The sequence below is a fragment of the Capsicum annuum genome, chromosome 3 (genome assembly GCF_002878395.1).
Source record: "Capsicum annuum cultivar UCD-10X-F1 chromosome 3, UCD10Xv1.1, whole genome shotgun sequence".
NCBI classification, from domain to species: domain Eukaryota; kingdom Viridiplantae; phylum Streptophyta; class Magnoliopsida; order Solanales; family Solanaceae; genus Capsicum; species Capsicum annuum.
Genome location: NC_061113.1, coordinates 181516928 through 181645811, shown reverse-complemented (window position 1 = coordinate 181645811; position 128884 = coordinate 181516928). Strand labels below are relative to the sequence as shown.

At 36.8% G+C, this 128884-nt stretch overlaps 1 protein-coding gene across 2 annotated transcripts; it reads left to right on the top strand.

Annotated features, from left to right (window-relative positions):
• The first annotated feature begins 47225 nt into the window (after positions 1 to 47225).
• LOC107863682 (TELO2-interacting protein 1 homolog) lies at positions 47226 to 103864 on the top strand. 2 transcript variants are annotated; one of them, XM_016709726.2, is made up of 17 exons: positions 47226 to 47556; positions 47956 to 48136; positions 63637 to 63939; positions 64089 to 64178; positions 64579 to 65025; positions 65152 to 65259; positions 67961 to 68091; positions 68167 to 68299; positions 70447 to 70774; positions 70865 to 71382; positions 71494 to 71673; positions 71878 to 72036; positions 72266 to 72340; positions 72879 to 73059; positions 101387 to 101571; positions 102069 to 102284; positions 102993 to 103864. In XM_016709726.2, the coding sequence occupies exons 1-17, from the start codon at positions 47387 to 47389 to the stop codon at positions 103641 to 103643; spliced, it is 4056 nt and encodes a 1351-aa protein (XP_016565212.1). In that variant the 5' UTR covers positions 47226 to 47386; the 3' UTR covers positions 103644 to 103864. The 2 variants fall into 2 exon arrangements, with proteins under 2 accessions (XP_016565212.1, XP_016565213.1); XM_016709727.2 differs by lacking the exons at positions 101387 to 101571; positions 102069 to 102284; positions 102993 to 103864 and adding an exon at positions 85199 to 91703 and having other exon boundaries at positions 47303 to 47556.
• Positions 103865 to 128884: the final 25020 nt, after the last annotated feature.

Here is a 128884-nt window from a genome sequence, read left to right as displayed (position 1 = left end):
TTCAAGAGTCGATGTGCTATAAATCCATAGCACATCAACACCCTCAACTTAGAATGTTTGCATGTCCTTAGTCAACAAAATAAAATAAAACAACGATGCTTAACTAGGAGAACTCTAAGCTATTTAAATCACTTTAATCTCAGACACATTAACCCCTCCTATTTCAATAATCCAAAACCAATTATGTGTATAGATGAAGCAAACAAATAAGACACAAGGGAATCAAGGTATGGAAATTACATTAGCAACAGATAAACATCCATATATACCAGTTACACTACCTAAACAAATAAGGAGCTAGCAATACAACCCATGTGCCCTCTCAATAAAGAAGTTCCACTCACTCATATGAAATAATGCATGTTAATGCGGGCACGATAAGAGACACTCATTGTCAAAAGAGAATTTCCACCAATGTGCATCAAATACCATAAGATTGCTCTTATTTTCTTTACCTTAGTATTTAGATAGTCAAGTTAGGATCACTATAGGACTTTATTTGGCTTGTAATGTAGGCTTGGGAGATAGTATGGTACATATGGATTTATTTAGTGACTAAGACTCCTAGGCACTTGGAAGACCCCATAAAATCCTAAGCTTAAGACTTCTAGGCACTTGGAAGACCCCATAAAATCCTAATCTTAACTCAGTCCATAAAAGCTTGTAAAGGGATCCCAGACTTAGAAAATCTAGCTAACTATTCAGACTTAGTATTATTTTTGCCTTCGTAAGTTGGAAACTCTATTTCACAACCTCTATGACCTTAAAATGTCAATCTTTAGGTTAATTCATAACCAGAAATATTAGTATGTTCCCCGATGAGTTTTGTATTTTTTAGACCTTATTTGAACCATGTTTGGGAATCCAAAATAGTGTATCGATACGATCTCGGTGCAGTGCGGCGGCTATCGCGTCGATCAATATTTTCCTTGGATCCCAGTGGCAATTTCCATTAAATCGATGCAGACTCGATGTGGAGTATTGGCTATCGCATCAATGCCAACGACACAGTGCATCGGTCTGTACGTTAATCATTAAATTTTCAATCATTAAAAAACGACATCTTTGGGGGGTAATTGGGTCTTTTTCCCATGTCTTTTAGCCCCCATAACACAAAATTTAGCCCTCAATTAACAAATTATATTCATTCTTTCTCAAAACACTCAAAAATAAAAATCCTTGGAGATTAAATTTCAAATTCAAGGCTCAAGGTTGCCACCATTAATTATTCTTCAAGAATTCGCCAACTAAGGTATGTGAAGTGTTCATCCAAGGGTTCCTTCCACCCTTGGTGTCCAAGAAACTCTTTTTAAACTTCAAGTAGTGGGAATTTATAACTTCCATGATTGGAATTAAAGTGTATTCATGATTACTATTTGAATTAGATTTCTATTTCATGATTTATTATACGTTTCATATGGAATTGGTTATTATGTGTGTAGATTCATATGAATTCATGTTAAAACCCTTGAAATTGTGAAATTGGAAGTGAATCATGATGCCCTCTTATTATGTGCATATATTATGCTCATCAGGTGCTTGATGAATTGTTTATGTATACTAATAAGGGAAAGAAATCATGACATGCTAGCTTGTGTGCAAGTTATACTATGCAAGTATTTGATAAAATGTCTCTATAGAGACATTGTGAACAAGTGTGCATTTTATGCTATGCAAGATCATGTGATGCTTTACTTTTCATGTTATTGAGTCCTGGGGGTATTTAATACTCAACAATTTAGTTGTTTACCTAGAGCCAATGTCAGATACAAAATAATCTCAGCCATGTCACCATCAGTAGTACTCTCAGTTAGTTACAAGACTCAGGAAAACTCAATACACTCTGCATCAGTCCAGTCCAGTTCTATATTCAGATCAGACCTCAGTAAATCCAGTTAGTTAACAGAATTTAGTACTATTCCATTAGTCAATGGAATTTATTAAACTCAATTCAATTCAGTTAGACAGTAAAATCAGTAATAGTCTAGTCAAGCCTAGTATGAACTAGGAAATCAGTTCGGTGTCTATTCTGATGGGAGTAGGATTTAGCATCGATTTAACTCAAGGATAAAGTCATTCTTTCCAGCAGAGGGTTTAACCCTTAGTAGCAATCAATCCATTATAGAACTACATAGCTAGCGTAGGTTGACATATCTTCCTGCCAGATATAATGAGGGTTAATACATCTCATTTGAGTTTTTCTTCCAGCGAGGGTTAACGAAAGAGATTCCTGTTAGAGAAGGTTAACTCACAACTTGTCTTTACTCATGGCACAGTATTAACACCTTTCCAACTGAAGGGTACGTCGGTTAGATGATTACCTCCCACAGTCTAAGTTTCAGATTCAGTCTCAGTATAGAACTCAATTCAGTTCTACAGGTTCAAGACTATCAGACAGAATCACTTAATTCAGTATGGAACTCAGTATAGTTCCACAGAATCAAGACTGTGAGATACAATCTTTCAGTTATCAATAATTCAGTATCAGTATACTGAGATATTAGTTAATCAGTATTCAGACTCTGTATTCAGTGTTATCACAATCTCAGTTACAGTTACGTATTCATGTATGTACTCTCATCCAGTTATACTCATGTCATTCAGTCAATATTGTTCATGCATATGAACCCATGTATCTCAGCCAACCTCACTTAGCATACCAGTACATTCAAAGTACTGGCACATACTTTTCTCTTATGCTATGATGTTTTATATCATAGGTTCAGATGCCTAGGCTCCCGAACACCCTTAGTAGTTTAGATCTTTAGCAGTCAAAGTTAGTGGTGAGTCCTTATAGTTTGAGGCCATAATTATTATTTTAGCATTTCATTTTATTTTAGTAGTCGAAGTTAATTGGGGACTTATCCCATCAACTCCATATTTCAGGAAGTTTAGAGGTTTTTCAGACTAGAGAACTTTTAGACAAATGTTTTAGTTGTGGTGTTGTTATACTATATTCAATTTTTATTACAGTATTGAACCTTATGGAATATTTTCCACCTAATTTCCATATATTATAGTATTACCATTTAGTTAATGTAGCAGGTACCAGTCATGGGTTAGGTTGTGGTCCTTCAGGATTATGAGCACCGTGTAGCGTCCGGGGTACAGACAAGGGGCGTTACAAACTTGGTATCAGAGCCTAAGGTTCAACAAAGTCCTAGGAAGTCTAAAATTCATATCTAGTAGAGTCTTGTAAATAGGTGTGTAGAGCACCACACTTATGGACAGGAGGCTGCGAGATATTTTAGGAAAAGTTTCCCTTCTTTCAGTATTCATGTCGTGCGAGTGAGCATAAGCTTTATTTAAACTTACTGTGTTATCCAAATTTCTCTTCCATCTACAGAACATGCCTCTAAAGAGGACCAAGAGAAGAGGAATGGGAGACCAGCCAGAATCCCAGCCCATCCAGCCAGATCCTCTGGACGAACACATCTCCCACATTGAATTCAGAGCTGATTTCACAACCCTAGCTAATTTAGTGGCAGCCTAGAATAAATGTCTAGCTGCTATTCCATCCAACCCAGTGGCTAATACTGTTGCTTTCCGGATTCAGGACTTCACCCGAATGAACCCTCCATCTTTTACAAGGTCTAAGTCAGATGAGGACCCTTAGGAATTTCTTGATTAGGTCAACAAACTTACTGATATTATGGGTTGACTGTTGTTAAAAGTGCTGAGTTGGCCTTATATCAGTTACAGGATATGGCATACTCATGGTTTAAGCAGTGAAAAGTAGAAAGGGTCGTAAATACAAGGCTCATAGAATGGGAGGAGTCTCCAGTTGTATTTCTAGATAAGTTCTTTTCACTAGAGTTGAGGAAAGAAAAGGTTTTGGAGTTAATAAACCTAAAGTAGGGCAATATGATAGTACACGAGTATTCTCTCAAGTTTACTCAGTTAGCCAGATATGCCCTGCATGTAGTAGCAGATAGCAGAGCGAAGATGAGTAAGTTTGTGTCTAGAGTGTCTAATAATGTGGTCAAAAAGTGTGGGACCATGATGTTGACTAAGGAGATAGACATATCCAAGCTCATGGTCAATGTTCAGCAATAGAAGAGGCTAAGAATAAAGAGAATGAGAGGGAGAACAAGAGAGCAAGAACAGGTAGTTTCAACTTTACTCAACCTATGAGAGTGGGAATCATTCTCAATTTCGCCTGAAATCCTCAGCTCTGGCTGTCCTCAGCCAGTGCTCCTGTGCTAAAATTCAAAGATGGCAATAGAGATAGGGCTTCAGGCCCTAAACCCCAGGATAGTCTTAGCAATGCCGAACTAATCCCTTTTGTCAGAAGTATGGCAAAAACCACCAGGGTATCTGCAGAGCTGGCAGTGATGTGTGATTTGGATATGGCAAGCTAGGCCACAGGGTCAGACAGTGTCCTCAGGTGGGTTCTCATGGTCAGCATAATCATCCCCCATCTTAGTCCGATCACCCAAATCTGTAGGGTACCGCAAGTAGTGCCACCAGTGGGCAACGCTCGAACAGACTCTATTTTCTTCAGTCCCAATAGGATCAGAAAAGTTCTCCTGATGTGGTCACTGGTAAGTTACAAGTTTTTCATTTACATATTTATACTTTGCTAGATCCAAGTGCTTCATTGCTCTTTGTTACTCCATATATAGCTATTGATTTTGGAGTTAGTCCTAAAATTCTAGTAGAGTCTTTCTTGGTCTCTACTACAGTGTGTAAATCTAGCATATCCAGGTGGGTATACAGGAACTGTTCGGTTATGATATCTCAGAAAGTCACTTCAGCAAACTTAGTCGAATTAGAGATGATCGATTTTGATGTCATTCTCGGCATGGATTAGCTTCATTCCTGTAATGCCTCAGTCGACTATAGAAATAGAATTGTATAGTTTTAGTTTTTGATTGAACCATCCTTGAGTAGAGGGGTAGTACCTCAGCACTTAGGGGTTAGCTTGTTTCTTACTTTTGGACGAGAAAAATGACATCTAAGAGATGTGTTTACTATCTCGTTTGACTCCAGGACTCTAGTTTAGAAACCCCTACTCTTGAATTAGTATCAGTAGCATGTGAATTCCCATATGTGTTTCTCGAATATCTTCCCGAAGTTCCTCCCAAAAGGGAAATTGATTTTGGAATCAATCTTCTCCAAGATGCTCAGCCCATATCTATTTTGCCATACAAAATGGCCCCAAAAGAACTCAGGAAGTTAAAAAAATAGTTAAAGGACCTCTTAGATAAGGGATTCATCAGACCTAGTGTGTCCTCGTGGAGTGCACTAGTTTTATTCATATGTAAGAAAGAGGGTTCTCTTAGAATATGTATTGACTATCGTTAGTAAAATAAAGTCACGGTCATAAACAAGTATCCCCTTCCCAGAATTGATGACTTGTTTGACCAACTTCAGGATGCTAGTTACTTCTCCAAGATAGACCTCAGATCAGGTTATCATCGGCACAGATTCAGAGAATGTGACATCTCAAAAATAGCTTTCAGAACTCGATATGGCCACTTTGAATTCTTAGTCATGTTCTTTGGTCATACTAATGCCCCAGTAGCTTTCATGGACTTGATGAATCATGTGTTCAAGTAGTACTTGGACATGTTCATCACAGTCTTCATAGATGACATTCTTTTCTACTCCCACAGTGAGCATGATCATGCAGACTCTCAGAAACCATCAGCTATTCACCAAATTCAGCAAGTGCAAATTTTAGCTAAGGTCAGTAGCCTTTTTGGGCCATATTGTTTCCAATGATGGCATTAGAGTTGATCCCCAAAATACTAGAGCAGTGAGAAACTGGCCTAGACCCATCTCTCCATCAGATATCAAGAATTTCTCAGGCTTGGCTGGCTATTACCGATGGTTTGTTGAGGGATTTTCATCTATTGCATCCCCTATGTCCAGATTGACTTAGAAAAAAGTCAAATTCCAGTGGTCAGATTCTTGTGAGAAGATTTTTCAGGAGTTAAATATTCGACTCACTACAGCTCCCATTTTGACCCTACCAGATGATTTAGATAGGTTTGTGGTGTATTGTGATGCCTCCAGAGTTGGTTTGGATGTGTTTTGATGCAGAGAGGTAAGGTCATAGCCTATGCCTTTAGATAGCTTAAGCCCCATTAAAAGAACTATACTACTCATGATCTTGAGTTAGCAGCAGTAGTGTTTGCCTTAAAGATTTGGAGGCACTATTTGTATTGGGTGCACGTAGATGTGTTCACTAACCATAAGAGCCTACAGTATGTGTTCTCTTATAAAGATCTAAACCTTCGTCAGAGAAGGTGGTTGGAGTTTTTGAAAGACTATGACATGAGTGTTCTGTATCATCAGGAAAAGCCAATATAGTGGTTGATGCTCTCAGTAGGATGTCTATGGATAGTGTTGCTTATTTGGGGGATGGTAAGAAGAAGTTAGCAAGAAGTTTATCATCTTTCCCGACTAGATGTTCGTTAGTTGATTTAGAAAAAGGTAGTGTATGGGTGCAGAGTAGTTCAGAATCATCCCTAGTTTCTGAGGCAAAGGAAAAACAGGAAAAGGATCCCAGTCTAGTCAAGTTAAAGAAATCAGTTAGAGATCAGAAGGTAGAGGTTTTCTCCCAAGGGGAAGATAGTGTGTTGCATTTTTAGGGTCGGCTATGTGCGCCAGGTGTAGATGACTTTAGGCAGAAAATTCTTACAGAAGCGCATACTACGCACTACTCTATTCATCTAGGGGCCACTAAGATATACCATGATTTGTGAGAGATCTATTGGTGGAGTGGGATGAAGAGAGACATTGTAGAGTTTGTGGCTAAGTGCTCAACATGTCAGCAGGTTAATATTAAGCATCAAAAGCCTAGTGGGTACATGCAGGAGTTCAGCATTCCCACTTGGAAATGGGGAGAAGTGAACATAGACTTTGTGATGGGTTTTCCTCGTACTCATCACTAGCATGATTCAGTTTGGTTCATCGTAGATAAGATGACCAAATAAGCTCATTTCCTACCAGTCCAGACCTCTTATTCTCCCAAGAATTACACCAAACTCTATATCAGGGAGTTGATCAGATTACATGATATTCTGCAGTCCATTATTTTAGATAGAAGTACCCAGTTCACCTATCATTTCTGGAAGGCTTTCCAAAAGGGTCTTGGTACCTGAGTTCACCTCACTACATCCTTTCATCCTCAGACAGATGGTCAAGCAGAAAGGACCATTCAGACTTAAGAAGATATATTGCGAGCATATGCAATTGACTTTAAAGGTAGTTGGGATGACCACTTTTCTTTGATTGAATACGCATGTAACAACAACTATTATTCCAGTATTCAGAGGGCTCCATTTAAAGTGCTTTATGGTAGGAGATGCAGGTCTCCCATTGGTTGGTTTGAAGTGGTTGAGGCCAAAGTGGTAGGGCCTGACTTGGTATTTGATACCTTAGAGAAAGTCTAGTTGATTAGGGAAAGGCTTAAGACAGCTCAGAGCTGACAAAAATCATACGCAGATGTACGCAGAAAGGATCTTGAGTTTGAGATTGGTGATTTTATGTATTTGAAAATCTCTTCTATGAAAGGAGTGAAGAGGTTTGGTAAGAAGGGAAAACTCAATCCCCGATATTCGATCCTTACCGAATTCTCAGCTATTTTGAAAAGGTAGCTTACGAGCTTGAGTTACCTTCAAACTTAGCTTCAATGCACCCAGGGTTCCATGTTTCCTTGCTAAAGAAATGCATAGGAGACCCAGCAGTCATAGTACCTATAGAGGGCATAGATATTCAGAATAGCTTCTTCTATGAAGAGATCCCAGTCGAAATCCTTGATTATCAGATTCGCAGACTGAGGAACAAAAAAGTCCCCCTAGTTAAAGTTCTTTGGCAGAATCAGTCTGTTGAGGGAGCTACTTGGGAAGCGGAAGTAGATATGTGATCAAAGTATTCTCACCTCTTCTCCGCAAACTCAGACTCATCCCAAGGTAATAGTTTTTCCCTTAAACTTACTCAGTCACATGTTCAGATATAGCTACCAACTTGGTATCAATTAACATTGCATACTCAGTAATGCATTCATAAATCTGTTCAGTCATGTACCCATGCATCAGATATGCATGTTCAGTATATAAACTCAGCTTATCAGTAATCCCAATTATACATTCATGAATCATGTTCAACTATGTACGCATGAATCAGATTTGCATGTTCAGTATCATAATTCAGTATATTAGTACTCTCAATCATGAAATCATGCTTCAGTTGTGCATGTCTAGTGTCTAAATCCAGTCTATCAGCATTCTCAGCTTACTCAGTCTCATTCAAGGATGAATGTTCCCAAGGGGGAGATATTGTAAGACCCCGCAAAATCCTAAGCTTAACTCAGTCCCTAAAAGCTTGTTAAGGGGTCCTAGAGTTAGAAAATTCTAGCTAACTATTTAGACTTAGTATTATTTTGGCCTTCGTAAGTTGGCAACTCTATTTCACGACCTCTATGAGCTTAAATGTCAATCTTTAGGTTAATCATAATCAAAAATGACATTAGGTGTTCCCAAATGAGTTTCGTATTTTTCGAACCTCGTTTGAACCACATTTGGGAATTCAAAACAGTGTATCAACACGATCTCGGCATAGCGTGGCGCGGCGCGGCAGCCAAAGCGTTGATCAATATTTTCTTGGCTCCCAGTGGCAATTTCTAGTGAACCGACATGGACTGAATGCGGTGTGCTGGCTATTGCATTGATGCCAATGACGCGGTGCATTAGTCTATGCGTCAATGGTTAAATTTTCAGTCATTAAAAAGTCGCATCTTTCGGGGTAATTGGGTCTTTTTCCCACGTCCTTCAGCCCCCATAACACGAGATTTAGCCCTCAATTAGCAAATTATATTCATTCTTTCTCAAAACACTCAAGAACAAAAACCCTAGGAGATTAAATTTCAAATTCAAGGCTCAAGGTTTCCACCATTATTCTTCAAGAATTCGCCAACTAAGGTATGTGAAGTGTTAATCCAAGGGTTTCTTCCATCCTTGGAGTCCAAGAAGCTTTTTTTAAACTTTAAGTAGTTGGAATTTATGACTTCCGTGATTGGAATTAAAGTGTATTCATGATTACTATTTGAATTAGATTTCTATTTCATGATTTATTATGTGTTTCATGTGGAATTGGTTATTTCATGATCTATCTCAATCATCTCTAAATACTCAAATCATGAGTGCTTATAGAACAAGAGTTTGTAAATTCACATGTCTCAAATGGGGCTTACTAACCCATAGTTCAATCTCAAGTTAAAGCTCATCAAAAGCATAATATATAGCATATAGGTTCGTAAATCATGTGGAAATCTAGGAATTTCAGCAATTTATCTCAAAATCTTAATATAGTCATATGCTTCAATGTCTCAAACATTGCAAATATTAGCTTCTCAAGGAATGAAATCATGGGGTTATTACCCAGCTGTAATTTCTCAAGAAAACATGTACGAAATCATGCCATTTAACTCTCAATTCATAGGAAATGTCAAAATAATGCATTCAATAATAATGGGTGAAAAACCCCAATTCAAATTTATGTAAAAACTCATGGATTTCAGGAAAATCATGATGTAAATAACCTTTTGGGACATACCTTAGATTAGGAAATTGGATGAACAAGCTTTCGCTAAACTCTTCTTCTTATCCTTGAAAGAGAGGGTTCTTGCCACACTTGACTTGGGGAACTTGAATCTCAACTAAATTTGAAGAATCCATGGGGAGTTCTTAGATTCCTTGGAGAAGAATTTTGTTTTGATATGATTTGGAGGAGAAAACCCTAGCTCATTAGTATTAGAGATGGGGAAATGAGGCAGCTGTTTCATATAGAATATATAGGAGGGTTTAAAGGAGGAGAAAGGACCGAAATACCCTTATAATAATGGGTTTAAAAATCTGCGCAGGACCTGCGATGTTGGGCTCTAACAGCTCGTCGGAGGCCCGACGGTCCGTCGGTCTCTACCGTCGGACATTGTCCAGAAAAGGGGATTCTGCCTCAACTGCGATGGTGGGACACAATGTTCTGTTGGATTCCCAACGGTCCATCAATCTTGACCATCGCACATGGCCAGAACTGGGATCCTCTGCCTCATCGCAACGGTGAGGTGCAATGGTCCGTCGCACGGTCGATATTCCATCGGACCTCACCGTCGCACTCCTACAGAGAATAGACTTACTGCAAAGAATTAACGGTAGGGTGTGATGGTCCGTCGCTTGGCCGACGGTCCATCGGACTACTCAGTCGCACCTGGGAAGTTCAGAATTAGACTGTTCCATAAAATGGCCATAACTCCTTCGTCTGATGTCGGATTTTGACGAAATTGGTATTGATGGAAAGCTTATTCAATGCTTTACATGACAAAAATTCGATATTAGGAAATCCCACATGGTTCAAAGTATTTCACACTTGGGAAGACACTTCTCAAACTTTTAGGACTGGATTTATGCTCCACTGAGCAGGCTCTAAGGCTCAGACTAGGAGAGAAAATTTTGCAGGTATTACAATATCTCCCCCTTGGGAACATTCGTCCTAGAATGTCGATAGTCAGGCTAGGAAAATGGAGAGAACTGAGGGTGCACAGCCAAAATTTTTATCAAACTGAATCTATACCTTTTCAAACCCGGCACACTCGAGAAATACATATATTCATGATATGAATAGCTATGTAACTGCATCTCAGACTAGAGAGGAGCTGAAGAAAGGAAGGGTGTTACCCTTATCTGAATCTGGGCTAACTTGCCTTAGTCTTATAACGAATAGCTAGCTCATGCTGAATTTAGCACGTGCGATCATCGACTGACTAAATCTGGGATCAAACCTCCTGACAGATGATCCCTAAACCTACTATCCATTATGAGAAATGATTGTGTCTGAGACCGTACCTATGCAGCGGTGGATCTGTGAATCTACCAAAGAAGACAATCAGCTAAACCTGAAACAGAGATCAAGCCTATTTAATGGGTGACCTCTGGAGACGATAACAATAATGCTCAATTGAATAAGCTACGGGGATCAAGTCCATCTAGCGGGTTCTCACGAGACGATATGGGTACTCAATTGCATCGGAGATCAAGCCTATCTGACGGAATAATACTGAAACCTGAACAGAGTACTCGGCTACTACAGAGGTTGCACTGAACACGTGCATACTACAAGATCTGAGAAGAGTACAGAACCTAGGCTAGAGTGCTAACGATACTGAGATTACTCAAGCTCTGTAAATTTTTGAGAATCTTGGGTTCCATAACTCACAGAGTTCTGAGAATCATGGCTTGACTGAGATCATCGCAAGAACTAACACGGGCTCTAGACAACAGCTAGAATATCGGGCACACATACCCTCAGGACTAGATAACAGAAAGGTGAAACATAACCATTCATGACCATGGACATTCATTCACCATCTACTCTCTCCTACCGGCACAACTGTCTATTATCTCTATCTTAACCTAAGGAAGAGGTCACTGAAAAGTTAGAACATCAGGACCTGGAGCATGAAGGGACATTGTATTTCATTTGGCACTCAACTGAGGCTTAAGGCCTTTAACATCATGAACTTATCAAAGTGGTATAACCCAAGGACATGCATGATACAAATCTAGACTTAGCAAATAACTAAAAGCATTGCTCGAGTACTTAAGTCACGAGTTGCATGATTCAAATTTGGAGTTCAAAACTCATGGGATGTGATTCCGACTGCCAAATGCACCAAAACATCTCATTTTAGGAACTAGGAGAGTCCATAATCCTCTATCACATGCATGAACATGAATTCAGATCACGAAATAGAAATGTAAAATATGAGCAGGTACTGGAAAAACAGAAAGCACAAAAATGTGATTGGGTCAAGCATCAATTTTTCTCGAAGCTATTCTACGACTTACTAGTACATCCACTACAGTCTTAAGGTTCGACCTGGTTACCGGTCCCATCATCTCGCCATTAGGCTTAAGCCATTGGTCCAAGTCATTAAACCACCACATACTCTGGTCTGACTGTCATCACCTTATTTTAAAGTCGGGGATATAACAATGCACATAAACAAAAGAACTTGACTCGAATGACTACACTTCAAAGCGTAAAACAACAACAACAACAACAAACCTAGTATACTGCCACATAAGTGGAGTCTAGGGAGGGTAAATTATACGCAGTCCATACCACTACCTCTAGATAAGTAGAGAGGCCACTTTCAATAGACTTCCGACTCAAGATAAAAAGGCAGTATACAAAAGCATCCAAAGCACAGGACACCATAAAATAACATAGGTATTACATTCACAATAATTGCACATTGTCGAACCAAGGACATCAAAGCCCACCTAATTACCGACTACGACTCATCCACGCCCTTAGCGCTCTATCTTGATGATTTTCCTTCAAATCTTCCTATCCAAGGTCATGTCCTCAGTCAGCTGTAACAGCCCCATGTCATGATCTATCACATCACTTTCCCAAAGCATAATGCCAACTCATAATACCTTCTCCTGAGATTCACACCATCCGCCTATAGCCCAAATAGTCATTATTTACTATGTAACGCTTAGAACGGGCATCTCCCAATCTTCTGGCAGGCCATACCACCTCTGTCATAGCCTACCTCTACATCGCCTATAACTTATGTTTCTAAACCATAAGAATCAAAATCACGCACAACACCTTTATTCATAATTCCTCAACTTAGCTATCACGGACATCATTCATCATCTCACTAATCCTACCTAGCAACTCAGTGTTACTACTAACCAGACAACATGTAATGGTCCTCAAAAAACATTGCATCCCCATAGCATGTTGGGCATGCCTCTACACCATACATACAACATCAAACTAGATTACGGATCAAACAAACTTAAGCTTTTGCATACACTATTCAAGCCTATTAGATCACCTCCCTGTAACTAGTACCATTAAACAAGAAATCATCGCCTCCACTTTCATGACCACAAATCATTCAAACTTAGTGTGTAGTGGTATTCTCACTCAAAAGTTATGGAATAAAACATCAATATTACTTGACAACTCTCATGCAAACTCGAGCTTCACATCAATCAATAATCGATCGCAATCACATGGCCCAGCTTATTTCCAATTCATTAGCACATCCTCCTTCTACACATCCTTACTACCCACATATTTATACAGCCCTAACACAGCTCATAGCTCTATAAGTTTTGACTAAACCCCATCTCGCAATCTCAAGGATGCCTAAATTAACAACAACAATCTACCAAGCACGTCATCAATAACCTATACCTCCCAACACAATAATTATCATCAACAACTCTTTTCATAATCAACAAACAATATTTCCACTTATCTAAAGACTCCATCTCTACCTCACACAAATAAACAAGCAAGGACATAACACTTCATTACTAGCCCAACATGTGCGGTAAAATTCAGCTATACATATATATATACAGATAAATTCAACAAATGGCCCTTCCGCTTCTCTTGTCACCACCACTCTAAACCCCCAGTTTCAACCAACTCAAGAATAACAGAATACACAACAAGTTTCTAGTGAATCAAAATAGGCCTCACACGGCTTCACTAGACTTTTATTTTGTGTTTTGAATGGGAAAATGAGATGAATAACAAAGCAACTATGCTAGTGAATCGAAAAAGCCCCAAACGACTTCACTAGACATGATTTTTGTTTTCAAAAAGATAAAGATAACAAGATTACATATTGCAAGAGATAGAAACTTGACACACAATATTTAATAATCTAAGAATACACATCTCATTCTTTCTCACTTGCATAACTCATAAGATTAAGGCAATATCTTTAAACACGAGGGACTCATGACACACCAAAAGGCCCTTATCAAGCTATTTTGAGAGACCTTTGAAGCTTCTTACTAGACAATCTAAGAACGTCATCTAGGAAGGAACTGGAACTTACTAATCAAGATATCTCAAGGATAATACATGGTTAAGGAAGCGTGGCTCCACATCATGGACTTTGAGGAGGAATCTAAAAGCACCTTAGTGCCCGACTTTTATGAGTCATGAATAAAGCAGTTCAATCGTCGGAACTCAAAAATACAGATGGGATATTTTATAACTTGATTACAATCCCACTACTATCTGTAAAGATTCAAGCTAAATTATTTCTAATACTTTGAAAGTAAGGAGGAGATGGCCTGAATAGATGAAGTTAAAGATCTACATAAGCGCATAGAGAATCTCTCTATAGCACGATCTAAAACTCAAAAGGATGGAGACATTTCCTAAATTCCTTGTAGCCTCTCGAAGAAAAGTACAGACATCTCCGTACCATTCTACAAGACTACTAGACATAGCTCCATAGACACCCTAGGACACTTGAACCTTGTGCTTTGATACCATCTGTAACACCCCAAAATCACCTCTTAGGATGCTACACGGTGCCTAGGGTCCTAAGTGACCCTAAGCTAACCCTTCACTTGGCATCACACATAAATTACTGAATAAAATGCATAAATTTGAATGACTAAGTTGAGAGATAACTATTTTACAAATTTACTCACTACCAAAACTAGAGTCACATGGTTACAACTCAACTTTTACAACAAAACTAAAAACCAATACATCAACTTCTATCAACTATCTATTAAGCCTCTACTAGTACTGACTATGGATAGATGGGTCATGACTCCCAACCACCCCAACTCAATATGACTGAGTTAGGAAATATATATCTCACCTCAACTATATCACCGACTCGAGCCCTTGAATTAAAAAAACTCATCACCTACCGATTAAAAGTTGTGAACTGATCAGACATGGTACATGCACTATAACTCTGTACCTACATTATGAGATAATGTACAACATAGACGTATATGTGAATCAGCACTTGGGAATATACTGAGTATATGGGGGTGAATGCATATGTATTAAATAGTATCAATCTTTTTTAGTCAAATCATGTTACAATATGGGATGACTCACATGGCTCGAACAAGTATTAAATATAAAGATCATAAATCATGTAGGATGAGGCATTTAATACAAATCTCGTGAGTTATCATTCTTTACCTGTAAAATTAGAAATCTTCTCTTATTCTAAATACTCAAGGCCAAAGCGGCTTTAAACAATACTATCAACTCATGCATGTGTCTCATAGAGAGTAAAACTTTATTAGTGCTCAAGATCTCATAAATTTTTTTGAACTCAAATACATGGGATTTGGAATCATGTAACTTTGAAACATGCTTGAAAGCATTTTATTCACTTTAGGAAAATATCTCATTTCAAGCTTTAGGGAAATCATTAAATCTTAAAAGAAAGATACTCTAGTTTAGTGAAAATAACTCATCTCAAGGCTTCATGGGAAAAATACCAACTCAAGGGAAAATACTTCTTTTTAAAGAGACAATTCATATCAAGGGTATACTTCAGCTAGGAAACCATTTTTTACAACCTCATTAGTAGGAAATAGATCATAGGAGGAAAAATACTTTAGCTTTCAAGGAAGTAACTTATCTCAAGTTTAAAGGGTAAGGGAGGTTCTCGTAACCGACATAAACAATGCAACCTACATGGATTCTAGCGTTTTGTCCTCCTAAGAAAGACACCCCACGTTGGGGTGGAGCTTCATCCTCATGCCAAGGAGTATAACCTGGGTCTAGAGATCACTAAACAAAACTCGGCCTTGGGACCAATAATAATAATCATAAATTAGACCTCAGTCTCAACCTACGGTGGCACGTAGTTTTGGGGTAAGAAACTATAGTGACTTACCCGCTCGGTGCTAAATACAACTCCCTTTAGATTATTTATGCTCATCTCATAAAAATCCACTTTTAGAAAATTGGATGGGTTCACCGCGAATTCAATAATCAAATTTATAATCTGATATAGTAAAGTGCATTTCAAAGCTCTCGAACTATTAGGTCAATGCATTTCTTAATCATCTTAAAATACTCAAATCATGGGTGTTTATAGCACAAGAGTTCGTAAATTCACAAGTCTCAAATGGGGCTTACTAACCCATAGTTTAATCCCAAGTTAAAGCTCATTAAAAGCATAATATATAGCATATAGGTTCATAAATCATGTGGAAATCTTGGAATTTCAGCAATTTATCTCAAAATCTAAATATAGTCATATGCTTCAATATCTCAAACAATGCAAATATTAGCTTCTCAAGGAATGAAATCATGGGGTTATTACCCAGCTGTAATTTCTCAAGAAAACATGCAGGAAATCATCCCATTGAACTCTCAATTCATAGAAAATATCAAAATAATGCATTCAATAATAATGGGTGAAAAACCCCAATTCAAATTCATGTAAAACCTCATAGATTACAAGAAAATTATGATGTAAATAACCTTTTGGGCACAAGGGTGAAAGGGTTACCCTTGTTCAAACCCCACATACCTTAGATTGGGAAATTGGATAAACAAGCTTCCTCTAAACTGTTCTTCTTATCCTTAAAAGAGAGGGTTCTTGCCACACTTGACTTTGGGAACTTGAATCTCAACTAAATTTGAAGTATCCATGGTGAGTTCTTTGATTCCTTGGAGAAGAATTTTTTTTTATTTGATTTGGAGGAGAAAACCCTAGCTCATTAGTGTTAAAGATGGGAAAATGAGGTAGTTGCTTCACATAGAATACATAGGAGGGTTTAAAAGAGGAGAAAGGACCGAAATACCCTTGTAAAAATAGGTTTAAAATTTTGCGCAGGACCTATGATGGTGGGCTTCGACGACCCATCGGAGGCCCGATGGTCTGTCGGTCTCTACCGTCAGACATCATCTAGAAAAAAAGATTCTGCCTCAACCGCAATGGTGAGACGTGATGTTCCGTCGAAGTTCCGATGGTCCGTCGGTCCAGACCATCGTACATGGCTAGAACTGGGATCCTCTGCATCGTCGCAACGATGGGGTGCGATGGTTCGTCACACAGTCAAAGGTCCATCGGACCTCACCGTCGCACTCCTCCAAAGAGTGGACTCACTGCCATGAATTGATGGTAGGGTATGATGGTCCGTCGCTTAGCTGATAGTCCATCGCACCTAGGAAGTTCAGAATTAGACTATTTCGGTAAAACGGCCATAACTCTTTCGTCCGATGTCAGATGTTGATGAAATTGGTATCAATGGAAATCTTATTCAATGCTCTACATGACAAAAAGTCAACATTAGGGAAATTCCAAATGGTTCAAAGTATTTCACACTTGGTAATAAACTTCTCAAACTTTTAGGACCAGATTTACGCTCCATAGAGTACGCCCTAAGGCTCAGACTAGGAGAGAAAATTTTGTGGGGTGTTACAACAACCTTCCAACTAGGGTTACAGGTTTGACCCCAATCTATTTAGAAAAGGGCATGTCGGTTAGATGATTACCTACCACAGTCTAGTTTTAGATTCAGTCTCAGTATAGAACTCAGTTTAGTTCTATAGGTTCAGGACTATCAGACACAGTCACTCAGACCAGTACAGAACTCAGTATAGTTTCATAGAATCAAGACTATCAGATACAGTCATTCAGTTAGTAGTAATTCAATATCAGTATACTCAGATATCAGTTAATTTGTATTCAGACTCAGTATTCAATGTTATCACAATATCAGTTATAGTTATGTATTCATGCATGTACTCTCATCCAGTTATACTCATGTCATTTAGTCAGTATTGTTCATACATATGAACCCATGCATCTCAGCCTACCTCACTTAGCATACCATTACATTCAAAGTACTGACGCATACTTTCTTTCGCGCTATAATGTTTTATATCATAGGTTCAGACGTATGGGCTCCCGTGCACCCTTAGTAGTTCAGATCTTCAGCAGTTAGAGTTGGTGGTGAGTGCTCATAGTTCGAGGACATGATTACTTTTTCAGCATTTCAGTTTATTTCAGTAGTCGAAGTTAGTTGGGGACTTGTCCTATCAACTCCATATTTTAGACAGTTTAGAGGCTTTTCAGACTAGAGTATTTTCAGACATATGTTTCAATTGTGGTATTGTTATATCGTATTTAGTTTTTACTACAATATTGAACATTATGGCATGTTTTGTTATCATTCAGTTAATGTAGCAGGTAGCAGTCATGGGTTAGGTTGTGGTCCTTCGGGATTATGAGTATCGTGTAGTGTCTGGGGTACAGACTCAGGGCGTTACAGCACTACACTAACTTTGGTGTTCACTTAACCAATTTTGTTTTTATTCCAACCTTATTTCTCCCTTTTTGTTCTTTTATTTCATATTCACGTTGGGTGTGGGTTCCTTTATTCTCTCCTCTTTTTTTTCTTTTTTTCATAATTTTCTCTTTTTTTTCTACTACACCCAACCTTACTATCTTTTCTCTTATTTTACCCTACCACATACCCATTTTACATTACATATTCCTCTGATAGCCACCATCAACTTAGGTGATTTGCTTGAGTTGAGGTGCAAATATCCAAGGAGGACTAGGACCAAAATAGATTTTATTGTAACACAGATGGGAAGGTGAAAGTTTCAACTAAAAAAATAGGCTATAAGGCTCAAAAATTGAGATCAAGGGATACTTATTGACACATAGAAGGTCATATAGGCTAAAAGTGGACTATATCAAAAATGGCCTATGATCCTTTCCTAACTGACTATCCTATAGCTTAGGCAAGACTAATCGAGCTAGTTTTGGATTTAACACACAAAAAGAACTAAGTAGAATCTTGCACACACACATGACACAGAGTCACATCATAAGCTACTACCTATCTAGTTCATGCACAAATTAGGTATGATTATTATGTCCCTAATCTAATGCCATAAGATCCACAATGGTCACACATATATACATTCACACGTCCTAATACAAAATTTTTAGAGGAGTATTATTTTTCTCAAAATCAACAAGAAACATTAAAACTGCCCTAAATACTCAAAAATCTCCTAATTACATAAAAACACAACACAATACGAATCAAAACATATCACAACATAAATTTTAACCTAGACATATCGGTTCTACAACCAACTGCAACCGATAGAAAAAAAACATGACAATAAAAATCTGTGGCGGCTATGGTATACCCCACCCCTAACTAAAAGACTATGCACTATCCCCAGTGTGAATATATAATGTAATTAAGGGAATAATGACATACCTAGGACGCACTAGGCGTTTGTGTCATGATCATCAAAAATCACCATATACCTTGGGTTGCCTCTCGAACAGCGCCTGATTTAATATCACTGCATGACTAAGTTACCTTGGTTACTCAGACTTCGCCAAGGCTAACCTCATCAATTACCTTCACCTCTTCAAGATTACCCAAATAGTGCTTCACACATTTCCCATTTACTTTGAATAGGGCCTCGCCATCTCTTTTTAGCTCTACAATATCACAAGAGAATGCCCTAACCACAGTGAATGGTCCAGACCACCTAGACTTCAACTTTCCAAGAAACAAGCAAAGTCTTAAATTATACAATAAGACCAAATTACTAGGTTTAAACATCTTTTTCTTAATCTTCGTATCATGATACAACTTTATTCTATCTTTGTTTTTGGTAAAGCTATCATAAGCATGGAGACATAATTTATCCAACTCGTTTATCCTGCTCAACCTCATCTTAGCTGCATCTTGCCACTCAAAATTTAGTTTTTTCAATACCCATAGTGTCTTATGCTCAAGTTCGATTGGCAAGTGACATACCTTACTATATATAAGCCGATATGCAGAAGAACCTATGGGGGTCTTAAAAGTTACTTGGTAGGCCCAGAAAACATCATCTAACTTTCTTGGATAGACAGTCCTATTGGCATTCACAGCCTTTGCCAATATGGACTTGATCTCTCTATTGGAGACCTCAACCTGTCCACTTGTATGAGGATGATAAAGTGTTGCCACCCTATGCCTTACACCATATTTGTCAAGTAGGGCCTTAAATAGACAGTTGCAAAATTAGGACCCACCATCACTTATAATTGCACGTGGAATGCTAAATTGAGAAAAGATGTTTTTGGCATAATACATAAATATGACCCTAAACTTGACATCAAATTATAACTTTGACCTTAATATTTGATAGTGCACAAATATGACCTTTAACTATTCAAAACTGCACAAATATGACCTCTAATCCTATGTGCCAAAACGCGTGTTGTACACGTAAATGTGAGTGCGTCGGGCTAAAAATTTAAGCGTTCCAACAGTAAAAAAAAAAAGGGTAAAATGACTATTATGCCCTTACCAGTACCTTTTTATATATTTAAATGACTTTTCACTATTATTTTTTCATTATTTTCAGCTCAAAGATGAAACTATACTAATAATAAATTAAAAAATTATAGTTTTAATAAAATATTATTAAATTAAAGTTATTAAATTAACGTTATTAAATTAATGTTGTTAAAATATTATTAAATTAACATTATTAAAATGTTATTTAGTTAACGTTATTAATAAAATGTTATTAATAAAACGTTATTAAGGGTTGTCAAGTAGTATATTAAATTAATGTTATTAAAACGTTATTAATAAAAGGTTGTTAAGGGAAGTAGTAGTAGTATATTAAATTAACGTTATTAAATTGTTGTTATTAGAACGTTATTACAAAAACGTTATTAAGGGCAGTAGTAGTAGTATATTAAATTAACGTTATTAATAAAACGTTATTAAGATGAAAATTTTATTAAAATATTGTTATTATTATTAATAATAATAATAATAATAATAATTAGTCGTAGTAGTAGTAGTGGTACATTGATAGAAGCAATAGTAGTACGTAATATGTAGAAATAGCAGTAGTAGAATAATAATAATAATAATAATAATAATAAGCAAAACAACGTCTTTTTAACTTATAGAAGCAAAACGGCGTCGTTTTATGTTCCAGATAAAAAGTCCTCCCAGTCAGCCCTTTTAATGACGTGGCATAGTATGATTGGATTACATATCCACGTAGGCACAAATGAAACTCATGCATGGAGGTTGCAAAATTAGAGGTCATATTTGTTCAGGTTTTGAATAGTTAAAGGTCCTATTTGTGCACTATCAAAGTTTAAAGTCAAAGTTATAATTTGGTGTCCAAATTAGGGTCATATTTATGTATTATGCCTATGTTTTTCTTCAAAAAAGTGGTGACACTTCTACCTTCATTTTTTGGAAGCACAACTTCTTCCACCCATTTTGAAACATAGCCAATGGCCACAAAAATATACTTTATGCCATAGAAGATCGCGAACAGGCCTATGAAATCAATTCCCCATACATGAAATAGCTCTAACTCTAAAATAGGTGTCATATGAAGTTCATGGCATTGTGAAATATTGCCTTGACGCTGACATTGGTCAAAGGCTTGTGCAAAATCGTGAGCATCCTTGTATATTATTGGCCAATACAACCAACACTACAAAATTTTATAGCTTGTGTGGATACCACCATGATGACCCCTAACTGGTGATGAATGACAATCCTCAAGAATGCTCATCATCTCCACCTCAAGGATACATTTATGAATCACACTATCTGCACTAATACAAAAAAGATAAGGCTCTTCCCATAAAAACTTCCTTACCTCGTACATAAACCTCTTGCATTGCTGGAAGGATAGGTCTTTTAGGATAAGATCATTTGCCAAATAGTAGGGAAAATCAGCAAACCAGGGGATTAAGTCTTTAGATGTTGTCAAGACTTGCTCATCTGGAAAAGTATCATCTATTTCAAGCTCATACCCTACTCTCTATTTTGCCTCCTCCTCAACCCTAGATAAGTGATCTTCAACTTGGTTTTCAGTGCCTTTTCGGTCCTTCACCTCAAAGTCAAATTCTTGCAGTAGGAGAACCCAATTAATCAATCTTGATTTAGTATATTTCTTCAATATCAAATACCTTAAGGCTGCATGGTCTATGAGAACTATGACTTTGGTCCCAATCAAATAGGACCAGAATTTTTTGAAGGCAAAAACCACCACAAGCAACTCTTTCTCTGTAACTCTATAGTACTTTTATGCAGGGTTTGATGCGTTACTAGCATAATAAATTGGATGAAGGATCTTCTCTCTCCTTTGGCCTTGGACAGCACCTAAGGCCACTCCACTCTCATCCCATATGACCTCAAATAGTGCAGGCCAATTATGGGACACAATAATAAGATCCAAAATCATCCGCTCCTTAAGGCACTTGAAGGCTTTTAGACATGTATCATCAAATACAAATTTTACCTCTTTCTCTAAAATCTTACATAGAGGATTTACAATTTTAGTGAAGTTTTTGATGAACCTTCGATAAAAACCTGCATTACCTAAAAAACTCCTTATAGAATTAACTGAGACTGGTGATGGAAATTTTTCAATTACCTCAATCTTAGATTTGTCCACCTCAATACCCTATTTGAAGATCTTGTGCCTGAGAACAATACTTTTTTTTACCATAAAATAGCATTACACCTAATTCAGCACCAGGTTGCATGCTTCACATCTCTATAGTGCACTGGATAGATTGGCTAAACAATCATCAGAAGAGTCCCAAATACTAGAAAATCATCCATGAAAACTTCGATCTTGTCCTCCACCATATTAGAAAATATAGAAATCATATATTGTTGAAAGGTGGCAGGAGAGTTTCATAACTCGAATAGCACTCTCTTGAATGCCAAAGTCCCATAGAGGCAAGTAAATGTCGTCTTTTCTTGGTCCTCGGAAGCAATAGTGTTCTTATTGTAACTCGAGTACCCATCAAAAAAATAATACCACCCTGACCTACTAGTCTATCAAGCATATGATCTATAAAAAACTTAGGGAAGTGGTATTTCTGGTTCTAAGTATTCAACTTCTAATAATCCATGTAAACTCTTCAACCGGTAACAGGTCTCATGGACATAAGTTCATTCTTCTTATTGGGAATTACTGTAATTCCACCCTTCTTTGGCACAAATTAAACCAGGCTAACCCACTTGCTGTCTGTAATGAGGTAAACCACTCCTGCATCTAACCATAATTTCTTTCTTCATAACTTCTTACACAGGAGGGTTCAATCTTCGTTGATGCTCAGTGATGGGAACGCATTCCGGCTCAAGATGTATTTTGTGAGTATAAATACCTGGTGGAATTCCCATAATATCTTTTATGGTCTACCCAATGGCACTTTTAAACCTCTACAATATGGATATCAATGCTTCCACCTGTGAATCTGCCAAATCTACAACAATGTATCACCGGTAAGGTATTTTTAGCCCCTAAAAATAAACACTATAAGTGAGATAGAAGGGCCTTTGATGAGTGGTGAATTTACCACTCATTTGCACTCGACAATCGTGCACACTACTATGATTTGAATGAATGAATAAGACAAATTTATGATTAAATACACTAATTTTCATATTTTGTAGACATATAGGTGATGAGAAGGAAAGATGTGGATTTGAGCTGAAAAGGATCAAAAAGGAGAAAAGAAGTGCAGCTGGAAAACCTGAAGCATAAATTAGTCTCAGTTACCACAATCATAGTTGAGGGCTAGGATAACAACCAATCAATTCAGGTCAAAGGACCACAATCGAGGTGATCGTATCACGGTCATGGTAGCCATGATCGTAGCTTAGCGAGATATTGCCAAAGGGCAATTCTGTCATTTTACCTAGCTGGCCCCAAATCTCTTAAATTGCAAAAACCTTTTGTATGTAGTATCTTACACTTTGAATAATTGAATTTTGGCAATCTTGTAATTCTACTAATCAGGGAAATTTGTGTATTTGAATTTTCAAGTTAAATTTGGTGGAATTGAAGTGTAATTGGGAGAATTTTCTCACTTTCCATTTTCATGGATGTTTTGAATAAACCTTTTGGTATATTTCTTTCTCTTTACTCATGAATATCTAAATTTACCTGTCTTAGGATTAGTTTAACTAAGGTGCAATTATGTATGAGGTGTGATGTATTTGTGTAGATTCTAGTTTGTTGATGTTGGGTTTCACTATTGCTTGTTTGAATTGGTTGGGGTTTGTGGGTGAAAACCCCAAATACTCAAGATGGATTTGTAGGTGAAAACTCCAAATTCTTAAAAGCTCACACCATCCTTGAAAGAGGGGTATGTGTGAACTTTTGGAACCCATATTATCCTTGAAAGAGGGATATGGGTGACAAAGCAATAGCAGATAATTAATGGATGTAGTTTACTATCTTTTCCATCTTAGAAATAAGGGTGAATAGAGAGTTAGCAATATTTTGTGCATCTTCCTAGAAATAGGAATGCCCAATTGAGGTATTATGTGGTTCTAGTTGACACTCTTGTTAGGTACTTGATGTTGGGAAAATTACTATAATATTTATATGAAACTGGAATTAATAATAGGAAGAGAATAGACACAAAAACTGTGTCGTGGCAAACCACTGCCTTGAAACCAATTCTGTCCCAACTCCAGTGTAAATTCTTCTAGTCGGTCACTCCCCAAGGTTCTACAGCTACTTCCAAATACGTGCACTCATGGTTGGAATTTTGGAGGTTACCTAAACCAATTGTCCAAAACAATTCAAGAGGAAGGGGAAGGAGGAAGATGGTTTCTTTCTTTATGTGGTGTGTCTTTATCTTCTCCAAAGACACCCTTTATATAGTATTTGAAAGTGGAGTTGAAAGAGTGATATTTAATGGCATTAAAGAACCATTAATTTACATGTTATATAATTCTATTAGAACGGATGTTTAAAATAGATGTATTCATCGATTTATAACGTAGAAGTTATTCATCTTTGCATTACACTAAATGAATAAATGTAGAATTAATTCCACAGTCCCCCACTAACACAAAGATAAAGAATAAGAATAAATTTTGGGCAAACGGAAGGAACACGTACTTAAGTGTCAATATCTTTTGATTTGAATTGACACGTAGTAATATGAGGCAGCAACAACTATCCAAAAACTGAAGTACTCTTGAACTAGATGGACATAAGTTGAGACCCCCACAATACATACCATATCCTTGATTTTAAGCAACTTTCGTGATACTACAAAGTGTTTTTTATTGTCATGCACATAAAACTTGGGTCTCATGAGTTGTCTAGAAAGATACCCCAAGTCTTTCATAAAAAGGTGACCAACCTTTTACACTCACGTAGGTGATCCATCAAGTCTATCTCATAGACCACCTTAAGGCTATAGATCATTAAGAGGAAAACTAAGCTCAACCTTATAATAAGCTACCTCATGCCGTAGGGATAGGATATGTAGCATTTATTGAAGGCCTATATGGCTTCATTTGACCACAAATGGGTATCCACCATATTATCTCAATCCATGAGTTTCAGTCCCATCCCCCTCCACAATTCAAGGACCATTTTCCTTGTCAAACCCTTGGTCATAGAATCCTCCAAATTTCTTTTGAATCTTACATATTCTAAGGAAATAACACCATGTTTCAACAATTGTTTAACTACACCATGTCTGATGCGAATATGTCTCTTTTTACCATTGTATACACTAGTTTTAGCAATCCTAATTTCTGCCTGTGAGTCACAATGTAAAGAGACTGGTAACATTTGTCTTCCCCATAAAGGCACATCTGTCAAAAGATTTCTCATCCACTCAGCTTCTTGCCCTACCAACTCGAGAGCAATGAATCCAGATTCCATGGTAAAAAGTGTTATACAAGTCTGCTTTGAAGACTTCCATGAAATAGCACCTGCACCCAAAGTAAACACATAGACACTGGTAGAGCTAACTTGATCATTGTCAGTCACCCAGTTTGCATCACAAAAACCTTCTAAAACAGCAGGAAATTTATTAAAATTCAAACACCAATCCATAGTACTCTCAAGTACCTTAACAAGCAATGAAGAGCATGCCAATGTTCACTACTGGGATTATGAGTATATATACTCAATCTACTAACAGCATAAGCTATATCAGGTCGAGTATAGTTCATGAGAAACATTACACTCCCAATTATTTTAGCATATTCAGTTTGAGAAACACTAGAATCTCTATTCTTTTTCAAGTGTATGTTGGGATCATAAGGAGTTATCACTAATACTACATCAAAACAATCAAATCTTTTCAACATTTTTTCAATATAATGAGACTGACACAAAGAGAAACCATTAACAGTTCTTTTGATTTCTATCCCTAAAATCACATCAGCTTCTCCAAGGTCTTTCATTTCAAATTTAGAAAATAAAAATTTCTTAGTCTCATTTACAACATTCACATTAGGTCCAACTATTAACATGTCGTCCATATATAAACATGTAATCACACAATCTAATCTTATCATTTTAGAATAAACACAGGTATCAGATGAATTAACAATAAATCCATTATCTATTAATATGAAATTAAATTTTTCATACCACTGTTTAGGTGCCTGCTTAAGTCCATATAAGGATTTTATCAATTTGCATATTTTATCCTCTTGTCCTGGGACCACAAAACCCTCAGGTTGAGTCATATAGATCTCTTTCTTTAAATCACCATATAAAAATGCAGTTTTGACATCCATTTGGTCTACCACTAAATTGTGACAAGCAGCTAAAGCAATAAGAGTCCAAATGGTCACTATTTTAGTCATAGGAGAATAAGTATCAAAATAATCAACACCTTTCTTTTGGTTAAAACCCCTAATCACAAGTCTAGCCTTATATTTATCAATTGTATGATCAGGCCTCAATTTCTTCTTAAATATCAACTTGCTACTAATGGGTTTACAACCTTTAGGCAAATTATACAAGTCCCACGTGTGATTAGAGACTATAGAGTCTAATTCACTTTTAATAGCCTCTTTCCAAAACATTGCATCTATTGAACTCATTGCTTCATCATAATTTTTAGGGCCTTCTTCTATTAAGTAGATAAACACTAATTCATCATTTAAAGTATCAATATCAAATCCCTCAGTTAAGAAGGCGGTGATAAAATCAGGACCAAAACTAGTCTCAATTTTACTTTTTTTACTCCTTCTAAGTTCATTTTCATGCTCATTAGCAATAACACCAGAAACAGGCATAACATGAGAGTTAACACACATAGATACGGAAGTATTATTTTGCACATCACTAGGCACATTCAAAGGAAAAACATACTCAAAAAATTCTGCATCTCTAGACTCACAAATAGAATAATTATTTAATGACATAAATCTATATGCAGCACTGTTTTGAGCATAACTAATAAAGACTGTGTCAAAAGTCTTAGAGCCTACATTTACCTGTCTAAAATCGGGTAGACTAACCTTATCCAAACACCCCCACACTTTCAGAAATTTGAAGTTATGGGAAAACCCTTTCCATAACTCAAATAAGGTCTTGTTTAACTTATTATGAGGGACTCTATTAAGAATATAACATGCAGACAAGGCAGCTTCCCCCTATATATAGTCAGGCAGACCTGAGCTTAAAAGCATAGAATTCATCATTTCCTTAAGGGTTATTCTTTTATTCGGCTACACTATTTTGTTGGGGAGTATATGGAGCACTAAACTCATGGATAATACCATTTTTCTCACAAAAGCCTTCTAGATTTTTAGTACTATATTCACCACCTCTATCAGATCTAAATTACTTAATTTTTCTATCTAATTGATTTTCTACTTCTGCTTTGAATTTTAAAAACATATTTTCAGCCTCATCTTTAGATTTAAGCAGGTATACCTTAGTTTACCTAGAAAAGTCATCAACAAAAGTAATGTAATACTTCATTCCACCTTTACTAATAGTATTCTTGAAATCTGCTAAGTCTAAATATACAAGTTCAAGCAATTTAATCTTTCTGCTAGTAACATATTTCAAAGGTTTCTTAGCATGCTTCGCTTCTATACACACAGGACATTTAGAAATATCATCAATATTTACTATAGGAATTAATCCCATTTTTCTAAGTCTTTTAATAGAAGCATATTAACATGACCAACCTACCCTGCCATAAATTAATAGACTCAGCAATATAAGCAGAATTAGAAATATTTGCATTATTGACAATCTCTTGATCAATGTTCAATACAAATAAGCCCTCACAAAGGTATCCCTTCCCAACAAAGTTTTCTCCATGAGAAATAATTATTTTATCAGCTTCAAAAACATGTTTAAGGCCTACTTTGTTGAGAAGTGCTCCAGAAACTAAGTTTCTACAGAGCGAGAGAACATATAGAACATTGTTCGGGAATAATGTTTTTCTAGAAGTTAATTTAAGTTAAAAATTTTCTTTACCCATAACTCCTACAGTAGTGGATTTACCCATGTAGACACACTCACCATTGGTGGATTCCTCAAAGTCGTGAAATAATTCTTTGTTAGCACAGAAATGTCTTGAAGCACTGTGTCCAACACCCAATCAGTCTTATTAGCTACCATATTTACCTCGATGATTACTGCAGCAATTACTTCATCACCCTCTATAATATAAGCTTGGGCATCACCTTGTCCTCTCTGTTTTAGCTTTTGTCCTTTTCTTAGATAACACTGGACAGCCCTATGGCCAAGTTTTTTGCAGATAAAACAAGGCCCCTTTGATTTTTTAATTTGACTCTCTGGCTTGTTGAAATTATTTTTATTTTTCACTTGTTCCTTATTCTGAACATTCTTGTGTTTTCCTTCATACCTATCTTTTGCAATAGTACCAAAAGATTCCACAAGGTTAGCTTTAGATGAATTAAGAGAAAGAGCTTCCATCTTATCTATAAGACGGTTTGCCTCCTCTGTTCTAATGTAACTGATAAGTTCTTGGAGAGTTAAATTTTTTGCTTATGTTTCAATTGATTTCTATAATCACTCCAGGATGGTGGAAATTTTTAAAGCAGAACATTCGCCTGAAGAATCTCACACATCTTCATATCCTCATTGAGAACATCAACAGTTAAATTTCCATATTTGTGGACTGGTTCCATGATTGATTTATTGTCAACCATTTGAAATTTAATCCATTGTCTGATAGCATATTTTTCTAATGAAACGAGATAGATGGCATAACAGAAATAAGAAGGTCGTAATGAAACGGGATAGATAGCATAACAGAAATAAGAACTAAAAAATAAGAGAAATAAAAGAAATAAGAAATAGGAAATAAGAAATAAGAAATAAGACACCTTTATAGTAGTACCATGCACTCACAAACCAAAGACACCCACCACACCCAAACTCTCCAAACTAGATGCTCCTACCTATGGACACAATCCTAGAATTACTAACCCGGCTACACAAAAGCTCTCCTAAATACTTACTATGACTCACCCACACACACTAGCCTTCTACCCTTATCTGCGACCTCCATACCTTCATATCTAGGGTCATGTCCTTAGTAAGCTAAAACTACTCCATATCATATCTAATCACCTCCCTCCAATATTTCTTCGGCCTACTTCTATCCCTCTTGAAACCATCCAAAGGTAGTATCTCATACCTATGAACTGGGCCATCCGTTCCCCTCCTCATCAGATGCCCAACCCCTCTTAGCCTCACTTTTCGCATCTTGTTCTCTAACGAAGCCACTCCCATCTTCTCTCAGATAATCTCACTCCTAAATCTATCCCTTCTAGTAAGTCCACACATCCAATGCAATATTCTTATTTCTGCTACCTTCAATTTTTGAATGTGGAAGTTCTTGACTGGCCAAGACTCAACTCCATACAGCATGGATGGAAGGACCACCACTCTATAGAGTTTTTATTTAAGCTTAAAGGGTACCTTCTTATCACACAACACTACCGAGGCAAGCCTCTATTTCATCCAACCTACCCCAATACGTTTAGAGACATCCTCGTCAATCTCTCTATTCCCTTGAATCATAGACCCAAGATACCTAAAACTATCCCTTTTACAAACTAACTAGGAATCTAACCTCACTATCACTTCGTCCTCCTGCCTCAAGTCATTAAATTTGCATTCCATACACTTTGTCTTAGACCTACTCAACCTAAACCCTTTAGATTCAAGGGTTTTCTTCCAAACCTCTACTTTATCATTCACACACCCCTGTGTCTCATCAATCAGAACTATATCATCCACAAATAATATACACCAAGTCACCTCACCTTGAATACTCTACTTCAATACATCAATCACCAACTCAAACAAGAACGAACTAAGAGTCGATCCCTGATACAGCGCTGTCTTGACCGAGAAATGCTTTGAGTCTCCTCCCACTGTCCTCACCTAAGTCTTCACTCCATCATACATGTACTTAATAGGTCTGGTGTACGACACCGGGACCCCTCTCATCTCCAAGAATCTGTAAATAACCTCCATAGGGACTTTGTCATATGTTTTCTCCTGGTCGATGAACACCAAGTGTAAGTCCCTCTTCATTTCCCAATACTGTTCAACCAATATCCTCACCAGGTGAATTGTCTCTGTTGTCGAGGGATCGAACATAAATCCAAATTAATTCTCAAAAATAGACACGATCCTCCTCAACCTCTATCAACCACCCTCTCCCAAATCATTATAGTGTGACTCAACAACTTAATACCCCTATAGTTGTTGCCACTCTAAATGTCACCCTTATTTTTATATAGAGGAATCATCATACTCAATCTTCGAGCCTCGAGAATTTTTGAAGTCTTAAAAATGTCATTAAATAAATCAGTCAACCACCTCAAACCTGCCCCACTAATATACTTCCGAAAATCTGTCGAAATCTCGTTAGGCCCCATCGCCCTACCCCTCTGCATCCTGCAAATAGCCTCTCTGACCTCTTCAACCTTAAAATATACAGTAACTGAAATCACGGTACTCCTCTAAGTGATCCACCTCCCCTAAATCAATGCCCTTGTCCACTTCATAGTTCAAAAGTCTATAAAAATACTCTTATCATCTTTTCTTAAGGTAAACATCCTCCACCTATACTCTACCAGCCTTCTTCTTAATGCACTTCTTTTGATCAAGGTCACAACCATTCTACTTCCTAGCCTTAGCAAGCCTATAAAAATTTTTTCCCCCACCTCTCTCTTCTAACTTCGTATACAAGCTCTCAAATACTATTATCTTAGCAGCTGTAACTACTAACTTAGCCTTCTTCCTTGCTAATTTATAATCCTCCCTATTCAACCGCTTCTCCTCTTCATCTTTACTCTCAATCAACTTAACATACGTCTCCTTCTTAATCTCCACTTTCTTCTTAACATCTTTATTTCACCACCAGTCCCCCTGATGTTGTCCTGCCCGACCCCTCGAAACATCAAACACCTCTCTAGCAGTCTTATTGATGCAGCTGGCAGCCCTATCCCACATATCATCCATGTCCCTTCTACACTCCTACACCTCCATTCCCTCTATCTTTTCTCCTATCTCCAGCGTACTAATTAGCGTTAAGCCACCCCACTTAATTCTGGGTCGACTCTCCTCAGCCTTTCTCTTCTTACTCTTCTAGAGAACTGATCCCTCAAATAATCTCTAAGGCTGCGAGTCATGTACTTCTCCATGAATAACTCAGAGAATTAAATCCATGACAAAAGAGAAGATCCAGCTGGTCTAGAATCCATATAACCTCTCCACCAATGTCGAGCAGCCAAATCCAACTAAAATATGGTGTAATCCACATCATGAGTCTCAACAAGGCCTAAATTATAGATCCTATCCTCGCAAGCAATCAGGAACTCATATGCATCCTCGCCCGAAGTACCAGAAAACCTAGGCAAATCTAATCTCAAAAATCTACTCAACGTCTTTTGGTCCTCAGAAGGCATAGCAGGCTGAGCAACCACTAACTGAGCAACTACCAGTTGAGAAACTTTCAGTGCATGAGGAACCCCAACTTTAGGAGCTACAGCTGCAGGCTGCTCCTCGCCTCAGTACCACTCTGATCAGTAGATTGTGCACAATCAGACGACATACTACTAACTATCCCCAAAAGTTGAACCAATGCATCTCTGAGCACTGAATTATAACTGGTGGAGCCTGGGATGGTCCTTGGCCCACCGCTAGCTGGGGAAGAAAAAACTAGGATTAGGAGTGGGAATAGGACCTAAGAAAGGCAGACTATCCTGGCCCCTAGCTGGGACACATCTCGTAGATGCCCACGACTTCTGGGTCATCCATAAATAGTAGCAGGATCCCTCGGCTCGATCTCGGGACCCTCGTCTCGTGTAGCAGTACCACGTGTCTTGGACTTTTATGAAAGAGTAAAGTCAAGGGAATACTTATAAAAACTAACTCAAACTCTTTGTACGAAGTGAGTGAAAAAAGTGATGAACTCCTAATAATATCTTATATCCTTCCGAAGATAGGAAATAGACGTCATTGTTCTGATCCGTAGGACTCTACTAGACACTTGCTCTTACACCAATAATACCATTGGCATCTAGGCTCTAATACCAATTTCTCACAACCCAATTTTTGAGTCATGATGGCACCTACTAAATTCCGCCAATAGGTAAGTCAAACCATAACCCGGAGCTAACACAATGGGTTAATTTGGTGGAAATGCCCAACATACGGGAATTTCAAGAGCACAATATATAAATAAGCCAAGTATTCTAAATAGATAAAAAATATTCAATACAAGATACCATCCCAAAACCTGGTAGAGCCAGTCGAAGAGCATTTACTAATAAAAATACAACCCAAGTATCTAGAATAGTCAATACAACTGTCTCAAATTAAAAGACTAAATATAAAAAGATAGAAGGAAATGGGTGACTCAAACTCCAAGAGCTCACCCTATATCCAAAAATATCAACATATACAATCAATAATAGACTGTGATAGTTAATACTCGGACCTGTATAAAAAAGGTAAAGAAGCGTAGTATGAGTACCAAAGTAACGAGTACTCAGTAGGCATCATCGGCCGACTGAGTTAAATCATGATATAAGTATGATAAAAAGCAAGATAACATAACTAAGTCAAAGTACAGAAATGAACCTGAATCATCTCCAATATATATATTATCAACATTATTAATAGTATCATCAACATGCATAAATGATAGCAGAATTAATAAGCATCAAGCCCCAAATTAAATAACATAACCTTCTAGTATCAAAATTTCTCAATATTACCTCATTAAACATTTCTAAGAGCTTAATAAGCATAAAAAATTTTACTAATGATAACATGTGCCATAGCGTAAAGTGGGTTAAGAGTCCACTACTAGTCCTTGAGTTCTATTTGAGGCAAATTCTACCCGAACTAGACTTAAGGTATCTAAATCCTCCTTTAGATATTTAACAAGATACCATTAGTTCTAAGGTAGAGATTTTTCTCAAGTACTAGAATTATGTCCAAAAAGAACTAAGGCAACCTTTATAAGTGTAAGCAACTAAGGCCAATCTTACCCTAAGCATGAGTGACTAAAGCATTATTATTTTACTTGAATGATCTAAAGCATTATCATGCTAAACATGAGAAATGAAGTCCAATTCATCTAAGGCATAAGGAAACAAGCTAAGTATTTCAAATCTACGGTTTACAATAGCTTAAACGGTTCAACTAACCCAAGTCTTGCATTTCATCCATCATAAAACTAAAACCCATCCCAAATCTAACACAATATCATAAGAATACTATAAAATATCTCAATCTAATAAGGTATAAACCTAGCCTACCTCAACACCAAAAAAAGCTCAACGAATCTAAACCACCAATTTTCCCTTCCAAGAAGCCTCCTCAAGATTCCAAGCTATCACAAATATTTGCTACTTATTAATAAAAGAATAACGATACTTATATTGCACTATTATGCTTCAAGTTAAAAAAATCATATCAAAAGCCCATGTGGGTCCCACTTATGAAAATCATATTTCCAAAACCAATTCAACGTTCTTACATGCTCAAGGAATCATTACCCCAAAAAATTGGTAAAAACCAAGGTAAATTAGGTCTAAAATCAAGCCCTAAAATTTTTAGGGTTTTGAGCAAGAAATCACTAAAATCCACCAAGAAAAGGATGAATTCTTACCTCGAATCAAAAGATGATCTTAAAAACAAATGTTAATCAAGCTTCAAAATCATCCACAAACTTTAATTTTAATCTCTCACGCTATTTAGGGTTCTTAACTCTCAAGGGAGCGATGAAGAATGGCCAAAATTATGGAAAAGGGGTCCTTTTATACCCAATCCTTTCCTTGGGAGTCGCATTTGTGACCCTGAGGCTCGCGATCGCACCATCTTCCATCTGCCACATGAGTCATGATCGCAATACCCCTTTGTGATCATGGCATATCCTCTATAAAGTGAGTCACAATAGCGGTCCAAAAAGCGGTGATCGCAGTGCACCAGAAACCTTATGCACCAGATTTTCTAACTCCAAAATAGGCTTAACTGGGTGCTCTCATTTGAAATCCTGTATATACAAATGATGTATGTAACCATACCAAATTCAACATTCCAGATGCGATGGTGTACTCAGATTTTCCATTTTAGGTTATTTTGACCAAATATGGATCCTACACCTATAGGTCGAAATGAGCCCAGGTAAGATCGGGATCCAAACCAAAGGTCTACCTATACTACAATCTATAGGAACTGTTGGCGCAGCCAAAATTTACATATGAGGTTATTTTACTAAAGTTTTTTCCTGGTGACTATTTGGAACCAGCGAAGACTTAAAAATAAGAAATTGGCTGTAAAAACCAAATGAACTACCCGATAATCAAGTTGTCAGTCCCAGTAGTCATAAATAACTTGAAGTAGCTATAGAAAAGCTCTAACAGCGAAAATAAGGACAATTATAGAAAATAACATAAAAGGTCATTACATTAACTTAAATTGTCGGTTGGCATTGACCCTCATGAACGTGAAAGGTTGGCTGCATTTGTGAGCTACTATTCACAAAATAGTAAAATATTATATTTATCGCTATTTTCACTATTTTTGAAATTAAAAGATTAGTGAAAGGGTGATTTTTAGGGTTTCCTTTATCATTCGTGCTTAGATAAGCTCTAAACTCTTATTTTTGTTAATTCCATTATACCTTGAAAAATACCTTTTAATCTTATGTTCAAACTAAAATTTGGGGATTTTATTGATAAATTATAAAATTGTTTTTTCTTCAATGTGAGCTTCATTTTGAACCCATTTTTATGTGTTTTTCAGTTGTAGACTCCTACGGTTATGGAGAACATATTTCTAAAATAAAATTCTGATTTTACCCCTCTTTATTTCAAACCTATTATTTGGACAACTTTTAGACCGAATTTAATTATAGCTAATATGGGTTTCATTAGTTTTATTTTGATATGCATTATATGTTTTTGATAGATTTAGCTTGTTCTAAGATTGTTCATAAATGGAATGCTCCTCATTGAAGGGTCTAGGCTGGGATTTCGGTATTTGAAGGTAGGTTATGGATTAACTTTCTTTAGAATGGATAGTTAACCATTAATGTAAAGTATGCTATGGCATAGGGATTAGTCATGAGAGTTATATTTTTTAGAATATTTTTATTATCATGTGCCCATGTAGGGCTTATTTATATATTTTTCTTGACTTGTGAGATAGTATCATTGTGATTCCTATGTGGGGGCTTTATTTGGTATATATAGGACTTATTTATGCAGTAAATGTCATTATTAACATTGTGATACCAGTGTAGGAGCTTTATTTGAGATTATAGGCCTTATTTGAGCATTTATTATCTCTATTATTATAGTAATACCCACTTGAGGGGTTTAGAAATGATATGTTAATGTCTTACATGATTATTCATTCTAGTGGTGTCGAGCAAGGGTTGATATCATAGACTATTGACATGTTGAGTTGATTTCAAGCTCATTCATTCATGTATTAAATTGATTATAATCTCTATACTGATTGACTGTGAGCATTACATCCTAATTTCATACATACATATTCATCAGATACTGGTACCACTGAGAATCAATGGTTTTAAAGAAAATGAAACACTTTATAAAATCCTTGGTTGTGAACTCTAGCAGGCAAGGTTGATTATGATTGAGATTGAGATTTTACAAAGAATACGGGTTGTGAACCCCTCATGCATCCTATAATACAAGCTCTGAGGCTTGGAAGATGTATGCAAAAATTCATGCGATGACTTTCAATCAAGCATCATGATCCCACAATCATTGAATTGTGTTGCGTTACATCATTTGTATTACCTCTATGTATTTATAATCGTGTACTTATTTTATAAATATATATATATATATGTATATAATTTTCATTTTCGCTTTATATTATAAACCTATTAGTGGAGACGGTGTGAGCTACCATTTGAAACTTCTTTGTATGTAGGTAGAACGTGCTCATAGTATCTTTTACTTGTTTGGTTTTTTTACTTTGCTCAAGCAACCTATGAGTAAAACAATAGTACTCATGTTCATGGCTTTAACCCCGGAAAGATGGTTTTTAGCCGATAATATTCATAATCACGATCCAAATAATTGAATATATGATATAAAAAATTACAAAGAGAAATAAAAAAATTTAAAACCTAATAAACCGTGTAGCAGACTCCGTTAATTTTTTCCAAACAGTGTCCACCGTTCCCAAAAGTTCCACCGAATCAGAATTGTCACCCTAGGTTTTATCCAACGTGTCCCAAGTCATGCAAAGTTGTCCCCCAGGTAATATATATATATATATATATATATATATATATATATATAATATACTTCCTCAGTTGTCCTTGCCTAACTATGTATATATTAATCTTCATAGGATTAAAAGTATATAAAGATTCCCCCTGGTGCCTCAAATTGCGTGCCAATTTAATAATAATAGGACAAGCCCCACACGTGTCGGCACCAATCAATTGGCAGTGCAAGACCCAGCAATGCGACGCGTTGATTGTAGCATCGACAGGAACAACGCGACGCGATGGTATCGCATCGACTCACTGGAATTTGCGTCCAAAAATCTGGTTAAGTGTTGAACATCTTATCATTTGCCCATGTCTTTTGTAATGTATTTCCAATGAATTTTGATCCTTTTTCTCATCAATATATCACCATATTCATTTCACAAAGCCTACTACAATATCACACACCACAAATTAAAGATAAAAACAACACGATATTCTCAATGACGAGTTCGCAATGATCTTCACATTTTATTCCGACTCTTAACTTAATCAAATTGAGCTTTGCACATTACAAACAAGTTATTTCACTCATAATTACACATTTAAATCATTTGGAACAAATTAAACACATTAGAATCCACCAACACCAACTAGACACACACCTAGCTCTAGCTAGTAAAACTAGTTTTCCGGGTTGAACTCTAAATGACTCAATTAAATACAAACTTGTTTGAAAAACACTTTGGACATTGTAAATACACACTTAGACACTTAAATGCTTATTTATACCAATATCAACACGTTAAGAATACGAATTGCTCTCAAAACAAGGCAAAATAAGCTAGAATAATGATACAAAAGTGTATAAAATCACCTCAGATCATCACCCCACACTTAAACTCTTGTTCGACTATTTACTCTAAGCATAAAAAGATGAGGTGACGCTACACTTCTACTAAAATAAAGACATTAAAGCTAGTACTACAATGACTACACAAAAATGCAAATTTCTACACTAAGCATGTTATTTACACAATTGATAGCTCATGAACACTACTCCAAAACATCCTAGCCTCAAAAATTGACTCACCAAAGTGGCTGCTTATCATTAAAGCAAGGATATCATACAAATCACCCACATTCATCAAATATGTACCCTCACAACAAGAGAGTTGCCCACAAACACTCACAATAATGCAATTTATAATAATGGGTACAAGAATCAAATTACTCTCACTCTCACAAAAAATTCACAAGTTACACACAATGAACCATAGGTTTTCCCTTAGTGTAATGCTCCACTAATATTGGAATGATGAACTTAGGATCAATTAGGTCTTTTCGGGTTGTAATGTAGACTAAGGGATGGGTAGGAACTATTTAGGAATAGCGACTAACCTCTCTAAGAGCTTTAATACACTATACTATACATTTAAAATCAATCTTCAACAACCAAATTACATTTTTTCATCCACTCGTATCTTTTGTTTTTTCCCCTATCTCTTTTAAGCATTTTTACAAACACATGGTGGGCAAATTGTTTATTCCTTCAAGATTCAATTTTTTTTCTTTTTCTACAACTATGGGAATATTTCTAACACCATTTATATCACTCCCAACCACCATACATCAAATATAAGAACAAATAACTATTACCATGAGACATCAATTTCACCTTTTTCTTCTTCAATTTCTCAAACTCCTTACTAAAATTAATTTTTTATTAAAGCACTTAGGAGCTTTTTGAATCAAATTATAGTCTATCAAAGAAGAGATTATGCTACTTATGTGGCTACCAAAGAAAATAAGCTAAAGGCTTAATGGGGGTTAATTAGGATAATGCACAAGGGTAGGTCAAGAAGAAGGTCTAGAGCAAGGCTATCAAAGAAATGCCTAAATCATCTCCTAAACCCACACTCTTTATTTCGCTTTACACACACACCGGGCAAGTTATAGACATCACATGCAACAAGGAATGTAAAAAAATCTCACACCATACATGGCATATTCTCAACTCACATAAGATCATCATAGACTTCCAACCAAACAAAAGCATGAATTCAAATTTAAGCCAAAAACTACAAGAGTCAAAAACTTGAGCCTAGGGGACTCAAAAGTAGCAATTCACACAATCAACATGTTTTTACAAAATAACCCACTTGCATTATGTAATCAAAAATAGCACCGACAAGAATATCTTTAAAAAAAATTAACTTGAGCCAAAAATTTGGAAATTTCCCCACCCCACACTTAAAAATCTACTTTGTCCCCAAAGTATAATTTTAAAAGTAAGAGATAGAAATACTTCCTGAGGCCTCTAGGCCTAGGTAATAGCATCTTTTGCATGAAAAGGATCTGAGGGACCCCACACTCCATTTTTACCATGCTCTTAGCTTAGGTTTTCAGTAGTCAGACTTCCCAATAACCTGTGACTCAATCAAAAACAAAAACTACGTGAAGTAAAAACTAAAACTAAAAAAAAACATACCTTAGTTTGGGTTTCCTCCCAAGAAGCGCCTAATTTAGTGTCGCAGCACGACCTAATCAACTTTTTCCTCCATCGCGAGGATATAAATTTCACCCCCAACATCGTATCAATCTTTTTTTCTTGCTCATATGGGGGTGGTACAAAGATTAAGGAACCGAGTAATGGGATGTGCATGCTAAACCATACGGCCTTAAAGTGAGGTGTGTTTTTATATTGTTTATCCATTGTAAAATCAAGAATATAGGATTCTTGATCCTTATCTTCACACTTTTTGTCTATTTTAAATTATTCCACAGACAAGACATCATCCAAACATAATGTAGAAAAGTGATTTGAGCGAGGCCCAATAAATCGTACTTCTAAATTTAAACTATCCTCAACGCACTCACTCTTATTCACCTTCTCAATTTCAGTCTCAAGAGAAAGATGATAATTGAGTGGTTGCGATTCAGATGGTGGTGGTGGCATCTCCTTAACAATTTTAAAAATTTCAGTTTTCGAGTACTCAAACTTCCTCTAATTGTTAGCAACTTTGTCTTTTATAGGTTGGGAAGCCAACTTTGCATCTACCTCCTTAGTTGTCTTTGGAGGGTCTTCATTGAGCTCTGTACCACTCCTCAAAGTGATTGCAATTATTTGTTCATTATCACTTGGCAAATCATCTTGAGGTCTGATATTATATACCTGTTGTACTTGCCCTATCTGCATCTCCATGTTCTTTATGGAAATTCGCTAACTCTCTAAAATAGTCCCATTACTCCTTATATCTGCTAACAATTGTGCTTGATCAGCTAGAAGTTGTTTCATCATCTCTTCCAAATTGCTGGTTTGAATCGGGGCTTGGTAACTCTGAACCTGCGGCTGCAGAAACTGTTGTTGCTGATTGTAGGCGTTTATATAGTATTGCATTTGATCATAGCCCACAAATATTACCGAATCAGGGTTGACCGCATACATATCTTCAGAATAGCCACTATTGCTACAAACCATACACCATATAGAATCGTCATCACTCGAAAACTAATTATCCCAGGCTACCATGTCAAGAAGTGTGATAAAAAGAAAAAGAAAAAGAAACTAAACAAAAACTATTTACTACTCAATATAGAAACACTAAAATTAAGATAGTTGCCTAATTACAAGTCCCCGACAACGGTGCCAAAAACTTACCAGCGCCCAAGTACACACGCAAGTGTACATGGTCTTATCAAGTAGTAAAGTAGCTTCAAGGAATCCCAAGTATCGATCTCTCTGGAACTTGCGTTTGCCGACTATCTAATTCTAGTTTAACAATTGAGATAAAGTAACCAAAAAGAGAGTTTGTAATTTTGTAAATTAAAAATAAAATTAATAATGCATAAAAATAAAAGTCTTGGGAGAATCAATGGATTAAAGCCAGGATTAAAGCACTTCGAACAATCATACTATGTTATTGAATTTTTTTCGTTAACTTGCTTATCTTGGTTGTTGATTCCTAAGGTTAATTGCATGATCATGGTTTTCCAACCTCTAATCTTTTACCTAATATGGACCTTACAACTATATCATTGAGCAGGGATGTAATAATCCAATTAAGTGAATTAAAGCTATCATCCTACATTTGAATCAAGTAAGGCATCTAAGTACATCTTTGTCCTAGACGCTAAGTTTAGTTCTTTATTTTATAAATAAATAAAAACTCAAACTTTGTTTACTCCCATATTCTATCTCCCTATTCCCTCTCCCGAGATAAATAGGTCTACAACATATGTATTATAGGAGTGATCAATCCAAAATAATTAAAGCAAGAATAAACAAACAACCACATATGATAAGCAAAAATAATCGAAATTAATCCAAAATAATAGTACTCATGTTCTTGGTTTTAACCCCGAAAAGAGGGTTTTTAGCCGATAATATTCATAATCACGATCCAAATAATTGAAGGCATGATATGAAAAATTCCAAAGCTAAAGAAAAAAATTAAATAGCTAATAAATCGTGTAGCAGCCTCCGTTAATTTTTTTCCAAACAGTGTCCACCATTCCCAGGTGTTCCACCAAATCAGAATTGTTACCCTAGGTTTTATCCAACGTAGCCCAAGTAATGCAAAGTTGTCCCCCAAGTAATAACTTTTTATTCCGGCTCTTAACTTAATCAAATTGAGCTTTGCACATTACAAATAAGTTATTCCAATCATAATTATACATTTAAATTATTTGGAATGAATTAAACACATTAGAATCCACTGAAACTAACTAGACATACACCTAGCTTAAGCTAGTAAAACTAGTTTTCCGGGTTGAACTCTAAATGACTCAATTAAATACAAACTTGTTTGAAAAATACTTTGGACATTGTAAATACACAATTGGACACTTAAATGCTTATTTATATCAATATCAACACGTTAAGCACACGAATTGCTCTCAAAACAAGGCAAAATAAGCTAGAATAATGATATAAAAGTGTATAAAATCACGTCAAATCAGTTGGGTCAAGGTAGGCACTATCATGATCTCAACTCATAGGTCTAAAATTAGTATAGATCACTAGGTTTACCGGTCTCATAAGTGAAAGTGCAAGATCTCTAACAGAGTCTCGTGGATTAATACATTGACGATCGTATCTATTTTTAAAAGTCTATAGGATTTCATTAGAAAAAACTTCGCTAATTTGATTCCGAGGATTTTTCAAGCCCAATATTCTAAATTTATATTCTATACTTTTCTACACAGATGGTAAGAAATGATCCTGAGTTATTGGGGATGTTAAGACAACACCCGTTGTTGGAGCCTCAGTCAGGGGTGAGGCAGGTTCCCAGCCAGCCTAGAGGTAGAGGTCGGGCATGAAGAGCTGCCTCTTATAAGCCGAAGATTAACTATGCTAAGGATGATTATCAGATAGGGAATGCAAGACCAGCTCAGGTCCTTTAGGATTCTGTTGCTACGCTGGTGTTACAAGATTTATGAATCCATCAGTTGAGTCATCTGGATGGTGTTACCTAGATTGGTTTTCCTTTGAGTGTACCAGGTATTTCTTAAACTTTAGAAGGTATTCAGCAACTAAGGCATGCTACTACTATGGTTTTTTTACTTTAGGAGTACTACTATCTTCTGTGGTGCCACTAGGCTCCCTGTTCCTCTTATTTCTTCGAGTCTAGTAATGTCTTCTGATGTTTAGAAGAGGTTTGAGAGGTTCACTCACTTGGATCCTTCCAACTCTAGTGGCCATTGGAGAGGATACCTATGAGTTTTTTCTTGTTTGTCAGGAGAGATTGCATAATCTCGAATACTTTAAGTACCACGACATTGCTTATACATCTGATCAATTGACTGATTTGGCCAGATGACGGTGGAGGTCTCTTGCTAGTTATAGACCTTTAGGTTTGTCTTCGATGACTTAACTTAGTTTTTTAAGGATTTTTTAGAGAGATTTATGCCCTATAGTTTGAGGGAACAGATGAGAGATATGTTTGATCACCTTGAGAAGGGCTTCATGACTATTATAGAGTATGAGAGAAAAATTTTAATATGAGTGAGACTCAACCAAAGATAATTGTATGAGAACCCATTTATTTATGGACAAGTGTATTTGTGGGCCCCCTCATGTCAGGAAATGTACCTCTCTTCATCTCCTCATACTTTGTATCGCTATTTTGACTTTTTTCTTTCATTTTCTTTTTTTCCTACACCACACTTCTTTATTTTACTTTCTCTCCAAATTTATGTATTACTTTTTATTTTTTTAAGAGTCAAACAATTTAAATTTGATTGTAAATTTAGTACATAATTTTAAAATTTTTAGGTAAAATTTATATATTCGAAAATTAAGTAAAAATTACTATAAATCACAATTATTGACCAATTCAAAATATTTAAAGATATATGAAAAAATTACTATCAAAATAAATTTGTTTGAATCTTGAAATCAAAAAGTGACACATAAATTGAAATAGAGAAAGTATATTTCAGTCTTTCTCTGTCTCTTGTTTTTTGGTTAATTAGTATCTCTCTTTCACTTATATTTTTCCAGTTCTTTTTCTTCTGACATTTTTTCTTTTGTTTTAATCTATTTTAAAACCAATTTTATTACTCCCTCAATTTTATTTTGTTTGTTCTGCTAAAAATAATTTTTCTCTTTATTTATTTATTTATTTATTTATTTATTTTAACAAATAAAAATTTCATGTTATTTCTTTAGTATTTATCATTAAGTAACTATAAAGTATTAGCAGTTAAATTTACATTTTCAAAACATAATCAATAGGATTAATTTAGTAAAATAAATTTTTGGTACAAACACAATATAATTTATCTATAAAAAAATAAACTTTGAGAATTTTATATTGGAAGTTTTCTAACAAAAAAATTTCCCAAATTTTCTGACATTGAAAATTTTGACTATTAATATCTTATGTATTTATTTAAGTATTATAGTAGTATTAAAAATCATATTTAATTTTTACTTGTTAACAAATACAAGAAAAAAATAATTTTTAACAAAAATAAAACAAAATAAAGGGAATAGTCAAATTGATTTTACAATAGATAAATCGAGAAAATGTGAGGAGGAAAGATAAATAAAAGGCAAATAAAGAAAAGATAAATTGGGGAGGAAACAAGTTACAACAATAACATACCAAGTGTATTCCCACCTAGTAGGGTCTGGGGAGGGTAGAGTGTACGCAGTCCATACCACTACCTCAGGTGAAGTAGAGAGGCTATTTCTGATAAACTCCCAGCTTAGAATCAATAACAATATAACAAACACAATACATAAATGCATATAAACTCGTACAGTATGCAAAATAAACTAACAAAGTTAGCCACACGATAATACTAAAACTATAAATCTGAAACCATGGACAACACTCAACAGCTATGAACAATAAACTTTAGACACAAATACAGAATACTCCCCTGCTATCACCAACACCCTCTCACGCCCTAACACTCTACCCTAATCCGCATCCTCCACACCTTTCTATCAAGGGTCATGCCCTCTGTAAGCTGTAACTGCTTTATATCATGTATAATCACCTCTTTCAAATATTTCTTCGGTCTACCTCTCCCCCGCCTAAAATCATCTATAGCTAATGTCTCACACCTTCGCACTAGCACATCAGCACCCCTCCTCATCACGTGCCTGAACCAACGTAACCTCACTTCTCACGTCTAGTCCTCCACCGAAGCCACTCTCACCTTTTCTCGAATAATCTCATTCCTTACCTTATTCTTCTTGGTCTGACCACACATCCACCGTAATATCCTCATCTTTGCCACCTTTAACTTTTGGACGTGGGATTTCTTAACTAGCTAATACTTTGCTCCATACAACATAGCTGGTCGGACTGCCACTCTGTAGAACTTACCTTTAAGTTTTGGGGGCACCTTCTTATCACATAAAACTCTCAAAGCAAACCTCCATTTAAAGCACCCTGCCCCAATACGATGCGTGACATCCTCTTCAATCTCACCATCGCCCTGAATCATAGACCCCAAATACTTGAAACTCTCCCTCTTCTGAATGGCTTGAGAATCCAGCTTCACAACTACATCAATCTCCTGCGACACATCACTAAACTTATACTCCAAGTACTCCGTCTTGGTCCTGTTGAATCGAAACCTTTAAACTCAAGGGTCTGTCTCCAAATCTCCAATGTATCATTAACTCTCCCCTGATTCTCATCAATCAATACCACATCATCTGCAAATAACATACACCAAGGCACCCCTCCCTGAATATGTCGCATCAACACATTGATAAGCCATCATTTGACGAATTTCTAGTACCTTTTAAGCCTAAATTATCATGTTTTCTTCATTGATTCCCCTTGATTTGATATTTATCTCGTACTTAATGCTCATTTGTGTAGGAAAAGTTGAAAAGGGAAGATGAGCAAGTCTTTCAAGTCAAAAGGAGGTCAAATATGAAAGTAAAAGGCCATCTGTTTTGCATCCGCGTTCTACCTGCTCTCCATCTGCTTAAGCAGATCAAGAGCAATGTAGCATTTTTGTAATATTGGGAAAATATGAAATTGGGGCTTAAATATGGGATTTTCGCTCATTTTCACCATCTTTTATTTATCTCCATCACTACACACTCCTCTATATTAGCTTAGATTAGGGTTTGTAATTTCTTGGAGCTTGGAGCCTAATTTTTACTAATCTTAAGCTAAGAAGACATTAGGGTAACTTTCAAGTGAACAATTAGCTAATTTCATTGGTGATTTGTAGAGATTTAAAGTTTGGTTTGCATTCTTTTTATTCTTCATGAATTTATTTGATGAAATTCATGGTTTATTTGTGTTTATTGTCTTCATGTTTTGCTAGTTTTTTCTCTTGGGATTATGTTTGAATAAGGTGCAAGTGTATGGGTTGTGATGTATTTGTGTAGATTTTAGTTTGTTGATGATGGGTTCTATTATTTCCTAATTAAATAGGTTGGGATTTGATGAGTGAAAGCTCTAAACAATCACATGGGTTTAATGGGTGAAAACTCCAAACTCTAGAAAATTTTAAGCGATCTTCGAAAGAAGGGTTTTGGGTGAACTTTAAGAACCCTCATCATACTTGAAAGAAGGATGTAGGAACCAAAGCAATAGTAGATAATTTATGGGTAAAGTTTACTAATTTTCACTATCCTAGAAATAAGGGTGAATATGAGGTTGATTATCCCTCGGGTTACATCCTAGAAATAAGGGTGCCTAATTGAGGTATTAGGTGGTTTTAATTGCACACTCATTAGGTACTCGAAAGGATCAACAAGTGAAAGCATTGAGGCTTTGTTGAAAAACTAGCCTCAAGGACTTTAAACCTAGCCTATCATATCATCAACAACTAGAATTAACGTTAAATCATCACATACCCATCCATATCTTGCCCCTAGGATAGCATAATCCCAAGATTCGTTCCTAATTATTTACACTCTAATCATTCTTAGTTTTGAATTGGGTCTTTACGACAACAACAACAACAAAGCCAGTATATTCCCACATAGTGAATCTGGGGAGGGTAGAGTTTACACAGTCCATACCACTACCTCTAACGAGGTAGAGAGGCTGTTTTCGATAGACCTCCAGCTCAAGATTAAAGGCAGTATAAAAGGGAGTATACAAAAACATTAAAAGCATAGAATATGATAAAATAACATAGATACGATATCCACAAAAAAGTACATTACCAAACAAAGGACACCATAATTCCACTACCTACTGACTACAACTCAACCACACCCTTAGCCCTCTATTCTAATATTTTTCCTCCATATATTTCTATCCAGGGCCATGTCCTCATTAAGCTGTAACTGCTTTATGTCATATCTAATCACTTCTCTCCAGTATTTCTTCGGTCTACCCCTACCCCGCTTGAAACCTTCCAAGGCCAACCTCTCACACATACGAACTGGAGCATCCGTGCCCCTCCTGATCACATGATCAGACCATCTCAACCTCACTTCCCGTATTTTATCCTCCACTGAAACCACTCCTACCTTCTCCCGAATAATTTCATTCCTAAGCTTATCTGCTCTTGTAAATCCACACATCCAACGCAACATTCTCATTTTCGTCACCTTCAACTTTTGGATATGAGAATTCTTAATCGGCCAACACTCCGCTCCATACAATATGGCAGGTTGGACTGCTACTCTATAGAATTTGCCCCTTTAAGCTTGGGGGCACCTTTTTATCGCATAAAATTTTCGAAGCGACCCTCCATTTCATCCAACCTGCCCCAATATGGTAAGAGACATCCTCATCTATCTCTCTAATCCCTTGAATCGTAGACCCAAGTTACTTAAAGCTATCTCTCTTGCAAACCGCCTGAGAATCCAACTTTACTACCACTTCCTCATCATGTCTCGAGTCATTAAACTTGCACTCCAAGTACTCCGTCGTGGTCCTACTTAACCGGAAACCTTTAGACTCCAGGGTTTCTCTCCAAATCTCCAGCTTATCATTAACCCCTTATGATTCATCAATCAAAACTATATCATCCACGAAAAACATACACCAAGGCACCTCGCCTTGTATATTCCGTGTCAGCACATCCATCACCAAAGCAAATAAAAATGGACTAAGAGTTGATCCCTGGTGCAACCCTGTCAAGACTGGAAAATGCTCAAAATCTCCTCCCACTGTCCTTACGTGAGTCTTCGCCCCCGAATTAGGTCTTTAGAAGCCCAAAAATTGTTCTCATGATTGACATCCATTTCAAACCCCTAAACCATTGTGTACAATAGGTTTGAATCTAGTTCGTAGCTCTCGTTCCAAACCTACTTAATCGCTACTCATATTATTTTCCGTGAATTCGATCCCGACTCATAATTGGATAAATATATTAACAACGACCATCTTGCACTTAATTAGACGTGTAAGTTGAGCGTTATCATACATCCATCACGAAGGCAAATAATAAAATAAAAAGCCAAGAGTGGATTCGTGATGCAAATCTATCTCCACCTGCGTCTTGGGTCCCACAAGACACAACTAATAATAGGCGTGCCTCGCCCATAATTTTCCTAACAAAGTATACCTGCTGTAAACTGCGGAGATGGAAGGAGCCAGTGGCGACGAAAGCGGCGCCATATTTTCTGAACTCAAACATTACTGCATTGAATTACTGGAGCTTCACCAAAACCCTACGAAAAACCACTCAACCCTCTCTCGCCTTCTTCAATTTCTTCGCCGCTCTTCTCCTGATGTTCTTCAGTCCTTCTTCGAGTAAGTTTTATTTAAATTGTTTTCCCATCTATCATTCGTTCGTTTTCAACTTCATTAAGTTGTGTTTTTCTCATTTCCTGTTAGCTGCTTGTTTTACTGTACATCGGGGTTAGTTTCTGCTGAATTTAGTGCTTAGGATTCGAACTTGGAACGTCAAAGTAAATTTAAACCTGCTAAACCATTGATCCAACTTCTTGTTTGTGTTTACGGGATTCAGTCTCTCTCTCTCAATATAGTCATTAAAAAGACAATTACTTACATATACAAGTGTACACACTCCCGACCCCCTAGATCCGCCCCTGTTTGCAGTGTGATATGTTTTTGCTGTATGATATGTATTTTCCTTGTTGATTGTTTATCTCTTAATACGGGCAGATATCTGGTTAATTTTTTTTCCAGCTATACATTGTTTCCTTTGCTGCTACTGCTGGATGCTGCTGTTGATAGCAGATCATCACCCAAGGTTGATTCTAATGAAAGATTTATGAGGCCTAATGCATTGAGTGATATCGTGATGGAAGGTGCTCTTCATTGTCTTGAGGAACTTCTGAAGAAGTGTTATTTAGGGTCTGTGGATCAGGTATTTTGGACTTTCTTCTTAAGTGCAATCTCATGGTAACAGATAGTTGGAGAAAAACTATACGACGTTTATTTTCCCCAAATTTGGCAGGGAAGTTTGTTTATTTGGGAATTTTACCAATGGTTAGGGATAGTGGTTTGATGCCCATTAAAGTCACTGGACCTAGTACTCAACTTCTGTTCTTGATTGTGTTGCTTGTTATCTTTTCTTTTCGGGGGGAGGGGGGGGGGGGAGGATTATTATTTATCAAACTTAATGTAGTTTTTTATATCCTGAAGTTTCTCGGCTTGGGCTTAAGTGTTAAGAAATAAATAAGTGATTAAGAATATAAATAAAATGCATTTTGTTGTGATTCCCAAACGGGAAACGCCATGAAATTATCTAAGGAAAAGCAATGAAAAGAAATAGAGAAAAAAGTTTAGTTTTTCACTGAACATGAATCAAAATAACTTCTACACCCGGTACTTATAGTAAGGAGCATCATCTATTCACCTTCTAAACCTATTTTATAATAAGGTTACATTTGCAAAGTAACAACAAAGTGTGGTTTAATATGTAATTTCTAAAACTTGGTTGACTTGACCGATATGTAAAATTTGTATAGACTAATATATAACGTAGCTCATACTAACATTCCATTCCCCTTTAAACAACCTTGTCCTGTAGATTAAGAAATAATTTGGAAACAGAGGAGTCCAAGCCACTAGTGAAAAGTCAAGAGACACTTCTACTTATTTGCTGATTTATCAATTTTCAAAAGGAAATAATTCTTGACTTTCTTAATTAGCATCCAAGTCCAAACAGTCAAGTCCCTGATAATCCATTGAATGAAGCTTCCCTTCATTTTGAGACAATGCAGTACTCCAATTTTCTTCCTCGTAAATCTAGAGAGGCTTTTGTTCTTCATCTCACCAAGACTTCCCAGTGTTGTATTCCTTTGCCCATGCTGCCATCCCATTTTAACACCAAAACAAACCAACACATCTGCAAGTTGTACTTTGTACCAACTAATATCAAAATGTGATGCTTCCCCCATACCATAACTGCAGCCACAAAAATATGTTGACCATGGTTCTGAAAGAATTCCAATGACTTCGCACAAGAGCTCCACAAAAGTCTTGTGAACCCTGGGAAATTCAAGAGGGGGGGGGGTGAATTGAAAATTTCTGTGAGTCGACTATTGACTTCTCACAGTCGACTTGCCTGCAGATCAGTATACTTCACAAAACAGGTTAGACTTAAGACAAACACGTAAATAAATAACTGAATTTAAAGTAAAGAACACAAAGATATCCTTGTTCGGAACACCATTGTGGTGCCTACTTCCAGTCCCCTTGGGTTTCAACGTTTCCTTAGATCTTTCAGTGTTGGCTCGAGTACAATGATGAGAAACAAGTTCCGAAGGCTTATTTTGTTCTTCAGATCTTGTGACATAACTTCAGTTTGTATTACAAAGTTTACTCGATCCTACTCTTTATATAACAATTGTAAGCTACAAATTACTAAGCTTTGTGAGACTAAGATTGAGACACTTTGAGATTTCTTCTTGAAGTTGTGTAACTTTTGTCTATCGTTAGTCTTCTTCTTTTATAGTTTTCAGCTGCTGCTCTTCTTAAGGAAACCCAAGAGATTTCTTCTCAATCAAGGATTTAAATTGATTCCTTGATTGAGGAATGTTACCGTATGGTATGTCCATATCGGATATATCCATACACGGCTTTCACTCACGTCCGTATCAGATACATTCATGATCTTTTCTTTCTTTTGCTCTTGTAGTGATTGATGCTTTTTTCAAGTTGTTTGTGATCTTTTCTTTCTTTTGCTTCGTTGTGATTGATCTGATTTGGCATGATTCCGGGACTGCAATTTTCCTTCCTTTTGTTTTTGTTTTGATTGATTTGCTTGGATGCCGTAGATCATGATTTGACGTCCTTCCATTCCCGGAGCTGGCTTTCTTGCTTGCTTTCATTAATTTTCTCTGATCTTTCATATCTTTGTGTGAGACATCCTTCCATCATTAACGATCTTTCAATGTCTTGCAAAGATTCCTCATTAGTTTGTCATTAGTAAAACATAAAATTAGGAGGCTAACAATCTCCTCTTTTTGATAATGACAAACAGTAAACATCAGTTAGCTTTCCTATTAAGATAGCCGGCTGGTTCCCCCTGTCTTCCTGCCTTGTTGGCTATGGTTGACTTTCTTGTTGTGGTAGTCGACTAGCTCCCTTGTCTTATTGACTGATGTGATCATCTTCTCTCCTTTTGATATTATAAAAAAAACCAAAACAGAGCAAATACAAAACGTACCATAGAATGCAGGATATGCAAAATTACGATTAAGAGTAGCAAAAGCATCGGAACAACAGTGTAAAATGTTTTTATATAGTCTAGAGTATGAGAAGGGACAGACCTCTTTTGAATGCGAGTTAAGAGTGCAGTGTTGGCCTAGGAAATAGGTGAGAGTGTTATGCATGTTGGAGCAAAAACGGTCATAGGATTTCTCAACACTTTTGGTGAAGTTGGAGTACGAGTTCTGGACGGAGATTGCAAGCTCATTGGAGGAGGAGGAAGTCTTAGATTTGATGGAGTCAACCTGTGACAACATTTTGTTAAACAACTTTACCCCTTTCTGTTTGAAACCATCAAGGGAGAGTTGCACTTTGCCTATGTCGGTACTGGTCTCCTTAGTCAACTGTATCAGCTTGACAGTCGACTCCTGGATGTTGGCTATCCCTTCCTCAATAGTGGTGAGCCTGCCTTTGAGTTCTTCAATCTCCTTGGCTGTATAGAACACGGGGTTAGTCACAGACTTACTTACCTTGGGTGTGTCAGGCCGACTTTTGGTAGAATCTTTCCTATATTCATTGTCAATCAGAAATAGCCCATGCTAGCAAACGTCTTTGAGTCCTAAGTGGCAGAGACTTCTACCGCTGGATAGGCTGAGAGATCGATTCCATAGTGTAGGAGAATCCGAGTGATGAGCAATCCATAGGGCAAGCTGGATGAGGCGTGAGAGTCGGCAACACTTTCTATCATGTATTCATCGATCTAGGTACTCCAGTTGATTTTGTAATTCTTAATTAGGCAGTAGAGAACAAACACATCTCTACATGTCACATTACTGAGAGATCTCTTCCAAGGAATCAAAGTTGTTGCAATGATGTGGGCCAAAATTTGATTTCTGAAGCTGAGGGACAGAGGGCCAAAAGAGGGACCATATGAGTCGGGATCTGAGACAAGCTTTTTTGCTTTGTCAAAACTTACTTCAAAATTCTCTGGCCACGTGCCGTTCATGAATGGAACAATGCTTGAGAACTTGGTATCAAATACTTTCTCAAACAAAAAGTCATTGAGAATAATACGGGTTCCTAGGACCAGGGTTTCCAATTCGCCGTTGTTTGGGGACAGGCGAAGGTTGGCATAAAACATGCGGATAGAATCTTCAAATACCTCCAAACCAAATAAGCGAAACAGCATCGACAAATCTTGGGCTTTGAAAAAGTGGTTGATATTGTAGTGGGATTCCTTCAGATGAGAGAGATTGATGACTCGACTAGATATAATAGAGCGACTTCTGAAGGTGAGAAACTTTTCTTTATGAGTGCAAGTCCAGAACTTGTGCATGTCCTCTGGAGAGAGAAAATCCAGGGGAGAGGGCCGTCGTTTGTTGGAGGTGGAAATGGGACTTGGAGCAATTCGTTTTTTTGAAATAGTTGACTGGAGTAAAGGGGAAAAAGCTTCAACTGAGGATTCGGATAAAAGGATTGGGTCGAGGTTATTGGAACTTTGGTTTGGAGAAGTTTTGGTGAGATTAGCCATTGATCGAGTTCTAGTCATTATGGAAAAGAATAAAGATGGACGGGAATAAAAGAAGTGAGAAGGAAAATAAGGGGATGGAGTTGAAAGAGTGGGTGCATTGGACTTGGGTTAATTTAGGAGATGAAAGGGTGGAGGAGTGTTGGGAAGTGAGAAGGCGCAGAGATGGTAATGATGATGGAAGAGAAAAATGTGGTGTGGAAAGAAGAGGATGTGAAAGGAAAGGACAAGGTTAGAGGATATCCGACGGATTTTGTACCAAAAATAAAGATTTTTGAAATACTTAATTTTTTGGTTAAAACTTGACGAGAAAGTTGGAACACGAAATTTTTTTTCCAAAAATAAAATTCATAATTCATTAATACTGAGATACCAAGTCCTTTTCTAAGGTAACAAAATCTTTTTTCCAACAAGGGTTTTGAAAAAAATCTGCCAATTGATTTTCGGAGTCAACAAATATTAACGAAAAATTGCCTTTTTCTACATGATCCCGAATAAAATGATGCTTAATATCAATGTGTTTGGCCCTAGAATGATGCATAAAATATTTAGATAAATTAATAGCGCTGGTGTTATCACACATTATGGGAACAGATTCAAAAAACAAAATAAAGTCAAGTAATTGATGCATAATCCATAAAATTTGAGTACCACAACTTCCAATGGCTATGTATTCGACCTCAGTTGTTGAAAGGGCAACTGAAGTTTGCTTCTTGCTGTGCCATGATATCAGGGCATCACTAAGAATTTGACACGTTCCATTAGAGCTTTTTCTATCACTTTTATCACCTGTAAAGTCAACATCTGAATAGCTAATTAAATTGAAATGAGAAGAGCTAGGATACCATAGTCCAATGTCTTGAGTTTCGATTAGGTATCAGATGATTCTGTTGACGGCAGCCAGATGAGACTCTTTGGGAGTTGACTGGAACCTAGCACTCCTACACACGCTGAACATGATGTCTAATTGACTGGCGGTCAAATAGAGTAGTGATTCAATCATTCCGTTGTACATCTTTTCATCACCATCCTTTCCAGACGAGTTTGAATCAAGGCTTGTGGATGGATTCATTGGAGTTCCATAGGCCTTTCCTTTCATACTTCCAGGCTTGACTGATGAAGGTACCTTTGGGAGTTAGTTTGATTTGTAATCCCAAAAAGATTGTGGGCTCTCCCATAAGGCTTATTTCAAATTCTCCTTTCATCAATTTAGCAAAATTCTCGCACAAAGAGATGTTAGAACTACCAAAAATGATATCATCAACATAAATTTGCACAATAAGAAGATTTGAATCAAGCTTCTGTATAAATAGAGTTGTATCAATTTTACCTCTCTGAAAATTGTTATTAAGTAAGAAAGTACTCAATCGTTCATACCAAGCCTTTGGAGCTTGTTTGGGGCCGTAAAGTGTTTTTTACAATTTGAAACATGATATATATAAGATGGATTTTCAAATCCCGGGTTGTTTTACAAAAAAATAAAAACTTCCTCATGAATGAAACCATTTAAAAAAGCGATTTTGACGTCCATTAGATATAACTTAAAACATTTGAAGGCAACAAAAGCTAATAAAATTCGAATTGATTCTAACATTGCCACAGGGTCAAAGGTTTCATCGTAATCAACACCTTCTTGTTGAGAGTAGCCTTGAGCTACAAGTCTGGCTTTGTTTTCGATAACCTTACCTTCTTCATTCAATTTGTTTCTGTAGACCCATCTAGTTCCAATTACCGAGCAGTTCTTGGGTCTTTCAACCAGTGTCCAAACTTGACTTCGATCAAACTGATCCAACTCTTCCTTCATAGCTTCAACCCATGATTCATCTTTGTGGGCTTCATCGGTCTTCTTTGGTTCAATTTGAGATACAAGGTCAGCAAACACTTATTTTCTCAATAATGCTCTTGTTTACATCATCTCATCTGGATTTCTGATGATAAATAGATTTGGATAGCTAGCATCGTGTTTCCATTCTCTTGGAACACTCGGTTTGACTGTTTTTGCTGTGGAAGTCGACTCTGGTGGGGTATAGTCGACTCATCTTGTGGTGGCTCAGAGGTTGTGCTAGCATTGGCTCCGGCTTGTAGATCACTCACTTGTTCTTCATCAATACTTTCGATGAGAGAGATGTCTCTTTTGTCATGTTTGATGGAGCAACTTTCAGCTTCGAGGGGTACTCCAAAGCTGGCGTTATACAAGTGACTGATGCTGAGCAAGTTATGCTTGAGGCCATCTACCAAGTACACTTCAATAAATTTACATGAGGAGCTGAGCTTTACTGAGCCGACTCCGATGACGTTGCCTCCAACGTTGTCACCGAATTTGACTGATCCTCCATCTATTCTTGTTAGGGCATAAAAATTTTCTTTCTGGTCATGTGTCTGGAACATCCGCTATCAATGACCCACATTCCCTTCTTATAGCTTTTGCGGGCATGTTCCTGCAAAACAACAACAACAACAACAACAACAAACCCAGTGTATTCCCACTTAGTGGGGTCTGGGGGGGTAAGATGTACGCAGTCCATACCTCTACCTCTGATGAAGTAGAAAGGCTGTTTCCGAAAGACCCCCGGCTCAGGCACAAGATATCACACAAACACATAGTAAAGCACAGAAGCAGATGACAATAATATAAATAAGGCACCCATACGGACTATAAAACAGAGGAAAGCAGAGGAAAGCACACAGATTCGTAATAAGCATGGAACACTGAATACGGAATCATAACAGGAATAAAAAAAATAAAAAACCCCCACCAAGTAATTCCCTACACTAGCGACCCAATCTGGCCCTACTCTTCTGCCGTAATTCGCCTCTTCCAGACCTTCCTATCTAGGGTCATGTCCTCGGTGAGCTGTAACTGTTCCATGTCCCGCCTAATCACCTCACCCCAGTACTTCTTCGGCCTACCCCTACCCCGCCTAAAACCATCCAACGCTAGCCTCTCACACCTACGGACCGGGGCATCCATGCCCCTCCTCTTCACGTGTTCCTGCAAAACAAGAAGATTAATTTTGCTTAGGTACCCAAGTGGTCTTGGGTCCTTGCGGGTTAGATGGGCTCCCTTTAGGCTTCCAAACCTACACATTTTTAGGCTTATGCCTGCAACTGTAAGATTTGTGCCCTTTCTGTTCATAGATAAAGCATACAGGTCCTCGAGAAAAGAAAGAGGTCTTGGCTGATTTAAACGATTCTGATGAGGAACTTGAGTTGTTTTTAAACGAGTTTGATCTCACGAAACTGTGGCTGGGTGATCTCTTGATGCTATTCAATTGCATTTTTACATTATCAAGCTCTTCGTGAAGCAAGTCGTTTTCAATTTGACATGCTTCGATTTCTATTTGACAGCTTTTTCGTTCCTTATCTAGTTTTTGTTTAAGTAGAGCTTCATAATTTTTCTCCTCTTGAGTGAGTTTATTATACTCATTTAGAACTTTTTGAAGCTCGTCGGTTATTATGTCTAAATTAGATTCAAGGATATTGCAGTTATGACAGTCGTGTGGTCTTACCTCGCTAGATTCATCTTTTGCCATGAAGCACATGTTAGAGGCTTCCGCTTTTTTTTTGGTTTCGTCTTCATCACTCCAAGCGCCAAAATTTTGATTGTTCCTAGACAATCTTCTTCTTAAATCTGGATAGTTTTGTTTGAAGTGGCCAAGCCTTCCACAGTGATAACAGCGATCATCGTTTCTAGTGGAGTCATTATTCTTGGCTCTTTGGGATCTTTGTTGTCTCAGTCTCATGATCTGCCTTACTTCACGAATTATGAGAGCCGTTCCTTCGCTATTGACATCTTCCAGAATGTCCTCTTCTTTGGTTGGTGCGGCATTGAAGGCGACTGGTTTCTTCTTTTCCTCTTTGTGGTACCTATTGATATAATAATTACGTACATATGCAATGAGGTTACCTCATAGTTCGTCATATGTCATGTTTTGAAGATCTCCATCTTCCAGAATGGCAGCCTTGATTTCCCAAATTTTCGGGAGACTCCGGACTAGCTTCTGGACTTGCAAACTATGTGGATAGATCATCCCCAGTGATTTTAGTTCGCATATGATCTTACTGGCAAACATTGTTTCAATGTTCTCGTTTTTTTTCATTTTTAATAGCTCATATTCATTGACCAGGCCAACGATCTTTGACTTTTTGACTTTCGTGGTTTCTTCATATGTTACTTCCAATTTATCCCACATTTCTGTTGCAGTCTCGTAGGTTGATATCTTGTCGTATTCTTTTCCACTAACAGCACAAAGAAATAAACTTGTAGCACGTGCATTAGTTTGGATTACCTCTTGTTGTTCTTTGGAGACCTCAAAGCTTTCAAGGTCTTGTCAGTACTGCTCGATTCTTTGCCTTTGTCATTTTTGCTTATCTTTGAGTTCTGGAATCGGCTTTGGTCCCTTCTTGGTGACCACCCAGACTTGGAAGTCATTTGATTGGACAAAGAACCTGAACCTATTCTTCCAGTAGGAGTAGTGCTGTCTATTAAAGTATGGTGGTCTCATGGAGAAGTGACCATTTTGAAGGAGAGCATCGGGAATTTGATAGTTTGCCATTTGATCTTTGCTCACGTGAGGTTAAGCAACATAGTCGGTGAGACCTGCTTTGATACCAATTGCAATTCAAGAGGGAGGGGTGAATTGAAAATTTCTGTGAGTCGACCATTGACTTCTCATAGTTGACTTGCCTGCAGATCAGTATAACAACAACATACCCAGTATACTCCTACCATGTGGGGTCTGGGGAGGGTAAGTGTACACAGTCCATACCACTACCTCAGATGTGAGATAGAGAGGCTATTTCTGATAGACCCCGGCTCAAAATAAAACAATCTAGACAAGGAAAGAGTCAGATGCTATAACATCTCATAAACAATCTTCCATCATGAGATTTCAAGATTAGTTTATGCAGCTAAACCAAATCACATACACCACAAAACAATAGAAACCGAAAAACTTAAAAAGGACAACAAATGCTATCCTGGTTAGACTTAAAACAAACGCGTAAATATATAACTGAATTTAAAGTAAAGAACACAAAGATTTATCCTGGTTCAGAACACCAATGTGGTGCCTACTTCCAATCCCCCTGGGTTTTAACGTTTCCTTAGATCTTTCAGTGTTGGCTCGAGTACAATGATGAAAAACAAGTTCCAAAGACTTATTTTGCTCTTCAGATCTTGTGAAACAACTTCAGTTTATATTACAAAGTTAACTCGATCCTACACTTTATATAACAATGGTAAGCTACAGATTACAAAGCTTTGTGAGACTAAGATTGAGACACTTTGAGATTTCTTCTTGAAGTTGCGTAACTTTTGTCTATCTTTAGTCTTCTTCTTTTATAGTCTTCAGCAGTTGCTGCTCTTCTTAAGAAAACCCAAGAGATTTCTTCTCAATCAAGGATTTGAATTGATTCCTTGATTGAGGAATGTTACCGTCTGGTATGTCCATATTAGATATGTCCATACACGACTTTCACTCACGTCTGTATCAGATACGTCTATGATCTTTTCTTTCTTGTGCTCTTGTAGTGATTAACGCTTTTTTCAAGTTGTTCATGATCTTTTCTTCCCTTTGCTTCGTTGTGATTGATTTGATTTGGCGTGATTCCGGGACTGCGATTTTCCTTCCTTTTGTTCTTGTTTTGATTGATTTGCTTGGATGCTGTAGATCATGATTTGATGTCCTTCCATTCTTGGAGCCGGCTTTCTTGCTTGCTTCCATTAATTTTCTCTGATCCTTCGTATCTTTGTGTGAGGCATCCTTCCATCATTAGCAGTCTTTCAATATCCTGCAAAGATTCCTCATTAGTTTGTCATTATTAAAACATAAAAATAGGAGACTAACACCCTACATTTAAGAAGTGAGCTGGTGACACTTTCTTGACGTATTTTCTCTCAATTGTAAAGTTTCTGAGAATCTAGTAGCATATTTACTGAAGCACTATTTCTAATAGAAAAAATATTGCTCCGAGCACCCCTGTCATTTTGAATAGCGTCTCCCAATCACTCTTGAGGCATGATGGTTTCTTTTCCACTAACTGAGCATTGAGTAGGGAAATAACCTTCATATGACTATGAACTAGAAAATGCAACGTAAATGTGCCTCCTTTTCCATGATCAATATATTCAAGCTCCATGAAGATGCACTTCAAATAAAGAACCAAAGTTACTGTCCAAAGCACAAAAGAAGACATCTTTTTGGTTTCAGCCGGTATAAGTGTTTGCCATGTTCTATCCTTTCTTCCGGACTACTAGCCATAATAAAACCAAGAAATGTCATCTTGCTAGTCTTTGTCACTGTTTCTACTCTTTCTTCAGACTTAAGTGGATAATTCATGGTAAGAGTCCCACATCGGAAAAGGGATGTGCAATTGGTCTCCTTATATGGACTTGGGCAATCCTCACTCTATGAGCTAGCTTTTGGCGTTGAGTTAGGCGCAAGATCCATTTCTTTACAATTCACACCAATATGCAGTTCAAAACCAAACATAGTCTAAGGAAAGAACATGACAGGAGTAACATAATCACATTGTTAATGTAGAAGACCCCACTATGTGGGAATACACTGGGTATGTTGTTGTTGTTGTTGTTGTTGTAATGTAGAAGACCAAATAAATGTGATGGATCATCAGAACTAGCTCATTTGTAAGCATGGGAAACCCTATGCAACCAACTTTTCTTTGCATATGGGTATGAGTAAGGTAAAAGAAGTTACCAGATTGATCCCATTGGCATAAAAATAGTGAATAAGGGGCACAGCAATATCTTCGGCTACTCAGTCAGGATGATAGTGTTCTTCTCCAACTTCCAAACTGCAAGTTGCCCACCAAGGTTCGGGATTACCACATGCACATCCTTTCCACTTCCAAGTTCATGTTGTACCTCTTTGCAACATTTGTATAATGTCTTTGCAACCCGTGACACGACAATTATATCTTGAAAAACAAGTACGTGTACAATATTGTGGTAGCCAAATAAGGAATGTACAATGAGAACTGTCCCTAGAAATTTGCCACGTTGCTGAATTCTGAAGATCTGTAGCTGCCACGACATACTCTGCATAGATGAAGTCCCAACTGATGTTTGTCACATAAAGAGATAGCATTGCATCCTCAGCTGCTGCTCGACGAGCAACTGAAACAACACCTGAGACCACCAAATCTGCCTTGATAGATCTCAACCCTTCCACTTCCTTTGCATCAAGTGTAAAGATGATGTCAGGTGCACCAGCGCCGAGATGAACATTATTCCCAATTGGGTTGAAATTTCTAGCAACCTCAACAGCTTGAGTTTATATCCAAAGACATCACTAGTTACACAGTGAGTACGGATAGGATGTTTCTTCATCTTTTCTACACTAGCAGTACCAGCTGTTGGTTCAGAAATTACTGCAACAGCATCACCATTTAGATATCCTCTATCAACAGTGGTTAAATCCTCAGTTTGCGCAAATTCCTCCGTCCCATTAAAGTTCTGGTAATCAAGAGTAATCAAAACAGACTCCACATTTGAATTTTTTATTTCACATTTAAAAGTATGTCCAGATTTCCAACCTCTTCACAAGGTAATACCATCTCAATAGGAACCATTTTTAGTGAGAACGAGATTGGATTTACTAGTGTGAATCCAGGTGCTTGCAATTGCCCATTCTCTAGAACCTCAGCTTCCTCCTTAAGAGAACTTATATCAAACACATGGTACTCCTTAATTTTTGACTTCCTTGCTATCTTCAAGTTCAAGAGGCCCGTCTTCTTAGCTTTCATCCCTCTGCATATCCGTCATGTTGATTCCATACATCTGAAGAATTTGATCAAGCATTTGATATTCATTATCTTCTATCTTCTCCTCCCCGGGTCCTCTAAATTCCTATTGTCGTAGTATTTCTTCTTCTTTCTCATCTCCTTTTACTGATTGAAGCTCATCTACTTCAGTTTTGTTCTGTTGAGGACTTATCTCAAACACAACATCCATCAATATATTTCCACTTTGTAGCTCCTAAGCAGCAGCATGTATTTGAAAAATTATGCTCAATTTCGCATTGCCACCACCTACGCAAACTCGCTGACTACATCGTGACATGATAGCTTAGTTTTAGTTGGTTGGCGACCAAGTCCATATTTTCGCTTCTTCCTCCAAGCATTCCTCTTGCCACCGGTGGCACGTTTTAGGTGCTTAAAGTCTCTTGAAATACCCATGGTTCTTTTGAGAGATGCTCCAATCCATAATGATTTGGATAGATATTATCAACACTATAATACTCAACCTCATACAGTGCTGGATTAAGATTTTGATGGTAAGCACCTTGATCAGTTGAAATCTGCTCTGCTGCTGATTGTACCCTCTTTGAGATCGGCACTGACCTGCTGAACCATGGAGAGTCCAGCAAGGTTGTTGTTTCCAGTCTTCCATATACTGTATTCCTCTATTCAATGTGTCAATAAAAGCTTGGATCTGTTGCTCCAACTGAGTCAGATCTCTGTCGGAATTCCTATTTTCCTGTCTATCTGCTATTAACACTGATGAACAGCCTAGAATCATTGGCTTTGATACCAATTGTTGTGATTCCCAAACGGGAAAAGCCAAGAAACTTAACGAAGGAAAAGCAAGGTAAAGAAACAGAGAAAAAGTTTAGTTTTTCATTCGACATGAATCAAAATAGCTTCTACACCCGGTACATATAGTAAGGAGCATCATCTATTCACCTTCTAAACCTATTCTAGAATAAGGTTACATTTCAAAGTATCAAAGTATGGTCTAATATGTAATTTTTAAAACTTGGTTGACTTGACCGATACGTAAAATTTGTATAGACTAATTATATTACGTTGCTCGTACTGCAATCGGAACACATTTGTTTTGCAAGAAAAAGTATTTAAATGATAGAAACCAGGATAATATGAAAAAAAGGAGTTTAAAAAATGAATTAAGTGGAAAAGATAATGTAAATCAATTTTTAAATTATTTTTGGTTTCTGACAAAGAACCATGCACTTTTAAGTTTCTGATTCAGGTTTTATTGACTAGTCTTTTTGTTCTAAATCTCTGATTGTCCTAGTTATAATTTTAGTATCATATTTATTTAATAATGATTTTGTAATAATACGTCACTTTTCTAGCTATATTTATTATTTAGTTCTCAAACTAATTTGTTGAGTTAGAAAGAATGTTACAAAAGAAGTTAAAAAGTTCTCTTTCAAATAGCCCATAAATAAAGGTATTTCAGAATTGGTGATAGCTTGAAGCACCTTAGACTTCTGGAACAATATTTTCTGTAATATTAGTAGGTGCTATTTGAACCACCCTTTTTCTATCCATATTAGCATCTCATATCCATGATGTAAGTAAAACTGTTGGGACAACCATGAAAGAGGTAAGAGAGTGCTATCTGCAATGTTGAAGGAATCTTTGATAGGTAAAGGAGGCAAAATGAAAAGTTAAACATCTAATGAAGTGCATCCCTTAGTGGCTTGGTGTTGGACGAAGCACACACCTTACTGGTTTGGTGTGTGAACTGAAGTGTCGTCTTAGTAAGGCAAAGAAGCTCGCTTATGATGCATCCATCTTTCGGACTTAGTGCACTGTGCACTTCAAGTATTCCTTCCTTGTAATATTTCATAGTTACCAGCTTCAAAATAAAAAAATAAAAAATTCAATGACTAGCAAGCTAAGCTAGATTCCAACAAGCTAAAAATGCTTAAAACTAATATTCAGCTTGGTTCCTGAACAATCAAGTCCAGCTCAAGCTTGAGATTGGTTTCTATAGTTAGAGTGTGTCTTTTTGTGCTATATTTGCAAATATTTGGTTTTGTTGTATCTATAGCGTCAGAAGAAATGGATCTTTTGTCTGATCTGCAGCTCAGATGCTATCTTGACTTCTCCTTGATTCAAGATAGATAAGGATGTAACATATAACTGGTTCTGTTTTTTTATTACACTTGGTGAAGACGATACCCTTCTTCTAAGCTGAAATATTAAGCGTCAACTTCCAATTTGCAGCTTGGACTGCATTACGTTGACTTATATTTAAAATAGTACATTTCTTGAAGCTATAGGGTTTGGAACAGAGACTGGGAGAGATTGGGAAGGTTGTTCCTCGTTGCTTGATGTGGGTATTCTATACAGAGGACTAGAAATACTTAAAAGGGAATTATAGCTATTTCTTTTTGGGTTTTCAAGATATCAGAGTCCATTTCTTTGCCTTTGCTTTGCAGTTGGCTTTTCGAACTCCGAACTTGTTTGGACTCCCTCCATTTATTGATTTCTTGTGTGCTCTTTTGCTTTTGTTTAGTGGAATTAGAACAAGAAATATCATATTAAGGTTTGTACAAAGCTAACTGTGGGGTCGGAATCCTAAAACCAAATCCGCATCAAGTCAAGTACAGCTCGAACTAAGGACAAATAGTTGATAAAAGATCCTTTATGGACTATATAATCCTTTTCAAATTCCCTTTTTTATATATGTGGTTGTTCCTTGTTTTCCTTGCAAAAACAACAACATACCCAGTATAATCCCACAAAGTGGTGGGCTCTGGTGAGGGTAGAGTGTATGCAGACCATACCCCTACCTCAGAGGTAGAGGCTGTTTCCAATAGATCCTCGGCCCAAGGGAAAAATAGTGCAAAGCAGTCCAGAAAAAAGGAAGTTCCCGATATTACCCTTTTTTCTTTGTGTTTTTTTGATATATACTGTCATAGAAGGAAGGAAAGAAATTAGGAATTTTGAGCCGGAATATTCCTTTGCATCAAATGATCCTCACCCCAAGCCATATCTTTAGCATTATCTCTACGCTTGAGAAACCTCAAGCTTATAACATTAATTGTAAATTCCTATTACCAATAGTAGATAACTTCTTTTCTTCTTTCGTCAAGTACCAGTAGCAAATAAACTAGGTGTTGAGGTTCACAATCTAATCCTGTCTTAATATTTTAACACTTGGGTTTGATACCCTATCTGTGCTGAATTCAAAAATATCCCCCGTGATGTTTCTGGGTTTCTTTCACGGGTTATTCTTATTCTCCCGCTTTAGCTGTCTCTTCTTTCTCTAATACCATTTTCCATGTCCACAGGTTACCTTTCTTATATGTGATATTACAAAAAATACATGACACGGTAATCATAATCCTTTAGAAAGAAGTCTTGCCAAGTTGGAACAGTTGACACTGAAATAGTGAAGGGACTCGCACTTTCACAATTCTGAGTGAAGCTTACGTAGTGTCTGAATGAACAAGCTATCTAGCAGAACTGATAAGATCAGAAAATGTGTCTTCTTGAACTTGAGCATGCTTATCTATTTGGATGTTTTTCTAGTGAACAGCACTAATGAATATCATTTGAAATTAGAAACTTCTTCATGTTTCTCAGGCTAATGTTGTCGTTCACCCAAGCATTTAAATTAACAGTTTTACAATCACCAGCTATGCACTTTTTAATGGCCTGAACAGTGAAATTGGCCCTTTTAGTTCTTTTTTTGGCCTTCCTAGCAATACAGTCCATTCACTGTTCAAATAGTTCTGGAAATTATTGTCGAGGGTCAAAAGTCCGTTCACTCTGTGTGTGTTACTATCTTATAGTTGATAAACAGAATATTCTGCTTGAAAAGTCGGTTAGTATGGTTTTCACTGGAATTAATATTTGACGTTTGATAGGGACTATTCTCAAGAATCCATGATTTGATTTTGCAGTTCATTGTATTAACGAAGAAATTGACTCGGGGGGCATTGCTTTCTCCTATGGAGGCTTCAGAAGAGTTCCGTGAAGGAGTTATAAGGTGTTTCAAAGCCCTGTTGCTTAATATGCATTGCTGTTCCAGTGATTCCTGTCCATGCAAACAAACAAGTGGGTGGCCTTTGCTTCTGGAAACAAAAAGTTTGCACTCCCCACCAGTTTCAAAACTTAAATTCAAGGAAGAAGAGTGTTTAGTTGCATTTCTACAGTCTGAAACTGCTTCAGTTGCTGTTGGACATTGGCTGTCACTCCTGCTGAAGGTATATATTTTGTTCTCTGGTTGTCCCTCAATGGACATCCGACATATTTTACTCTCCAGTCTCCTCGACCTCGAGCCAGACATACTTCCTTACCACTCTTCATAGTATTGTTCTAGTTTTACTCTTGAGATTATTCATGGCATTCACAGGTAGCAGATGTTGAGGCAGCACGAGGGCAACAAGGCAGTGCAAGCCTTCGGATAGAAGCCTTTTCCACTCTGAGAATACTTGTTGCTAAGGTTCCTCTCTTCTCCTTTCTGAGCTTGCTTTTCCTCTTGCAGCCTCTATTGTTATTGGACGCTGGAGTTCTTGGTTATTCCTTCATAGGTTCAATGTATTTACTCCTGTGAGGCCATGCCTTTGATAAAATTTAGTTTCTTTACTCCAATTATGCTAGAAATACATGAACATTTATGAAGTTAAGATTCATTTTTCAGCAAGGTGTCTTTTATCCATGTGATACAATGATATATCTCCAGGAGTTCTTTGTCAAAAGATATATGTTTATGCCTAGATTCTCGTCAGAGGTTTGTTATTTTTAATAGTACCAGTTTGTCATTCTAGCGGTCAATCTTAGGTAGCATTGCTGTTCAGGTTCATATAAGTTACATCTTTACAATTTTATATGATGTTTGGCAGGCTGGCACTGCAGATGCTTTAGCTTTCTTTTTGCCTGGGTTTGTTAGTCAAATTGGCAAAGTTTTGCATATTTCAAGGACGTTCATTAGTGGGGCTGCTGGGAGTGCAGAAGCTTTGGACCAAGCGATTAGAAGCTTGGCTGAATTTCTTATGATAGTTCTCGAGGACAATTTAGTCTTGCCTTTTCTTTGTCTGCCTCTTGATGATGTCAAGAAAGAGAAATCATCACTGTCATTTCTGGAGGCACTTCGTCAGTTGCCCTCTACTATGCATGATCAAAATTTGAGTGTGGTTGTTGACAAGGGCTCCATTGTACTTAGCTCCACAGAGGGGGAAAGTGTTAGTCCTAGAAACATGACTGGATCATTGCGAGTAATTCGTGCAAAAGACTGGATTGTTGATACCTCGTCCCATGTTGATAAGCTGTTATGTGCAACTTATCCCCACGTAGGTTATAACAAGTTTCTCAGTTGCACGATTTAGAAGATTTTATATCGAATCAGTTTAAATTTATAATTACGTTATTTGTTTCTTCAGAAACAATATAATTAATATTTGATATTGTGTTCCTAGCTTTGCATGCATCCAAGCAGAAAAGTAAGACGAGGACTCTTGGCGGCAATACAGGGTCTCTTATCAAAAACTAGTTGTGTGTTGAAGGGAAGCAGATTGATGCTTTTGGTGAGGTCCAAACTGGAACTTATATCCTTAACATATTTGAGTATCCAATAGTTAATGTATCAATGTGAATTTTATGATGGTTACCAGCTCAAGATGGATCTTTCTTTCATGTCAAGTTTTCAGCTCTCTTTCCTTCCTTTTTTGATCTGAATCGTCTCAGGAACTACTATACTCTTTCTGTCTACTCGAAATTTCATAGAAGCATTGATTTGAATTGTATTTTAAATTATAATGGGTCAGAAGTAGGTAGAAGGATTACCTTTTGATAAGTGAAAGATACATGAGAATAGACACAAGACCGATGGGCTTTCAAGTAGTAAATGGCAAAAGTTCCTCTTGAGAGAAGTTTCAAACATAATATAAACATAAAGTAAGACGGTCCATTTTGGGACTGAGGGAGTTAAAAAGTTATTGTGCCTGATTTTGCAGTTTTCATCAGTTCACTTTTGCTTATTCTAAAGTTGGTCTTAGAATCTAAGATCTGTGTTTTTGGATTGCAGTTGCTCTGGCTGATTTTGGTGGATGGAATTATTAATTGTGAAATAAAGTTCCTGCTTATATGCTATCATATTTTATTCTCGTGAGAAGTAATATTCACTCATGTCATATTTTGTCTTTTAGTATGGAGAAAGCTGTTGCACATCATTTCGGACTTCACATGACTTGAAAAGGGAAACTAAATTAACGACCTGGGAAGCTGGTGTTGCGGACCAGTTTTATTCGTACGTTGGTCTATATAGTAGTTTAAATTGGCTCCTGTCATAGTGCCCTTAGAAGTGGAATTTCACAGTGCTATTCCTTGAGACGTCAAACATCCATAATCCATTGCAATGTCGTGAAATTAACCAAACTTCCCAAGTCGTGTTGGTTTATGGATGTGCTTCTAGCTCACATCCAAATTGATTCACAAAGATCGGCATTGTAAGACATGGGAGAGAAAAAAGTGTATTTTTAATTGTGAATCTCTGAGGACAAATGCTGCACAATTCGAAACTCGGTGGATAATGGGATGACCCCTTTACTCTATTCCACTTAAAATACCATGCTCTTGTTTGCAGCAGGGGTCAAACTTGTGACGTGAGCCTAACCCACCACGAACTGCGCTCGTACCACTAGACCAAAATCCTTAGGCCAAGAGTAAGAGATGTATTTATGGGATAGGTAATATTGAATTCAAGATATGTACTACACATATGAGATTTGTCCATTGTAGGGCATGTCAAACTTAACAACTTAATATTTTCTAACATTTTCCCTCAACTTCTAATACTAATAGTTAATAGTCTAACTCGCGTCATCAAAATTAAGGTGAGGTAAACTACTTAACTTTACTTATCTTGAAAATGCAGAAAGTAAACAATTCTAAGATTAGTGAACGTATGGAAAAATTGCTTGACTATTGCTGCTGGAACAGCTATGGGAAAACTTGCTGGAAGTCACTGGAATTTTGTCAGATATAGTGCTGGAGAAGTGGTTGAAATATTGGGCATTGGACAGGCAGTATTTGGTGCTAGGGTGGTCATGGAAAAGAGGCATGGTGCCAATTGAAAAGTTAAATGGCATCCAAGTGCATTAGAGCTCCTGCTATTTGCTGGGCCGGAGAAGGGCTGGACCACAAGGGTCTCTATTGTACGCAGTCTTACATTGCATTTCTGCCAAAGGTTGTTTCCACGGCTTGAACCCATGACCTCCTTGTCACATGGCAGCAACTTTACTAGTTACTACAAGGCTTCTCTTCCAACTAATCAGGTTTTTCTTGTTTTTCCGATTGAAAAATTACCAAAAATAATCGTAGTGCCACAGGAGGAATAACTGGAAAAGAGGCATGGTACCTAGGAATGATCATTAGTGGTGGACATGGTGCTGTTGGAATGGTCACTAGAATAGGAGAGATACTACTGGGATGATGTCTGGAATGATGCTAGAATAGTACATTATGAGAAGTGAAACACTTTGTTCAGGTGGGAGGCATAGGGTCGACCTTTGATATTTGGAAGTTGATCTCTACCATGATGGTAGATGCTCTGACACCATATGACAAACCTGAAAGAAGAAGATATGTATTAGTGACTTGATCAGAATTGGATACAAGTCATACTTATTCGTAGGTGTGAAACACTCATACTTTTACATTGTGGGACAATATCTAAGTTGATCAACTTAACAATACAATTCTAACATCTTAAGTTTTATCACTAAAACGTGATATTCTAACAGACATGAATTGTATCTGTTTGACTGAGCCACTTACAGTAACCTACTTTGATATACCAGTTTCTTCTTGTGCTTTCCTCATGGAACTTGATGCTCTATGTTGTTTCTAGTAATTGCTGCTAGCCTGCTACAGTCTGTCAAAATGATACATGAACCACTATCTCAAACAAAATCATTTCTTTACCTTAGTCATTGACAGCATGGGATGCTGTTATTGGCGCTTAATTTAGTTTCTGATAAATATCTGCTCGTAAATCTTTGTTCAGTAATACTAGCCAGCTTGCGATGCCATGATTCTTGGTGAATGTTACAATTATAAATATGCCAGTTGCATTTCTTTGGTTTTGTATTCTGGTGCCATGGGCCCTTATTAATTATTAGCAGACTTGAAGCTTCTATGAAGTTAATGATTCATAGAAATATTTCTCATTTTTCAGTAACCTAAATAATTTTTTCTGAATGTATTCTTGGCTCTTGAAAAATGCAGGAAAGTCTATGTGTTTTGGCATGTGATGACTCCGAGGAGGTGTCCTCAGCGTCGCAGTTGTTCTTTGGACACCTGCTCTCATCACATGAGAAGCTTCACATAAAACATGATGTTTCAGAGATTTTTAGCAGGTTTTTATAGTCCTAATATGTAGTTGGTAGCAGTTTATGCACTACAAATGATTAATGGATTGTACATCTTCCCAGGCTTGTTGAAAAGCTTCCAAAGGTGGTCCTTGGAACTGATGAATTATATGCAATTGCACATTCCCAGAAACTGCTAGCACTGATCTATATTTCAGGGCCACAACTCGTGGCAGACTACCTCCTTCAGTCTCCTGTAGGTGACAGGCCTAGTGTTTTCTTTGTTTCTATCCTTTCTAGAATCTTTGTCATGATGTTGAGCTATCAATTCTTAGCTTTTGGGATTATTGCCCTTTTCTTGTAAGGGTTCTCTTTTGCTTGGTCGGGAGGGGCTGAGTGGATGCGTGACATGGTCTACTTTCCCGCTATCTGACTTGTCAGTGAACTCCCCTGAGCTGCTATGACTTACCAGTATTTAGTTGTCATGGGATCTTTTCTTTTTCTTGCATCATCCTGCATCCAGGTCAGAATACTTATGTACACAATTTAAAACCATATTCTATATACAAACACGAAGGAGTTTTGCTGTGTTTCCTACTGAGACAAAAAAACATTTATCTTCAATTTATGAGAGCAATGCCATCGAATCCACAAGCTAAAAGAAGGGCGACAAATATGGGAACTAAGCACCTATCTGGTACTTGTTGCTGGTGGGAGGGGGCGGGTATCCCGTGGAATTAGTGGAAGTGCACGCATGCTGTGCCCATACACCACGATTATAAAAAATACTTATGCTGCAAGGGTCATATAGCATTGTGATTCTTAACCTTTTCAAGCTCGTCCTGTTCATCTTTCATCAGAAGTACATGTATAAATTCATACTAGTCAAGTAGTGTTACTATGATAACCTCCTAACAAAAAATACGAAGTATTGGTTGGAGAGACTCTTGATACAGATTCCGTACGTCAAAGGGTGACACAGAGCAGGTAACCCTAAAACAGAACAGAACGGGATTATGTTAGCACACGATTTTTTTGGAATTTAATTTCATTTCACGGATCTATATTGGTCAGTTAACTTATTCAACATGAAGAGGAAATGGGTTTTCTGGTTGTCTCATGGATGATCTGTTGATTAGTCAGTTCTCCTGTTCACTGATTTGTTGGTGATAAAGTGCCACAAAAGCATTTCGCGTGAAGGAAGTAGTGGCAGCCTTCAAATCTGTTTTCATGATTTGCTTTCATTGGGTTATTCAGAGGAAAAATGAGGAAGATTTTTGTTGTTTCTTGTTATTTCTTTTGCACATGTAAGTTCATTTTTGGATCAAGCACTGCAGTAGGTTCTCTCCTTTAATCTAGAGCATCAAATGGCTTGCTTTTTGCCAGGTACATCACTACAATATTGTATTTTTAGATGATAAGCAAGCACTTTTATCTCTTCTTTTCCATTTTTTGTAGTTAATTGAGAGCAACACTTGTCCTCTTTTCCCTTGAATCTTCCATTCCATTAAAACTGCTTCTTTACTTATCTTCGAGAAAAGAAAAGAGAAATAAATGTCAGTGTTAAGGTACATCACCTAGTTCTTGTCTTTGTATGTGGAAAGTTTTTACTTTCATTTTTCAGTTGCTCATGCTTCCTTGCACTTCATAAGCCCTCATTCACGTTCTTTCTCACTTACTCTAAGATGTGTCTGATTGGCTATCCCCATATCATAGAGTTTGCTGCATTTCCCAGGCTGGAGACTGCTCGCCTTTATTTCATCATTCAGTACCGTGTTAAACCACATATTGGATTCTCCAGTGGGGCCACTGATGCCAAGTCAGATCCTATGCTGCTATCTGTGCCCTGCTTGGTGCCCCTCCCCCGCCGTGGGAGCTTGTAGATAGTGATGAAACCATTTGTCTATCTGTCTGGTGCTCAGAAGGCCTTCCTATATTTTTCCCCAATTTTTCACTTTCTCGTCCCCCTCTCATGAAAATGGTGACCTATTTCTGCTATCTTCTTTAGACTGAATGAGTTTTCAGCCTTTGATTATGAGGGTCATCTAGAACCGCTTAATATCTTTGCATCTGTACAACGATGCAGGGGAGCCGTCACAGTTCTTCCACTACTGCGCCTATTCTTCCATTTTGAGGCAGCTTTTTCATGGTTATTCTTAAAGAGAATGCTGTTTTATATCTGTAAACATCTTTTGAGACCCAGAACGTCATGATAGTCCTAACTGCTTCAATACTGTGTTCTTTGTGTACTTTATCATCTACTGTCACTGTGATGTTTACCTTTCTAACTCGCGTGCTTTATCATGTTAATGTCACTGCATCACTTTCCTTTTGAACGTTGGTGCTAATCATTAGCTCTTTTGAGTGGATGTTAAGTGTAATGCCTTTCAGTGGAATGTGTAGGTGAGGATTGCTCAGTTCTTGGATGTTTTAGCCCTCTGTCTGAGTCAAAATTCAGTTTTTTCTGGTTCCCTCAAGAAGAATGTTGTCGCAAAGCGTTCCTCATCAGGGTTCATGCATTCCATAGCAGAGATAAGAGCTGTTAGAGCTGCTGACTCTGAAAATCTGGGAAATAGAGAGAATCAAAATAGGAAAGTACATGCCACAGAAAGTATAACGGATGAGCATCAGCTGCCACGCATGCCGCCTTGGTTTGTTTATGTTGGCAGCCAGAAACTGTACCATTCTGTAGCTGGGATCCTTCGACTTGTAGGTTTATCTTTATTTGCAGGTTGTTTTTTCCTTCTTACCTTTTGCTGTATAGTTAACTTCTTTCCTGACCTAAACTTGTAACTTTTTTGGTTGTGTTGCTTTTGACTAGACTCTCGAAGTGAAGGTCCTCTTTCTGTTATAATTGACCTGCCGTTGGAGAACCTACGGAAGTTGGTGTCTGAAATACGGATGAAGGAATACAGTGAAGAAAGTTGGCAATCTTGGTACAGCAGGATTACTTCAGGACAATTAGTACGGCAGGCCAGTGCAGCTGTGTGTATCCTGAATGAGTTGATATTTGGTTTGTCAGATCAAGCAATTGATGAATTTACCAGAATGTTTAGAGAATATGTAACGGCACCGCAAGAAAATAAAAAATGTCAAGAAGATGCTAGTCAATATTGGAAAATTGAGCAATCTACAACAAAGGGATCTGTATGGAAGATTTGCCAAGCCAAGGGAGAAAGGAGTCATCTAGTTGACTGCATTGGCAATATATTACATGAATACCTATCCCCTGAAATATGGAATCTGCCCGTTGAGCATACAACTTCATTACAACAATATGATTGTGAGGATGCAAACATTAGCTCACACTTCTTTAATGACAACGTGATGTTGCACCAGGAAATTCATCTTTTCTATCTCTTGTTGTTATTGTGGTTTCATGTGCTATTTATCGCTAGTGGCTGGTATTGTGTTTTTCATATTGGTATTTGTTTTCCTATTGTCAAACAGGTTATTATTGATGGAATTGGCATCTTTTCTATGTGCATTGGGAGAGATTTTTCTTCATCAGGATTTCTTCATTCATCTCTTTATATGTTGCTTCACAATCTTATTTGCTCTCACTTCCAAATTAGAAGGGCATCTGATGCTGTGTTACACATTATTGCCGTGATGCATGACTATCCAACAGTAAGTAGCAGCCTATGTTGCTCGAACTCTTCAAAAATGTTGTTGGGTATGGTTTGGATCCTCCAAAAGTAGCACATTTTTGGAGGATCTGGCACGGTGAGGCAGCATTTTTGGAGAGTCCAAGCAACATAGGTAGCAGCCATGGATTTCTTACTTTGTGTTTCTTCTGAAGGTTATTGGCATTAATTATGAATCTTCTTGCAGGTTGGACACTTGGTTATAGCAAATTCAGACTATATAGTTGATTCATTATGTAGGCAGCTGCGCTCTCTAGAGCTTAATCCGGATGTACCAAATGTTCTTGCTGCCATGCTTTCGTACATAGGAGTGGCTCACAGTATATTGCCTTTATTGGAAGAGCCAGTATGTCTCAACAATGATATTTTGGAAATTGGAATCAACAGAATAATTTTAGCCCAACTCGTTCTGTTTTGTTGTCTCGAAACCCAACTAGTTCTGAAATGAGGCATAATTGTTGGTAGTTCGTGTTGTATGCTTTATTGTGTCTGCATATATGGACATGGACGGATGCATGCTTAGTTGTTTTGGTTTAAGTTGCAATATCTTCACAATGTCATTGTGATTTGTGCAGATGCGTGCTGTTTCCATGGAGCTTGAACTTCTTGGCAGGCATCAACACCCTGACTTGACCATTCCCTTCTTGAAGGTTGTTTCTTACATTTTCTTGCTTTACTCTAATTTGATAAGCACTTGCTGATAGATATAGCAAATGATAGACATAGCAAAAGGATAACAGCCAGTTGTCTTTAGTCATAGTCAGTCTCCCATTTGGATTGACTTATCTTTAAGTGCTTTTAAGCCAGAATTGCTTTTAAGCACTTTTGTAGTGTTTTGGTAAAATAAAAGAAGTGCTTTTAAGCACTTGTTTTAAGCTAAAAATAAGCCATAAGTTAGAATTCCTAACTTATGAGATATAAGCCATAGATTTAGCAAAAGGATAACAGCAAGTTGTCTTTAGTCGTATTAAAATTTATTAGTGCATTTCCTGATGTCTTGCCTGGAACGGAATCTCACTTAGTTCATCAGTCTCTGCACCAGACCTGTTAGATTACATTACTCTGATGCATTTGTGCCAAGATGTCGCGGGTTGTTGTGCTAGTATTAGATTTCTTGAAATTCTGATAATTGGATGTGGTGCTCTCCTCTATTCAGTTATCTCATTATAATCTTCCTCTATTCTTCAGGCAATGGCAGAAATAGTTAAGGCATCAAAGCAGGAGGCTAGTGCTTTGCTGGATCAAGCAAAATCATATTGTGAGGATGTCGAATCTAGAAAGCTGAACCTGGAGAAGAGGAAAGAAAAGCTTTTTGATGATTCAGGTTCATATAGTGATGAAAATGTTGACAAGGGGTCGTCTGAATCTGGTATGTACCCATTGACTCCTGCGACAATTGGATAATCTATATTATTATAAAAGCATGAATACAAATGTTGGTTGACCAAAATATCCTTTTGTTAGAATCTTATGAATATTCTATAGCTTTTATGTAATATAGCTGTTAGAATCCTATGAATATTCTATAGCATATAAATAGAGTAGGTAGCTTGATTTACTCCTATTATAATTACGTATTACTTAGATATTGATTTGTATTGATTAGGTATTCATTTGTATTGATTTCCTTTCCTTTTAGGATATGTAAACTTAACTATTTAAACCCCAATAGCTTGAGGGAATAATCAAGCTGAGTTTTCTCTTATTTCTCTTCCAAGTCACATGGTATCAGAGCCTGGCTAAGGCCAACAACATGGGAAGAGATTTTTTTTTTTTTTTGAAACTAGTAACTTTGTATATTTCTCACATACAGTACATTTGTACCGAAAAACCATAATTACAACATTTACTTCCAAGTCCTGCTAACTCCTAGCTAAATTGAATCTAGAACATATATAGTCATTTGAGTATACTTGATTACACCAAAAACAAAGTAACAAAAGACAATTTAGCTTAATCTTTTGCATACTATTCTCTATGCTATCAAAGCACCTAGCATTCCTCTCCTTCCAAATTATCCACCAGATACAAGTAGGGACAATCCTCCATCTATCTCTGTTTTTTGCCTGTGCACCAGCTTCCTCCCAGCTCTGGATTGATCAGTAATCTTTTGGAGGCATAGTCTAGGAGGTGCCTTTGAGATTTAGGAAAATCCTCCATAGCTGTCCGGTGACTTTGCAATGAAGAAATAGATGGTTGACTGTCTTGGCATTTTCCCCACAAAAAAAACACCTAGGGCAAAGTGGTATCCCTTTTCTTATCAGATTGTCTTGGGTGAGAACTGCTTCCTTGGCTAGCAGCCAGATAAAACAAGCCACTTTATGAGGGATTTTGTTTTTCCAGCTGCCTCTCCATGGCCAGTTGTTGTTTATGCGCTGAGGTGTTTGAATCATCCACCTGTAAGCATTACTTACTTTGAATTGGCCCTTCTTGTTGCCTTTCTACCACAAGGTATCTTGACCTGCACCTAGTGCGTCTAGTCCATTAAAATGTTGGATGGTATTGAAGAAATCTGCTACTATTTGGATTTCCCAATCATTTATATGCCTTCTAAAGTTGAAGCTCCATCCATGGGGTGTCCAGAACTCCGCAATAGTCTTTTGTTGATGAGAGCTTAATGCATAAATATCTGGGAACAGATTTTCTAGTCTTCCCACTTCATGCCATCATCTTTCCAAAATTTCGTTTTAGCTCTGTTTGCCACTTTTATCTTAATATTGGTTTTGAATTCACTCCACAATGCTCTGATAGACCTCCATAAACTAACTCCGTAGGGCGTAGTTATTTCCTTAGTGTCCAGTTGTCTTCCTCTTCATACTTTGCATTAATGACATTCCTCCATTGAGTCAGGTTCTCATTACTATACTTCCACAACCACTTCATTTTAAAGGTTTTGCATTGGAATTTCAAGTTCTTGATTCCCAACCCCCCTTGTCTTCTTCCGGTTATCACTGCTTCCCATTTGACCAGATTATAACCCTTCCTTTCCTTGGTTCCTTGCCAGAGAAACTTCCTTCTTATCTTGTCCATTTTTTTAATAACCCCCGCTGGAGTATAAGTTGGGAGTGAATCTAGAACTGAGTTGATGAGAGTTAGTGTGCCTCCCCTGGGTAAATATTGAGTCTTCCATCTTGCCAATTTCTTTTCACACCTTTCAATCACATTATTCCATATTTCGTTTGATTATGATTTTGCTCCCAGTGACATTCCTAGATAGATAGTGGGTAGAATACCCAATTCACTACCTAGGATTGCATTCAATGACTCAATGTTTTGTACCTCATTAAAAGGATATAAAAAACTTTTCCTTCAATTAATGTGTAACCCGGAAATCCCTTCAAAAAGTACCAAGATCACCCTCACCCTCAGGGTCTTGAGTTGATCCTCTTTAGCATCACATAGTATGAGAGTATCATCAACATATTGCGAATGAGTTATCTCCAGGTTCCTTTCTCCAATTTTGGCCACATTAAATCCTCTTAGCCACCCATTCTTGCTTGCTGTTTTGATCATATTATTTAGACCCTCCATAGCTATTAAAAAGAGAAAGAGAAAGGGTGACAAAGGATCTCCTTGTCTTAAACCCCTTTGTGCACTAAAAATTCCTACTGGTGGGCCATTGATAAGTACGGAAAATCTTACAGTTGAGATGCAGTATTTGATCCATCGTATCCACTTCTGACCAAAACCTATTCTTCTCATATAATCCAGTAAGTACTCCCAATTAACATGGTTATATGCCTTCTCCGTGTCTAGCTTACACACTTACATAGGATTCCGGGCTTCTTCTGCTTTAATTTGGAGTCAATGACTTCATTGGCTATTAGCACTGCATCCATGATTTGTTTACCTTTGATGAAAGCCATTTGTTGTGAATCAATTAACTTGGCTATCACACCTTTCAGCCTTTCTGACAATACTTTGGCAAATAACTTGTAGATACTGCCTATCAAACTGATTGGTCTAAAATCTCTCAACTCTTTAGCTCTTTTTTTCTTTGGAATGAGAGTTATGAAAGTGGTATTAAGGCTTCTTTCAAACATTTCTGGTTCATGGAAATTCTGAAAGGCCAGCATTATGTCTTGTTTCAGTATCTCCCAGCATTTTATGAAGAAACCCATTGTGAAGCCGTCTGGCCAGGTGCCTTGTCTGTTGCACATAATTTTAGGCATCTCAAAACTTCACTTTTCTTAAAAACCCCTTGTAGCATTTCTTTTTCCTCATCTGTTAGTCTGGGACAGTTATATAAGCTGGTCTCCAGCTTGTGGTTTCAGAATACAACTTTTTGTAGTACTCCACAATTTCCCCTTCAATTTTTCCTGGATCTTCAGATAATTCTCCTTTAATCATGAGTTGGTCAATGTTATTGTACCTTTTGTGTGCATTAGCCATTTTGTGAAAAACTTGTGTTTCTGTCACCCTTCTTCAGCCACAATGACTTTGTGTTACGACCACGCGATATGGATCTTGTCACCGGACGACGATTCACTGAGAAGTCTGTGCTTAACAGATCCTTCTCCTTATTCTTATTTCGTAAGTGACCAATTTTTAATCAAGGTTAGGCTCGTTAAAAGGGTCCCTACAACCTTAGGGCTCGTTAGAGAGAGACCCAGATCTCTTGTTACTTTTGATGTAAATTCCTGTCTTTCGTCTATTACTTCCCCTCCTTATATAGAATCCTATTACAAGATATTTAAGGAAACTAAGAAACTACTAACATAGAAAATCTATTTAAAATAAGAATTCTAGTAAAACTAAACTACTGTCTATTTTTAATGCCCACAAAATCTGAAGGTTGCATAAATCTACAGATCCCCTATGTCGTTGAGGGCCCCGCCTTGCATAAACCTTACCCACGAATGAGTCTATAACATTACCCCTTCTCTAAGAAGAGCTTGTCCTCAAGCTCAAAGTCTGGATAGGCATCACGAAAATGTGTAGCATCCTCCCACCTAGCATCTGACAATTCAAATCCACACCAGTGCACTAAAAGTTCCCAAGTTCCTCGATTAAGTCAAGCACGTAGAACAGAACAAGGCATAGGAACCACACGACCATCCTCTACGGGTAGCAGAGTCGGAGGAGGAACTGTTGAAGCCACTCCCTTAAAAGCCTTGAGAAGGGATACATGAAACACATTATGCAACTTACTCTCGCTGGGCAGTTGTAACTGATATGCAACTTCCCTTATTCGACGTAACACAGGAAAAGGCCCAAAGAACCAAGGTGCAAGCTTATGGCGCAAATGATCCCCAACAAAATTTTGATGATAAGGATGTAAACGCAGCCAAACTAGTGAACCTGGTTCAAATGCAACCTCCGGGTGACCTTTGTCATAATATTCTTTCATTCTAACTTGAGCTTGTTGCAACTTGCTGCGAATGTCGCACAAAACTGAATCACGATCAAGCAAGGCATTGTCAACAACCTCTACCCGTGAAGAACCAGCTTCATAGGACAATAGACGAGGAGGATCTCGACCATAGACAACCTTAAAAGGAGTTATTTGCAGTGCGGTATGAAAGGAAGTATTATAGCAATATTCTGCCCAAGGCAACCAGTCAACCCATTTCTTCGGATAATCTCCAATCAAGCAACGAAATACATTTCAATAGTACGATTCACAACTTCTGTTTGATCATCAGCTTGAGGATGATACGCAGACGAGAATGCCAATTTTGTGCCACTTAGACAAAACAATTCGCTCCAAAAAGTGCTTGTAAAAACCACATCTCTGTCATAAGTAATTGATTCGGGTATCCCATGCAGCCGAACAATATGCTCAAAGAAAACATGAGCAACACGAATTGCATCATAAGGATGAGACATAGGTATGCATATTTGGTAAATCAATCTACTACCACAAAAAATACTGTTTTGCCCCATGCCTTTGATAAGCCATCAATAAAGTCCATTCCAATATCAGCCCAGGCCTATGTTGCTCAGACTCTTCAATAATGTCAACGGATGCGTGTCGGATTCGCCAAAACTAGTGTATTTTTGGAGAATCCGACACGAGTGCGGCATCAAAAGTGAAGAGTCCGCGCAACTTAGGCCCGGACCTGTTCAGGGAGTGCAAGTGGTTGCAGTAACCCTGCTGGGCTTAGGTGTTTAGCCTTGTTGCATTGGCAAACTGGACAAGCAGCCACATAATCCCTAATAACAGTCTTTATCCCCTTCCAGTAGAAATCCTGTCGTATACGATGCAATGTTTCTGTACCCCTTCATAGGATATCATGGTATCCTGACAGAATTGTGGAGATCAATTGGGAAGAGGGCAACAAGTAGATACGACCTTTATAAAGGAGTAGACCGTCCTTAATTGACCAGGAAGCTTCAAGCTCATGGTGGAGCATTTGTGCGAATACCATACTGAAACTGAAATTATTTATACCGTGGTATAGATGTTATGGTATTTGGTAGGAGTTTTAAATTATTATGGTATTTGGTACGGTATTTGGTATTTATGCAATAAATATCGAAATATTGTATACCGCACTGAAGTTTTTTAATAATATATAAAACTCAAATATATTATATTTAAGATTATTAAATATATTTATATGTCATCTATTTGACAATTGAACATAAAAGTAACTTTATTCAGAAATAAATTTTTTGGGAAGCTTATTATTTCAAAGTACTATGCTTAAGTTTACGTAATGTTGTTTAGAGTTTGCATCTTGGATTACTCAATCGTGATTGAAATGTTCTTTTTGTCTAGATGATTAACAAAGATAGTTGTTAGTCTGATATAATTGAGATGTTTTTAGGTTTTAAAGTCAGTTTTTTTATATGAATATATGTAAAACGAAATCAAATAAAGTATGGTTACCGAATTACCGTACCATAAAATACCGAAACCGAATTTAAAAATACCAAACCATACCAAACTAATTTGGTATGGTAATGGTATTGTTCTTTTAGATACCGAAAACCGAAGTTACCGTACCAAAATTTAAATTACCGTACCATACCATACCATGCCCACCCCTATTTGTGGGACTAATTCTTGCAAGGAAGCATCTTTAGATGCCTCTTGTCTAATAGCATCAACTAATAAAACATGTGGGTGACTAATAACATACACTAATTCCTCTGTAGTAGGGCGACGGGACAAGGTATCAACAACCTTATTCAAGTGTCCAGCCCTATACTCCACACAAAAGTCAAACCCCCATAAGCTTGCTAATTGAATGTTGTTGGGGTGAAGTGGTAAGCCGTTGCTCCAACAAGTATTTAAGGCTATAATGGTCTGTTCGAATCAAGAAAGCTCTGCCCCATAGATAAGGATGTCAATGTTGAACTGCCTTGGCTAAGCCAATCAATACATGCTCATAGGCAGCCAATTTAAAGTGTCTTATGGCCAATTGTCTACTGAAAAAAGCAATAGGATGGCCATCCTGTTGCAACACAGCTTTTATACCACTCCCGGAGGCATCACACTCAATAATAAACTGCTCATCAAAATTTGGCAGTTGTAAAATAGGAGCAGTTGCAAGTGCTTCTTTGAGAGTGCAGAAAGAAGCCAAGGCTACATCATCCCACTGGAACAAGTTCTTTTTAAGCATGTTGTTTAAAGGGGCTGATAATTGACTGTAATTCTTTATGAACTTACGGTAATAACCTGCTAAGCCTAAGAATCTGCGCAAGGTAATGATGGACTGTGGTTGAGGCCAATCAGTGATGGCCTGAACTTTGCCTGCATTTGCTGCCACACCGATTTCAGACACCACATGGCCAAGATATGCTACTTGTCTCTTACCAAATGTGTATTTGGACTTCTTGAGATATAGGTTATGAGGACGTAATAACTCAAAAATTATACGCACATGTGAGAGATGATTGTCCCATGTCTTGCTAAATATTAAAATGTCGTCAAAGAATCAACACAAACTAATGCAAATAGGGTTTAAATACCTCGTTCATAAGTGCTTGAAACGTTAACGGTGCATTTGACAATCCGAATGGCCTAACCAAGAATTCAAAATGGCCATGATGCGTACGAAAATCCAGAGGATCCATGTGGACCTGATGATAGCCAGACTTCAAATCCAACTTTGTGAAGTATGTAGAACCATGTAATTCATCCAATAATTCATCCACCACGGGAATTGGAAATTTATCCTTCATCGTCTTGGCATTGAGCTCGCGATAATCAACACAAAAATGCCAAGTTCCATTATGTTTACAGACCACTAAACTGGGGATGAGAATGGTGATTTACTCGGCCGGATGATCCCTTGCTGTAACATCTCTTCACACTGTTTTTCTATCTCATCCTTTTGTAAATGAGGATAGCAGTATGGCTGGACCACCACTGGGTTGGAACCAGGTAACAAACAAACAAATGCGATGGTCACAATTTCTCATAGTAGGCAGCCCTGTAGATTCTTGGAATATGTCAAAAAATTAAGCTAAGAGTTGTTCCAATTTGGAGTGATGCTCATTTGAATCATGTAATAAATGAAGCTTCAAGTTTTAGCTGGTTTGTTGTCCATGAAAGATGACCTGTTGTCCATTTGAAGTAAAACTCATTGTGAGTGAAGCGAAATCCCAGAGGATAGGGCCCAAAGCTTGTAACCGTATTACCCCTAGAACAATGTCAAAGCCGAATAACAAAGAAGTCGGCATTAAAAGCCTGATTATCAATATCGAAAGACATTGCAGGGCAAATCCCTTTGCTGTAAACTTTTTCTCCATTAGCAAATGAAACATTGACACTTGTCCCCAGTTGTACTTGCATCCCCAAGCGTTGGGCTGCTCTGCTGTGCAACTGATGAAATTGTGTGTGCTGCCTGAATCAACCAAACTCAACAATGCTTGACCTTTTATGAGTGTTCGTAACTGCATTGTTCTTGCACTCTTCTGTCCCATGATGGCCTGCAAGGAAATTTCAGGTTCTTGCACATTTTTCTGGTCAGGATTTTCATCATCTGGATCAGCTTCTTTCAACCAAAACAACTTCTTACATTGATGCCCAATTGAATAGAGTTCATCACAATTATAACACAATCCCTTCGCCCTTCTCTTCGCCATTTCAACCCTTTTCAATTTTTTTATAAAAGGAGCGGATGAACTTACAAATTTCGATTCACTAATACCACTTAGCGTGTTGCTGCTTTTAGGAGTTGGAACTGTTGAAGTTGCAGCACTATTCAAATAGCCTTTAGTCCCTTGCCAATTCTCTTTTCAAGAGGATGTTGCCCGAATTACCTTCTGTTTCTTCTTAAATGCACGGGCTAAATTCACGGCATGGACCAAGTCTGGTGGAATTTGCATCTCAACATCAAGCCAAATAGAATAAATCGGCAGTGACGAGACTTGTTGGTCTATGCGAACATACTTGCTTGCCCTGGCTAACAGTTCTTGAAATCGGCGCTGGTATTCTTCAACTGAGCCCTTTTGCTTTAATTTAACCAAATCGCCTAATTGATTACTTCCCAATGGAGGCCCAAACCTGAGAGTACAATATTCTTTGAATTCCGACCAGTCAACTGACTGGTTATCTTGTTCAACTTGATGATACCATAATTGTGCCTCACCTAGAAGATGGAATGCGGCCAATCCCACCTTATCTACTTCATTTGTTCTCTGATTGGAGAAGAATTTCTCATATCGATGTAGCCAAATTAATGGGTCCTCAGATCCATCAAAGGTAGGGAAATCCAGCGTTGTGTATCTTGGCACCAGATTATTTCCCGTCAATTGATTGGATCTATTTTCGAGTTTGTAGGGTTGTTTACGTGTATTGCTACTCACTCCCGCTTCAGAATCTCTGCCTTGATTCTTGCTAAACCCTACGATGAACTCCTGCAATTGTAATGATAGTTATTCCAATTGAGAAACCATCCTTGATTCAGATTGTTCCAATTGAGCAACCATCCTTGATTCAGATTGTGCCATTGCTTCCGCAATCCGTTCTTTATTCGCAGCCTGTGCCTTTTGAAGGAGAGCCTGTAACCCTTCATGTTTACTTGTATCACCCATGGTGTTTGGCTCTGGTACCAAGTTGTTACGACCACGCGATATAGATCTTGTCACCGGATGATTCACTGGGAAGTCTGTGCTTAACAGATCTTTCTCCTTATTTTTATTTCGTGAGTGACCAAATTTTAATAAACAATAGGCTCGTTAAAAGGGAGCCTACAACCTTAGGACTCATTAGAGAGAGACCCAGATCTCTTTGTTCCTTTTGATGTAAATTCCTGTCTTTCGTCTATTACTTCCCTTCCTTATATAGAATCCTATTACAAGATATTTAAGGAAACTAAGAAACTACTAACATAGAAAATCTATTTAAAATAAGAATTCTAGTAATACTCCAGTAGACTTGTTGCCCTCCTTACTGTCTCCTCTTCTGTCAAACTTTTTTCTTCCATTATACTGCTAAACTCTGCCAAACTCTGCCAGTATATTGAGCAGATTCCTCCTTCTTGTTCCCAGGTTTCCTTGTTCACTCTTGCTCTATTCCTTAAGCTTATTTTTTTAGAGCTTTAAGTTTGGATGCAAGGATGAAATCCGGCTTTCCAGAGAAGTTGAAAGAGCTCCACCATTCCTTGATTCTATTATTGAATCCTTCTATTCCTAGCCACCAATTTTCAAATTTAAAGTCGTTTTTGTTCTTATTCCACTCACCCCCTTGTAATACAATAGGTAAATGATCAGATCTTAGCCTTTGCAGTGACGTTTTTTTTAGATTGCTGAAGCTGTCATTCCACTCTTCTGAAAAAAGAATCCTATCAATCCTGGAGGCTATCTCATGATTATTCCCTTTAAGCTAAGTTGCAATTTTCCAGTTGTATATCAATCAACTTCAGGTCTTTAATAACATTAGAGAATTCTCTCATGCCCCTTGATCTTCTTAGACAGTTTCTCTTTTCAGAGACGAATCTGTCCACATTAAAATCGCCACATACTACCCAAGGACCTTCCATAGACGCCTTACTGCCCCCATCTCCTCCCATACTACTCTTCTTTCGATGTAACAATTAGGAGCATATACTCCAGTGATATGACAAGAGTAGTCTTGCAATTGTGCCTTGAATTTGCAAGTTAATGAGTAAGCACCTATTTCCAGGATTTCTCCTTTCCATGCCCTGCTGTCCATAGCATTAGAATACCTCCTCTAGAGCTACTAGCTTCCAAGCACGCAAATCTAACCCATCTTCCTCCCCAAATTTGTTTCACCTTCTCAAATAAATTCCCCTCCAGTTTAGTTTCTTGCAGACAAATAATATCTGCATTCCATTCTACTATTAAACTTTTAACCAATCTCCTTTTATCCCTATTGTTCAACCCCCTAACATTCCATGATACAAGTTTGAACTTCATCGATTACTGCTTGTCTGACTTCTCCCCTTGCTCCTATTCCCATAGTTTTTGAATTTTACATGAAAAAACACAAGATTTTTCAGCTCTTGAGAGCCTTTAAATCTTGTTTTCTGTAAAAGTAGTTCCAGAGCTTCTACTTCATGGCCCTGAAAATCTGCTCCAACACTTTACCCAATTTGATCATATTCTGCTTCACCCATAGTGATGTTTCCCTTTCCTTGCATATATTATCAATTGTTGTTGTTGGATTTGCAGTGGTTCTACCTCCTCAATCTCCCATTCCCTCACTGTAGTAAGTGAATTTCTCTCCCCTGCCTCAATTAGTTTATTTTCAGCATTGTCAGTCTCCATCTTCCCTAACTCCCTATCAATTGTTTCTGTTAATTGATTCCCAGCTTCTAATGTTACTTCTCTCGACACTTCTGTTGTCTTCCTATCCTCAGTTACCACAGGCTCTATTTCTGCGAGATATTTCACTTCTGAAGTCTCAATAGAGATGTCTCTATCCTGTTCCAAAACACAACTATTGTTTAAGTTATTAAAGATGACTTGACTTGAGGTATCAAGCCCACCTCTTCTTGAAACTGTGGACTCTTTGTTGGGCTTCATAAGTTGGCCCATTTTTTCAATTTCATTTAAATTGGTCACATGCTTCTCACATGCTCCTCTTTTAAACATTGTGACAGCTTTTGAATTTACCCCTTCCTGGTATTCTGTTGCTGGCAGATCCCTAGGAAAGTGGGACTGTTGTACTTCACTACAGTAGGAGCCATCTATTATCCTCGGGATAATAGGATTAATTGGGTTCTTATTTGGCCTCATTTCTCTGATGTCTCCTCTATCCATTTCCGGTGATAATTCAAATCTGACTCTACTTTCCGACCAGATAGGAAAATAGTACTTAACACTATTTATGGATATCGCCACTTCTTTTGGTATATTCCTTCCATCGTCCGAGACCAAGATTCTAGCCCATTTCATGTGGTTCTTCAGCTCTGTTTCTTCTTCTGTGGCCACCTATCCCCCACATAGGTTTCCAATTCTTGGAAAAGTTTTTGTGACCATAGATGTAGAAGGATTCCAACAATTCTGATCCAAGTTCCAGTGGACATTGTACTATTAGGTGTACAACCTGTCATTGGGTTCCACCACTCCAGGCTGAAAGTTTGATTCTTCCAAATCCACTGTCCTTGTAAGGTTTGCTCAGCCATGTGCTTGTTGGGGAATTCGAAGAGGAACTTGTCACCGTACATTTCATAAATGTCTACCAGACACCTCTTCAACAGTCCAGTATCCTTGCTATCTTTTTGAATCGCAACTTCAATGTGTCCCTCCTTGTTTTTGATGTCTGCATCTCGTAGAGTTATGGATTTCCATTTACTATCTCGTACGACTCTTGCATATGGGTAGTTGGCATCTGTAACTCTCGGTGGGCCTACAGCTTCCATCCTTTTAGAGCATTTAATGAAGTTCTCAATTTTAAATGCTATGTCTTGCCATCCAGCATTAGTGGCCAACTCTGGGATGACTAAGAAAGATTTGGATGCTTATAAATCTCCCATGTTCATTGTACTTTCTTGTGCAAAAATGCTCAGCCCCTCTCTCCGCATTTTCCCACCTTCTGATCATCTTCTTGTGGTCACTGGAGGCTTCTCTTAGAATGGTACAGATCCACTCCATGATTTTGCGGTTCATGGAGGATCTCCTCATCATTTTGCGGCTTCTTTCTACCCACTCAAACCACTCTGAATTTTCAGAGTTCCATCTCGTAATATCGAAAGACTTGAATCCTGCATTGAAATAGATCCTATTTTCTCCCATTGTTGAATGAAGTTACTTGTCTGAAGAAGAGGTAAGGAACTAGCTATCACGAAAGGTGATAACCCTGGTTAAATGAGAAAAGCTTTTTCATGAATTTGAAAAGTGGAGGAGGAAATTTTAGTAAAACAGTAATCACAAGATGTAAAAACTGAGTTGTTTGAAAGAAGAGGATCAATTCCGGCAAGTCTACCGGACAAGGGAAGTTCTGCAGTCCTAGAAAGTAGGAGAGAGAGTGTCATTGGTAAATGTGCCTGGGAGCATTTTTCCTTTTCGCTGATTTTTGCACTTTTTTTAGAAGTTTGAAAGAGAAATTTTCAAACTCATTTATTTCCTAGCTATTTTTTGGCTGTCAGGACAAATCTCTATTTTTGGAGGTGTTGTGATCATACCAGAACCACCACGAGACTTGGACCACCGGGCAAGCAAAACCCAGTCAGCTTTGCCACCACTAGCTATCTCACGCACTGGTTGGAGTTGTCTAATTCCGGTAGACAGATCTGATCTTTTCTAGATTCCACAAGACAAACGGTCCAGTTGATTTCTTTTCCAGATTCCAGTCAACTATTTGCTTCCAGCTTCCAGCAAATTGCGGAATTTCCAGATTCCGGCGACTTTCTGTTTTCGAGATTCCAGCCAGAACTGAGTTTTCCAGCGACTGTTTCTTTTTTCCATATTTCGGCAACTGTTTGCTTCCAGCTTCCTGCAAATTGCAGAATTTTCAGATTTGGTAACATCTACATTTTGTCCCTCACTTCATCTATTTTTAGTTCTAAACATGTGGTTTCAAGTAACCCCAACCTCTCCATCACCACAGAACCCTTGATAGGTAGTGCGAACTACTTATCTTGGTCTTCCTCGGCTCAGCTATGGTGCAAGGAACAAGGGGTTCAGGACCACTTGGTTAAACAAGCTAAGAATGTTGATAAAAAAGATAAGGATGAATGCGAGAAGATTGATGCTCAATTGTGTAGTCTATTAAGGAAATCTATTGGTTCGAAGTTGATGCCGCTGTTCCGACCATTCCAAACTTGCTTCTTGGTTTGGAAAAAGACTTGTGGGCTATACGCAAAAGACATCTCTTGTTTTTATGATGTTGTTTCTCGGTTGACTAATCTTAAAAAAACAGGATTCGGATATGCCTACGTATCTTGGATAGGTTCAGGCAGTTATGGAAGAGTTCATGGAGTTGATGCCCGCTACTTCAAGTGTTGAAAAACAAATGGAGTTGATGCCCGCTACTTCAAGTGTTGAAAAACAATTGGAGCAACATGCGAAGATGTTTTTAGTTGTTACACTTGTTGGACTTCCATCTGATCGTGACTCGGTGTGAGATCAAATTTTGGCTAGCCTCGTTCCTGCTATGGATGACCTATTCTCTTGATTGTTGTGACAAGCTACACCACTTAAGTCTAGTCATCCGGTGATATCTACCGTCTTCTGTTCTAGGATCACAAACTATGGAGTCCGCTCTAGGAAACCTTGGCCAAGGTGTGGCTATCGTAGCAAATTGGGTCATACCTGTGATATGTGTAACTCTCTCCATGATAAACCAACGAATGCTTATGTTGCTTAGATTGAAAGTAATCCAACAAATTAACTTTTCTCTTTATCTGATGTACAATACAATGGTTTTCTTTAGTATCAGGCGAGTAAGCAGACATCTCTATCAATAGCTTCCACTGCTCAGACTGGTAACCATGTTGCTTATATGTGACAGTCCATGGCCCAGGGCCATGGACTCGGGCGCTTTTGACCACATTTATAGTAATAAATCTTTATTGACTAATATCAATTACTCTCGATCCCTTCCTGCTGTAATGTTAGCTAATGGTTCTCAGAGTTGGTCAAGCCAATCCCTTACTTCCCTTGATTTTGAATAATGTTCTTTTTGTCCCTAGTTGCCCCTTTAGCCTTCTGTTAATCAGTTGTTTGGCTAAGTCAGTAAATTGTTTTGTCTCATTTTTTAGCGACTTCTTTGTTATATAGGACTTCAGTACAGGAAGGATGATTGGCGAAAGGTGTGAGTTTGATGGGCTTTATTACCTTAATTGCCACAAGTCCACTACAATTTGTTTGGTCTCCGACTCTCTAGATTTAATCCACAGACGATTGGGACATCCTAGTTTATCCCAACTTCATAAGATGGTATCTAACTTGTCTAAATTGTCTAAGATTGTGAGTCCTGTCAATTAGTGAAACACACCCGAGCTACTTTTCCATGCATTCCTTATAATCGTTTACTCTTTTTTTCATTTAGTTCATTCTTATATTTGGGGTCCTAGTTTTTAGTATTTTTTTACTTCCATAGATGATTACTCAAGGTGTACTAGGATTTTCTTAATAAAAGATCGTTCTGAATTATTTTTCATTTTTTAAACCTTTTGTGATGAAATACAAAATCAATTTGGTGTTTCTATTCGCTCTTTTCCTAGTGATAATGCACGTGAATATTTATCATCTCAATTTCACTAGTTTATGTCTTCCCATGGCATTCTGAATCTATTCTTCATTAGAATTCAGACATCTTGTTCTTATACTGCAAAACAAAATGGGGTAGCAGAGATAAAATTGGCATATTGTTGAGACTGCACGCAACCTTCTCATACAGGCAAATGTTCCATTGCGTTTTTTTAGATGTAGTGCTCACCTCTTGTTATTTGACTAACCGTATGCCTTTCTTTGCTATTCAAAATTGGGTTCCACACTATGTTTTGTTTCCCAAGTCAACCCTGTTTTCTCTTCCACCGCGTATCTTTGGAAGCTTATGCTTTGTCCATATCCTCACCTCACTCCAGCAAACGACAAATTAGCTTCTTGTGCTTTTGAATGTGTCTTTCTCAGTTATTTAAGGGTACAAAACAGATATCAATGCTTCTTACCTCACCTCTAATGATACCTCATGTCCATTGATGTTACTTTCTTTGAAGGTCAACCCTACTATACATCCTCTCATGCTGAACAATTAGGCATTTTTGAGGTTCTACCGGTTCCATCTTTTGGGGATCCTACCATTGTCTATCCTTCCACATCACCTTCTACAACTCCATCTTCCGCCGCTGTTGACTTATCATCGTTGTTTAAGTTCAGATGATTCACACCTGCCATTAGAATCCTTGCCTGCTGAGGACTTGTGTAACTTGTCTACACAAAGTCCTTCCATCGCCACTTGGAAAGGTAATCGCGCTACTCTTAACCATCATTATATCTATACTTGTTTGAGCTACCACTGTTTGTCACATCGACCCATTCTGCTTTTGTTTCATCACTATCATCTGTGTCTACAGGAGAAGCTCTTTCTCATCCAGGCTAGCAATAAGCTATGATTGAGGAGATGTCTGCCTTACACTTAAATGGTAGTTGGGAACTTGTTCTTCTACCTTCAGTTAAGTCTACACTTGGTTGTCATTGGGTATATACAGTGAAGGTTGTTCATGATGGATAGATTAATCGCCTAAAGGCCCGATTAATGGCCAAGGGTTATACACAGATTTTTGGTCTTGACTATGGTGCTACCTTCTCTCATGTGGCTAATATTGCTTCAGTTGGTTTCTGCTTATCCATGGTCAATGTTCTTCCATTGGCCTCTCTACCAGTTGGATATTAAAAATACCTTTCTTCATGGAGACCTCAAAGATGTGGTATTTATGGAGCAACCGCTTGCTTTTGTTGCTAAGGAGGAGTCTAGCAACATGGAGTGTGCAAACTACAACCCGCACTCGGTGGCCTGTAAAAGAGTCTCCTCGAGCATGTTTTGGGAAGTTTAATATGGTTATTTAGTACGAAGTGAATCTGATCATTCTGTGTTTTATTATCACTCTGCTTTAGGTTTATGCATGTATTTGGTGGTGTATGTTGATGACATAGTTATCACAGGTAATAATGATGAGGGAATTACCAAATTGAAACTTCGCCTTTTCCAGCACTTTCAGACGAAGGATTTTAGCCGATTGAAGTGCTTTTTGGTCATTGAGGTTGCTCAATTCGAATAAGGAATTGCCATTTCCCAGAGAGTATGCACTTGATATTCTTGAGGGGATAAGGATGACAGATTGTAGGCCTATTGATCCTCCAATGGATTCAAATGTTAATCTCCTACCAGTTCAGGGAAGCCTTTTAGCAATCCTGGAAGATATAGAAGGCTAGTAGGAAAGTTGAATTATTTGACAGTGACTTGACCTGATATTACCTTCTCGGTTAGTGTTGTAAGTCAATTTTTGAATTCTCCTTGTGACAATTAATGGATGCAGTTTTTCGCATTCTTTGATACATAAATTTGCTCCGGGGAAATGACTACTTTACGAAGACTAAGGACATGAGAAAATTGTTGGATATTCAGATGCAGAGTAGGCAGGGTCACCCTCTACAAGACAATCCACTATTGGATAATGTGTTCTAGTTGGGGGAAATTTGGTGTCTTGGAAAAGTAAGAAACAAAATATGGTTGCTATATCCAGTACAAAAGCAGAATATCCGGCTAAGGTGGTGGCAACATGTGAACTCATATGGATCAAGCAACTACTGAAGGAGTTGAAATTTGGAGATGGTAAAGAAATGGAACTGGTGTGCGATAATGAAGCTGCACTTCACATTGCATCGAACCCGCTGTTTCACGAGAGGACCAAACACATAGAGATTGATTGTCATTTTGTCAGTCAAAAGTTAATTCTTTGGAGACATCGTCACAAGGTTTGTGCGGTCATGTGATCAGCTTGCAGACATATTCACCATGTCCCTAGCCGGTCCTAGAACGAGTTATTTATGTAAAACAAATTTGGTACATATAATTTGTGTGCACCAACTTGAGGGAAGTGTTAGAATCCTATGAATATTCTATAGCATATGTAAACTTTGTAGGTAGCTTGATTTGCGCCTATTATAATTAGGTATTAATTAGATATTGATTTGTATTGAATAGGGATATTTATTTCTATTGACTTCCTCTTCTTTTAGGACATGTAAACTTAGCTATTTAAACCCCAATTGCTTGAGGGAATAATCAAGCTAAGTTTTCTATTATGTCTCTTTCAATTCACAACCAAATATAGCTTGATTTACTCCTATTATAATTAGGTATTAGTTAGATATTGATTTGTATTGATTAGGTATTTATTTGTATTGATTTCCTTTCTTTTAGGACATGTAAACTTAACTATTTAAACCCCAATAGCTTTAGGGAATAATCAAGCAGAGTTTTATCTTATTTCTCTTCCAATTCACATGGTATTTGAGCCTGGTTAAGGCCAACAACATTGGAAGAGAAATTTTCAAACTCATTTTTTTCCGAGCTATTTTTTGGCTGTCTGGACAGACCTCTATTTTTGGAGGTGTTGTGATCAAACCAACACCGCCACGAGACTCGGACCACCGGCGCGAGCAAAACCCAATCAGCTTCGCCACCACCAGCCATCTCACACACTGATTGGAGCTGTCAAATTCCGGTAGACAGATCTAATTTTTTTTTATTCCAGTAGGAAAACCTGTCCAGTTGATTCTTTTTCCGGATTTCTGCGACTGTTTTTGTTTTCCATATTCTGGCCAGAACTGATTTTTCCAACGACTGTTTCTTTTTTCCATATTTCGGCAAATGTTTGCTTCCTGCAAATTGCAAAATTTTTAGATCCGGTAACTTCAACATTATGTCCCTGACTTCATCTATATTTAGTTCTAAACCAATGGTTTCAAGTAACCCCAACCAATCCATCACCACTGAACTCTTGATAGGTAGTGTGAACTACTTATCTTGGCCTTCCTTTGTTCAACTATGGCTCAAGGGTTCAAGAGCGCTTGGTTTAACAGGCTAAGGATGTTGATGAAAACGAGGAGGGTGAATGTGAGTAGATTAATGTTCAATTGTGCAGTCTCTTATGGGAGGAATCTGTTGATTCGAAGTTGATGCCGTTGTTCTGACCATTCCAATCTTGCTTCTTGGTTTGGGAAAAAGCTCGTGGGCTATACACAAATGACATCTCTCGTTTTTATAATGTTATTTCTTGGTTGACTAATCTTAAAAAACAGGATAGAGATATGTCTACCTATCTTGGACAAGTTCATGCGGTTATGGAAGAGTTCACTGTGTTGATGCTCGCTACTCCAAGCGTTGAAAAACAATTGGAGCAACATGCGAAAATGTTTTTAGTTGTTACACTTGTTGGACTTCCATTTGATCTTGACTAGGTGTGAGATCAAATTTTGGCTAGCCCTGTTGTTCCTACTATGGATGACCTATTTTCTCGATTGTTGCGATAGACTACACCACCTTTGTCGTCTAGTCATCCGGTAATACCTACATAGTCTTCTGTTCTAGCATCACAAACTGAAAATCAATATGGAGTCCTCTCTGGAAAACCTCGGCCAAGGTGTGGTTATTGTAACAAATTGGGTCATACTCGTGATGTGTACTACTCTCTCCATGGTAAACCAAAGAATACTCATGTTGCTCAGACTGATGGTAATCAAACAAATCAACGTTTCTTTTTATTTGAAGTAGAATACAATGACTTTCTTTAGTATCAGGCGAGTAAGCAGGCATCTCCATCAATATCTTTCACTGCTTAGACGGGTACTCCTCTTGCTTGTATCTCACGGTCCACACGCTTGGCCCTTGGATCATGGACTCGGGCGCTTCTGGCCACATTTCTGGTAACAAATATTTATTGACTAATATCATTTACTCTTGGTCCCTTCCCACTGTAACATTAACTATTGGTTCTCATACTAGGGCAGTCGGAGTTGGTCTGGTCAAGCCAATCCCTTACTTCCCTTGACTTTAAATAATGTTCTTTTTGTCCCTAGTTGTCCCTTTTGCCATCTATCAATCAGTCGTTTGGCTACGTCCTTAAATTGTTTCGTCTCATTTTTTAGTGACTTCTTTGTTATACAGAACCTCAATACGGGAAGGATGATTGGTGAAGGGCATGGGTTTGATTGGCTTTATTGCCTCAATTGCCACAAGTCCACTACAATTTGTTCGATCTCCAACTCTCCAGATTTAATCCATAGACGATTGGTACACTCTAGTTTATCTAAACTTCATAAGATAGTATCGAGCTTGTTCAGATTGTCGAAGTTAAGATTGTGAGTCGTGTCAACTGGGGTAGCACACCCGAACTACTTTTCCACGTAGTCCTAATTATCGCAGTCGTTTTTTCATTAGTCATTATTACGTTTGAGGTCCTAGTAAGGTTTAGTTCTATGTTGGGTTATAAGTATTTTGTTAATTTCGTTGATGATTGCCGAAGGTGTACTTGGATTTTCTTAATAAATGATCGTTCTAAATTATTTTTCATATTTCAAACTTTTTGTGCAGAAATGCAAAATCAGTTTGGTGTTTCGATTTGCACTTTTCGTAGTGATAATGCTTGTTAATATTTATCCCCTCAATTCAATAGTTTGTCTTCCAATGACATTTTTCATCAGACATCTTGTCCTGAACAACAAAGTGGGGTTGTAGAGAGAAAAAATAAGTATATTGGTGAAACTTCATGCATCCTTCTATACAAACAAATGTTCCATTGCATTTTTTGGAGGATGCAGTGCTCACCTCTTGTTATCCAATTAACTGTATGCCTTTCTCTGCTATTCAAAATCAGGTTCCATACTCTATTTTGTTTCCCAAGTCATCGTGGTTTTCTCTTCCACTACGTGTCTCATGCTTTGTCCCTATCTTCACTCCAGGAAACGAGAAATTGGCTCCTCGTGCTTTTAAATGTCTCTTTCTCGGTTATTCAAGGGTACAAAAGGGATATCGATGCTTCTCACCTCACCTCAGCGATACCTTATGTCTGCTGATGTTACTTTCTTCGAAGGCCATCCTTATTTTTCAGCCTCTCTTACTGAACAGTTATGCATTTTCTAGTTCCATCTTTTGGGGATCCCACCATAGTCTGTCCTTCAATATCACGTTCTATAGCTCCATCTTCCACTGCTGCACCTCCACCACTATTGACTTATCATCGTTATCCACGTCCAGATGATTCACGCCCGCCACTAGAATCCTTGCCTGTTGAGGACTTGTCTACACAGTCCTTTTATCACCACTCGAAAAGGTAATCACCTACTCTTAACCCTCATCCTATCTATACTTTTTGAGCTATCATCGTTTGTCACCGACCCATTCTGCCTTTGTTTCATCCCTATCATCTGTGGCTATTCCTAAGACTACAGAAGAAGCTCTTTCTCATCCTGGCAATAAGCTATAATTGAGATGTATTGACATGTCTGCCTTACCTGAATGTTCTTTTACCTTTAGGTAAGTCTACACTTGGCTGTTGTTGGGTATGTACAGTGAAGCCTCGATGGACAGATTGGTCGCCTAAAGGCTTGATTAATGGCCAAGGGTTATACACAGATTTATGGTCTAGACTATGGTGATACCTTCTCTCCTGTGCTAAGATTGCTTTAGTTCGTCTCTGTTTATCCATGGCTGTTGTTCTCTATTGGTCTCTCCATCAATTGGATATTAAAAATGTCTTTCTTCATAGAGACCTCAAAGATGAGGTGTATATGGGACAACCACCTACCTGGCTTTGTTGCTTAGGGGGAGTCTAGCAACATGGTGTACAGACTACGACAAGCACTCTATGGCCTGAAAAGTCTCCTCGAGCATGGTTTGGGAAGTTTAGCATGATTATTCAGGAGTTTGGCATGGTACGAAGTAAAGCTAATCATTTTGTGTTCTATTATCACTCCTATCCAGGTTTGTGCATATCTTTGATGATGCATATATTATCAATCATATAATCTGTTTGAATTTTTTTTGGTTTTTGTAGTCTTCTAAGGAGCTAAAAGAATATTTTCTTCTTTCAGAAGACATTTTTTCCCCTTGGAATTAAAGTGTGTGGTTAAAAGAATTTTTTTCCAAACATTTTAGTGTTTAAGGGAAATAACATTTGTTCCACACTTTAAAGTATTTTAACAATGTCTAATTATGTTAAATTTAGATACTAGTAATCGCGCCACATGCAAAAGTATAGTTTATTATTTTAACATAAGTATTATAACAATCAACGAGTGATATGAGTACCACACACGTACACAGAAACTAATAGAAATATCTATCTATCTATATAGAGAGAGAGAGAACGTCAAACATACCCAATGTAACGACAACAAGTGGGTCTGGGAAGGTAGGATGTATACATGACTTACCCCCTACCTATGTGGGATAGAGAGGCTATTTGTGGTAGACCTCTCCTTAAAGAAAGTTAAATAACGCAGGATTGAAAGGAAACTAACAAAACAAAATTACAAGACGAATAGAGCAAAAAAAGCAACATGTTGAACATAAAGAACAAATACGAAGAAGATGGAAAGAAGAGACTACGCCGTGCCTCTCCCAAATAGAAGCACTACATCGCTCAATTATCTACTACCCTTCTATCCTATTCGTCGACCTCCATACCTTCATAAGACCCTCCACCTTTACCCCCACCCCCTCTTTTTTTGCCTACCTCTACCGCTCCTAAAATTTGTTGTAGCCATTCTCTCACACCTCCTTATTGGTGCATCTGTGCTCCTCTTCACATACTCAAACAATCTTAGCCTTGGTTTCCTCATCTTGTCTGCCACGGAGGCCATTCCCACCTTATCCTATATAACTTTGTTTCTAATCATTTCGCTCCTAGTTGTCCACACGTCTATACGATCATCCTTATCTCCATTACTTTCGTCTTCTAAATGTGTACATTCTTAACTGGCCAACATTGCCCCTGTGAAAAATATGAGAGAAAATATTATTGAATTGTTGTATCTAAATTATTACATTGAGACCCTATTTATAGACATTACATTCCAATCCTATTCCTAATAGGACACTACATTACAATCCCTTTCTAAGTAAAATTCAATATGCTATTCCTATTCATATTCTAACACACCCCCTCAAGCTGGTGCATACAAGTCATATGTACCAAGCTTGTTACAAATGTATTTAATACGAGGACTGGTGAGGGATTTGGTGAAGATATCTGCAAGTTGATCACTCGACTTCACAAATTTTGTAACAATATCTCCCGAGAGTATCTTTCCTTTGACAAAGTGACAATCAATCTCTATGTGCTTGGTCCTCTCATGCAACACTGGATTAGATGCAATATGAAGGGCTGCCTGATTATCACATACAAGTTTACCAGTTTCTCCAAATTTTAATTCTCTCAGCAATTGTTTGATCCAAACCAGCTCGCAAGTTGCTGCAACCATTGCTCGATATTCTGCTTCAGCACTAGATCGAGCAACCACACTCTGTTTCTTACTCTTATAAGACACCAAATTACCTCCTACTTAAACACAATATCCAGACGTAGAACGTCTATCAGAGGGTGATCCTGCTCAATCAACATCTGTATATCCAATTATATGCTCATGGCCTCGATCCTCGAAGAGTAGTCCTTTACCTGAAGATGACTTTATATATCGCAAAATTCGAACTGCATCACAATGACTATCACAGGAGGTCATAAACTGACTTACAACACTCACAGGAAAAGAGATGTCAGGTTTAGTCACTGTGAGATAATTCAACTTTCCAACCAACCGTCTATACCTTTCAGGATCACTGAGTGGCTCCCCCTGTCTTGGCAGAAGTTTAGCATTTGGATCCATAGGAGTGGCAATGGGTCGACATCCCATCATTCTTGTTTCCTCAAGAATGTCTAAAGCATACTTGCGTTGAGAAATAATAGTACCTGTGCTGGACTGAGCAACCTCAATACCTAGAAAGTATTTCAATCTGCCAAGGTCTTTAGTCTGGAAATGCTGAAAGAGATGTTTCAAGTTAGTGATACCATCTTGATCATTGCCGGTGATAACAATATTGTCAACATAAACCACCAAATAAATACACAGATTTGGTTCAGAATGGCGATAAAACACTGAATGATCAGCTCCACTACGAATCATGCCAAACTCCTGAATAACTGTGCTAAACTTTTCGAACCAGGCTCGAGGAGATTGTTTCAAACCATAGAGTGACTTGCGCAATCGACATACAAGGCTACTAGACTCCCCTTGAGCAACAAAATCAGGTGGTTGCTCCATATAAACTTCTTCCTCAAGATCACCATGCTGAAAAACATTCTTAATGTCCAACTAGTAAAGAGGCCAATGACGAACGACAACCATAGAGAGAAAAAGACGGACAAATGCTATTTTAGCCACAAGAGAGAAAGTGTCACTATAATTAAGCCCAAATATCTGTATATATCCTTTGGCAACAAGGCGAGCCTTCAACTGATCAACCTGACCATCTGGACCAACTTTGACTGTATAAATCCAACGACAACCAACAGTAGATTTACGTGCAGGAAGGGAAACAAGCTCCCAAGTACCACTCGTATGTAAAGCAGACATCTCAGCAATCATAGTCTGTTTTCATCCTGAATGAGAAAGTGCTTCTCCTGTAGTCTTAGGAATGGAAATAGAGGACAAAGATGATACAAAAGCATAATGGGGTGATGACAACGATGATAACTCAAGAAAGTATAATGTGGGTTAGCATTACGAGTGGATCTTATACCTTTTTGAAGTGCAACTGATTGACTAGGAAGAGACAGGTCCGCAGTAGGTGAAGCGTCAGGCGTAGGACATGAATCATCTGGGACTGCTACTGGACGTGGGCGGCGATGATAAGTCAAAAGTGGTGGCACTGTAGTTGGAGATGGAGAAGTAACCATAGATTCCTTTAAGATTGGTGTGGATAATACTGGAGATATGGGTAAAACCTCAGAGATATTAAAATGATCAGAAGATGTATATAAAGGTTGAGATTCAAAGAATGTGACATCAGCAGACCTAAGGTAGCGACCCAGATCAGGTGAATAGCATCGATACCTTTTTTGAACTAGAGAGTAACTAAGGAAGACACATTTGAGAGCACGAGGGGCTAATTTATCTTTTCCTGGGGCTAAGTTATGAACAAAACATGTGCTCCTGAAAACATGAGGGGGAATACAGTAGAGATGTGACTGAGGAAATAGTATGGAATGGGGAACCTTATTCTGGATCGAAGATGGGAATCAATGAGAAGAGTGCGAGCAGTCTCAATGAGATGCCTATTTTTCCTTTCTGCTATACCGTTCGGTTGAGGGATGTATGGACATGATGTTTGGTAAATGATTCCTTGATGAGTCATGAACTCCTCAAAACAGGGAGGATAAGTATTTTTAAGGCATTATCACTACGAAAAGCACGAATAGAAAACACCAAATTGATTTTGTATTTCAGCAGAAAAACTTTTGAATATAGAGAATTACTCGGAACGATCTTTCATTAAGTAAAGCCAAGTACATCTTGAAAAATCATTGATGAAAGTAACAAAGTAATGAAATCGTAAGGGTGAACTGACTCTACTAGGACCCCAAATATCGGAATGAACTAAAAAGAAAATAGACTCTGAGCGACTTTCAATACTACGTGAAAAAGTAGCACAAGTGTGTTTCCTAAGTTGACACGACTCACAATCTAATGTGGATAGACTAGACAAACTAGGCACCATCTTTTGTAGCTTGGATAGACTAGGATGTCCCAAACGTTTGTGAATAAGGTCGGGAGGATCTGTAGCGGAGCATGCTGTGAAGGAATTTGAAGAGGTAAGATGGTAAAGGCCCTGTGATTCATGTCCTTATGCCAATTGTCTGTCCCGTTTTGCGGTCCTGCATTAGAAAAGAATCATAAAAAAAAGTTATACTACAATTAAGGGCACGTGTCAAACGACTAACAGATGTAAGATTAAAAGGATAACCAGGGACATAAAGAACAGAGTCTAGAGTGACAGAAGCTAAGGGTTTGGCTTGTCCAACTCCTTTTGGCTTTGTTCGAATTCCATTAGCTAAAGTAATAGCAGGAAGAGATTGTGAATAAACAATATCAGACAGAAGTGATTTGTCACCAGAATTATGGTCATAAGCACCTGAGTTCACAACCCATGATCCAAAGGTAGGAGATTTTGCAGTTGAGGCTATTGGTAGAAATATATGCTTACTTGCTTGATACTGAAGATACTCATTATATTCCTTGTCAGATAAATATACACGTTGATCACCTGTGGTGTTAGACTGAGCAATATGAACATTTTTGGATGGTCGACCATGCAAAGAATAGCATATTCCACGAGCATGTCCAAGCCTTTTACAATACATCTAGGTCGAGATCTTCTAAATCGACCTTCCCTTTGTTGATTCTTCATAAGCTCTGACATCGGAGTTTCTGATCTCCTCATTAAGATTCAGATTTAATCATCAAAAAGAAATACTGTTGGAATTTGGCCCGGAAAAAAAAGGAAAGTCCCCGAATATATAAGATTTGATGTTCGAAAGTTGCTCGGAATCAGAAAAAAATCATATGAGCATCCTTGGAATGAATAAGCGAGGCTACTAAAAAAAGAAATAGCCGGAAAAGTCTCCGGAATTTAGGTTCCGGTGATCGGAATCTTGAGACTTGTCGGAATCAAGAAAAAGCTTTTGGTACAGCCTTGTAATGAAGTGGCGACCTAGCTGGAAAAAAAACTTGGCCGGAATAAACCGCACGCGCCGGCACGTGAAGTTCGTGAGGAGCAGATCTGAAAGTTCTGGTGGCACGTGGATCGTCGGAGATAAGATTCGAGCATTGTGGTTTGCTCACCTGGGTGCTTCTCACCTCGTGGTGGTGTTGGTTTTTGCACACAACACTTAAAAAATAGACGAGGGCTCAAATTGGACTTAACAGTCGCCAAAAATTAAAATACCGGCCTGTCTTATTGAGTTTTCTTTCCAGAAATTTTCTCACAAAACCTACTTTGATACCATGTGAAAAATATGAGAATATTATTGAATTGTTGTATCTAAATATTACATTGAGACCCTATTTATAGACACTACATTCCAATCCTATTCCTAATAGAACACTACATTACAATCCCTTTCTAAGTAGAATTCAATATGCTATTCCTATTCATATTCTAACAGCCCCATACAGCAAAGCAGGTCTAACCACCACTCTATAGAACTTATCTTTAAGTCTAGATGCCACATTTAATTCACATAGTACGTAAGCCTTCATTTCACCCACCGCGCTGTAATATGATATGCTACATCATCATCAATCTGCCCCTTTATTTGGATTACAGACCAAGATAGTTGAAGCTTCCTATCTTGGGTATGCCTTGGGAATCTTTCTTCACTCTCGCCACCACTTCATGTGTTACGTCACTGAACTTGCATTCCAGGTACTCTGTTGTAGTCGTGCTTAACCTGAAACCTTTAGATTCTTGGTCTGTCTCCAAACTTCCAGCCTATAGTTAACTCCATCGCACATCTCATCAATTAATTTTGTCATCTTTGAATATAAGTTATCCTTGAATATGTCGCGTCAATTCGTATATCACTAAGGCCAGTAGAAATGGGCTAAAGGCTGGTCCCTGGTGCAACCCACTCATGAAAAGTGTTTGAGTCACCTCCCATTGTTCTTATTCGGGTCTTGGTTCCATTGTACATGTCCTTAAAGGCCCTAATATAAGCCACAAGACACCTCTAGATTCTAAGCACCTTCATAGAACCTCACTAGGGACTTTATTGTATTCTAAATACCTTAAGAGATTATTGCAATACTCCTTACAAGATGAATGACTTTTATACTTGAGTGCCCGAGATTATTGCAATACTCCTTACAAGATGAATGACCTCTGTACTTGATTGCCTCGTGTGAAGTTGAATTGACTCTTAGAGATAGACACCCCTCCTCATCCTCATCTTGACCAGTGTCTCCCAAATTCTTGTAGTGTAGCTTAGTAGCTTGATAGCCCTATAGTTGTTGAATTTTGAATATCGCCTTTGTTCTTGTACAATGAAAACATTGTACTCCATCTTCACTCCTCCCAAATCACTTTTTTTCCCTCTATCGATTCAGGTCTTCGAAGCGTAGCAACCTCGCATTGCATAAGCTCTGAAGCGCTAGGATTGAAAGACTTGTGTCTTATGTCATAGGTTCAAATCCAATGCTAGGGGGTAGACGTTCGATATTTGGTAATAGGTAATTGAATAGATACCAAATACCAAACTTCCAAAATTCGGTTTGGTACGGTAATTCAGTAATTATGTATTGAAAAAAAGAACATTTATGACAAGGTGGAGTATTGCATTTATCTCTTAGCCTGCAATTGGAGAAGACAATTGTTGAAACTGAGACTTCTACTGAGCATGTGATGATTTCTTAAAAAGAATTGGTCGTGTTCTATTCTACATACAATCACGTTAAAAACTAACAAAATAACACTTGCTTCAACGCCCATTAAAAATGATATTTGCTAGGGCTGTTCAAAATCTAACCGCAATCGATAACTCAACTGCTAAGTAGGTTTATTGGTGTTGGGTTATAAGATTAATGGTCGGGGAATGGTTTGAAAATTTATAGTTAATGGCTTAGTAGTGCGGGGTACAGTTTACCCATTTTCCTGATTGGTTTAGCCGGTAACCCATTAAGAATTGTTAATTTTTTTAAATATCCGGTTTTATATATAAGTAAGAAGGTCTTCTCAAAAATATATAAGTAAGAAGGCTAAACTCTGGAGCATCATAATGTTAAAATTAAGCATAAGGCTAATGCGGTATATCTTCATTTCTTGTGCATCAATGTGATCATTTGGTTTTGTAATTGTTTATGGGTATAAATAGATCACTGTTAAACAGGCTTAATTGTATGATGATGTATTATCCCCCCCCACCCCCCACCCCACCCCACAAAAGTTCACGTGGATTGATTGGGGAAATATAACATTGTGAATAAATGTAAAATTCTTGGAGGATCGGGGTGACAAAAAAAGATATTAATTTTGCTTTACCTATATCTTTTTGATTAGCTGATAAAAAGTAAATATCATTTGCTGCTTGTATGACAAATATAATTAGGACAATACAGCATAAGACAGTAACTTTCTTTTTGTGGCTGCAGTGCTAAATATTTACTGCAATCTCTATATAGTATAGTGTCTTCCCGTGTAAGAGGGTGTTCTTTATTAGCTCCGACAGGATTTTATCCTTTCCATTCCAATTATCAATCTGTCCACTTAACTTTCCAGTTCACTGGATGTCTAGTTGTGCTTGTCTGGTCAGAACAGCTCTCTTTGTGGTTCAGTAAAACATGCAGATAAGGCACTTCTATGACAAGAAGGGGAACTTTGACAAACAGATTATACTAAAAGTATTCTGCTCTCACAGAATTATACTGAAATTGGAGATAGTAATGTTTTTTTTTATCCGTTGCATCTTGAAGTAGATTTTAGGATGAAGCTTATTGTGGAGAGCTTAAACAGCTGCATTTTATCTGAATAAAATTTTGAGATTACCAACTGTAAGCAATGATGGAAACATAATAATATTTGAAATTTCTGTTAGACTCCATGATGCCAACCTGAATTATGGTGATATCTTATTCTTGAGTATCAAAGTTTCTTTTGGTGTTGAGTCATATTTTGAAGAACACTCCGTATATAATATTCATTATTCGGGGTCATTTGCCGTATTTACCCAAATGACTGGCTTGGGCATCTGATGTTGGAACTCTTCTTTTAATAGGGATGCGAATCACTGATGATGTTCATATGCAAATAGAGTGGGAGACTATGCTGTTCAAAATGAATGACTTTAGAAGGTTTAGACAAACAGTTGGATCTATTGCAGGTTCATGTTTAACAGCTGCAACTCCATTACTTGCTTCAGCGAATCAAGCAGCATCCTTGGTAGCACTTGATGTAGTTGACGTATGGTTTTGATCTTTACTCTCTGTGTTGCAATTAAGCACTTCACAATGACAAGGTTCTATTACTAGATTAGTTCTTAAATGCTGAACCTTCTATCATAATACAAAAACATATTATCCATTTCTTCCAGATATATTCAGTTGCATCTGCAGTTAGGGCTGCATGGGCCTTTGGAAATCCCAAACTTCTTCACATGATAAGATAACTTTACTGTCCAGTATCTCTTACACCACTTTATTTTTCTCCTACTGTCAGCATTTAAGAACTCATCTTAGTCGGTCAGTCATGTTTTTATACATAATTTATTGACTCTTCTGACAGAAGGTCTAAGTTGAGGATTCAATACTCTTTTGTCTCATTTTGCTATAGTTTCCTCATCTGTCAACCCTAATATTTTATTGAATGCTGCATATATCGTATTTATTTGAAGGAGCAACTGCCCTTTTCTTTTCTTACTAGAGAAACATCTTATGATTCAACTTTCCAAATGTCTTTAGGATGTATTTTTGACAATAACCAAAGTGGAGGATGCCTACAAGCATGAGAAGGAAATCAAAGAGGCAATTGAACATGTGGCTCATATGTGTTCATTTTATAGTCTAAAGGATGCTTTAGATGCTGATGCTGATGAATCTACCGAGAACAGACTGCTCCCTGCAGCCAATAAAGTCTGGCCATTTTTGGTTTCCTGTCTTCGAAATAAAAGTCCATTGGTGAGTGATTTTTTAACATATTTATTTTCTGGAAACCTCTACTAATCTATACTGCTTGATAACTTTCCTTTTTTATATTTGACTATTTTCAATTATATGGAAACTATAATTATGAGATGTTCTGGGGAACCACGACTGGAAACAAATGGAATTTTAGAAGTTCCTAATTTATGGTTTTGGATAGGGGGCTACAGATGATAAGCAGTTAACATGAAATGACTGACTACATAATGAATGGACGAGTGCATTACGTTCAATTTGATCTTTCATGCACGGATTGGATGTTGGTCGCAATAAGCAAATCTGTGTCTAATGTCTAAGGTTTCACTGTTCTCTTTGCTGCACAAGTACTACTACAGTTTTATAGGTCACCACTAGAGTTCTCAAGATATCTGGAGGTGAAATGTGATCATCATTCAGACTATGAAATCTGTAGTTGGATGATGATCATCATTCAGACAATGAAATCTGTAGTTGGATGAAGTATAGAGAATTGTCAGATTAGAAGGCATTTTAGAAACACCCCTCCAATTTCTTTTTTCTTGATTGTACCGTCCTTTGGTCCTGCTATATTCCCTTTTCCCATTCCCACCCAAATAAAGGAAAAGAACTGGTAAAGCAAGAGAAACTTGGAAGTGTTTTTCACGGTAGTAGGATCACTGATAGAACTGTTTTCTGATTAGTGGTTTCCTGTTCACTGATAAGCAGGCAGTTCGAAGATGTACACATACAATTAGTAATATCGTGCAAATATGTGGAGGCGACTTCTTTACTCGGCGTTTCCATACAGATGGGAAATACTTCTGGAGCTTTTTAAGTACTTCACCATTTCAAAAGAGAGCCCCAGGTTCTTCAGAGGAGACTCACTTGAGGTTTCCGTACCAAGGTGGTTCTGCATCTTTAGGAGATTCAGCAGCTGAGATTTCTGATCTAAAGATCCAGGTTGCAGTATTGAACATGCTTGCAAATCTTGCTGGGAATAAACGTAGTGCTTCGGCACTGGAAGCAGTTCTGAAAAAGGCCAGTGGTCTTGTTGTTGGGATAGCATGCAGCGGTGTTGTAGGCCTTCGAGATGCATCTATTAATGTCCTTGCTGCACTCGCTTCAATAGATCCTGATCTTATTTGGATTCTTTTTGCTGATGTTTATTACTCGAAGAAGCGAGAGATGCCTATAGCTCCTACACCAGGAGAGTTTTTAGAGATGTCTCAAATTTTACCTCCACCCTTGTCCTCTAAAGATTACCTTTATTGGCAGTATGGAGGGAAAAATTATGGGTTTGACATTGATTTTACTTCTGTAGAAACCGTGTTTAGAACACTACATTCTCAGTTTTTCAGTTCACGAATGTACAGTTGAGTTTCCTATGTCTCAAGTAACTGGGAAGGAGCTCTTGATTTGGTTTCCATTCAGATAAACATAAAATAAGATATTAAGGAGCATGAGTGACATTTTGTGAAGTTCAAGTAAAGATTTGGACTCTTTTCGCCCCACTTTGCTGGGGCTTAGCTAGAAATAAGAGCATATGTGCTACATTTGGTAACAGTAAGGTTATTTTCCAGTAAGCTAATTACTTTCTATTTCCACTGTACTATGTGTTTGTGTGATATCTCGTGACTTGAGCCGGGGGTCTTTCGGAAACAGCCTTTCTACTTCATCAGAGGTAGAGGTAGAGGTATGGACTGCGTACATCTTACCCCCCCCCCCCCCCAGACCCCACTAAGTGGGAATACACTGGGTTTGTTGTTGTTGTTGTTGTTGTAAAAATCTCTAATTTAATCGCCATGAATATATCACATTCCATTGGATACATCACGTTCTCGATACGTTACTAACTAATTAGGCAAATTTAAAAAGAAATATGACGGAAAAATCTTTAGTTGGCGGGTAAATTGCGCGTAATGATTTTATAACTGCTGGAGTACAGTTGATGCGTAACAAATTCAAACTTCCATCACCAGATCTTGCGGATATTTCAAACAAATTCTTCCTGATGCCTTTCTTCTCTGTTTTTCAACTTTGATTTCTTTTTTCCCGATGCACCATGAACCTCCCAATATTGTTAACGCATTCCGAAGTTTGGTTTTCAGGTATCAAATATGGTTTTCAGATATCAAATATGGAGGAGACAAAAGTGACAGAATTGTGATCGGAGAGAATGTCTCGTATAGAAACTTGATTTCTGCAATTGCGGCTGAATTGAAAATTGATGAATCTAGAAAAAATAGAAGCCAGATACATTGTAGAAGGAAATGCATCATCAATAGTGATTCGTAACAATATGAGTGATGTTTTAGCTAGAGGTAAAAAAAAGTGTTCCTGAATTTGGAGTGTATTCTTTGTGCATTAGTATAATTGACAAAGATGTAGGAGAGATTATGTTTGAGGCAGATACCAGAATTGTTATTTGTGTAGAAGGTATGAGAATTGAAGGTCTTGCACTAGCTGTCGTTGAGTCAGAAAATGTTGTCTGTCTTTGATAGACATTGAAGCTGAGAACTTAATCAGTGATTGCAAATATACAATAGTTAAGGAGAAAAAGATTTACAAGGAAAAAACTACTCTTGTATCTGTTATAGCCACGTATGTCATAGATCATAGTTTTAATTTCAAAGCCGAGTGATTCGGCAAACAATGATATTGTTATGTCGGATCGGATGTTTATGAAAATATACATGTATAGGTTAGTTTGTTAAACAACTGATGCATTTTGAATTTTATCAGATAGACATTTATTTAGTAAATAGGCATGCTGCACTTTGGCCTAATACATGAGATTCATGGTACGTGTTTTGTTGTTCTTTAGATACATTGCCCTACATACCACTCCATAAATACTGCTAAACTAAGATACATGTTGCAATATCGTCTCACGATACATTAAGGAAAATACATAATTTATTTTTCGAATAAAGCTGATAATAATGGAACAAGAATATATTGCTCACTGTCCCAAATAAAATTGTACATACTTTAAGTACCCTGAATTGTTTATAACCAAATACAAAGTCTCTCTGTGATATTTCACAATTAGCTACACTTTGCTGTAAAACTCGCTTTCCATAGCCATATTTAACATAATTACCATTTATAGCCGTTGTATTTAATTTACGCCCGTTGTATTCGGTTTTATCAATAGTCTGTATTCATATAAAATATAAATACAGTACCTATTTAGCCTTTGTATTCGATTCACAGACGTTGTATTCACCTTTGTAATCATAAAAAACATAAATGCACTACATATTTAGTCTCGCTAAAAACACTATCATTTTTTTTTTATATTTTTTTTCTTGTTTTCCTCATTTTTTCTTCTTCTTTTTTCTATTTCCCCCCCATTTTTTTTTTGTTTTTTGTTTTTGTTTTTTTCTCTCTCTTCTATCTCTAACTTTTATTTCTCCTTCTTGTTTTATTTTCTTCTTTGATTTTTTTTAAATTTTCTTTATCATTTTTTTTGTTCTATTTTATATTTTTGTATTTTCAAAAAATATGACTACTCGAGCATAGGTCATGGATGATAACGTAAATACCATAATTGTTTGTCGTATTAGTAGTCACACCGTCATTTATATTTTTGTATTCATTGATACAACTATATTTGCATTTGCATTTTAAAGTTCACGCTTGTATTTATATTTTGTAATTCGCATTTGTATTTGTATTTAATAGTTCGCACTTGTATTAGTTTTTATTATTTCACACCATTATTTATATTTTATATAATTCACACTTATATTTTAAAGAACTATTTTGTATTTGTATTTTATAATTGACTGTATATTATATTGAATTATATTTGTATTGTGATTTTGTTGTGTTTGTATATTTAGATTATATTTGTATTTGTATTTTATTTTCGTCGATGCCTTTTTATTTTTAATGAATTTTTTTCCATTTGTATTTGTAAGTTGATTGCATATTATATTTAGCCGTGATTATGTACAAGTTATCATTTGTATTTGTATACAAACAAGTAAATGCATTAATTGTACTTTCTTGATTCTAAAATATATAAATATGTAATGTATCATTTGATACAAATGTATCGTTTTGTATTTGTATGTCAAAATTATCATTCTTATTTGTAAATAAACAAATATCACTTGATCCAAATACAATTACAAACAAATGGAACAGATGATTTTACAAATATTTATTTGTATCAATAAATACAACTTGTATCATTAAATACAAACAAGTATCCATATAAAGAAAATCTATCGTTCCTTTTCAATAATTAAAAAATAAAAATGATAGTTCACATTTGTATTTGTATTTTATAGTTTACACTTGTATTTGTATGTTATAGTTCATATTTGTATTTGTATTTTATAGTTCACACTTGTATTTGTATGTTTTAGTTCACATTTGTATTTGTTTGTTATAGTTTGTATTTATATTTTTATTTTATAGTTCACACTTGTATCTGTATGTTATAGTTCACATTTGTATTTGTATTTTATAGTTCACACTTGTATTTGTGTTTGCTAGTTCGCACAAATAAAAAGGAGAAAAAAAGAAAAAAAAAGGAGAAAAAATACAAAAATGAAGGAGAGAAATAGAAAAAAGAGAAAAAAAAAGAAAAAAAAACTAGAAAAAATGAAAAGGAAAAAAAATAAGAAATGGAAAAAACAAAAAAAGAAAAAAGTGAAAAAAGAAAAAACAAAAAAAGAAAAGAAAAAATAAAGAAAAAAACTGAGGAAGGAAAAAAGAAGAAGAAGGGTAACAGAAAATAGAGAAAAAGAGAAAATACATGATAGAGACTATGAATTATAATTAAGGATAATTAATAGGCAAGAGGGGGCTATGGATTGTAATTAATTGAAATTTAGGCTAAATAGGATAATTTGGAGTCTATGTTTGCTAAGTTATGTAGTTATCCCATATATATGAGTAATTTACACAAAACCACAAACTTAAGAGACTATATTACCCAATATCTCTTAACTTTTTAAAAATTTCTTAAAATCCCTTAATTCACTTTTTCTATTGATATATATATATATATGTGGAAAAACGACAACCAAAGTTTAAACCTCCATTAACACATGGAACGATTTCCCACCCCTCACAATTTTCTTCCCTAAAATCTCTCCCAAATTATCAACATTTGAGATAACTTCCTTCTCCATTACTTTAACTGCTTGGAACCATCAATTTACTTCACTAAATTTTAAAAATTTTCAGTTATTTCAAAGAGGTGAGTTGTTTGTTTAAGTGGATTTTAAGTTAACTTTTAATAAGACAAACCAATATCCATATATGCTTTAATTTCTTTTGTGTTAATTTGTTTGATCTTCAATGGCTAATGAAGATTCACCCTCATTTAGTTTGGGGATTTCCCAAATCAAAACACAAAAAGGTGTTCCTGGAAGTCATCAAGTTGTGGATTTTACTCTCGATAGCTTTGATTACACAGAGGGAGGTTTTCGTGAAAATAGGTCAAAGTACCGTAATGATTCTAAAAAATGAAGAATATTATAGAAGATTTTGCTTCCAAAAGTTAAGAATCGGACATACAAATGGAAGATTAGGAGAAAATAGAGCATATCCCTAATTCTCCGTTGAATCAAGTATTGATATCGTCCGTGATACATATAGGTGGTACATAGTTTTTTTTTTTTAAAAAAAATTGATTGATACATATATAAAATTATTAAGTTATTCATACATGTTTATAGTTTAATGGTGTTTCATATGAATGATACATATGTTATCGTTATTAGGGTATTATGGTGATTCATATGGTAGTTACAGTTATTATGGTGTTAATGGGTGATACATATGACCTTAATGAATGATACATTTGGTATTAAGGTGATTCATATGGTAGATACAATTGTTATTTCAATTAATGGTTGATTCATTGGGTATTAATGGGTGATATATTTTGTTCACATTGTATGAGTGGTACATTTACTGTTATTTAATTGTTGATACATATTGTTCTATAGTGTAAGAGTGATACTTTTGTGGATCAGATAATTGGTGATACATATGTCCTAATATTTTCTATACTTATTTTATTGTTGTTTTCATTTATAAATAGGTGATACATTTTACATATGAATCATCATTTAATTTGTGTTATTGTTAATATTTGTTGTTGGTAGAATTTTAATTTAGTTGTAAGAAAGTGACCTTCCCACAACTTAAGGTATGGCAGTGGACACAACCTCAATGTAGTGGATAGGCTTAAATAAGTTTTGAAGGATGAAGGAATTCGAATTTTCAGAAGCACTTGTTTTGGGTCATTTCTGGACCTCCCTAATTGTAACTTTCAAGGATCGATAGCAAGATGTTTGATAACCTTAGAGGTTCAACACCCATATCAGGATCAGTTAAGGGTATGTGTCAATAATACCATTCTTCGTTTTTCACTGTATGAGTTTGCTATTGTTACCGATTTGAAATGCATTGAGAATGAAGATGATTTCAACTATTTTGACCTTCCACTATGTAGATTACAAAAAAGATATTTTTCGAATTCCACTACAAATGTCAAAAAAGTGAGTAGGTCAACCTTTTTTTGAATAAAACATGGGGAAGAAATGTTGAAGATGCTGTAAGGATTGGGATTTTGTACTTTATTCACACATTTGTGTTCTCACAATTAGATAAAGTCAATATCCCTATCAGAGACTTTCACATAATTGAGGGTAGAAGTTATAGTCATTTTTCATGGGGTAAATTGGCATTTACAAAACTGATGGCTTTATTTAGTCGTTCTATGAATAAGGTGCAACAATATTATTGTTTGAATGACATTCCATACACTCTTCAGATTTGGTGGTATGAATGTTGTTTCGAAGTTGATGAATCAATAGCCATTCGTGAGAATAATTTAATCCCAAGGATGGTCAACTGGAAAGTGGTCAAACCTAAGCCAAGACATGAAGATTTGATGGAGGACATGTTTAATAAGGTATTATTTTTTGCAGCCATACTTTTGTGTATATATTGTTAAATTTTAAGTTAATATAACTAGATTTTTTGTTTTTATTTTGTGTTATTTTTGTTTTAGCTTGTTTACAGGAATTTATCCCCGTCACCATAAGAATTGAATCAACTTGATTTGCCTAACCCTATTATATTTGGTCCAACAGATTATGATACTAAGTAGCACAGACCGTATCTGAACAACAAGGATCTGAAAGGACTTCTCCGCATGAAATTCTACATGAATTTGATGATTCCAGTACTTCACCAAATGTAGACATGCTTAAAAATATGATGATTGATGCTGGTCCATCTTCACGCCCCTTTGCGAAGAAATAAAAAAATTGATGAGGAGTACAAAAAAGCCAGTTCACATGTAGCAAAGACACAAAAACAGTCAGCTTCATTTTCCAGAGAGAAACATTTGACAGGTTCATCAATAGCTAATTCAGAGCCTCATGTTTCCTTGGAAAAAAACACAGTTAGGAATAATATTGAGAAGAGGAATACAGACAATGCACTTGCTGCTGTTAAGAAAAAACAATCACTTTCCATGTCAGACTTAGACGACATAAAGTCTTATATTAAGACTTATGCAAGTATAATATTTTTTTCTAAAAACATCAATCTTCACCTATTTTATCTATAGTTTTATAAGTTTATGAATATTTATTCAGAAATAAAAGTACTTTCATGAATATGTATCTATTTAATTAATAGGTTGTTATGTTAGGTTGACATGAAATTCAATGAGATTCAAACATTGATGATGGACCATTATACAAGCATTGCGAAAGTTGTGAAAGAAATTTTCACTTCATATGACAAGGTATTCAAAATTTAACATTAATATCAAAATTGTACTGTATTGTTCTAATTTGTTATCATGCAGGTTTCTCATTCTCCAGTGCATGAAAGTGAAAAAGATATCCTGAATAGAGAAGGTGATCCTCCTCAATCTCATAATAAGCACAGTACAGATGCTAAAAGTGTCAATATTGTAGAGGATGCCAGACAATCATCTAAAGTAGCTGGCAATGAAAGAGGAGCTAATGAGTGCATAAAGGTAATAGGAACAACACATTTGTTTGTTAATTAGCCTCAAATAGTTTATTTGTCATTATTGGAAGTGTTGAAACTGTTAATATAATTCTATAACACTTCATTAACTAATGTTGGTTATGTACTGATTAAGTTTATAAGATGTATCATTTTGATACATCTGATTGCAGATGTATCATGTTGATTCATATGATTCCACATGTATCAATCTGATACATACATATATATATATATATATATATATATATATATATATATATATCATTTTATCACTTTCTATAAAAAATTTAATATCACATAAAAGTTCACTGTTACATACGTCAAATAGAAAGCTGAGAGTGCATTTACAGACAAGGTGCAAGAAGAAGAGATGTGTAATATAGCTACAGAAATATATGAAGGACTAAGGAGCGAGTGCCTAAAGGTAGCACCGATTTACTTATTCTGGAGATTGTTTTTAATTGCTCACACAGTTTATTTGTTATTATTTTATAGATTTGAAATTGTTCTTTGTAATGGTCACAAACTTATTTTAATTTTCTATGCGGCATAAGAAATTTTCAGTAACACATTTTAACTTAGCTTAAGCTGATCAAAATTTGGAAATCTGTTATGTAAGTTTTCCAGATGTATCATAATGATACTTATTGTTCTATATGAATATTTATGATACATATATTCAGTTTAGTCACTTACTATCAGAAACTTTAATCTCACACAAATTTTACTTTTTACATACGCCAAACAGGATTTTGAAAAAACCCTTCATAATATAGATGAAGATTTAGCTAAAGCACTTGCCTTGTATGAACCGCCATTGGTTGCAGCCTATCTAAAAGGGATCGTTGATAGTGATATTGCAGCTATTAACACATGTAATCTGCAAAGCAACATATTAGTGACAGTGCTATTGCAGCTATTTCTTAGGTCTCTTTATGTAGGACAAATCTTTCAGATTTCATCAAGAAACCTGCCCAAAGAAAAAGGCAGCATTCAAAACTTTACCAGCCACCATATATCAATATTTTTTTAATTCTGGATTAAAAGATAAAGTAGTTATCAAGTCTTCCAAAAGTTGAACTACCTGTTTGAAGGTCACAAAATTTATGGACCATAGGCTGAAAAATTATTCTCAAAGTTCTCTCTTTGGATGACAGTTGGACTGTACAAAACATAAACTAGTTGTAATACCCCGTATTAGACTTAGTTTAGTTCAGCTCTTATTGCTTGCATAAGAGACTTAGAACCTCAAAATTTAGCTATGTTTTGAAGACTTAGCCTTATTTTGACTTCTTAACTTCGAGGATTTTTAAGTTAACCTTCCGGGCTCTGAGATGATGATTTTTGAGTTAATTTATGTTAAGGTATGTAAGGAGCATATCACAGGGAAATTTTTGGAATTTTCGGACTAGGTTTGGGTTGTGTTTGGATTTCAATTTCAGTAGCTCAACGCGATTCTACCACGTCGCGTCAGGTATAGTGATGAACATGTCATCGCATCTTGCCAAGTCCCTAAATGGAATTCCAGTTGCAAATTTAATCTCTAGAGGGAAAATTAAGTCATTTAACCTTACCGCAAGTCGTAAAAACAGAAGATTAGATGTCGGTTTAAGCATTATATACTCATTCTTCATCAAATTTCTCTCTAAGAAACCCTAACCTAATTCTAAGAAATCTGAAATTCCATTACATCCTATTCAAGACAATCAAGAATCTAAGTTTCCAAATCCAAGAATCAAGAAGAAGCCTTCAAGAAAATCTTTAAGAGTTCAAAGTCAAGTTTCTACATCAAATTAAACCTAATAAGGTATGTGGGGTTATGAACAAGGATACTCTTTCATCCTTGTGCCCAAAACTTATTTTTCAGTTAAGATTTCATGAATTGCAAATTAGGGTTCATACCCAAATCATCATGTTTTGAGTTTATGAGTTTATAAGTGATTTAAGTATTGAAGTGCATGTTTATCTCACCTATTTGTGCTTTGACTTGAAGATTTATATCATGAATTGCACTTCCTTTTCGTGAGTTAATATTGTTGAATGATTTTAAGATGATTGTTGAGAATGAAGCTCTATTAAAAAACTCTGAAAGTTTAAGTACATATGTTTTAGGCTTCAAGCATGAGTTTTGAGATTTCAAGAAGATTATGATCTTAAGCTTCTTTGATAATTGTTTACCAAGATTTAAAGTAAGAATTGATCTTTTAATCCTTAGCTAAGAGATAGAATCCATATTTATTTATCTCGATTATAGTTTAAAGCAAAGAAAAGCATAACTGGTTTTCATTATAAAACCTTATGCTATTTTAAGGTGGATTTCCTTAAGTCTGAGCATATAAGTGTAGGAGTAGTATTTAGCACCGAGTTGGGTATGATTCCAAGGTCTCACACCTCAGAACTATGAGCCACCGTAGGTCTAAAGTCCCTATATGGGTTAACTATAGTGATCACTTAAGTTGAGGTCCTATTCTGATGACAAGGGTAGGACAACTTTCCCCAGCGTGAGCTCTCCCATCCATGGGTAAGTCGCTGGACTCCATAATAGCTCACATGGTGTATGTCGGTTAGAAGCATCCCCTAAAGAAAAATAAAAGTAAATCTTTTAGAAACGAAGTGTCATGGCTCATAAAGTTCATACTTATGCTTCATCACTCATGTTTATGATTTTACAGCTTTTGTTTTATCAAGCTTAAGGTGAGTCATTTACACTTAGCTTGCATTCTTTATAAGTTTATATGAACATTGAGTTGTTGTTTTACTTATGAATTCACCCCCACATACTCAGTACATTCCATAAGTAATGATCCACTTATACGTCTATGTGCTATATTGTCTTATAATACAGGTACAGATGCTCAGTTCCAACAGTGTGATTGATTCGAGCATCACCACCTACATCTTAGCTCTTGGTGAGTCCTCATAGTTCGAGTGCCCATCCTACCAGATTTATTGTTAATGAATTATTCTAGTTATTTGATTTCAGTTTGAGTTAGGTCACCTGGGGCTTGTCCCAGTGGCTCTCTAGTTAGAAGTAGAGGCTTGTACGACCGTTTCCCATTTTAGATTTCAAAAGTGGTCATTTTCTAGATTTCTATATTTGAGACTTACAGTTATAATATTAAATTCAGTTATTTTGAGATTTCATTTGTCAAGTTTATCCTTTTGTTAATTTTCAAAGTAATTAGAAGACTTAAAGGGTTAGCTTGGGGCTACTTATAGTCTTGAGCACCGTATGATGTCCAGGGTGTATTTTTGGGGTGTTACAAACTTTGTATTAGACCTAAGGTTTAAATAATCCTAGAGAGTCAGACAATCCATGTTACGTAGAATCTTAATCATGGGTGTGAAGCACACCACATTTATGAGCAAGAGGCTGTGTGATGAGTGATTACTTTACCACTCATTCTCACTAAGCATTTGTGCACATTACCTTGTTTTGAATGAATGAATGAGACATATTGGTGATAAATTTCACTAATATCTACTCTTTGCAGTCATAGAGTTAAGGAGATCAAAAGATGTGGATTGGAGCATAAACTGATCAAAAGGGAGCAAGAAAAGTATAGCTGAAGACTTGGAGCAGAAAGGCCTCAGGTACCACGATCGCGATCTTCAGTAAAGCAAAAATCATTCAACCACAATCATGGAATTTAACCATGATCGTGTACCCACGATCACAGCCAGACCCGCGATCGCGGCTTAGCGGAAGAAATCAGCCCAAGGGAAAAACTAGAAATGCACGTAGCTGATCCCAATTTTGACAAATAGATTCAAACCTCAACATGATGTATCATACTCCATCTTCTCAAATTTTTAGGTTTAGCTCTTGAGTTCATAGCCTCCATTTTTGGAGAAGAAAATATTGTATAATTTTTGGGTGAAGAATACATTGGAGACTTTCTAAGTGGAAGATTAGCTCACTTCCATTGTTGATTTGTGGGAGTGCCAAGTTTGAAGTAACATTCACTTAAGCTTCAATAAATTACTTCAATGGAGATTATGGGTATATCTAAGCTTATTTATCGTATGTGTAGCTAGATCTCCCTCTTGGGGTTATGTGTGAATAAGGGTTAAAATGTGTGTGGGTTGTGATTGATTAGCTTCAATTTAGTAGTTTATGTTTATAGGTTTTATTATTGCTATGCTAACTTAGATGGGGTTTCATGGGTTAAAGCCCCAAATATCCATATGGGTATAATGAGTGAAAGCTCCATGCTCTAGAAAACTCGAAGTTATCTTCTAAAGAAGGGTTTTGGGAAGATTAGCTCACTTACATTATTGATTTGTGGGAGCGCCAAGTTTGAAGTAACATTCACTTAAGCTTCAATAAATCACTTCAATGGATATTATGGGTATATCTAAGCTTATTTATTGTATGTGTAGCTAGATCTCCCTCTTGGGGTTATGTGTGAATAAGGGTTAAAATGTGTATAGGTTGTGATTGATTAGCTTTGATTTAGTAGTTTATATTTATAGGTTTTATTATTGCTATGCTAACTTAGATGGGGTTTGATGGGTTAAAGCCCCAAATATCCACATGGTAATGATGAGTGAAAGCTCCATGCTCTAGAAAACCCGAAGCAATCTTCTAAAGAAGGGTTTTGGGTAAAGTTTAGGTATCCATATCATCCTTGAAAGAGAGATATGGAGACTAATAATGATAGACAATTGTGTGTGTAGTTTGATAAATTTTCACTATCTTAGACATAAGGGTGAATGTGAGGTTGACTATACCATGGGTATTGCCCTAGAAATAGAGATGCCTAGATTGAGGTTGTTGTTACTAATTGTTGAAAACACCTATTAGGTATTCAAAAGAATCAATGGGTAAAAGTTTGGTGTTTTGTTGAAAGACTAGCATCAAAATCTATATCCAAACCTACCCCATATTTGACTTACTAAATTGATGTTGATTGCTAACACCGACATATCACTCCCTTAGTAGTGCATAATACCAAGATCCGTGCATTCCTATTAAAACTCTAATTATTCGTAGCCTTAAATTTATACTAAAAAAACCCAAAAATAAACATTAATGTAGATAACTATCTCCCCCATTTTTACCTTCTTGTAACATTGGTTTGGATTTAACTTATATCTATTATTTCAAAGTAACTTGATTGCCACTCACATTGTTTCTCTTGGATTCAACCCCCACTCCATAGTTGGGTAAATATATTGATGACGACCTCCTTGCACTTAAATTGACGTGTAAGTTGAGTGTTATAAAAAAATAGCACCGTTGTCGGGGAACAATTTGGTGTATTAAGTTCGTTTGAAATTTTAGTTACTTGCTTGAATTCAAGCTTGTACATATTTGTTTATGATTTATCTTTGTATGTAGATTTTATTTTATTTTAATTCTCCTCTATGGCATCTCCGAATAAATATGATATTGGTATTTGGGAATCCTATAGTGACGACCCATGTCTAATTTATGATGGACCACACTTCAGGAGAGATGGTAACTATACTCCTCGAAAAGAGATGAACTCTCCATCTAAATCTTATAGGGAGTATAGGTGCTGGTTATGTAGTGGTCGAGATGGACATTGGGATGATGTCCAAATGCCCTCTCCCCCTATTATACTAACTGAATTGCTAGTTCTTCTTATGAGATTGATAGTTCTTATGATGAGAAGAAGGAGAAGAAACAAACTGGACCCATTGGTTTTGGAGCAATACTTCAAACCATTTTGGATAGGGTTACTATAATCGAGGAGAATGTGCAAGACTTGCATCAATCCTATAGGGTGTTCAAAAGGGAAAATGTCAAGGCAAATGAATTGGACAAGGATATAATTTTTGCAAACCTCACAACCATGCATATTTCCCAAGAGGAGATTAGTCAAGAAGAGAAACCAAGTTATGATGATGGGCTGGTAGCAAAGACTCCTCGGGAACTTCCCAACAATCCGAATCATATGAGGTAGAAGATGCCAAAATAAGAAAAATAGTACTAGAGTCAAAAGAAGAATCAATGCAAACCTCTTATGATGACTCTAGTTCATTTTAGGGTGAAAATACTTTGGAGGAGGGTAACTCGGAATTTGGAGTTGACCTTATTCAAACCACTTTTCAACATTATTCTTAGAGTATCAAATGAAGATCCATCCCTCTGAGGAAATGGTACATTGTGGAGAGACAGAGTTCAATTCTTATATTTTGGAATTTTGTATTCCAAAAGAGCATATAGAACCCCATCCATCAATGGACAAGGAACATAAATTCCGATGTACAAGGAATGACCTATTGATGTGCCTAATTTTTCCCAAAGAGCCAACTCAAAAATTTGATATCAAATTGGGTAAAAGGTTCAAGTCTTCAAAATAGAGGGATCGATGCTTGCTCGCCATGTCCTCACATCTTCCAAGTTTCATCTTGGAAGAATTTAATCTTTTGTCCTTATGCCGCTCATCGCATATTGAACGAAAATTGAGATGGGGATTCAAATCTTCTAAGTGGAAACATAAAATGAAGTAATAGAGGCATCGTGCGATGACATTTAACTAAGAGCTCGATGGGAGGCAGCCCATCATGCCATGAAAAGTGGCACATATCCTTTAGATTTATGCATGTTAGAGTAGATTTAATTTTTGTTTTGTTTTGTTTCATGCATAATCCATGAAATATGGTTCTAAGAGAAATTTTGATTGACTTTGAAAAGGGAATGTGTAAAATAGGAATGTTGGAATGAAAAAGAAGTAGGGAAAACCTGATTGTTTGGTATCAGTTGCCACAACCACGATCGGTGCCACCACAACCACAGAGGCAGCGTAACTACAATCGCGTAACTTGAACCATGATCGTGGTCGTATCAGATTAAAAAGACCATCCGAATGCCATTTTCCCATGCACCTCATTTTCAAAATTTTCTCAAATTTTCTCTCAAGTTTGTGCCTTTGCATTGCATATCCAAGTGTCATTTCATCCCAATTGCATCATCTAATTTGGTAAGTCATCTCAACTCTCTTGATTTGGATAAGTATATGGTTAGAACTTGTATTTTAGGAGAGGCCTGAAATAATGTTTTCATCACTAAATGGATGCTTATTTAGGACTATTACTATTGTTAACTGTTGTAGTTGGTGTACACACTAATGGGGAAGTCTTGAGTACCAAAATTTAAGGTTTAAACGGTTGAATGGATTGTCTAAACCATGTGTTTAATTCAATACCCCTATGAAATCCATATTAAAATTCTTTGAGTTTGGGTAATAATTCTGGGTAATAATCATAATAACTAGGCTTAAGTACCTTAGTATTAATGCTTACATGCCTAGTAGAACACGAATGTGGGGATAAAATTGTGTTTTCTGACTGAAGTGTAGAACTGCAGACTATGGTATCAGGTACCGCGATCACAGTCCTGATGACCGCGATCACATCTTCGTGGTTGCTGTCACTGCTCCATGATTGCGATAACTGAGGGTAGTGTCAGTAGGAAATTTCTGCACATCCATTTCTGCCCCCAAAACCTTTATAACACTGCCGCATGCATTTATTTATTTGATCTAGCATGTTTTTTGTATGATAATACTAATGTTGGTCTGAGTTACATGACTTACAGGTTCTCAGCTGCAACAATGGGAAATTTGGACAACACTAAATTCATGGCCGCACAATGCCAACACCTCTACTTTTAGGATTTCCATAGGACAAAGCTACTCCCTTAAAGGGGTATTAGCTTCGACAAAGTGGAAGAGAAGCTCCCAGAATTCCATGCTAGACTCACTGCAACCCAGTGGATGTACTTTACCCTGGAACCCTCTATGCTAATGAGAAGTGGGTGCATGAGTTCTACATAACCCTCAACGTAGTTTCTCTCACAAGCCCAGTGATGACAATTCGTGGTAAGCAAGTGAACTTTAGAGCGGAGAAGATTAATGCGGTGTATAGGCTCCCAGATGTTAACATGGGGCAGTTTAATGCCAAGGCATGTGAGCCAGGGACCTGGATGGATAATATCATATGTTCTAGAAAAGCAGTCCCCTAGGAAACCACTAAAAGAGATATTCTAATGAATGACTTCAAGGCTCTAGCAAGGCTGTGGCTGAACATCATCTGTAGCAGAGTCTCTCCATGCACTCATATGACCATTGTCATAGACACATGATCTCGGATGGTGGCTTGTCTCCTCTCGGGCATTTCTCTGAATATAAGAGAAATTATGATCTTGAAATGTCGGTACTTCAAGAATCATAGAGGTATACATGTTTTTCTCCCATCCCTTATCACAGAGCTATGCTGTAGAGCACAGGTGGAAAGTATGCTACAGATACCTGGGTGTCCCCAGGCCCTCACATATTCCCACTCAAATTTAGAGGTGAGGGTACCTCAGGTCAAATCAAGAAGAAGAAGATGGACTCGAGCAAATCAGCCTAAGAGGACACAGACTCTTGCAGACCCTCTCAACCACTGCCTTTGATGATATCTCTGGTTATATGTAGGTGGTAAGAGAACTACTGTCCAGACTGCCTCAGGGACCGGGAGAGTCCTCTACCGCTTGCCACTTGTACGTAGCTCAGTCGGACTATGAGAAATACAGGAAGGAGCATAAGAAGAAGAGAGCCACTATTTCCTATTTAGAGATAGATTATTCATCCCTAGATGCATCACACAGGGACCTCAGGAATTCACATAAAAAATAGTGAAGAGAGAGAAAAAGTGAGATAAATTCTTCAAGAAGCTGTGGAAGAGGGTGAAGGACATCTTCAAGGTGCTCAAGACCAACCGTCGACTACCTTCACCAAGGATGGATAGTGAGGACGAGGCCTCTGCTGATTGGTATACTGATGATGCTGAGGGTGGTAGAGAAGAGTCAGCAGGAGAGGATAGCTTTTGATGCATATTCAGGGAGACCCTTTTACTCTTGATTACTCGCACATGCACTGAGGTCACTGCATTCTTTTAGCTGGGTGCCCCGTATATGTATTGTTTTGGTGTTGTGGACTGAATATTTCTATTGATGTTGTGTTGGGATGATACTCTGGATACTATTTTTATTTTATTTTTGGGGAGACTATATTTTTGGGTACCCTGATGGTGCCCATGTTTTATGGATTATCTTGTGGTTTTTTAGTTTTTGTTATTCCTTTAATTTTACTTTAATTTTGATGATGCACGACTAGTTTTCCCTATGATAGATTGAGTGATGAAATTCTTAAGGGTAAAGCGTTGTGTTTGGGTTTTGAGGCATAGGCATCGTGTTTGGGTGATGAGGTATAGGTGCAGGTGAAGTCTGAGTACCCGTAGCATAAACGTAAAAAATTTAAGGGAAGTTTGAGTACCCATGGCATTGCATATTGTAAAGTTGGGTTCACTTTATTGTAACACCCTGAGTCAGCACCCTGGACGCTACACGATGCTTACGACACCGAAGGATCACAAGCTAACCCATGACTGGTACCTGCTATGAGCACTAAATAATAATACTAAAATAATGGGGAAGTATAACTGAAATGCCATAAGGTTCTATAAAAATACTGATGAGTACTAAAATACTGATAGAAATATTGAAAACAAAACTGAATACTATCTAAGTAAATCTAGTCTGAAAGCATCTAACTGTCTGAACATGGAGTTGATGGGATAAGCCCCCAAAAAACTCCGGCTACTGAACATACTAAACTAGTGAAATAAATGAACTTTGTCCTCGAACTATAAGGACTCACCCTATATCTGCTCTTGATAGTCTGAACTGATAAGTACGATTAGAAGCCCGTACATCTAAACCTATGAAATGAGGCATCATAGCGTAAAAAAAAGAGTATGCGTCAGTACTTTGAATGTACTGGTATGCTAAGTGAGGTAAGGCTGTACGCATGGGTTCATATGCATGAACAATAACTGGCTGAGTGATAAGAATATAACTGAGTAGGAGTACATGACTAACTGAACATGCTGCAACTACTGAGTATGCAATGCTACATGTATACAAGTATACCATTTTCTAAGATTACACTGAAGCTGAGTACTGAGTTTCGATAACTGAGTAACTAATATCTGAGGTTACTGATAACTAAATTACTGATAATTAGGTGACTGTGTCTGACAGTCCTGATCTTGTAGAACTAAACTGAGTTCTGTGCTGAGATGGGTGACTATGTCTAACAGTCCTGATTCTATAGAACTAAATTGAGTTCTGTTCTGAGCTGGGTGACTGTGTCTGGCAGTCCTGATTCTATAAAACTGAATAGAGTTCTGTACTGAGTCTGAAACTGAAACTGTGGGAGTGTTCATCTAACTGACATACCCCAATTATAAACTGAGTTGGGATCTAACCTATGACCCCAGTTGGAAGGGTGTTAGCACCTTGCCAAGGGATACTAACCATGGATATGAGTTAACCCTTTCTGACAAAAAGCTCTTTCATCAACCTTCGTTGGCAGGAAAACTCACACGAGATATATTAACCCTAGTCTGGCAGGAAGATATCTCAACCTACGCTAGCAACGTAGTTCTGTAATGCAGGGATTGATACTAGTCAAATCCTCTCTGGCAGGAATGCCCCCATCCCTGGGTTTGCTCGGTGCTAAATCCTACTCCTAACTAAATAAACCCTGAATTGATTTTTTAACTGTACTGGGCTTGACTGAACTAACAATGATCGTGTCGACTGACCGAACTGGACTGAGTTTTACTATTCATGACATTACTAAAACTATTCTATAGCTACTGTAATTCTATGTGAACAACAAGATTTTGGGTCTGCTGGGGCTTATCCCAGTGGCTCTCTAGTTAGAAGTAGAGGTCTTTTCTACTGTTTTTCATTTTAGATTTCAAAAGTGGTCGTTTTCTAGATTTCTATGTCTGAGACTTACAGTTAAAATATTAAATTCAGTTATTTCAAAATTTAATTTGTCAAATTTATCCTTTTATTAATTTTCAAATTTGTTAGAAGGCTTAAAGAGTTAGCTTAGGGCTACTTGTACTCTGGAGCATCGTGTGATGTCTAAGGTGTATTTCCGGAGTGTTACACTAGTATGCAAGATTGATGAATCACCTTTCAAAAAATCATATATATTTATTATTCTCATTACTAATTGGAATCATAACATGCTCAAAGGAAAGGGAAAGAAGAGCACTACACGACCGTAAGCTTGATTTTGTAGTTGTATATCCGGTGAAAAAATTGGTTTTACAACATGGCACAATCAGACACATGTTAGAATGATGCGGTATGCCTCAAACAAATATATATAGCATTTAACTGATTTTTCCTTATTTTTATGACCTAATCACAAAATTATATTTCTTTTTTTCTGGTGGTGTACTGTGTATATAGATTTTGGCATATATCATAGTTGTATGTAATTTCTACTATATTATTGACCACATACATAGTATTTGATACATATATATACTTTTATTGTTTTCCAGTCACACTTTTTTATAATTTCGTATGAATCAACTGATTTAGACTTGTATTATGTATGGCATATATGAATCAAATGTTTTTATACATTTTAATCTTCCAATACAACACATCAATGTGATATTCTACTATTTTTGTAAGAAAGAAAAAAATGGAGAGCACCAATGAATATAGATATACCATCGCTAATTGCATGTTCAAGAACTACATCCATGATACATACACTTATTATCACCGAACTCAATATGAGACTGATCTAAGCTCTCAGGATGAAAACGTTCATTCAGTGAAAGTTGATTCGGTAGAGAGATAACTTTTTGAAATTATTCAAGGTCTATGCATTCTAGTAGGTCTTCCATGGCATTTGGTTGATGAGGTTTACGTGCAATAAATTATCAGGGATCGTTTCCCTGGGTGTTGGCAGTCATAGTGCTCAAGGAAAGATTATTCGTGTGTATGACTTGTTGAAAGGTCATAAAAGTCATGAAGTTGAGATAAAAGAGCTTGCTAATATGGTGTTAACTTACTTGTCAATATTTTTTTTTGAGAAGATAGAACACTCGGACTGGTCACTACTAGAAGCATACAAGGAAAAGACGGACCAACATGGATTTGATGTCTAGTTTATTTATGGTATTGTGCAACAATCAAGCAGCACGTTGTACCCATTATTTATTCTTTTAAATATGTATTTTTTACATAAGTAATCACTGCAACTCCTAAAAAATATACTGATCTTCTTTACAGTGATTGTGGATTATTTGTTGCGGTATATGCTGAATTTTTAAGCTATGAGAATCAAATACCTTCTTCAGAGTTTGATTCAGGACTACACCGTACTAGATACACATCATTTTTATGGGATTATGGAGTGAACAAGGCATCTAATAGATATATTAGTGACAATCAGGATCATCCATGGCCTAAATGCACTTTTATTCCATTTGAGGATACAAAGATGATAGATGTCGAGCTGTAGTTGTCTAGAATTTTAGCTTCGACGAAATGATAACTGTTTATTGTATTTTATATTTTTTTGATATTTCAAGACTACTACTTTTATGTATTAAACTTTTTAGTATTTTTGTGGTTAATGTTATGACATTTTAGCTTATGAAAAGAAACTTTCCTATGTTGTTGCACAATATTATTACATCTTTATGTTACGATTGTGTTTGTCATTGTTTATTATGTGTTTGATATATATGTATGATTCATATTGACTACTCAGTTTTGTGTATTTAACCTTACCGAAATACATATATAGATGATTAGTTTTTTTACAAATTAGTTAAGGAGTTTCAACCATATCACAGTTATGTATCACATTTTTCAACTTTGAAAATGTATCACTGACATACCAGATGTGTTAACAATTAATACTGAATAAGGCATTAATAATATGAATCACATAATATTCATGAACACTTAATATGAATCATATAACATTCATAAATATTTTAATATGTATCACTTGAAAATAATTTGTTGAAAATATATCACTAACATTTCAGATGTGTTAAACTTTGTTAACACTTAAACATGCATTATTTATATGAGTCACATAACTTTCATGAATGTTTTAAATGAATTATAAATCATATATAAATGTTATAATATATATCAATTGCATTAAATTAATTGAAACATATTTTTGATAAATTACCATAAATTATTGAATAAAAAATATTTATCTTAATAAATATTTTTCTTACAATATAAACAAAATATCTCATGAAATAAATTTTTTGAGAATTTAACTCAAATTATTGAATTCAAAACATTAAACTTAATAAATAATTCAGATTTCAGTTGAAAGAAAAATATCACATCTCTTTTGAAAAATAGTTGTAAGTGCGTCTATTATGACCTTCATGCCCACACTTTCCACAACGATTTGAGGTTGATGAAAATTTTTTGCTACTTTTCTTGTGTCTTCCTTTCTTAGGCCTTTCTGGTGGTCTTTTATATTTTGGAGGTAAAATCACATCTTGCAATACCTCCGCTGATACATGCCAATCTCGTTTATCGAGCATTGGACAAAGAGGCATTTCATACGTTTTGATTAGTGTCTCCTTTTTGTAGTAATCAGAACAGTATAGCTTCATTTCCTTAACATGTTTGCTTTTCAAGACAGCAATAGTGTGCGCACGTGGATCTCATCTAGCTGAAATCTACCACAGTTGTATGTGTTGTTATCCAAACAAAATATGTATTTTCTTGCTTTTTCATACACACTGTATATGTAGTTCGTTGCTTCCCTAACCTAAAAAAATATTTTAACATAGAGTTTTGTTAATCATCATAGAATTGGAAACACGAAAATTACAGAATAATTGTGTTTAATAAATGAGTTTATAAGTTATTGCATATTTTTCCATATGATTCATAATGATACATTTGTTTTCCAGATGTATCATTTTGATACATCTGGTATCAGGAAAGATATAATACATAGCAAAGTAACTTTGTGAAAATAAATAAATATTAAATAACTTACCATTATACGCGCTGAATTTGCCTTGTTCAATTGAAGAATTTGTTAAAACCTACCTCCCAATGAGCTTTTAGAAAGAAAGCTAAACTTGTCTCGATTTTTACGATTTCAAGCACCAAATAAGATTTTGACTTGTTCAAGAAAATCTAAAATTGGCAGTTCATGTGCCTCAACAAAATGAGAGTTAATAGATTCTGCAATATTGGAAGTCATTATCCTTCTCCTATTTATTTGAGCATAAACTCATGACCACTTTTTGTATCTAGTATTTGCCAGATATTTCTTTACTCTATTGTCAATCTTTCTTGCTTTACACATAAGATCATCAAAATCATCAAACTTGTACGCTTTAGCCATGGCAAAAAACTCGCTGATCAGCTTGTCCCTACTCTTTCTGTAATTCGTGCAAACATTATTTCAAAGATGCCAAACACATGCAAAATGTGGTATACATGGATAAACTATACTAACAACCTTGATTATGCTTTCATGTCTATCAGAGACAATACACATAGTATTACGCTCATTAAAAGCACACTTAAAATATTGGAAAAATCATGTTCACGAGGAATCATTCTCAAAATCCACAACCCAATATGCAAGTGGTAATATATGACCTGATACATAACATCAAACATTCATTATGTCTAATTTATACAACAATTACTATCATTTTGAAGAAAAAATATAAAGAATGACTACGTCCAAGTGTGCTAGCTGAAATGAATGTTCCCTTATACGGTCCGCTCATGTGACTACCGTCTACTACCACAATAGGCCTACAATACCCAAATCCTCTAATAAATGGATGTAGTGCTATGAATAGATTTAGAAACTGATTATCGGGAGACTTATGCATCCTTATATGTCAATTGGGGTAAACAGAATTCAACATGTATATGTAGGTAGGCATTTTCTTGTATTCGTCTGCAGGTCAATCTCTTAATATCTTCAAAGCACGTTCTTTAGCACGCCATGCCTTTATGTAATCTATGTCCAAACCAAATTCCTATTTTATACCTTCAATAACGTCACTTGGTGTAATTATTATTTTATTATTCAATAACTTTGGAGTCGTTATTCCAGCTATAGAAAAAATTATTGCATGTTGCTGATCAAAAACTTCATCTTTTAATGGATAGGTATGTTCATCATTGAAAATCTTACTACGAAAGTATCAGTTCCAAGCTTACATAAGACCTTGAATAACCAACTATATTTCAGAGATTTGCACATCAAAACATAATTAAAACAAAGTAAAATAAAATTTATCATAAATTTCAATCTCTATTAATCGGTAATTAAATGTAGCATATAAGTTATATATGTATCTCACTACTTTTACACTAAATCACACTATTTAAATATTAATTAGAACTCTATTTGATATTATTGTTTTTGAGAAATCATGTGTTATAAACACCTTGAGTTTGAATGATTTGAGATGATGAAGAAGCTTTGACCTTTCAGTCATAAAAAGAGGTGTTTTTAAACCCAAGATGAGAAAAGAAATCCACTTTTATTGATTATTATGAAAAGAGTAGCAAGATGGCTCCCGTTGTGAATTATTGAACTGTTTATTAGTGGATTTTCTTTTGAAAAGATCTGAGCTTAGTCAGGGAGTAGTCTTTAGCACCGAGCAGGATGTATAGCTATTTTGGTACTTCCCTAGAACTACGTGCCCTCGTAGGATGTAAACCTCAGGCTAATTTATATAGTGATCACTAGTGTTTGAATTGATGATTTAAGGTCCTACTCTAATGGCAAGGAATAGGGCGACTCTCCCCAATGTGGGTAGAACATTGGACTCCATATATCTCACATAGTTTATATCGATTGTAAGAGACTCCCAATGTGTGTGTGTGTATTCTCCTATCTATTATGAAAATTCTTATTCTTCTATCTGAGATGAAAACATATTTGTTTGAAAGACTGAGTTTTAGAAAGTCATTGTTTTCGAAAGATTTAATGAACATATATTCCAAAGAGAATTGTTATGAGATTTGATTGCTTTGATGATTTGGAATCGAGATGGAAGTTAATTGAGATTTATTATGATGACTCACATGTTTCACCCAATATATTTTACTCTCTTATGATTATGATGATTTTAATTCAAGCTAAGTGGGTCATTTATATCAGCATGTATGATATTATAAACTGTAGTGATATTAAGATATTATTTTATATATGCATTGCACCCCCATATGCTTGGTATGTTTCTATGGTACTGACCTACATATTTGTATGTGGGCTACATTTTCTCAAAATATAGGTATAAGGTATAGTGTACATCTTTAAATCCAGTCAGTTCGTAGCATCCAGTTAGCAGGTGATGAGTCCTTTTGATTCAAGGGCTTGAGTTAGTTATACAGTTCGAGAAGTGTTGTATTTTCTTTATTCAGATGTATTGTGTTTGGTTAGTCAGGAGTCATAACCTGGCTACCTACTGTCGTACTAGTAGAGGCTTCATAGACAGTCAGTAGAAGTTGATGTATTCTATTTTATTTTTGATTGTAAAAGCAGAGTTGTAATCTTGTAAATTTAGTTTTGTATCTATCATATATAGAAAAGAGTTATTTTCCACAGATTTGTATAGATTTATACTTTTTGTTCAGTTGCTTATGAGTTATACCTGTAGAAGGGTTAGCTTGGGGTCACTTGTGATCCTAAGCACCGTGTGACATCTCAGGACCCAATTTTGGGGCATTACAAACTTTGTATCAGAGCATAGAGTTCAAGTTTCCAAGGGTGTCTATAAAGTCGTGTCTAGTAGAGTCTTGCAGAACAGTACAGAGACGTCTATACTTTTCTTTGAGAGGCTACAAGGCATTTAGGAAATGTATCTATTCTTTCATGTCTTAAATTGTGCTATAGAAAAGTTCTCCAAGACACTTATACAGATTCTCATCTTACTCTAGTCAGGCCATCTCTGCTTTATTTCTAAGGTATCATAAAAAGTTGAGCTTAATTCTCCATAGATAGTTATGGAATTGTAAGAGAGCTACAAAAGTATCCTATTAGTACGTTTGAGTTTCAAAAACTAAAGTGCTTTATCAGGTTTGTAGAAATCATGCACTAAGACCGAGTTAGATATGCTTTCAAATTTCTTCTCAGAATCCATAATGATAATCTACACTTTTCTATCTATGTAGTGTTCTTGAGGTAACAAGTTGGAAAGCTCCAATTTTCTCCCCATATGATGCTCTTATATTTGCTGGCAGAAGTTTCAAAAGTTTTATAAAGTGTCTTGAGAGGAGCCTTCTAGTGTGTTATGTCCTTCAAATTTAAGTTATGCCCTCGTTCTTATAAGTTATTTAATTAAGACAGAGTAAGGTGTATTTGTAGATCGTTGAATGTAGTTTGTCAAGTTTTTATCTCTTGTATTATGTAATCTTGTTATCATTATGTTTGTGAAAAATCAAAGTCTAATGAAGCCGTGTGAGGCCTATTTCGATTCACTAGCATAGTTGCTTTGTTATTCATATAATTTTCTTATTCAAAACATAAAACCAAAGTCTAGTGAAGTCGTGTGAGGCCTATTTTGATTCACTAGCAACTTGTTTATCTTGTTGTTCTGGTGTTAGTTGAAAGTGTGGGTTTTTGTATAGTCACAGAAGTAGTAACATTTAGTTAAAAGTCTTGTGTTAGTTGAACTTATGGGTTTAGAAGTGTAGTGGCAAAAATGGTGGTAAGGGTGATTTATTGAATATATATAGCTGAATTTTTGCTTATGATTGAATTAGTAATGAAGTGATATACCCTTGTTTGTTAGTTTAGTGAAGTTAGAGAAGAAGATTATTAGTTAAGGTGGATTGTTGTTTGCTTAAAGTATGAAAAGAGTTATTGATGGTATTTGTTGTGCTAGGAAAGTATAGGTTTTGATAGAAGTACTTAGTGGTTGAGTATTGTTAATTTAGGCTTTCCTGAGATTGCAAGAGGAATTTAGTTAAAATTTATAGAGCTATGAAAGTAATTTAGGTGTGAAGATGGGTAAATAGTAATGATGTGAAGAAGGAGGATGTGTTAACAAATTATGAATAAGATAGGCCATATGATTATGATCGATTGTTATTGTGTACTAGTTTTTCTTAATGCTATGTTCTGTAGTTTTAAAGTGAAAATTGTGTGTGAGATTGAGTTGTAAATTATGTTTAGCTCTAGACATTAAGTTTGAACAGTTGATGATTCGATTGTTGATGCTAGTTATATGGACGTGATCTAGTAGGCTTGAACAGTGTATGCAAGATATAAGATCATGTGTTCGTAATTAAGTATGGTGTAGAGGTGTGCCCAAGGTGCTATGGGGATGCATTATTTTTTGAGGATTATTGCATATTATGTGGTTAGTAGTAATGTTGAGTTGCTAGGTGGAGAAAGGCTAGTTAGATAATTTATGTTGTTCTTGATAGCTAAGTTAAGGAGTTATGATTGAAGATGTTGAGTATTTTTAGTATGATTTATTCTCATGGTTTGGGAAAAGTATAAGAATAGAGGTGTGATCTTGGTAGGTTATAATTATGTGATTAGAGATGTAGGTATGGTTTTAAATGAGAGTGTAAGTCTTTGATGATGATTATTGAAGCTAGAAAGTTAAGGATGGCATATGGATGGGTTGTTCAAAATGAAGTTGGTAAGTTTGAAATTAGTTATTCTTGTGATTTTAGCATTTATATGTAGATTATAGAATGATGAAATTATGGATTAATCTCGAGGATATGGAGT

Coding starts and splice junctions, on each gene's coding strand:
- LOC107863682 (XM_016709726.2), top strand. CDS start 47,387: ATGGAAGGAGCCAGTGGCGACGAAAGCGGCGCCATATTTTCTGAACTC. Junction 70,775..70,864: donor AGGTTTATCTTTATTTGCAG/GTTGTTTTTTCC, acceptor GCTTTTGACTAG/ACTCTCGAAGTGAAGGTCCT. Junction 102,285..102,992: donor TTCGAAATAAAAGTCCATTG/GTGAGTGATTTT, acceptor ACTGATAAGCAG/GCAGTTCGAAGATGTACACA.